At 42.4% G+C, this 130,879-nt stretch overlaps 3 protein-coding genes and 1 long non-coding RNA gene across 6 annotated transcripts in view; 2 read left to right on the top strand and 2 right to left on the bottom strand.

Moving 5' to 3' along the window:
• The window catches only part of LOC121278006 (N-acetylneuraminic acid phosphatase), a 13,585-nt gene extending 168 nt beyond the window's left edge, over positions 1–13,417 (top strand). The window contains exons 2-3 of one of the 2 annotated variants that reach the window (XM_041188002.1): positions 2,676–2,846; positions 11,113–13,417. In XM_041188002.1, the coding sequence (XP_041043936.1) occupies positions 2,826–2,846; positions 11,113–11,763 (672 nt within the window). In that variant the 5' untranslated portion in view covers positions 2,676–2,825 and the 3' untranslated portion in view covers positions 11,764–13,417. The remainder of the gene's footprint in view (positions 1–2,675; positions 2,847–11,112) is intronic. The other variant, XM_041188001.1, reaches the window with a different exon arrangement.
• A 15,550-nt stretch (positions 13,418–28,967) lies between these two features.
• On the bottom strand, positions 28,968–72,532 carry polr1b (RNA polymerase I subunit B). Its single transcript, XM_041188000.1, has 15 exons — positions 72,334–72,532; positions 70,057–70,224; positions 68,070–68,216; positions 67,135–67,267; positions 64,936–65,072; positions 62,374–62,597; positions 51,800–51,971; positions 47,456–47,627; positions 46,315–46,596; positions 42,049–42,182; positions 40,673–40,843; positions 39,534–39,690; positions 37,688–37,884; positions 30,991–31,244; positions 28,968–30,313 (listed from the first exon to the last, which is right to left on the bottom strand). Exons 1-15 carry the CDS (start codon positions 72,523–72,525, stop codon positions 29,431–29,433), a joined length of 3,423 nt encoding a protein of 1,140 aa, XP_041043934.1. The 5' UTR covers positions 72,526–72,532; the 3' UTR covers positions 28,968–29,430.
• A 4,340-nt stretch (positions 72,533–76,872) lies between these two features.
• ttl (tubulin tyrosine ligase) lies at positions 76,873–100,550 on the bottom strand. 2 transcript variants are annotated; one of them, XM_041188420.1, is made up of 7 exons: positions 99,794–100,550; positions 96,595–96,673; positions 91,753–91,985; positions 88,748–88,883; positions 85,895–86,164; positions 81,260–81,403; positions 76,873–78,610 (listed from the first exon to the last, which is right to left on the bottom strand). In XM_041188420.1, the coding sequence occupies exons 1-7, from the start codon at positions 99,948–99,950 to the stop codon at positions 78,490–78,492; spliced, it is 1,140 nt and encodes a 379-aa protein (XP_041044354.1). In that variant the 5' UTR covers positions 99,951–100,550; the 3' UTR covers positions 76,873–78,489. The 2 variants fall into 2 exon arrangements, with proteins under 2 accessions (XP_041044354.1, XP_041044355.1); XM_041188421.1 differs by lacking the exon at positions 76,873–78,610 and adding an exon at positions 79,536–79,734.
• Positions 100,551–101,118: 568 nt separating this feature from the next.
• LOC121278292 lies at positions 101,119–108,463 on the top strand. The gene is made up of 3 exons (XR_005943091.1): positions 101,119–101,631; positions 104,343–104,523; positions 106,470–108,463. It is a non-coding gene; the product is annotated as an uncharacterized LOC121278292 (long non-coding RNA).
• The last annotated feature ends 22,416 nt before the right edge of the window (positions 108,464–130,879 follow it).

Here is a 130,879-nt window from a genome sequence, read left to right on the forward strand (position 1 = left end):
CCATTCAAAAAAAAACGATCAACCGTTGAAATGAGGGAGGGAAAGATGGATCGACCTTCAGTCTTGCTCATTACCTGGAGTTGCATAAACTATACTGCATGAAACAGGCCATTCGGCTCAACCAGTCCATTTTCCTCCTGCTACTGTTAGATCTATAAGTATAATCCTCTGTTCCCTTCTTATCAAGCTTCCCCTTAAATGCATCAATATCAACGACCTCAGCTGCTCCCTGTAGTAGCCAGAAACAGCACTGTGGCTGTACCTAAACCGCATGGACCACAGCAGTTCAAGAAGATGGCTAACCACCACCTACTCAAGGGCAACTAGGGATGGGCAATAAAAATGCTGGCGCAGCCAGCAACACTCAAGTCCCATGAAAGAATAAAAACAAGTTCCACATTCTTGTCACCCTCCGGGTAAAGAAGCTTCTCCTGAATTCCCCATTTGATTTTTTGCAGACTATCCTGTATTGGTGGCCCCTAGTTTTGCTCCCCACCGCCACCCCGCCCCCCCCAAAGGCAGACACACTTTTTCATTGCAACAGTAAAATACTGTGGATGCTGGAAATAATGAAGCAAAAAACAAAACGTAAATATTCGTCAGGTCATGCACCATCACTGGAGAGGGAAACAGTTACCTTTTTTCATGCTGAAGACCCTTCACCAGAACTGAGAGTGTTTAAAGTTGTAACAGCTTTTAAACCAGGCAGGAAAATGGGAGAGGACAAAGGAGAAGGTCTGTGGTAGCATGGAAGACAGGAGAGATTAAATGATAACAGAAATGATGGTAGAAGGCAAAAAGAGACAAGTAAAGAAACAAAAGATGGATTTAGAGGATCTGTATTTAGGAGTAGCAAAATCATCACAAACAGCTGCTATCTGAAAGCCAGGACAAAGGTTATGATCTAATATTGTTGAACTCAATGTTGAGTTTGGAAGGCTGTAAAGTGCTAAATCAAAATATAAGATGCTTTTCCTCAAGCTTACTTTGAGCTTCATTGAAACACTAAGAGGCTATGGGCAGAGTGGGAGTGGGGTGAAAAATTAAAATGGCAAGTAACTGGAAGCTCAACGTCACACTTGCAGATTGAACAGAAGCCACCCGCCCAGTCTCTGTTTAGTCTCCCCATTGTAGAGGAGACTGCATTGTGAGCAGTGAATAGAACTGAAGTAAGTACAAGTAAATCATTGTTACACTTGGAAGGAATGTTTAGGGATGTTGCAAATCCTGCACTTGCATGAAAAGGTGCCATGGGAGAGGGTGTCACGAGAGACAATCCCTTTGGAATACTGAAAGGAGAGGAGAGGGTTAGATGTGAAAATGGCAGAGGATGATCCATTGAATACAGAGGCTGATAGGAAGTGAGCACAAGGATAATACTGTTGTGGTACTGGGATAGTGGGAAGGGGTAAGAGCAGATGTACAGGAAATGGAACGGATGTGGTCGAGGGCCCTGTCAATCATGGTGGGAGGAGTCCTTGCTTTGGGAAAAAGGAAGACTTCAGAAGAGCTGTTATTAAAGATGTCATCAGGCAGAGTAGAACAGACTCGTTACAAGAAGCAAGCGATTAGAAGCTGTAGCCAATATAGCTGTGGGAATCAGTGGACTTTAGCGAATATTGGTTGACCAATAGAGGGGATGGATATTGAGGACTGTAGAAGGGATAATGCAGAACAACTTGGAGTTCTATTGTCTCTTTACTGACCTAAACAGGCATTAGCAGAAAATAATGCTGATTACCACCTACCACCCTCCCTCAGTATTCCTCCATGTTGAACAACACTTGGAAGAAGCACTGAAGGTGGCAAAGGCACGGAGTGAACTTTGGGTGAGGGAACTCAATGTGCATCCCTAAGAGTGGCTTAGCAGCATCACTGCTGACTGAGCTGGCTGAGTCCTGAAGGACATATCTCCCAGTCTGCGTTAGTGGCAGGTGGTGAGAAAATCAACAGGAGGGAGAATCCTCCTTAACCTTGTCCTCCCACTCTACCTTTCACAGGTGCATATGTCCATGATAGTAGTGACCGCCACGCAATCCTTGAGGAGACAAAGTCTGGCCTTCACAACGAGGACATTTTCTATCATGTTTGGCAGTATCACAGTGCTGAATGGGATAGATTCAGATCTAGCATATTAAAACTGGGCATCCATGTGGTGCAGTGGGCCATCAGCAGCAGCAGAATTGTACTCAACCACAATCTGTAACCTCAACACCTAGCGTATCCCTCACTCTACCATTACCATCGAAGTAGGGAACCAGCCCTGGTTCATGAGTTTACGAAAGAAAATAAAGAAATAATTGCATTTATGTGGAGTCTTTCATGACAACCAGATGTGCTAAAGCAGTTTACTGCCAATGAAGCATTTTATTTTGATGTGTGGTCACTGTTGCATGAAACATGGAAGCCAATTTGCACAACAAGCTCCCACAAACAGCAATCTGATAATGACCAGATGATCTGTTTTTGTAATGTTGGTTGAATAACTCCCCGTCTTTGAAGGGTGCCATGGGATATTTTACATTCAGTTGGCAAAGCAGACATGGCCTCAGCTCACTATTTCATTCGAAAGATAACATCTCCAACAGCGCAGCATTCCTTCAGTACCACATTGGAATGTCAGCCTTGATTTCAAGACCTGGAGTCTGACTTGAACTCATAACTTTCTGACACAGATTTGAGTGCTACCAGCTGAGCCACACTGAAACAGTCATAGGAGACCATGCAAGGAACAGAACCAATTGTATCTGAAAATGAGGTGGCAATCTGGTGAAGCTACAACACATGATAAACAGCAGAAGCAGCATGCTGTGGACAGCTAAGCAATGCCAAAATCAACTGATCAGGTAAAATCTCTGCAGTCCTGCCACATCCAGATGTGGCAATAATGGCAGATCCCAGCACATGGGTGCAGAAGACAGGGCTGAAGTGTTTATAACCATCCGCCTCCATCCAGAAGTGTTGAGTGGATGATCCATCTCTGCCTCCTCCTGAGGCTCCCAGCATGATGTCGTTAAGTCTGTCCAATTCGCTCCTCGTGATATCAAGACCTGGGTCAAAAACCTGGAATTCCCTTCCTAACAGCAGGTGGGCGTGCCTACACCATACAGACTGGAGCCATTTAAGAAGGTAGCTCACCACCACCACCTCAAGGGCAACTAGGGATGGGTAACAAATACTGGTCTTGCCAGCGATGCTCAAATCCCATGCAAGAATTTTTAAAAACCTTCCGAACCCACAACCTCTTACCACCTACCCCTTACCATAGGTGTGTCAAAACACCACCACTTTCAAGGTTCTCTCTAAGCCACACACCATCCTGATTTGCAAATAAATCACTGTTCCTTCATTGTCACTGGGTCAGCATCCTGGAACCCCCGTTACCTAGCTACACCACACAGACTTGATGGATCATGAAAGTGGCTCATCACCACCTTTGCAAGGGCAATCAGGGTTGGGCAATAAATGCTGACCTTGCCAGCAACACCCACATCCCATGAACAAATGAAAAATCAGCCTCTGCATTATGACCGTACTATTGATATGGGGGGGTCTATTCAACTGGTCTTTGGTGACCCCCAAAGATTTTTATGATACTCTGTATTCCAGTAGGAACTTAGGAACAGGAGTAGGCCATTTAGTCCCCATTCAATGAAACCATGGCCAATCTGGGAACTAACTCTTTATATCCACCCTTGCATCATATCCCTTAACACTATTGGATAAAAGAAATCCATCAGTCTTGGATTTCAGATTTATAAATGATCTAGCAACAATTGTTGCAGAAGAGAGTTCCAAGCTTCTAACACCCTTTGTGCAAAAAAAAGTTTCTCAGTTTCAACCCTGAAGGGTCCGACTCTAATTTTTAGATTATGTCCCTAGTCCTAGACTCTCCAACCAGTAGAAATAGTTTCTCATAGAATCCTAGAACGGTTACAGAACAGAAGGAGGCCATTCAGCCTGTCATGTCTGGGCTGGCCCACTTTATCTACCCTTTCTGTTCCTCTTAATATCTTAAAAACCACAATCACATCACTGCTTAGTCTTTGAAACTCCAGAGAATGCAGTCCTATTTTGTGTAATCTTTCCTGATAATTGAACCCTTGGAGTCTAGATTTCATTCTAGTAAAGCTATATTGCATTCCCTCCAAGCCCAATATATTATACCTAAGGTGTGTTGCCCAGAATGGCTCCAACACAGATCCTTGCAGACATCCACTAATCACTTCCTGCCAATTATTGTACCTGCCCATTATCTCTACTCTCTTTGTCTTCTAGCCATTTTCTAACCGGCTTAATGATTTGCCTTCAGTTCCATAGGCTTCAACTTTAGCTAACAATCTCTCATGAAGGACTTTATTAAATCCCTTCTGGAAGTCCATATAATCAACATCCATAGGCATTCCCTTCACTTCTACTTTAGTCACCTCTTCAAAATATTCAATTAGGTTTGATTTCACATTTGATTTTTTTTTTTTGGTTTTCTTTCTTTGGTTTTCTGAATTCTTTCTTTCTGGTACCTTTTACAAAAAGGTGGAAAACTTCAGTTATTTGGTCTGCCAGCCATCATATGTTCTGGCTGATCCTGTCTCAAACAGCATGTTGTCCTAGTGTTTATATTTGGTGAAAGTTGCACTGTCTTCTGGATGCAGCTGCTGAAACCACTTATCCAATTGATGGCAAGGAAACTGAACGAGCAGGGTGTAAAGCTGCTGCATTCCCAGCTGGTGGCAAGCTGTCCTGCAGTCAGGGAGCATCCTTGGATTGCTCTCCATTGTTAAGCAGCCTTTCAGGGGTAGGGGGAATCTTCCTATTAGGTAAATAGTTGATCTTTTCAGTTAAATCCTTTATGTAAAAATTGGGAATACATTATATGCAAGTGAAGAGGGCACTCCATAGAATACACATCTCTGCCAAGGTGTGTTAACTCAACATTATTATAATTATGCAGCTCTCCCTTGAGGCTTTTCCCTGCTTAGTTGATGTCCTGTAAATTCAAAACTGAAAAAATAAATATTTTTATCAAGAGCTTCCAGATAGTAATATAAGTAAGAGAGGTTAAGTGCAGAGGCATGGAATCCAGCTGTTACTGAGTTTAATTATTTTGAGTTTGGTGAGGAGGGGAGGGAGGTGCTCTTTTTTCCTTTTTCTATCTTTCTCGACCTCTAGGCAACCCGGAGTTGAAAAGCTGCACAAGAGGGCTGAAATTGAAAAAATTCAAGAGTGACAGTACAGGAGAAACATAAGTTCATTGGTTGGTGAGAAACTGCTGTTAGGGAGTGTGTTTAAGTAGCTGAAAGTTAGAAATGTGCATTCTGAGACAGAGCATAAACTGTCACTTAGGCATGGATTAATCAGGGAGAGTCAGCATGATCTTAGGGAAAGATCATGTCTGTCTTCTGCAAAAAAGTTGATTAAGTTAGCAACAAGGAGGGTTGATAAGGATAGTGTAATGGATGTTGTCTACATGGATTTTAGTAAGGCATTTGATAAGGTTCTACATGGCAGACTGATCAAAAAAGTGAAACCCCATGGGAAGCAGGGAAGTTGGGTTCAAAATTGTATCAACAGCAGGAAACTAAGGGTAATGGCCAATGGATGTTTTTGTAAATGGAAAGCGGTTTCCAGTGACATTCCACAGGGCTTAGTGTTGGGGCCCTTGCTGTTTTTGTGTACATTAATGATTTGGACTTATGTGGGAGGCATGATTGGGAAATTTATAGATGACACAAAGATTGGCTTTGTAGTTGATAGTGAAGAGGATAGCTGTTGTCTCCAGAAAGATATCAGTGGTTTGCTTGAGTGGGCAGAAAAGTGGAAAATGAAATTCAGTGCAGAGAAGTGTGAGGTGATGCAGTTGGGGAGGGCAAACAAAGCAAGGGAATACTCAAGGAGGAGAGTGTGTGAGGAGGACCCTGGGACTGGGCAGTCAGCAGCACTGAGAGGAGAGCGGACGTGCATGAGAAGGGCAGCAGTGGCAGGAGATAACTGGCAGCAGAGAGAGAGGCCCAACACATGGGAGAGTGGACCTGTCTGAGAAGGACATCGGCGGGAAGAGATAAAAACCGGCAGCAGAGAGGGAGACCCAACACAGGGAGAGCAGACTTGTGTGAGAAAGGCAGCGGCGGTGGGAGATAAAAACCGGCGGCAGGGACTGAGATCTAGCACACGTAGAGTGGACCTGCGTGAGAAGGGCAACGGCAGTAAGAGATGAAAATGGGTGGCAGAGAGGGAAGCCCAGCACACGGAGAGTGGACCTGCATGAGAAGAGCAGCAGTGGTGGGAGATAAAAACAGGCAGCAGAGAGCCCCTTCAACCTGCTTCTACTTGTCAGAGCCGAAGTGTGACATCAAAGGAAAACAAGTAGGTGATTGGTGGGTATCTCTTCCGTGTCTCTTTTGATTGGCCAAGTAGTTTAAATCAGGAGCAGCTATTACAGCTAAAGAGTACAGTTAAGAAATTCGCTTTTAAAATATTTAACATCCAAATTAGTTATTTAAATTGAATAGAGATGGCTGGGCAGGTGATGTGTTGCAGCTGTAGCATGTGGGCACTGGTGGACGCCGGTGCGATCCACTGTGACCACAACTGCAACAAGTGTTGGCTGCTCGAGGAACTTCAGCTCAGAGTTGATGAGCTGGGGTCCAAGCTGCGGACACTGCGACATATCAGGGAGGGGGAGAATTACCTGGACACTGTTTCAGGAAACAGTCACACCCCTTAGATTAATGACATCGAGTCTGGGCCGTGGTCAGGGAAGGAGGGCATGACTGCGAATGAGGCAGGTATAGGGATCCAGAATTTAGCTTTGGAGGAGCCTTAGCCAGTGCCCTTGTCCAATAGGTAGGAGGTTCTTGCTCCCGGTGTGGACGAGGGTACAGACTGTAAGGAGGATGAGTGAATGACCCCACAGCACCATGATACAGAGCGGGGTTTTAAAGGAAGTGGCTGCAGAGATAGTGGAGGCATTGGTTGGAATATTCCAGAACTCACTGGATCCCAGGAGGGTCCCAGCATATTGGGAAGCCAAGAAGGGAGGGAGACAAAAAAGCAGGAAACTATAGGCCAGTCAGCCTAACATCTGTCCTTGGGAAAATGCTAGAGTCCCATTATTAAGGAAGAATTAGCAGAACGTTTAGAACAGCTTAACGCAATCAATCAGAGTAAACATGACTTTGTGAAAGGGAAATCGTGTTTGACAAATGTGCTAGAGTTCTTTGAGGATATAACAAGCAGAGTTGATAAAGGGGAACCGGTAGATGTTGTGTATTTGGATTTCCAGAAAGCATTCAATAAGGTGCCACATAAAAGGCTATTGCACAAGATAGGACCTTGTGGTATTGGGGTAATGTATTAGCATGGATTGAGGATTGATTAACACGCAGAAGACAAGAGAATCGGGATTAGGTTGGAAAGACATAACTAGTGGAGTGCCACAAGAATCAGTCCTAGGGCTTCAATTATTTGCTATCTATAATGACTTGGAGGAGGGGGCAGAGAGTAATGTATCCAAATTTATTGATGATACAAAAATAGTTGGAAGGGCATATTCTGATGAGGAAATAAGGAATTTGCAAAGGGATATAGATAGGTTGAGTGAGTGGGCAAAAACTTGGCATAGAGTTTAAAGTAGGAAAGTGTGGGGTCATGCACTTTGGTAGGAAGAATCAAAAGCAGGCTATCATTTAAATGGAGAGAGACTCCAAAAAAAGTGCAGCACAGAGGAATCTGGGAGTTCTTGAGCATGAAACACAAAAAGTTAGCATGCAGGTGCAGCTGGTAATTAAGAAGGCAAATGGAATTTTGGCTTGTATTGCTAAGGAGTTGGAGTTTAAAAATAGGGAAGTCTTGTTACAACTGTACAGGGTGTTGGTGAGGCCGAACCTGGAGTACTGTGTACAGTTTTGGTCCTTGTATTTAAGTATATACTGGCATTGGAGGCAGCTTAAAAGAGATTCACTAGTCTGATTCATGGGATGAAGAGGTTGACTTATCAAGAATGGCTAAACAGGTTAGACCTTTATTAGAGTTTAGAAGAATGAGGGTTGATCTTATTGAAGCGTAGAAGATTCTAAGGGAGCTTGACAGGACAGATGTTGAGAAGATGTTTCCACAAGTGGGGGAATGTCAAACTAGGGGACATAGTTACAGAATAAGGAAACACTCATTTAAAACTTGAGTTGTGAAGGAATTTCTTCTCTCAGAGGGTAGTGAATGTCTGGAATTCTCTACCCCAGAGAGTTGTGGAGGCTAGCTCACTGAGATTATTTAAAAAGGAGGTAGATAGATTTTTGAAATATCGGGAGTTGAGAGCTCTGAGGAGCTGGCAGAAAAAAAGGAGTTGATGACTAGGGCTGATCAGCCATGATCTTATTGAATGGCAGGGCAGGCTTGAGGGGCTGAATGGCCTACTATTTCTTATGTTCAATAAATGGGAGGATATTGAGAGGAGTTGAGGAAATGAGAGATCTTGGAGTACATATCCATAGGTCCCCGAAGGTGGCACGACAATGGATAAGATGGTAAAGAAAGCAAATGGAATGCTTTCCTTTATTGGCCGAGGTATTGAATACAAAAGCACAATTGTATTGATGGAATTGTATAAAATGCTGGTTAGGCCATAGCTAAAATTTTGTGTACAATTCTGGTCACTACATTATAGAAAGGACATAATTGCTCTGGAGAGAGTGCAGAGGAGATTTACAAGAATGCTGCCAGGGCTTGAAAATTGCAGCTATGAAAAAAGATTGAATAGGCTAGGGTCATTTCCTTCGAACACAGGAGGCTGAGGGGTGACCTAATTGAGGTGTACAAAATTGGTCTATTTAGGGTAGACAGAAAAGACCTGTTTCCCCTAGCTGAGGGGTCAATTACCAGGGGTATTTAAGGTGATTGATACAAGGATTAGAGGGGACATGAAGAAAATCTTTTTCACCCAGAGGGTGGTGGGCGTTTGGAATTCACTGTCTGAATTACTGGTTGGGGCTGAAACACTCAATTCATTTAAAACATTCCTGGAGCTGCACCTGAAGTGCTGTAACCTGCAAGGCTACGGACCAAGTGCTGAAAAGTGATTTGAAAATAAGCGGCTAGTTTCTTTTTTACCTCTTTTTATGCTGGTGCAGACACGATAGGGTGAATGGCCTCTTTCTGTGCCATAACTTTTCTATGGTTCGATCTCACTGGGGAAACTTTAGGCCAATCCATATTCAACAACCTATTCTGAAAACTCTGCTCACATTTTGACAGCTGTGACAAATTTCACTACATCGGCCGAGACAATCAACAACATACCTAAAGAATCAACAACATTCAAAATAAAACAACCCACAAAATTCTTTTAAAAAAGTCAGTTTGCCCTATCTCCCAACCTTAAAGGATTTGGTAAATTCCAGGAAATTGGGTTCGTACCTTCACCAAAAACTAATCACTTTCCCCTTGGGCTAAACCCTATCTGTGTTCAAGTTTCTTTGAAATCGTCCATTCATTTTGAGATATATAAGACCATAAGACTTAGGAGCAGAAGGAGGCCATTCGGCCTATCAATTTTGCTCTGCCATTCAATGAGACTATGACTGATCTGATAATCCTCAACTCCACTTTCCTGCCTTTTCCCCATAATCTTTGATTCCCTTACTGATTAAAAATCTGCCCATCTCAGCCTTGAACATGCTTAACAACCCAGCCGCTAAAGCCCTCTGCAGTAAAGAATTCCACAGATTGACTACCCTCTGAGAGAAGAAATTCCTCCTCATCTCTGTCTTAAATGGGTGACCCTTTACTCTGAGATTATGCCTTCTGGCCCTAGACTGTCCCACAAGAGGAAACAACCTCTCAGCATCCACCCTGTCTAGCCCCCTAAGAATCTTATATGTTTCAATAAGGTCGTCCCTCATTCTTCTAAACACCAAGTACAGGCCCAACCTACTCAAGCTCTCTTCATAAGAAAAGCCCTCCATACCTGGATTCAACCAAGTGAATCTTCTCTGGACTGCCTTCAATGCCAGTATATCTTTCCTTAGATAAGGGGACCAAAACTGTTCACAGAATTCCAGGTGTGATCTAACTAGTGCCTTGTATAGTTTTAGCAAGACTTCCCTATTTGTATACTCCATTCCCTTTGAAATAAAGGTCAACATTCCATTTGCCTTCCCTATTACCTGCTGAACTTGTATGCTAGATTTTTGTGATCGCTCTGTGTTGCAACTTTCTGCAGTCTTTCTCCATTTAAATAATATTCAGCTCCTCTATTCTTCCTGCCAAAGTACATAACCTCACATTTTCTAATATTGCATTCCATCAGCCAAGTTTTTGCCCACTCACTTAACCTGTCTATTTCCCTCTGTAGACTCTTTGTGTCATCCTCACCGCTTGCCTTCCCACCTATTTTTGTGTCATCCACAAACTTGGTGATAGTACGTTCACTTCCCTCATCCATGTCATTAATATAAATTGTAAATAATTGTGGTCCTAGCACTGATTCCTGTGGCACTCCATTAGTTACAGGTTTCCACCCTGAAAATGCCCCCCTTATCCCAGCTCTCTGTCTTCTATTAGTTAGCCAATCCTCTATCCATGCTAATATACTATCCCGAACACCATGGGCATTTATCTTATTAAGTAGCTTTACGTGCGGTAGTTTATCGAATGCCTTTTGGAAATCCAAATATGTTACATCTAGTGCTTCCCCTTTATCTATCCTGCTTGTTACCACCTCAAAGAATTTAATAAATTTGTCAGGCATGATTTCCCTTTCATGAAGCCATGCTGACTCAACTTGATTATATTATGCATTTCTAAATGCTCTGCTATTTCATCCTTTATAGTAGGCTCCAACATTTTCCCAATAACAATATATTGTTTACAGATAAACAGACGAACAAACAGGGATGAAAAGATTACCTTTGCTCACCCTCAGTGGGCAATGAAAAGATAATACATTTCCACATAGACTTTAAGGATTGTGATTCATGGAAGTAATCAGTGGGTTTGTACATGGAAGTCTTGCAGTTTTGATTTGAGGAGTAATGAAGAAATGTGTAGAAGTTATCATTTAGAATATGAAAAATTGTAAGTTTGAATTTACACTGATTTTCTTCCTCCCAAAAAAAGGTTAAGAACTTATTGATATCACGACATGGTTATGAAGAATCTGCTGCTGACCTGATTATTGAGAAATTTAATACTAAGTTAGAGAAAGAGCGTGCTGATTCCTCTACCGAGATAGATATTGATGAAGAGCGCACGTTATTTTTGGAATTGGCTATACAAGAAACAAATGGGCATAAACTAGACCAGGGTTTGGCTACTGAATGTTATCTTCTGTGGAAAAGTACAAGACTCCAAAACATTCATATCCCTGATGAGGTGCAGGCCATGTTGAGGGAGCTGCATCAGTCTTACAAGCTGCTTTTATTAACCAATGGGAGTTCCTCAGTACAACGGGAGAAGATTAATGTTTGTCAGTGCGAGCAGTACTTTGACCTGATTGTTATAGGCGGTGAACACCAGGAGCAGAAACCAGCTCGCTCTATTTTCCAGGAATGTTTCAGGCTTTTGGGAGTGAAGCCTGATGCCTGCGTGATGATCGGTGACAATCTAAAGACAGACATTGAAGGCGGGGTGAATGCTGGTGTTTGTGCAACTATCTGGATAAACAACAATAATGGGAAACTTGACAAAGAGAGTGCAGTGCCTGACTATACTGTGAAATCTGTACTAGATGTTAAGGGTATTTTGGAAAATATTAAATGTAAATTTTAACTGGAAATAGTAATCTCCTCCTGTTTGTGTACTTTGCACAATTTGAATGGGAAAAATGTCTAGAAATAAAAGTTTATGGATGGCTTCTGTAGATTTTCTATCTTAATTATTGGTGGGGATGTTGGCACGGTTGTGTGGGGAACATCTAAAGCTACAAGAAAATCACACTATTACCTAAATGAAATAATAGATAATTTAATTGTTTTAGAAAAACAGAATTTTAAAAATATTTTGGTGGATAGTGGATCCTAATCTGTTAATTTTTAAAACCTAATAGTGGAAGATATATAATTGCTTTGGACATTTTTTAAACTTAGTACTGAAAGTTTTACAAATGTTTTGAACACTTTTCTTTAAAAAGTATGTGGGACTGTATTATTGTTGTTTCTGACATCAAAGCTAATATTCAATTTACAAATAAAATCAACTAGAATAGGAAGCTAAATTATTTTAGCTCTTCAGAACATTTATTTTGTTTTTAGAATGTATTGTCAGGCAGCAGTTAATTTGTAGAAGTTATCAGGAAATGCAACACAGTCCAAAACCAATGTTCAAATACAGCAGGTCAGAATGGATGTCATTCGTATTTTATTTGGTGTGATCTGAGTTCTGATAGAATTGTAAGAGACTATGCAAATTTGTTTTAATTTCCATCTTAAAAGCTCGGGTGTTCCATGTTTAGGATTTCAAGCCACAGTATCATGGTAACTGAAATGCCTTCTCCCTAACTGTGTGATGGTGTTTTAGTGCCAAGCTCTACTGACCAAGAGGCATCAGATTCAAGCTGATGTCTGCCAGATTAGAGGTTGGACATTGGGTGGTTGGGCACAGGATAGAGGGACCAAGTTATTGTGCAGCTGCTCCACTGAGAACAGGATTGCGATGGTATATGGTAATTTCCATGATTGAATCATCTACCAACAATTATTGTCCAGACCAAATGATAAATAAGGCAGAGTGTAGTGATTTTTTTTTAAAATCTCCCTGAAATTGCGTACAGTTCCACACAGTTATTTCAAATGGGTTTAGGCCCTAATGATTGACTGATGGGTTATAAGGTTCAAGAAAGATCATGAACTATAGAATGAAGACATTACATTGTGGGAGAGGAAATTCAGGTGGATCATAAACCTGTAATGGCTGAGGTAAAAATAATACAAAGCAAAGTATGGTTTCAAAATGGGATTATCAACCTACGCTGTTCTCTTAGTTGACGAGTTTATTTTAAAAAAACTTGAAATTGCTTGTACGGGGTGTTATATTTATGTTCCCATTTCCTTTTTGAACACCCCCCATTATTCCTCTGTAGATTTCCCCACAAGTAATTGTTCCCAGATCCTGCCTTATTTTACTAAAATCCACCCTCCCCCCAGTCCAAAACATGTAACGTGTCACAAATAAAATGTGAAATTTAAATCAAACAGCTTTTAATGCACTAATGGCTCAAATTTATTTGTCTGGAAATGACAATGCAGTTATTTTGAGGCAGGAAAGGAGCCTGTTGAATTTTTGAATCCAATCTGTAATAATAAATGTGTACATTAAAATTGTCTTGAAATACATGTGGATAATGTTTGCATCCAAAACAAAAAATAAAGTTTTTCATTCATTGTTTGTATCCCTTTGACAGATAATTAAATATTCCTACAGGTGTGATCATGACTTTTTATTTGAAAACTCCTTCAGCATTCCAATGAAGGAGAAGCTTAACTTGATCAGTTCAGAAACAAGGCACACTTAAAAAGAAAACAACTTAGAAGAAACATTCAATAAATTAAAATGTCACTTTTACCCTTAATCAACATGTCATACACTAATTTCTTCTTCCCCATCTCTGATATACAGGCAGGGGGGTACATTTTCTTCAGGGATGGCCTTGCTGGATATCTAACAGGCACAACATGCTTGTGGTGCTCTTCAACTGTGTGGAAACAGGCCAGGTGTACTGGTTAGACACTGGAGCAAAAGGTAGCATTGCCACTCCTCCTGGATTGCCAGGAAGTTTGCTGGAATAGAGGTTTGCTCTCTGGCCATCAATATTAGCAATCAAGTTATTGTGCAGTTCCTCCTTCACTGAGAACAGGATTGCAATGGCTTATGGTAATATCCATGATTGAATTATTTGCCAACAATTATTGTTCAGACTAAATGATAGATTGGGTAAAGTGGAGTGAATTTTTTTTTAAAAAAGCTCCCTGAAATTCTGAAAGCTGGAGTAAAGTTCCACATAGTTATTTCAAACGGGTTCAGGCTCCCCAATGATTAACTGATGGGTTATAAAGTTCAAGAAAAATCATGAAATATAGAATGAAGATATTGTGGGAGAGGAAACTGAGGTGGAACATGCAGAGAGCAGGCCCCTACATATAAATGTATGTCACTGAAGCCATACAGGTGGTGGGCGAGCATTTTAGCGATAGCGACCACAACATGGTACAGTTTAAGTTTGTTATGGACAAAGAAATCAACAAGTTGCAAAAAAATGTTTTGGACTGGGGGAGAGTGGATTTTAGTAAAATAAGGCAGGATCTGGCCAAAGTAAACTGGGAACAATTACTTGTGGGGAAATCTACAGAGGAACTGTGGGGGGTGTTCAAAAAGGAAATGGGGAGGGTGCAGGCTCAACATGTTCCCTGTAGGGTGATAGGAAAGAGTAACAAACCCAGAGAACCATGGATGACCAGAGATATTCAGGTTACGATGAGAAGGAAAAAAGAGGCTTTTAGCAGGTACATGGGAAGCAAATCAGCAGAGGCATTAGTGGAGTACGGACAGTGCAGGGTTGAACTTAAGAAAGCAATTAGGAGAGCAAAGAGGGGATATGAGAAAGCTCTGGCTGGTAAAAGTAGGGAAAATCCCAAGATATTCTATATATATCAATGGGAAGAGGATAATCAGGGAAAGAGTAGGGCCCATAAGGGACCAAGGGGGCAATCTATGGGTGGAGCCAGAGGATAACACTAGAATGTGGAGTGATACTTCACGTCCGTCTTCACCCAAGAGAATGAGGATGAAGGTATCGAACTCGGGGAGAGAGATTGCAAGGTTCTTGAGCAAATTGATATAGGGAGTGCAAGGTGTTGGCAGGCTTAAAAGTGGACAAATCTCCAGGTCCGGATGATTTGTGTCCCAGACTGCTGAGGGAGGCAAGGAAGATTGCAGGGGCTCTGACCCAAATTTTAGTACTTCTCTGGCCACGGGGGAGGTGCCAGAGGACCGGAGAACAGCTAATGTGGTTCTGCTATTTAAGAAGGGTTGTAGAGATAAGCCAGGGAACTACAGGCCAGTGAGTCACATGTCAGTGGTAGGGAAACTATTGGAGAAAGTTCTGAAGGAGAATATCTATCTCCACTTGGAGAGGCAAGGTTTGATCAGGGATGGTCAACATAGCTTCGTCAGAGGGAGGTCATGCCTAACAAGTTTTATTGAATTTTTTGAGGAGATGACCAGCTGTGTAGATGAGGCTAGTGCAGTTGATGTAGTTTATATGGATTTCAGCAAAGCCTTGACAAGGTCCCACATGGGAGATGTCTAAAGAAGGCAAATGCACATGGGATACAGGGTAATTTGATAAGGTGGATTAAAAATTGGCTTAGTTGTAGGATGCAGAGGGTGATGACAGAAGGATGCTTTCGTGACTGGAAGCCAGTGTCCAGTGGTGTACCACAGGGATCTGTGCTCGGTCCCCTATTATTTGTCATTTATATAAACGACATAGCTGACACTATGTGGAGGGTAGAATTAGTAAGTTTGCGGATGACACAAAGATTGGCTGGGTGGTTAACAGTGAGGTTGAGTGTCTTGGGCTACAGGAAGATATAGATGGGATGGTCAAATGGGCAGATAAGTGGCAGATGGAATTTAACCCTGAAAAGTGTGAGGTGATACACTTTGGAAGGAGTAATTTGACAAGGAAATATTCAATGAACAGCATAACACTAGGAAGTTCTGAGGAACAAAGGGACCTAGCCGTGTGTGTCCATTGATCTCTGAAGGCGGAGGGGCATGTTAATGGTGTGGTGAAAAAAGCTTATGGACACTTGCCTTTATCAATCGAGACATAGATTACAAAAGTAGGGAGGTCATGTTAGAGTTGTATAGAACCTAAGTGAGGCCACAGCTGGAGTACTGTGTGCAGTTCTGGTCGCCACATTGTAGGAAGGATGTGATTGCACTGGAGGAGGTGCAGAGGAGATTCACCAGGAAGTTGCCTGGGATGAAATGTTTAAGTTATGAAGAGTGGTTGGATAGATGGGTTGTTTTTGTTGGAGCAGAGAAGACTGAGGGGTGACCTGATGGAGTTGTACAAGATTATGAGAGGCATGGACAGGATGGATAGGGAGCAGCTGTTCCCCTTAGTTGAAGGGTCAGTCACAAGGGATCATAAGTTCAAGGTGAGGGGCAGGAGGTTTAGGGGGGATGTGAGGAAAAACCTTTTTACCCAGAGGATGGTGACGGCCTGGAATGCGCTGCCTGGGAGGGTGGTGGAGGCGGGTTGCCTCAAATCCTTTAAAAAGTACCTGGATGAGCATTTGGCACGTCATAACATTCAAGACTATGGGCCAAGTGCTGGTAAATGGGATTAGGTAGGTAGATCAGGTGTTTCTCACGTGTTGGTGCAGACTCGACGGGCCTCTTCTGCACTGTGATTCTGTGATTCTCGCAATTGTAAATGAGTCAAGTTATGAGCTTGGCTGGTTATCTTAAATTGGCTTGTGAGTATTAGAGCTTTGATTCCCTTTCTCCAAAGTTAAGGAGTTATTTTAAGGAGCTGGGAAATTAAAAGTTTTTTTTAGTTAATAAGGGTTACGTAAAGCATTTAAGTGAATTTCCCTATATTTAAGTGACATAAGCAGAAGAGAAGTAAGTAGCTGGTGAGTCCTTTTTTAGTAAGTTTTATTATCTTAATAGAGAAATGGCAGGACAGCTCCAACCTCCATATGCACATTCTGTGCCATTTGGGAACTCCCAAGACGCTTCCAGTGTCCTGAATAACCATATGTGCAGGAAGCGTCATCAGCTGCAGTGCATTTGCAAGGTTTAGAACTTTGTGGAGAACATGTTTATAGATGTGGTCACACTCCTGCTTAAGAGTATGCAGAAAGAGAGGGAATGGGTAGCCACCTGGCAATCAAGAAGAAACAGGCAGGTGGTGCAGGAGTCCCCTGAGTGCATCTCATTCTCCAACCAATATTCATTGCTGAATACTGATGAGAATGATGGTTCATCTGGGGATTGCAGTCAGAATCAAGTCCATAGCACCATTGTTTCATAGTTAGCCATTGTGAGATTTGAACTCTTGATACTCTTTCGAGTACAAACCTGTTTCCATCTGTTTCAGATGAAGTTACATGTTTCATAGTTTGCCATTGTGAGATTTGAACTCTTGATCTTGGGGTTACAAACCCAGTACCACAACCACTTGGCTATTTAGGCCAAGCATTCCATAGCACCATAGCTGACTCAGCTATGTAGGGTGGCAATGAGGACACTAAAAAAGCAGTAGTGAGAGGAAATCCAATACGTAGGGGAACAGGCAAGTGTTTCTGCAGATGTGAATCCAGTTTGCCTCCCTGGTGCTGAGATGAAGGATGTCACAGCAGCTGCAGTGCACCCAGAGGGGGTAAGGTGAACAGCCAGCAGTCATGATCCATATCGGTACTAATAACATAGGTAGAAAAATGGAAGTCGTCCTGCAGTCAGAATTTAGGAGCTAAGTAGGAAATTAACAAGTAGGACCTCAAAATTAGTCATCTTTGGATTACTCCCAGTGTCACATGCAAGTGAGTATAAAAGTAGGAGGATAAAGTAGACGAATGTGTTCCCGGGAAAAGCGTGCCAGAAGGAAGGCTTTAGATTTCTGGAACATTGGGACCAATTCTGGGGGAGGTGGGTCTGTACAGGCCAGATTGGTGGCACATAAAAAAAGCTGGGATCAATTTCCTTGCGGGACGATATGCTAGTGCTATTGGGAAAAGTTTAAACTAAGTAAGCAGTGGTGTGGAAACTAGGAGGTCATACTAGAGAAGAGCATCATGATGCAAAGACTACTGGGAGTGAAGATACCACTAGAGTAGGAAATAGCAAGGTACTAGCTGGGTTCAATGTAAGGTTGGAAAGTTATAACATCTAAATTTAGGTTCCTTTGCATCTGTGAGTGCAGAATGTGGTAAATAGGATTGGTGAATTGCAGGTGCAGATAGCCACATGGAAATATGAAGATATGGTGATAATGGAGACCTGGCTCAAAGAAGTGCAGGGCTGGAAAGATAAAGGAAGGAAAGAGGGAGCGGTAGCAGGATTGATTAAGGAAGACATTGCAGGGCTGGAGAGAGAGGTTGTTCCAGAGGAGTCAAGGACAGAATATATTTGGCTACAGCTAAGGAACAAAAAAGATGCAATTACATTGCTCAGTGTAGTCTATAGGCCACCAACTAATGGGAAAGGTGTAGATAAACAAATTTGCAAGGAAATTACAGAGAGGTGCAAGAATTATAGGGTAGTTACAATGGGGGACTTTAACTGAACATAGACTGGGATAGTGGTACTGTAAAGGGCAGAGAGGGCTAAAAGTTCCTGGTGCGTGTTCAGGAAAATTTTCTACCACAGTATGTTCCCAGTCCAGCAAGAAAGGAGGCACTGCTAGACCTGGTTCTTGGGAATGAGGTGAACCATGGATCAAATGTCAGCAGGAGAACATTTAGGGGATAGTGATCATTGTATCATAAGATTTATGTTGGCTACAGAAAAGGACAAGGAACAATCCTGTGTAAATAATTAACTGGGGGAAAGCAAATTCCAATGAGGTAAGAATGGATCTGACCCAGATAAATTGGAATGAAAGGTTGCCAGGTAATGCTGTAACTGAATAATGGGCTATCTTTAAAGAAGAGAAAAATCATGCACAGTCAAGTTATATTCCATCGAAGGGGAAAGGTAGGGTAAACAAATACAGAGCTACCTGTATGGCAAAAGAGAGATTAAGATGAAGAAAAAATTTGTGCTTATGACAGACATCAGGTGGATAACACAACCAAGAACCATGCTGAATATAGAAGTTTCAGAGGGGAATTGAAAAAGCAAATAAGAGAATAGAGAGCCTGATAAGAGACTGGCAGCTGACATAAAAGGGAATCCAAAAGTCATCTACGGACATATAAATAGTAAAAAGGTGGTAAAAGAAGCATAGGAACCAGAAAAGGGGATTTACATATGGAAGCAGGGGGCATGGCTGAGGCATTAAATTAATAATTTACATGTTTTTACCAAGGAAGAAGGTGCTGTGCAGGTCATGGTGAAAGAGGAAGTATATCAGACACTTGAAGGTTTAAAATTGATCAGTAGGAGGTAGCAGATTGGCTGTCCATTCTGAAAGTTAATAAGGCACCAGGACCAGATGAGATGCATCCAAGGATATTGAGAGAAGTAAGAGTGAAAATTGCAGAAGCACTAGCTATAACCTTCCTTAGACTCAGGGGCGGTGCCAGAGGACTGGAGAATTGCAAATATAACACCCTTGTTCAAAAATGGGGGTAGAGATAAGCCCAGCAGCTGTAGGCCAGTCAGTTTAACTTCAATGGTGGGGAAGCTTATAGTAATGATAATTTGGGACAAAATTAAAAGTCACTTGGGTAAATGTGGGTTAATTAAGGAAAGCCAGAATGGATTTATTAAGGGCAAATCATGTTTAACTAACTTGCTTGAATTTTTGGTGAGGTAAGAGAAAGGGTTGATGAGGGTAATACTGTTGATGTGGTGCACATGGACTTTAAAAGGCATTTGATAAAGTGCTGAACAATAGACTTGTGAACAAAGATAGAGTTCATGGAGTAAAAGGGACAGTAGCAACATGGATATGAAATAGGCTGAGTGACAGGAAACAGATAGTGGTTAACGGTTGTTTTTCACACTAGAGGAAGGTTTATAGTGGAGTTCCCAGGAGTCAGTATTAGGACCCCTGTTCTTCCTGATATATATTAATGGCTTAGACCTTGGTGAGCAATAAAGGAGCCTTTCTACAATCGTCCAGAGCTTTGGTGAGACCACATCTGGAATACTGTGCAGTTTTGGTCTCCTTTTTAAGGAAGGATATATTTGTATTGGAGGCAGTACCGTGAAGATTCACCAAATTGATCCCTGGGATGTAGGATGTTATCCAATGATGAGAGGCTGAGTAAATCGACTATATAATCTCTGGAGTTTAGATGAATGAGAGGCGATCTCAGTGAAACTTACAAGATTCTGAAAGGGCTTGATAGGGTAGATGCTGAGAGATTGTATCCGCTGGTGGGGGAATCTAAAGTACTGGGGCACAGTCTCAGGATAAGGGGCTGATCATTTAGGACTAAGATGAGGAGAATTTACTTCACTCACAGGGAATTGTGAATCTTTGGAATTCTCTACACCAGAGGCCTGTGGATGCTCTATTGTTGAATACATTCAAGGCTGAGATAGACAGATATTTGGTCTCTCAAGGAATTGGGGGATATGGAGAGCGGGTGGGAAAGTGGATTGAAGCCCAGGATCAACCACGATTGCACTGAATGGTGGAGCAGGTTCAACAGGCCATATGGCCAACTCCTGCTCTTATTTCTTGCGTTCTTATGTACAAGACACAATTTCAAAATTTGTCGACAGTACAAAACCTGTATTGTCTTATTGTCAACTGTGAGGAAGATAGTGTTGTAGACAGGAGGGGAATTAATTTAAACAGCCCTGAGTTCTTCTCCTCACCACCAGTCCATAAACAGAAAGGTGTTTTGATTTTGATTTCCTCCTTTGGAAGTAGTGGCTTATTTTCCCCAAACCCTCAGTTTTGGTGTGGACAATTTCTTTTAACAACTCCACAGAAAACTCAAGATAGGGTAAAGAGGAGGAGCTTATTTTACACACAAATGTAGAAAGAGGGTTTGCAATGCCCCCCTCCCCCACATCTTTTTTCACTCATACAGTAAAAGAGGGATAAGGGAAAGAAAGAGATACTGGGTAAAGACCAGAGAGAAAATAAAAATTATTGTTTCGCATGAGTCCAGAATGTCAGAATTGACAGGTTGAAGACTTATGCCGGATAATTCATTTTTCCATTAGAAATAGCTTCCATGATGAGATGGTACAGAAGTTCAAAATTTCCAGTAGAAAGAGTGTAGATGGGGGCCAGGCATTCAGCTGGACCAAGCCCTTGTTGTGAGCTGCTGCTTGGTTGATGGAAAATGGCGGTCTGCTTTGCAGCTCCACAAGGTAGGGTAACTGGTTCTCCCAGGGGGTTGTATGAAAAGGCTCACAGTTCTCCACTTTGGTTTGGACAAAGGATGTATATTCCTTTGTCCAGTTTCTTGATATGATTAATGTTTCACCCGTTAATAATTTTAAAGAAGGGTTCAGGCTCCTTTGTCCCCGCAGACTGGCCATTTCTGTTGGCTGGGCTTGGCCTCAGAAATATAAATGGCCTTTGTACAATTCCCTTGGAAGTTGGTCTCTGCAGTCATAAGGATCAATAGCACCTCTTTAAAGATAATGAGGTTTCAGTTTCACACTTCTGATATGCATTAAATTTAATCTGCCATTTGTCCACCTATTCCACCAACCTGTTTACATCCTTTTGAAGTTCCATACTATTGTCAGGGCGCTCTATTTTTTCTTATGGAGTATGTGTGTGTGTATATGTATATATATATATATATATATATATTTAAAAATAAATATGAGGAACTTGTTTTGGAAAATTTGAAGGACGTTGAATCTTGGGCATTCTCCCTCCAGAGTTAAAAGTTTAAAAGTCTGCAAGATTAATTTGGGGCTGTGAATATGCCATTCTTCAAGAAACCACGGATCAACTGACACATATCGAGCAGGGAACAGCTGAGAGAGAAGAGATACTTTGTATATCTAAGTTAAAGAACTGCTGTTGCTAGGCTATAGACTCTTGCTGATTGGTTAAAAACACCTGGCTCGAGAGAAGCATTCTCTGAATACTTGCTTCTTTGACTCTCCGTCAGAGTGTGTGTGTACCTTAGAAACAGGTTGCAAGAAGGCTCTTTCTCCCTCTCTCTGCCCCATCTTTGTGTTATATGCAGTCTAAAGCAAGTTAAATTTTAATCAGAAAAGTCTCATCAAGATAACTCATTTTTTTTTTTTGAAAGTCTGCAAAGCTGTGATAAACAAAAGTCATCAAGGACAGTTTCACCAAAAATCCATCTGAAAGAACTTCCTGATCCATTGTGACCAGAATCCTACATTTGTTAGATCAACAGCATTGAGATCTTTTTGAATTTTATCCTTTTAAAAGAAACGTTCCCATACTCCAGCCTCTGCAGGGGACTGTATTTGTTTTATCCTGCTTTTTGTTTGTGAGAGTGTGTATGGGGGTTCAAATATATATTTTTTTGAAAGGGGAAAAGTAATTACACTTCTAAACTACAACTTTTATGTTAAGCAGTTTTATAACTTGTTTCAAAAAAGTTTGTTTATAATAAATCCATTTTTTTTGTGTTTACTAAAAGAAGACTGGTTAGTCTTTTAATGCTGGGAATAAGTGTCAAAAGTAAACAATTGGCCAGTTTTGTGGGTGAGTTAGATTTTTAAACTGTTATTACTACCTGTTGAGAAGTCAAGCGAGAATTAACTGCGCATTCCTCCCATCACGGTCTGTAACAATAACATCATGGCTAATTTATACCATCTTTAAAACTGGACAAAGACTTAAAAATGACTGAAGCCATGACTGGCTATGACTCAGAGAATACTTCGCTCAGGCCAGGTGTTTTTAACCAATCAGCAAGTGTCTTTAGCCTGGCAACTGCAGTTCTTTATTAACTTATATATACAAAATATATCTTCCCTCTCCGCTGTTCCCTGTTAGACATATGTCTGCTGATCCATGCTCTCTTGAAGAATGGCATATTCAAGTGATTCATTTCATAGGCAGGATGCAGAGGCAATATAAAGGGTGCAATTCTAAAACAGATGCAGGTGCAGAGGGACCTGGGTATATATGTGCATAAATCATTGAAGGTGGGAAGACGGGTTGAGAGTTAATTAAGTATGTGACATCCTGGGTTTATCAATAGGGGCATAGTTATGTTCAACCTCCATAAAACACTACTTCAGTCTCAACTGGCAGTTCTGGGCATCACTCTTTAGGAAGGATATGAGGGCATTAGAAAGAGTGTAGAAAAGACTCATGTAGATTCTTCCAGAGGTGAGGAACTTCAGTTACATAGATAGACCGTTCTCCTTGAAGAGAAAGTTGAGAGGAGCTTTGATAGAGGTATTCAAATTCATGAGGGGTCTGGACAGAGTAAATGGGGGAAACTGTTCCTATTGATGGAGAAGTCAAGAGCACAGATTTTGGGCAATTGGCAGAAGAAACAATGGAGACATGAGGAAAAACGCTTTCACAGAGTGAATGGTTAGGATCTGCCTGAGAGTGGAGTGGAGGCAGGTTTAATCAAGACATTCAAGAGGTAACTGGAATATTATCTGAAAAGGAGGAATCTGCAGGGCTATGAAAAATGTGGGAGTGGCTTCAGGTGAATTTCTCCTTCAGATAGCCAGCACAAACACAATGGACCAAATGGCCGTCTTCTGTGCTGTAACCATTCTGTGATCCTGTGTGATTGTAACAAAGGTAAATTTTAACTCCTTGTCCTCTCTGAAGCTTTTAAAACATCATCTCCTTCCAATTCCTCTCCACCATCAGCCAGCTGGATGGGACTGCACTCGCCTGGTTCGATTCTTGTCTATTTAAACATAGCCAGAGAATCAACATCAATGGCTATACTTCCCATTCATGCAGTTACTTCTGTGTCCCCCAAGGCTCTATCCTTCGACCCATCCTATTCTTCATCCACATGCTGCCCACAGTGATATGCTCCAAAAACACCTCGGTTTCTACTTGTAGCTGATCAAACCTAGATCTACTTCACCCCACACCTATCTTGACCCTTCTCTAAATTGTCTTTAAATTGTGAGGCTGCTTCTCTGGCATCTAGTACCAGATGAGCAAATATTTTCTACAGTTAAGATATTGGGAAGACTGAAGCCATTGCCTTAAGTCCCCATGACAAACTTTGCTCCCTCACGAATTCCCTCTCTCTAGCAACTGTCTGAGGCTGAACCAGACTATTCACAATCTTAGTGTCATATCTGATCCCAAGATGAACTTTCAACCAAACATCTCCACCATCACTAAGACCATCTCTGTAATATTACCTATCTTTGCCCCTGCCTCAGCTCAACCACTGCTGAAATCCTCACCCATTTGTCCATTCTAATACACTGCTGGTGAACCTCCCACCTTCTACAGTCCTTGAACCTAAGATAATCTCTGCTGCTCATGTTCTTACTCATGCCAAATGCTGTTCACCAATCACTCCTGAGTCGCTGACCCACACTGATTCCCATTTAGCTTGGGCTATCAGGTGGAAAAGTAATATTGGCACCACAAGAGTAAGGCAATGACTATCTCCAACAAGAGAGAATCTAACCATTGCACCATGACATTCAATGTCATTGCCATCGCTGAATCCCTAACTGTAAACATCCTGGGGGATGATACCATTGACCAGAAACTGAACTGGACTAGCCATATAAATACAGTGGCTACAAAAGCAGTTCAAGGGCTAGGAATCCAGCAGCAAGTAACTCACCTCCTGACTCCCCAAAGCCTGCCCACAATCTACAAGGCACAAGTCAGGAGTGTGATGGGATACTCTGTACTTGCCTGGATGAGTGCAGCTCCAACACTCAAGGACATTGATACCATCCAGAACAAAACAGCCCACTTGACTGGCATCCACAAACATTCACACTCTCCACCACCAAAGCACAGTGGCAGCAGTGTGTACCATCTACAAGATGCACTGCAGATACACACCAAACACCACACAGCACCTTCCAAACCCATGATCACTACCATCTAGAAAGACAAGGGCAGCAGATACATGGGAACACCACCAACTGCAAGTTCCCCTCCAAGCCACTCACCATCCTGACTTGGAAATATATCACCGTTCCTTCACTGTCACTGGGTCAAAATCCTGGAACTCCCTCCCTAACAGCACTGAGGATGTACCTACACCACATGGACTGTAGCGGTTCAAAAAGGCAGCTCACCACCACCTTCTCAAGGGCAATTAGGGATGGGCAATAAATGCTGGCCACGCCAGCTAAGCCCACATCCCTTGAATAAAAAAGATTTAAACAGTGCCTCAATTTTAAAGTTCCCATCTGGTTTTCAAATCGTTCCATGGCCTGGTCCCTCCCTAACTCTATAATCCCCTCCAGACCTACAACCCGCTGAGAAAACAACACTCCTCTCATTCTGGTCTCTTCAGCATCCCCAATTTTAATTGCTCTCCCATTGATGACTATGCCTTCAGCTGCCTAAACCTTAAGGTCTTGACTTCCCTCCCCAAACCTCTCTACCTCATTTTCCTCTTCTAAGCCACATCTTCAGTCCTTCCTCCTTAAATCTTTGACCAAGCTTTGGTCCCCTGTCCTAATAGCTCGTGGCTCAATGTTATATTTTGTTTTATAATGCCTCTGTGAAGTGCCTTGGTACTTTATATTACATCAAAGGTGCTATATAAATACAAGTTTTGAAAGCTTTGTTCTCAATTTTACAAAAAAACAAGTATGACTGATTTTTTTCCCCTCAATACTACTTAACTGGCACTAAGGTGGCAGAAAACAAGTTTTACAGCCAGCAGTTTAATTTTCATTACTGTAACAAAAATTAAAATTGGGGATGCTGAAGAGGCCAGAATGAGAGGAGTGTTGTTTTCTCAGTGGGTTGTAGGTCTGGAGGAGATTATAGAGTTAGAGAGGGACCAGGCCATGGAAGGATTTAAAAACCAGATGGGAATTTTAAAATTGAGGAACTGTTTAAATCTTTTTTATTCAAGGAATGTGGGCTTGGCTGGCTCAGCCAGCATTTATTGCCCATCCCTAATCGCCCTTGAGAAGGTGGTGGTGAGCTGCCTTTTTGAACGGCTGCAGTCCATGTGGTGTAGGTACACCCTCAGTGCTGTTAGGGAGGGAGACCTGTTAAAGATCTAGCCATGGTGTTTCTTTTAAAACATATAGCAAAATAAGATTGGTCTTTATTACAGAAATCTTAGGTATAACATTCTCAGTACATTAAATTTATAGCCAAGTTTAAATATTCACTACAGTGCTGCCCAAATGAATCATACTAGAACTTCACAGGATCAAGGGTGCCAGGATTTCTTTAAGGTTTCAGGCATGTTCACAGAATTAATGCACTACTTTCGAGTTGCATATTCACAAATTAAAATGGGTGTTCTGCAGTTATGTGCATCTCAAATAACCACAGGTTGACTGAAAGGTAAGAATGTGCCTAGGAACCGTAGTGCACGTAGCTGTTGATGAAATCAGTGCATAAATCAGATAATAAAGATAAATTGATGGCACAAAGCTTTTGGTCAGAGCAGAATTTTAAAATATGATGCCTGGTAACTGGAAGGCACCAGTAGCTGTCTGCATTATATATGAGCTGATTAAAATCAGAAATTGCACAATTTTTGACATGATCTTGTGCTGCAGTTTCTGATCCATAATTAATTGTGCACGTACAGCACCTGCATATTACAGGAAAGATTTCAAAATGCAGCCTGCTTCATTTTTTTGCAACCTGCAATTTGAGGAACTCATCTTTAAATTGTGTTCAAAATCATTATATAGAAAAAAGTAAAAATCTGCAAAAAGGAGTGTAAACTGGGCCATATCATAATGTATAGTTTTTTTCTTGAAGTGCACTGCATTTCAGTTAAGATATAGCCTGAGCTGACAGACTGAAGCATAATTCAACCCATTTATAATGCCAAATGTGCAATCTGGATTAGTTAATTACGCGTGAGGAAGGCAATGTGGTCCATCTTAATTCATCCATCCAGAGATCCTGATATCCATAAAGTTCTACCCACTCAGTAGCATTCAATTGTTTCTTTAAAAAATTGATTGTGGGAGGTTTGCCTTTACTGCTGTTTGGATTCTATTCTAAATATTGTTAATTATGTGAAAAATGTTCTGCAAGTAATTCTAATAGCCTTTTACTAGTTTGAATCTGTGCTCCATTGTTTACAGTTATAGTAGAGTCAGGGATTAACCACTGGACAGTCAAGGGGTGATCTGACAAGGGGTGGAATACTGTCCCCTGAGGCAAAGTTGGTGGGGACATTTAATTGGGCAGGCGTAAGTCCAGGACAGGAAGGCCCATGAATGGACCTTGCTCAACCCGCCGAAGGTCTGTAATTGGGCATTTACGGGCCTCATCCTTGCTGCTAGTATTAATCCAGCAGTGTGGGGGAGGACAGGGGGGGAAGAGAGGCGGCCTTGTCTTGCCACGCAGGGTGCATGACAAGTAAACTGTGGTATGTTTGCTTGCGGGCTCCCGGGGGGGGGTCCCTTGTTAAAAGGCACTCAAGTGCCTGACTGAGGGACCTGGCCTGGGAAGGGAGTACCCACAGAGAGCCACTCCCCTGCCCTTGCGGCTGCTCCGCCTTACCACCCTCTCTTGTGGCCTCATTCCCACCATCACTGGCAGCAGCCACCACCTCCCCAGTAGCACTGCTGAGTGGAGAAGAGCTGCCAGCCTCTGTTTGGCCAGCAGCTCTCGACAGGCAGGGCTTCCATTCCCCAGATCCTTGCTCCTGGGGGAAGAGCGCCAATGGCCTGAGTGGCACAAGGTGCCATGGGCTTTCTCAAAAAGAAGTGACACAGGTTCTCATTGGTTCTCCAGCCGAAGACTGAGACCGCCCCCCAATCACTTCCACAAAATTGCACCCTAGGAGTTCAAATTGCACCACGGCACTTTGAGAATTTGAATTTAATTTTTTTAAAATCTGGAAGTAAAAAGCTGGACATGAATTTGTCAGATTGTCATAAAAACACAAGTGGTTCATTAATATACTTGAAGTCAAACTGCTAAAGAGAATTGTAATGCCACTGAGAAGCACCCTGATTAGATAGATTGAAGCTGTTCAAAGAGGTGGCTCATCACCACTTTCTCAAGGCAAGTAGGGTAAGAAATAAATGCTGGCCTTTAGAATTTAAAGATTTTTTAAAAGCCCCACAATTAAATGCAAGATTCTGGGTTAACTTCCTCTATACTCTTAACAATCTTAAATACCTCCATAAGATCTCCTTTCACCTCTTCTTTCAAGACTCAAATGCCCACGTTTCTGCAGTCTTTCAAGATCCAGACTCCTAAAGCTAAAGAACGGCCTGGTGGCTCTTCTCTACACTGTCCCAAATGTTTCCCTTGTGTCATAGTGCTCAGAACTGAATGCTGTACTCAAGGTGTGGTGCCAAAGTGTATTATTTAAAATGATCAAGTTTTCTTGTGAGATTGTGATGGTTATCACTTTTATCAGGAATTTCCTCTAAGTTAGGTACTGCAGCATTTTGTAAATTTAAGAGCAGCAGCCACATCTCTGAAAGTTTCCTCATATAATTTTTGTTTATAATAACTCATCAGATCCTCGAAGCTGCTCAAATATCTGTATAGTGAAAGACTAACGTGCTAACATTTGATTCTTCAAACCCTCAGCTCAGGTTTGCGAACTGGGTGCAAGGTTACAACAAAAGATAAGCCCTTCTGGAATTTCTTATGCAATACTTGAAGACTTGCATTTGTATATTACCTTATCATAACTCCCAGAAACATCTAATAGCATTTCACGTAAGGCAAAGTGCAGTCATTTTTAGTATGCAGGGAAATCTAATAAATTTTACAAGTGATGAATGACTAATTAATCTGGCTTTTCTAGTGTTGGTTAAAGGAGAAATGTTAAGCCAGATGTTACAACTCCTGGTAAAACAGGCGTTTTTAATCCCTGCCTGAACCACTAGGACAGGTGGAAAGTATCCAATTTGACATTTCATATAAAGGACAGAGCAAACTCAGCAGTGAAGCATTCTCTGCATCATCAGTCGAAATCACCATTTCAAATTCAAAAGCTTTTGATTTCCCTTTCTCTGTCACAGGTGTGAGGTATCAAGCAAACAGAATCCAAACAGGGAGGCAATGAAGATCAGAACAATAAATTGGTGCACTGCACCCCGAAGGTCTCTTTCGAAGTAGCAGAGCTAGGGTTTGGGGGAAGGCTGCAGAACACCAACAAGTGGATGAGAAGCAGCCCTACTGGCAGGGAGAAAATGCTTGGAAATAAAAATAAAAGCGATTTTCTTGAAAAATAAATGTAATTCACTGTTGCGCTGTCTCCACAGCAGCACTCCTCAAGACTTTTACAACCCAGTCTTCAGACTGGGCACCGAGGCTGCAGTTTTCTTAGCACATGTAACAAAATTACAGAATCAGATTCTCTCACAATCAAAAAATATTGCTGTTGTGGTATACAATTCACTATAAAGCTTCTCTGACAATGCAATTTCCAATGCATTATCTTCAACCAGTCAAAAGCAACTTAATTCTCCAATAATTCCCACAAGATGTCAATGCATGTGCTGCCACCAACAGTCCACAGCAAGATATGAATACAAATCAGCTTGAAACAGTTTTCGCTGATCTTTCAGCATGGTACAGCTTTTACCATATGTTACCTTTCCCCACTCTCTGTACAAAATATACAAGCTGAGTGAATACATTTATTAAAAAGAAAAACCCACTGAAATGAATCCGCCATGTCATCTCACGTCGAGTCGAATGCTAATGTTCATCGCTGCTAATTCAGCTACGAAGTATCGGAAAACATAGGGCACAGAGACAATCTCAATGGTGTCTGACTGGTGACAGAGAGTACACTGGTGCTTCCTATGACGTGTGGCAGACCATGATGGTGGGGGCTTTTCCAGTACTGGCGACAGAAGGCTGCCGCACTTGATGCACACCTGAGCTACAGATCGGTCAGAGCAATTGAAGAGGCGGTCTTGAAGCAAGAAGGACGTTCCATGGGCCAGCAGGGCATCACGTTCCATCTCCCCAAATCGAATACCGCCCTGGACATTTCTCCCCCCCAGGGGCTGATTAGTCACCTTATCCCTTGCCCCAGTAGTTCTAACTTGGAACTTGTCAGATACCATGTGTCGCAGGCGCTGGTAGTAAACCAGACCAATGAAAATGTCCGCTTCCAGCTCCACCCCGCTGATGCCACTGTAGAGTCTTTCCGTGCCATAGTAGTTGTATCCAGCAGCCTGCAGCATCTTCCCGAAGTATTCCAGGGCAGAGTTTTCCTCAGAGAACGTGAACGGTGTGGCATCATGGCACAAGCCGTGCATGGCAGCAGATTTACCCGCCATGCTTTCAATCAGCATCCCAATGGTCATACGGGAAGGGAATCCATGGGGATTGAACAGAATGTCTGGCATCATTCCACTCTCTGTGAACGGCATGTCTTCTGCTGGCCACAATCGACTCAAGATGCCCTTTTGTCCATGTCGACTAGCAAACTTATCTCCAATAGTGGGGTTACGAGGGACACGCATAGTGATGCACACACGCTTAAACGGCGCTGTTCCATTATCATTGCTACAGACTTTGATGTTATCCACGACACAGCTCTCTTTGCTCCTGTGGGAAAATATGCAACATTAAAAAAAGTTAAATCTATTCACAATCTTTAAAGCTCAGTGCCTGGTTAAAAGGTACCCAGCCACAAGCAGGTTAATTTTATGTATGTTACCATTGGCTTCGCAATGGGCACCTCACCCACAGCCTAAACTCTAACCCAGAAATGAAGTGTAACCGAGTCAGAGTGGCCATGCTCTGCTGGAACTTCTGGAGATCGAAATGTAACATTGTTTGGAAAAAAAAAGTCTAGTTAAATTTCCTGATTGCATCCTTGGGCCCATTGTACAAGAAAGAGGGAAGGTATTTGCACTACTGTGGTGCATTATCATGTCACTGAAACATCTCAAAATCAAAACACAAAACAAATTACTTTTTGAAGTGCAGTCACTGTCACTATGTAGTCTGAATCCCACAAATGGCAACAGAATAAATTCCCAGTTAGTGCATTTAGTATACATTGACAGAAAAAACTGATCCATGTCTGTCAGCAAATGTGCAGAGGGCAAAAATACAAAAGACATCTAGTCATCAATGTAAATGTTACAGGAAACAAATTCCAGTTTCACTTCGGTGACAAAAGGCAACGCAAAGAAACTCAGAACAAATTTCCCATACTTTATTAGCGTAACAATGTACATGAGTATTTGCACCACAGATGATCTATTTTTTTTACTTACTTGTAGTACACCACAGAACTATCCCCAGTGTTGAGATTCACGTAACTGTAAAACGGATCACCGTACTCCAGTAGGGCCCCAATAAACGGCAGTCCATCATCATCCAGTTTCTGCACTGTTCGCTTATCGCCAGGTTTGACACCAAACACATAAAAACCATCGTTTTGCTTAATCTTTTGGTCGAGGTCTATCATTTCAGTCTTATAAACACTTCCATGAGCAAATCCTCGCTCCCAAGATGCCTTGTTGATAATCTTTTTCATGTATTAAAAAAAAACACACACAGTTAGAGTCAGTACCGCACACAGTTAGTTCAACGCAAAAATATTTTCATGGACCTGAACTTACGCAGAGTGGCAGTCAGCGTCAAGATTGCCACTCCCCTCCTAATTTCTTACCTGGAAATCTTCTCGATCCTGTCTCGCCCAGCCTTCCAACTAAGGATGGACAAGAATTATGCAGGGCAGGGCGCTCCTGAAGCCTTCAGCTGAGCACTGCTCAATCAGACGGAAGGAAATCACGCCCCTTTTTTTACAGCACCGGCTGCTGTAAATCAGGTGAGTTTAAAGGTCTAGCCACTATCAAACCAGGGATGATAGGTTTATCAGGTAAGTGGTTATAATTGGGGCGCAGTTGGGTGGGTGGGGGTAAGGGGTCAGGCATCCCGGGCAGGGGTGGAAGAATCAGGGGGAGCGAGAAAGGTGGTAGTTGGGGGGGTGGGGTGCATCTAGGGAAAAGATTGTCGGGTGGGGGAGGGGTAGGTCCCCTGGCAATTCGGGAGGAGTTCAAGGGGAGTCGATGTGGGTTTGTACAACAGTTACCCAGAAGTTAGAAGTGGTTTTAATTCTAATAACTTCTCCAGGGTAACTACTGATGTAACACAGTCGGAACCATTCGAAGTTTGCGATTTAAATTGCATTTTCGGATGGTTCCTGGTACAAGCCAAATGCCCGGAGGAAGTTTGCACTTCCCGGCCAATTGTCGCGCAATCCTTACCGGGAACTTGGGGTGGGGGTTCCCCAGCACATTTTTGGGGTACCCCCCAGTTACACGGCCCTGGAACTCGAAAATATGTTTATCCCAGAACCGTTCATAATTTAACCAACTATACCTTTTAATAGCGATGGTCAGAATTATCATACAGCTATTATTGTGCAATGTTTTTTTAATTTCCTGCTAATTGAGGTAACAATGTTTAGTTGGAACAATTTCCATTTCAAATATCCAATGCCAGTACCAAGCACACCGAAGTCAGATGCAGACTAAAACTCACTAAATGCTGCCCTATCAAAACAAACTTCACAGAACATCACAAACGGAACCGGTATGTCAACTTTCATTTCTTGCACCAACTATCCTCTCCAGTCACGCTGCTAATTTTGTCCCAGTTTTCATGTTGGGTCCTTACAGCTAGATTCAAACCCTGGTCCAGAGTCCACTGTCTAACTCACTAGTTGATGCTCCATTATAAAGAACAGTTCTGCAAAAATGAGATTTATAGGCAGCTGATGGACCTTTAACACAATTGTGATCTGTGTGTTTACATGTGTGCGCACCAGCAATTACACAAACTTTAATTTTAATGAGGTACTTGGTGACTCCTGCCTTGCTCAGTAGAACAGCTGCTCTTATCTAAATGGGAAATTTTACTTCCCAAATAAATCACGTGGAGAGGTTTGACAAAATGTACTGCATGAGACATATTATTAAAGCTCAGGTAATAAAGCAGGAGTCAGGCAGCAGAGTACTCACATAGGTTTGCCTTGACTTCTAAATGCAGAGAAATTGGTTAAATTGGAAGAGTTCCCTACAGTATCGGAACAGGCAAGTGTTTGAATTTAAAATAAGTTTCTCCACGTGAGACAACAGGACTATGTTGCATGGTACTTACAGCACAAAAACTGGTCTATGCCAGTGTTAAGGCACCGCACGAGGGGAGCTGGTGGTGTACTGGTATTGTCACTGGACTACTAGTCCAGAGATCCAGGGTTGCACTTCCCGGCCAAATGTCGCACAATCCTTACCTGGGAACTTCCAGGGTTGGGGGTTCCCCAGCACATCTTTGGGGTACTCCCCCCCAGTTACACAGCCCTGGGGCTCGAAAATATGTTTATCCCACAACTGTTCGTAACTTAACCAATTATACCTCTTAATAGCGATGGTCAGAATCCGCCTGATTTTGGGGACGCAGGTTCGAATCCCATCACAGCAGATGGTGGAATTTGAATTCAATGAAAAATATGGAATTCAAATGTCTAAAGATGACAATGAAATCATTGTCAATTGTGGTAAAAACCCACCCAGTTCACTAATGTCCTTTAGGGAAGGAAATTCGCCGGCCTTATCTGGTCTGACTCCAAACCCAAAGCAATGTGGTTGACTCTTAAATGCCCTAGCAAGCCACTCAGTTATCAAGAGCAATTAGGGGATGAGCAATAAATGCTGGCCTAGACAGCGACGCCCCCCCCATCCTGAACAGAGCAAATAAAAAAAATCTTGTTTCCCCATAACACTGTCAACATATGTTTATGATTCCCCAATGCATTCTGTCCCTGGTTTGCGTTATAGTTGCAGGATTTTACAGATCTCCTGCACTAAAAGTGAGAGGGGAGTTGAGATAAACTAGCACGGACAGGAGTCAGTAAGCAAGTGCTGACTCTGCCTTTCAATAGCAGAGGTGATCACTGGAGTGCTGCTTTGGGCTTCACTAGCATGCTTAAGTTGGACTTTGGTGAGTGAGGGGGTTCGGTGAAGAGGGAAAGAGGTGATCCTTTCATTTTCTACCTTTACTCAGAAAGAAGGCCTTGGTATGTAGGACCTGGTGAGTATTTCTACTATCTTTAATATTCTCTAAATTGGAGGAAGTAAAAGTAGAGGGAGCAACTGAAGGGTATGTCATGGCAAGGCAGCTCGGTCTTATGGAATGCTCCTCTTGTGCGATGTCCGAAGTCAGGGACACTTCCAGTGTCGAGGGTGACCACGTATGCAGCAAGTGTCTCCAGCTGCAGCTACTTGAAGTCCGCGTTTCAGAGCTGGAGCTGCGGCTGGAGTCACTGTGGAGCATCTGCAAGGACGAAATCTTCATTGATAGCGCGTACAGTGAGGTGAACACACCACAGGTAAAGAGTGTACAGGCAGAAAGGGAATGGGTGATCGCCAAACAGAGTAAAAGCACTAGGCGGGTAGTGCAGGTGTCCCCTGGGTCCATCTCCCTCTCTAACAGATTTTCCATTTTGGATACCGCTGGAAGAGATGGTTTCTCTAGGAAATGCAGCAAGAGCCAAGTCTGTGGCACTACGAGTAGCTCAGCTGTAAGGGGGGTGGGGGGGGAGAATAAAAGAGTAGGGCAGCAATAGTGATAGGGGATTCTATTGTAAGGGGAATAGACATTTTAGCAGCCGCAGACGTGATACTAGGATGCTACATTGCCTCCCTGGTGCCAGGGTCAAGGATGTCACTGAGTGGCTGCAGGACATTCTGAAGGGAGAGGGTGAACAACCAGAGGTCGTGGTCCATATCGGTACCAACGACATAGGTAAAAAGAGGGATAATATCCTGCAAGCAGAATATAGAGACCTAGGAAACAAAAAGCAGGACCTCAAAGGTAGAAATCTCAGGATTGCTCCCAGTGGGATAAAAGCAAAATACTGCAGATGCTGGAAATCTGAAATAAAAACAGAAATTGCTGGGAAAACTCAGCAGGTCTGACAGTATCTGCAGGGAGAGAAACAGAGTTAACGTTTCAAGTCTGTATGACCCTACTTCAAGCTAAAGAGAAGTAGAAATATGATGAAGTTTGTGCCGTTTAAGGGAGTGGAGGTTTTTTCCGGCTTTCTTTCCAGCTTCACCTGCTCCAACCCCTTAGGAAGGACAGGCAAAAAGGAAACGAAGGTGGGGAGGCATTGTTAGTTAAGGATGAAATCAGTGGAGCAGAAAGAAAGGATATTGGCTTAGAAAATCTAAACATTAGTTAGAGTTGTCTATAGGTCTCCAAACAGTAGTGAAAAGGTAGGGGGCAGCATCAAACAGTAAATTAGAGATGCATGTAACAAGGGTACTACAGTAATCATGGGCAACTTTGATCTACATATAGTCTGAGCAAACCAAATAGCAATAATATTGTGGCAGATGAATTCCTGGAGTGTGGATCTTTTAAAAAATGGATTTTTTAGACCAGGACACCGAGGAACCAACTAGGGAACAGGATATCCTAGATTTGGTATTGGGCAATAGGAAGGGATTAATTAATAACCTTGTTCTGTGGGGTCCTTTAGGGAACGGTGACCATAACATGATACAATTCTTCATTAGAATGGAAAATTAAGTAGTCCAATCCAAAACTAAGGTCCTAAATCTGATCAAAGGAAACTACAAAGGTATGTGGTGTGAGTTGGCTAAGATAGATTGGGGAACTTCATTAAAAGGTATGACAGTGGATAGATAATGGCTAATATTTAAAGAACAGTTCCATTGCAACAGTTATTCATTCCTTTCTGGCTCAAAAACACAACTGGAAAAGCAGGCCAACCATGGCTAACAAAAGAAATTAAGGATAGTATTAGATCCAAAGAGGAGTCATATAAAGTTGCTAGAAAAGTAGCAAGCTTGAGGATTGGAAGCTGTTTAGAATTCAATAAAAGAGGACCAAGAGATTGATTAAGAGGGGAAAAATAGAGTGCAAACTTGCAAGGAACATAAAAGCGGACTGTAAAAACTTCTATAAGTATATAAAAAGATTAGTGAAGACAAATGTAGGTCCCTCACTGTCCGAAATGGGACAATTTATAATAGAGAACGAGGAAATGGAGGAGCAATTAGGTAACGACTTTAGTTCTGTCTTCACAGGAAGACACAAATAACTTCCCAGAAATACTAGGGAACCAAGGGTCTAGTGAGAAGGAGGAATTGAAGGAAATTGGTATTACTAAAAAATAGTGCTGGAGAAATTAATGGGACTGAAAGCCAATAAATCCCCAGGGCCTGATAATCTACATCCCAGGGTACTAAAGGAAGTAGATACGGAAATAGTGATGTGTTGGTTGTCAGCTTCCAAAATTCGGTAGATTCTGGATTGGAGGGTGACAAATGTTATCCCACTATTCAAAAAGGAGGGAGGGACAAAACAGAGGATTACAGACCGGCTAACCTAACATCAGTAGTAGGGAAAATGCGAGAATCTATTATAAAGGATGTGATAACAGCACACTTAGAAAACATCAACAGGATTAGACAAAGTCAACATGGATGTATGAAAGGGAAATCATGTTTGACAAACTACGGGAGTTTTTGAAGATGTAACTAGCAGAATAGATCAGGGAGAACCAGTTGATATGGTATATTTGGATTTTCAGAAAACTTTTGATAAAAGCCCCACATAAGAAGTTAGTATGTAAAATTAAAGCACTTGGGATTGGGGGTAATATATTGGCATGGATTGAGAATTGATTAGCAGACAGGAAACAGAGAGTAGGAATAAATGTGTCTTTTTCGGAGTGGCAGGTGGTGACTAGTGGGGTACCGCATGGATCAGTGCTTGGGCCCCAGTTATCTACAATATATATCAATGACTTGGATGAGGGAAATAAATGTAATATTTCTAAGTTTCATGACAACACAAAATTTGGTGGGAATGTGAGAGGTGAGGAGGATATTAAGAGGTTTCAAGGCGATTTAGACAAGTTGAATGAGCAGGCAAATATATGGCAGATGCAGTATAACGTGGATAAACGTGAAGTTATCCACTTCCATAGGAAAAACAAAATGGCAGAATATTATTTAAATGGTGATAGATTGGGAAATGTTGATGTACAAAGGGACCTCAGTGTCCTTGTACACCAATCACTGAAAGCAAACATTCAGGTGCAGCAAGCAGTTAAGAAGGTAAGTGGTATGTTGGCCTCCATTGCAAGAGGACTTGTGTACAGGAGCAAGGATGTCTTATTGCAGCTGTGCAGGGCCTTGGTGAGACCGCACCTGGATACTGTGTGCAGTTTTGGTCTCCTTACCCAAGAAAGGATATGCTTGCCAGAGAGAGAATGCAGAGAAGGTTCACCAGACTTAGTCCTGGGATTGCAGGATTGTCATATGAGGAGAGATTGGGCTGACTAGGTCTGTATTCACTTGAGTTTAGAAGAATGAGAGGGGATCTCATTGAAATGTATAAAATTCTGACAGGGCTGGACTGGACAGACAGGATGCAGGGATGATGTTTCCTCTGGCTGGAGACTAGAACAAGGGGTCACAGTATCAGGATATGGGGTAGGCCGTTTAGGACTGAGATGAGGAGAAACGTCTTCACTCAGAGGGTGGTGATCTTGTGGAATTCTCTACCACAGAAGGCTGCGGAGGCCAAGTCACTGAATATATTTAAGGAGGAAGTCAATAGATTTCTAGACTCTAAAGGTGCCAAGGGGTATGGGGATAGAGTGGGAGTATCGTGTTGAGATAGAGGATCAGCCATGATCATATTGAATGGCAGAGCAGGCTTGAAGGGCCGAATAATCTACTCCTGCTCCTATTTCCTATATTGCTAATCCAGATGGGACTTTCAATTACCACAAGAAAATTATAGAGATGTGTGTCCTTTATTGGCAGGTAAAGAATGTCACACGTTTCAAACATTAATCGCCCCACTTGTTCTGAGTATAGGAGTGTGTGCTCAGCAGGTTTAAGATTAATCCAAAAAACAAATACATACCATAGCATCTTCCATGTCATATCCAGTGTATGAGATGACGGCTACAATAGCATTTGTTCCTATGGGATAGTTATCCATATTGAAGTAGTCATACATGTGTGGTCGCACAAGGGGACTCTGAGGAGTTTGAAGGCGATACAGCTTGTTATCAGATCTGTCTGGGTAAGTGTGTAATGGAAAACCCATTGTTTGCTTGCCTAAAAGGAGGCAGAAGGGGAAGTAAATCATCTACTGGGCTATCAACATATCTATATCAACTATCATATATCATCAACACTTAAATGAATAAAAACAAAAAATACTGGAAAAACTCAGCAGGTCCGACAGCATCTGCGAAGAGAGAAACAGAGTTAACGTTTTGAGTCTGTATGACTCTTCTGAAGGAGAGTCATAAGGACTCAAAACGTTAACTCTGTTTCTCTCTTCACAGATACTGTCTGACCTGCTGAGTTTTTCCAGCATTTTCTGTTTTTATTTCAGATTTACAGCATCTGCAGTATTTTGCTTTTATCTTAAAATGAATAAGCTAAGCATTTGCTATACACATTTTTTAGTTGCATTGTTTATTTTCTGAACAGAAATTAGCAATACTTTGCAGACTTATAAATATTGCCATAAACTGACATAAAAAAATAACTTAGCAAGAAAATATCACTAGAGTAGAAAGTATGAAATAGGTTCATAATTACATTCTAGTACTTAGTATAGACTGAAAGGCATGATTTAAAAAGTATTGCTCCATAATTAATTTAATATCCTTCCCCATCTCACCACTTTAACAATTTTTTTCCCTCCTCGCCTCCTGAAGACCTTGGGCTTCTAAAGCATTTAAGTACCACATAAACTGGTTACCTTCTGGTTCCTTGTTAAAGGGACTTTCTTGATGTGCAAGCTTTATATAGTGAGTGTTGGAAAGGTATTCAACTACGAGAGAAGGACTTCAAAGCTGGGAGCAATCTTGCCATCACTCAAAATGCAGACATGCTCATTTCCAGCACAGACCACTGGATAATGATCAGGAATGGGAATTCTGGTCAAATGCCTCTCCTTAACCTAGGTTCACCTATCCAAACTGCATCACTGCTAAGTGCCACCCCAGCCATTTCCGCACTGACCGTGTTCAAACCCACAACCTTACAGGTCTGTGCGACTGGCTACTTTTGCCAACTATGCGATGCAGCTCAGTTTGTGTGTCAAGTAGGTTTTCAACACAAAAGTTTATAGCTTTTAAAAAAAATTAGCATTACGTTGATCGGACTACACCTCTATTAAAGTCAATTACTTTTTTAAAAAATGTTTTTGTGATTTGTACTTCTGTCAACACTGTTATGAAACCAGCCTCTAAGTAAAAGAGGACACACATGGCAGACTAATTTTCCCTTCCTGCATGGAGGCATCTGACACCTCTTTTGTCCTTCCAACAGCAAAACCAAGATTGCGAGTACTGGCAGCAAGTTCCCTATGTGTTAAGTACACACTTGTTTGAGTGGATCACATGCCTTTGCCATTGTTACATACTGAGTCAATGCAACCTCATCCTCCAGAATTAAAAGGAAAGAAAATGTGTCACAATCTCATTCCATTTTTCTTTTGTCCTCATCATCTAAATCCGTGGATCATGACACCGGAGCTAGGCACTCCTCCAGCACCATGTCCAATAAACCAACCAATTCCTCCACTGCTATTTCTTTCTAATCCAATATCCCCTTCGCAAAGGGTTGTATCCTCTTCACTTAAGTAAAATGGTGGATGCCAAGTCATTCTTTACAGGTGCAGCTGTTCATGCAACTTCAATCTCTAAACTACTATTGATTTCTAGCATAGCTTAGCTTCCATTTTTACTTACCCATCTGACATTGGTACATGTTCCTAGGACTTTGATTATGATCAGAGTATGGGATGAAATTAGCCACCACACTCAGCATGCTATGGGGAAAGAGTTCCTGATGGCTGGTTACTCCAGGCAAGATATCCGTCTCGGTGATAGCAACATTCATGTACAGCTGCAGTGACAACAGAATGTATTATAAACACCAGCACTTTTTTTCAGCACTATAGTCAAATTGTGTTCACTAGTATTAAAAGAGAGAGAACATTAGTTTGGCTTGGAACTATTTACCTCAATGATTTTCAAGTACTTTAGCCTGTTTTCTTTAAATATAAGAATAGTTTCCTCTTTAATTCACTTATCTCCTTTGCAGACGGTTGTACCACCTTCACATAAACAGAGCAGTGAATAGGCTGGACACAAGATAAGTGAATATTCAGGAAGGATCTACATGCCTTCCCACTGGTAAGTAAAGAGATGTCTGACAAGTATCCCAACTCATTACGGGGGAGACTTAAGGGGAGACAGTGGAATAATGGTAATGTGACTGGGCTTCCAATCCAGATGCCCAGGCTGATGACCTGGTGATATGGCTTCAAATCCCACCGTGGCAGCAGGTGGAATTTAAATTCAATGACTAAGATCTGGAATTGAAAGCTAGGCTCAGTAATGGTGGCCATGAAACTATCATCAATTGCCATAAACACCCATCTGGTTCACTCTCCTTTGAGGAAGGAAATCTGCCATCCTTACCTAGTCTGTCCTACATGTGACTCCAGGCCACAGCAATGTGGTTGACTCGTAAGTGCCCTTTGAAATGGCCTAGCAAGCCACTCAGTTCAAATGCAATTAAGGGAGGGCAACAAATGCTGGTCTTGCCAGCGATGTCCACATCCCATGAAAGAGTAAATTTAAAAAAATCTCCTTCCCACTATTAATTTCAACACAGTCAAAAATGTTATTATTTGCATTACAATATATTTAGGGAACAATTAGATGCTGGGATGGGAAAAAATGTAGGATTAGCATGGAGATCAATTAGGCCAAAGGCCACCCAAATTTACCAAAATCCAAATTCTTTTTATCAGCTTATGAGCAATGAATTAGGCTTTTCCAAAGCTCATAAGTGAAAAGTGTCACTATTGGGAGATTATTACCTGTTCAAGTGTCCCAATAAGCTCCTCTTTTCCCAAGGCCAGGTTTCTGACAGGCCGCATCATTCGACTCAAGGTGGTGAAGATGTACAATCCTGGGTAAATGCTAGGCTTACCCAGCATCGGTATAAGAGCAATTTCAGTCCATGGAGGAACTTTTTTCAACTGGAGCACCTAACACCAAAACAAACCACAGGTAATACTATTAATAATTTCTCCCTGTCATCCATTCATTTTAATCCTCTGCATCAAATATAAATTTATCGCTCAGTTATTGAGTTTTTCCTTCGAGCAGCAAGGACCACACAGATTAGACAAGGTCTAGGGCTGTGCTGAATTAGTCAAGCTCAGCAGAAGTAGGGGCTTTGCAATTGGTGTCAACCCTTTAAGCTGAGAGGAGAGGGGAAGTCAAGGACAGTACTTGATCATGATCACCAACTAGGACAACAGGCACCCTGTGTTCCCCCCACCCTCCCACCCCCCACCACTGTCATTTCTGGGTGAATAGCTTGCTGTCCTTTACTATCCAAGTTCATACATGAAGGAGGCTGCATTCAACAAGGGCATCCTACTTGTATGGAACTATGCCCCTGCAAGGATTACTAATATCAGAAGAAGGAAATGTGTCTGAAGAGGGGAGTGGGAAAGCACATCTGTTGTACTTAATTACTCAGAATAAACTCAGAATAATACTCTGCTCACCAATTACAGCTCCCAAATTTCCCACACCAATCCAATCCGACTTTTGATGGAAAACAGAGAAAACCCAAGTAACGCAAAGTCTCACTTTGTCTACCACCTGCAGAAGGTGGTTCTCCACAAGGGTGATGGAAAGGACAAATGAAGATAGATGCTCCCTCCCTTTTCCCATTGTCTAAAGCAATGGCATTCAACCTTTCCTGGTGCCTGGCACCCTTGCAATGTTCAACAAAATCCTGAAAACACCAAGGGAAACCCAACCTCCAATATACAACACCAGCTCGTGCAGCAGAAAAGGGTGCCGTGATTGCCAGAAACACTTTTTATTACAATATAAAGCAACAAGAATAACGTACAGATGAGGCAACATGTCCTCATAGCACATCGTGTACCCAGTTCAGGGAAGACATTTCTCGTGACTTATGGCTCCCTGGCACCCTATAAACCCCCTAAACTCCACTGATTTGATTACGTCTAGAGATCAGCTTCAGAATGGGTCTAGCAGCTGCGGAGAAAGGTGAAAGCGAGTGGAGGTCCCACAGTATGTGTTGGAATGGGGCTGACTGGGCGCGGATAATCAGTTGCAGCAGGAAAAATTGTTAATTTATTTCAATTTTTTGGTAACCCCAAATTATAAATGTGAAAAAATAGGAAAATAATGAAGTAAAATGGATGCATACTTTAAAGTTGCGTAATGTATCAGCAATACTCGGTCCCATGTCTTTTTCTACCCAGCCAATGACAGCACCATCTAGGAGAACAGGGTAGCATTCAGAATATGGCTTGCTGGGTGTACCATCCACTGGTGTAACACCTGCAGAACATGAACATAAACAGTTCACAGCTGGGCTGACACTGATTAAAAAAAACAGTAAAACACACAGCTCTACAGTAGCAGCATCAATATCAAGAGACAACAACACCTCTGACTATTGTTTGGATTCCTCCGGCACGGAACTGAAAATCAACCCTGTGTATATTTTAAAAACTTAATCCTTGTCACCATTTCTTATTTTTAAGCTGGACTTTTCTGCTAAGCAAAGACAATGAAGATGGTTTACCCTCTGACTGGAAATTAACCCCCAGCAGTCTCCAGAACAAAAGAATTTTCTTCTCAGTTTTGGGGATGTCACACCTTGTTATGCTTAAGGAGCTTTTAACAGACCACCTGGGGCTGTGCAGACCAATTTCAAAAGGAGCTCCCGGGATGCTGTTTGCATGTGATAAGCCAACCTTACCTTGCTGGCGGAGTCCATGGGTCTGTTGAGACAATGGCTTCCCAAATACCAGAATTTCAACACGAATGGTACCCTTTCAACCCATAATGGCCAAGACAATGGCCTGTAACTTCCCTGCTCCCCAGCGTTGGATTGGTGGGGGGGGACCCAAAGCTGACTGGGGAATCCCTCTGGCAAGTTCCCAGGTAAGGGTGTGCATGGCAATTTCCCAGAAATGCACACTTCCTCTGGACAATTGCGCTGCGCTGGGAACCATCCGAAAATGCGGTTTAAATCACAAACTTCAGATGGTTCAGCCAGGGTTATACCAATAGTTACCCAGAAAAAGTTAGAAGAATTGAAACCTCTTCTAACTTCTGAGTAACTATATTGTAAAGACTCAGATGGACCCCAGGGGACTCCCCCAACACCCCTGACCACATCCCCACCACAGGACTCCCCCATTCTCCCCCCACCCCACCAGACTCCTCCCATCTCCACCCCCAACCTCAGATCCTCCCCAACAACCACCACCCAGACCTCAGACACCCCCTGACCTTGGACCCCCCCCCCCCCCCCCCACCACACACAACCAACCACCGTCCAGACTTCCGACCACCCCCCCACAACCCACCCCAGACCTCTGGCCACCTCCCCCCACCCCGGGCTACCGAACACCCCGTCCCCACGAGCTACCCGCCCAAACTCCAGCCCACCACCGCGCCCCCCCCCCCACCCCCAGATCAGGTAAGTGGGTATTTATTTCTTCTAATTTCTGCAGGCCAGCACTTTCCGACACTAGTCGGAGTTACAGCCGATTACCAATGCTGAAAACAAAGCCAAATTCCAGACGCTGGATAAACCTCCTTTGCTGAAGTCACAGTGGGGAAGGAAAGTCACAGACTCTGGCCTTTTGGGCAGTTTAATATTACCTTCCTGAGCTGTGGAGGCAGCCTGCTGCTTAACATCCGACTGGCAGGCCACACAGAATCATGCTCTGTCCAGGTTGGACCACCAGCCCATCTAACTTGACTCTACTGGAAGATTTTGTGTCATTGCCTACAGAACCGACTCAATCTCTGCATTCCCACTTCTTCTTGCAACATCAACATCACCTGAGAAAGCAAATCTTACAACATCGGCCTTCCGCCAGCTGACCACTGAATGCCTACGTGAAAAATCTCCTCACTGAGACAGCGGAACCCGTGTGAACCAACATTCAAGCTTTGCCGTGGTCCCTGCACTGTGAACCTCCTTTCTTCTATCCCTCTTTGTCACGGGTTTTTTGAACGTGCAAAATAAACTAACTTTCCGAGTTAATCCTAACTCAAGCTTGCTGTGGGGTTATTAGTAAAACTGGATCGCACAAAAACCAAGGGGTTTTAAAAAATACACCACCGCCCTTCTTTAAAACGAACTAATTTAAAACACCTTCTGTTTATGGATAGGTGGTAAGAGGAAAACAGTGCTGTTTGAACTGACCCCCTCCTGTCTGTAACACTGTTCTAAATATTGCCACTCCTTTGATCACAGCTTATGTGGGACAAACATTCCAACACACCACAGCATAATCATTTTTCTTCTCCTTTACGTGTGAAGACAGTAGCAACTTGGTGGTAGGATGGCTCTTGGCCACTGCCAGTTCTGAACTGAGGATATTAAGGAAGTATTCAGCGATGGGCCCGGACTTTCGAGTGATATCAGGCAGGCCTTGGATAGGATTGGGGGGGGGGGGGGGATGCTGAGAGGGATTACTGTTGGGCGGGGATGGGGGAAACCTGTTTGGCACCAGGGACCCAGAAAGGAGGCACCCCGCCCCCTTCACTGGCCACCAACCCACTTGTACAAATCTGCCACATTGCCGACTGGGCGCAAGTTTCTCCTGCGGGTGTTGATTGTCCACCTAAGAGCCTTAGCTAGGCCATGGGCCCACTCAACACCTCCACCGTTGCTCGTGAAATTGCAGCAGGGCCCTGGGGGATGTCACCCGCCCTATTTTTGAGTTCACCCGCCTGCTTTCCTGCCTGGGCGTGGCTCATAAAATCCAGCGCCATGGCTGTATTTACAAGGGCAAGAAGATTGTAGTTACAAAGCCAAGAAGCCTATATGTCCTTTTTAAAACAGCCTTCGCAACTTATTTTTCGCCTTCCAAGTCCATCTGCCCCCAGATCTCTATGTTCTTGCAGCCCATTTAAAAGTGCACCATTTAGTTCACTTTTTGCCTCCCTTCATTCTTCTTACTGAATGAATCACTTCACCATTTGGCGCATTAAATGTCATCTGCCACATGGTTGCCCATTTCAGCCGTCTATGCCCTCCTGAAGTCTCCAGAGTGTTTATCACGTTTTCGAGTTTGATGTCATCTAAAAGCGATGAAATTATGCTATCCATACTCAAATCCAGGTTATTAATATACATCAAAAAGACCAGTGCTCCTCATACTGACCCCCTGGGGAACCACTCTATGGACCTGGACTCCTGCAGAGTGGCAATCAGAGTCCTATTGCCACTCTGCTCCTAGTTACTTAGCTGGAAATCCAGCTGCTCCTTTCTCACCCGACCTTCTGACTCAGGCCGAGCGAGAACAGTGTAGTGCAGCAGGTGCCCGAGGCCTTGAGAGTCAAAGGAAAGGAAGTCACCCCCCCGCCCCCCAACACTTTTTTTTACGACAATAGCTGCAGTAAAGCAGGTGAGTTTAAAGATCCGGCCATTTTCAGAAGCCTGGGAGAAGGTAGGTTTGTATGAAAAGTGGGTAGGATTGAAAGCGGGGGGGGGTCCAGGAGATCAGTAGGTGGAGTAGGGTGGGAGGTCAGTTGGTGATGGAGGGGGTGGGGATCAAGTGGTCAGTTGGGGGTGGGGATCGGGTAATTAGTGGGAGGCTCAGGATGGGGGGGTTCGGGTGGTCAGGAGGGGGTAGGGTCAGGTGGTCTGTGGGGGGTACAGGTGGTCAGGACAGGGAGTCCCATGAGGGTGGGGGGAGTCTGTGAGGGTGGTGGTTTGGTGGGGGGGGGGGGGGGGGTCAGTATTATAACTACCCAGGAGTTAGAAATGGTTAATTCTTCTACCTTTTCCTGGGTAAATACTCTGATAAGACAGTCAGAACCACCTGAAGTTTGCGATTGAGATCAGATGGTTCTGATTGCAGGACAATTGCACAATGGAAGTTTGAACTTCCCAGGCAATCCTTATCTGGGGACTTTTATGAGGTGGTGGCGGGGGCTGCGGGGGCTGCGGGGGGGGGGGGGGTTCCTAACACATCTTTGGGCTACCAACTCAGTCATGATGCCCAGAAGCTCGAAAGTTACTGGCCTATATTTCCCTCCAGTCCAAAAAACAATTACTACTCTCTGCTTTCTGTCTCTTGGCCAATTTTATATACAAATTGCCAATGTCCCTGTAATCCCCTGAACAGCCCACTGAACGCACTCATATGATGAGCACAGCAATGATCACAGTACAGATATCAGACACTCTTACATTCAGCACTCTGCGTACATTTCAATGTACAGCACTGGCTGTATCAGGAGCCTATACAGTATTTGTAAAGAAATTATACATTAAAAAAAAAACTTCAAATCTTCCTCATCGTTTGAACAGTTGCCCATAATGGACAAAACACCCATGCATAACCCAGTTTGTTTTAAGCAGCTTACTCTGCAATCATTATCTATTATAAACAACCCAACAGCCTATCTAAATAATTTTATGTACAACTCCCTCATCACTTACCCATTGCACAGAGCAGGGCTGGCAGAGAGACTGTACTTGATGTCTGGGTCACAATCTCACAAATGGCAGTTAAGTGATTCATTAGCCCACAGGGCTCTCCATCGGGTGTGTGCACAGGGCACAGGAAGCCCCAGGATTCTGGCAGTAACTTGCGTACAGAGGTGGTTCTCATCTTAGCAAAAGCAGCCCCTCTGTGCACGCATCGGAAATGGGAGAGATAACGGATAAAATTCAGCTTGTCCGCCACAATGCACAAACCCGCATCCTGTAACATTCCCAGACCTGGGGCAAGAGTAGAGAAATAAATTTGAAATTAAAATGCATGATTACCCAGCATCATGAGAAATACAGCATGTCTTTTCAGATTTGTGTCTGCATTTCAACAAGAGACTTAGTCAGGTGTATTTTGCATGTGTATTTTACATAGTTTTACATAATTTTTGTACCTCATTTTTGTGAAGTTTCAGTAGAGAATTATCAAGTTTATATTTGCTGTTTGAAGCAAGCATTTTTTTTACATTTTTGCAGCTCAGGTTCTGAAATGTATTTATTTTGAAATTAAGGCAAAGCTGAATCTTCAGGCACTTTTCTTCCTTCCCTTAGTTCTACCTATATCTCACAATCTCCATAGCTAAGAAATGACACTGCAGAGTGCATCAGATGGATGAAATCAGCCAACAGTCCTGTCTGCTAGAAGATAATCACCAAAGATACTCTGCACAGTCAACTTTCTGAATTTTGGACAATACCTGTGATACTCTGTCCATCAGTAGGTGGACAAAGTCGGCCAAATGCTTCGTGGTTTAAGCATCTTTCGGCCAATTTTGTTTTTTTTAAACAGGCAAACAGGATTGGTAACCCTTTGTCCACTGATGGAAAAATTTACATTCCAGTTGCAGGAAATAGTGATCATTACTTCAGTATTGCTTCAAGTACATCGACACAAACTTTACAAATGTGTACAAATCTACAGCAAGCTGAATATTTTGTTTAGTTGGCTCATCTAGTCTACAAATCTACATTATATTTTAAATTTACATTTGCTGGCAGAAGACAAATAAAAATCAGATTTTCTAAAGTCACTTTATTAAAACTGTCTCTTTGCGAGCTGCTCTAAGCACATTATCAGCATAGTGCTCACCTGATTTTGAGCGCAGGTTTCCTGTGGCCAAAAGATACTCAAATGGTCGTGATAGATCTGGCACCAAATTAAACACTTTCATTAGGTTTTCAGAATTAATCTGGATAGTTCCTTTCTGGCTCTTTTTATCCAGTGCTAATTTTATGGATTGCAACCAAAACTCCATTTTCTCCTGTCAACAAGAATCAAGGGAAAATAATTCAGTTTTTTTTTACAATATTTATACTAACATGAATTTGAGTGATCAGTTAGAATTTCCCCACACTGATTACATTAAGTGTGAGTTTGGTTCAGTTCGTAGCACTGAATGTTGACGTATCAAACCCCATTCCAGCACTTGAGTAATTAAACTAGACCCATGCTTCACTGGACTGTGGGACAGGCAATCATTCAGTGGACATGAAACCTGTGAGCCTGCTCAGACACATGCACTTGCTGAAAGGCAGGGAAAATTTCCTGGTGTCCTGGCCAAAATTGTTCCTGCAGCTAACAGAAGCAAAACAGTTTAACTGGCCATTTATCTCATCTGCTGTTTGTGGGATCTTGACATGTGTAAACTGGCTGTAATGTGGCTTTAATTTTGTAGTAAAAACACTCCCTTCCTTCTTGCGCACAAAGAGAACGTTGAAATTGTCCACACGTTTATAAATGCTGTTTTAAAGGAGATCCAACTTTTGCCCCAAAGGTTCAGTATTGCTTTATATGTAATTTATTTTATTTCTCTCTTCACCATGTTCACCCCACATGTTGTGTGTGTGTGTGTGTGTGTGTGTGTGTGTGTGTGTGTATATGTATGTGTATGTGTGTGGAACTGGGGGATTTTAAGACAGATAGTTACACTTCCAGATTACAAATTGTGTGTTAACCAGCTCTTGTAAAATGAAACTTATTTTTAAAACAAGTTACAAGAAATCAAATCATTCTGAGTTGATCGAAAGAAGCCTGGTTAAAGTTTCTTTTATTCTGAGTCTAACATTAGCGAATGTAAATCATTCGCCATTCTGGTGAGTGAATTAAATTTTTTCATTAATGGTGATTCCTATGGAGTAGTGGAGCTACATAAACTGCACACTCCTGCCATCCCAGTCGTTACAATATCTTCTCCCGAAGGCACTGATCTTGTGCTGCATTGCAGTCCCACAACTTCCTGTCATGCTCTGGTACCTGATCCGATTGGCCTTTATTATTGCGTGAACCTGGAATTCAAGTGTTGGCAAGATATTTGACAGGCACAAGATTGCTGGATAACAATCAGGAATTGTAAGCCCCGGCTGATAAGTCCCTTTCAAATCCAGGGCAGCCTAGACAACTGCACCTGTAGCCAAAAGCAAAATTCTGCGCTTGCTGGAAATTTACTTTATTTCCCTAACAGAATTAGAATTCCACTTCAAAATCACTTAATTCTGATGACTTCTAACATAATTTATATAGCTTGTATATTCCTGGGGAAAACACTCCATCCAAAAGTGCATTTAATCAGTTCGCTGAGTACAAGCAACCTGTTAAATACTGCAGTAATTCTCCTTTACTCAATCTCTAGTTAATCTCTACCAAAAACCTGAAATGGGTTATCACAATGGATTAAACACAAAAACTAAGATATATCTTTTATATAAATCATGATTAAATGTATATTTAATATATATTATGGCATCTGAATAAGATGTTCCCATTACAAAACTGTCTCTGAGCCACACCTGTAGCTGCTCATTTTGACAACTAGATGGAGCTTTCAAAGCTTCAGAAACTGCAGGTCCCCATACTCACACAGCCAATTAAACTTACATATTTGGAGGGAAATACACTTTGTTCTGAATTTTCATAGGCTACACCACTGGAGGCCCATGACAAATAAATTCTAATTCACCCGGGTATGTTAGCACAGATGTTAATATATATCGCTAGACCAGCAATCTAGAGGCCTGGCCTAATGATCCTGAGACATGAATTCAAACAATGGTAGATGGGGAATTTAAAATCAACAAATTAAGATCTGGAATAAAAATCTAGTATCAGCAATGGCAACTGTGATACTACAAGATTGCCGTAAATCCTATCTGATTCACTAATTTCCTTTAGGGGAAGAAATCAGCTCTCCTTACCTGGTCTTGTCTTTAAGTGACTCCCTTAAATACCCTCTGAAAAGGACTAGTAAGCCATTCAACTGTATTCAAGAAAGTGGCTCATCACCAGCTGCTCAAGAGCAATTACGAATGGACAATAAATGCTGGTCTTGCCAGTGACACCTTTATCCCATGAACAATATTTTTAAAATCAGTGGGTTAAATACTGTTTTACCTCTTAAAAAACTTTCATTTATATAGCACTTTTCACGAGTTCACAACACCCCAAAGTGCATGAAGTGTAGTGTTTGAAGTGTAGCCCTTGTTTAAATGGAGCTAATTTGCACAAAGAAAATTCCACAAATGCACTGTGATTGTGAGCAGATAATCTGTTTTTAATGATGTTGATCGAAGGTTAATTATTGCTGAGGACACCTGGAATAACACCCCTGCTCTTCTTCAAAATAGTGCCATAGGATCTTTTACATCAACTTGAGAAAGCAGACAATGGGGTGCAGTTTAAAAATAAGTCCACGATAAAAGTCTCCCCTGCCTGAGTTTGTTATGATTTTGAATAATTTCAGTCCAGTTCTGAGCAAGCCCATAGCTTGGCTGTCTGGTGCGATACAAAATGTCAGGGTGAAGAACAGCAATCTGAGGTGATGAATTAAAATGATGCACATCACCAAGTACAATATTAAAACATACTGGTTTAAGTGCATTTTCCCCATGCTGTAGAAAGAAAGCAGTCTAATGAGAAACTGCTTCAGGTTAAGAGTTAGCACATTCAGTTGCCTGAAGCCTACTTCGTAAAGTAACCAGAAAATTAAGGAAATATCAGTCTCTGTATAAGTCAGATATCGATGCACTTGAAAAACTAACATCGCAACTCCCTTGTACAGAACTTGTGCTGACTAATATGTTATGGAAAAGGTTTTAACTCCTAATTTAATTCCATTCCTTTATTAGTTGTATCAGTTTGGTTCAGTGCTATACTGAGAAAGTACTACGTCATGAGAAAAGGAAAGACTTGCATTTGCATAGCGCCTGTCATGGCCTCAGGATACCCCACAGCAATTTACAGCCAATCAAGTACTTTTGAAGTGCAGTCGCTGTTGTAATATCGGAAACGCAGCAGCCAATTTGTGCATAGCAAGATCCCACAACATCAATGTGACAATGATCAGTTAATCTGTTTCTTTTCGATGATGTCAATCGAGGGAAAAATATTGGCCAGGCCACCGGGGAGAACTGCCATATCCTTTGGGTTAGAAATGAAACAGAGGCCCCATCTATCTATTCCAGTGGCTCAGCTGGACATTAGAGGATCCCATGGCACTATTTATGGAATTTACCTGGTAACCCAGCCAAAATTCCTCCCTCCACCAAAAGCAGATTAACTTGACATTCATCTCAGGCTGTTTGTGGGATCTGGCTACGCAGAAAATGGTAGAAAATGGTTGCCATGTTTGCCTACATACCAAAAGGCTACATTTCAATGTGAAGCACTCGGAGATATTTCTGAGAGATGCAGTGTCATTGTCCATAAACTAATGTCTTACTTTTGTCTTAATAAACCACTAGAGGGCACTACAAATTAAAGTCTATGTATGAACGATAGGGGTAGTAAGACATGAAAAACAACTTTGCAATTAACAGGAAATCATCTGCATCTGTCACTGAATTAGCCGATTACGTACTTAAAAGGATGCATTAGTTCATAATATTGGGCAAATGAGATGTACATAACTGGATGGTAGCTAAGCTTGCTTCAGCAGCACCCCCCATTTGTGATCTCTACCACCGAGAAAGGTAGCAGCATCAAGCTCATGGAACACCCCTCCCTCCTCCATCCCCTCCCCTCCCTTCCTCCCCCCTCTCCACCTCAGGCAACTCAGGATGGGCATATCCTCAGAATAAACAGCAAATAAAAAACATAGCAACATACCAGGGGGAACTTAAATTTTATATTAAAAAACTTATTGCCAAAATGTTTTCTTAGAGCCCTGGTGAGATTGACAGCGGACTTCAAATATATTCTGTAAGTGCAAATTGACGATAAGGTCATTCTCAGATACAATTGAGAAGTGTCACCAACCGCTACCCCAACCGCTTGCAAAAAAGTTAACTGCAATCACCGTTTTGCAATTACCGCAAAAGCAAAATTAGGAAGCAAAGTCTTAGTTACAACACTGTTGGGTTTTAGCTGGCTTTTGCAAACATAATCTACATACATTTTATGCATACCAGCCCATTCCTTGTTATCATGCAGTCAACCAACCTTCAGAAACATCAAATAGAGCTGTCCAGGGGCCAACACTTCATGATTTATCAAGCTATCTGGATTCTCTTCTTGACATTCATCCTTGGCAAATGCAAATAGCTTCCGGGTCATCAAGCAAAGCAAGTAAAACTTCTCCACACTGGATCTTAGATGTATACAGAGGCACTGACTGCAGATGAACAAAAAGATAACACAATCCCGTAAACAAAAGTATTAACTGTGGCAAAGGCAGAACCAATAAAATCATCAGCTGTGTATCTTGATCTTTGTTACACAAAATGTTACTGGAAAATAAGACAGCTGGGCAGATAGTCAATTCTTTTCCAACCGCCATACACCTCTGGCAGAAATAAGGTGCTTTCTTCAGCTCATATTTCACAGGGGAGGCAGATGTGGAGGTCGTGGAACCACCAGGATGTGGAACAGTTGTTGAGGATTATTATTCAAATGGAAATGGTACCAAAGAAGTCACTTTATCTAAAGACAAATTCGCTTTACCTAATTTTCTAAAATGCTCTATAATGGAAAATTTGACTAGAGGATGAAGTGGAAACGCGACACTCCTTTTCAAAACAGGAGACAGAAATAATCCAGGAAATTCTCGGCCAGTTAGTCTTACTTTAGATGTTGGGATCCTATGACAGTCTATAAATTCAGGATAAGAAATGAGAGTTAATCAAGGGCAGGTAGCACTGACTTCTGGGGAACAGCTCATATTTGACCAACTTTGATGAATTCTTTGATGCAGTCAATAATGTGTCACATAAAGGCAAAGATAATAATGCACAAAAACGAAATGGAAATGTGGGTTGAAGGCAGAAAACAAAAGGTTTTGGGGTAACAAGAAGTTCCTCACACTCTTGAACATGAGAAACAATCCACAGTAATCTGTACTGGAGTTACTGGATATGCAGCAGTGTGGAAAAACGAGATTGGCACCAGCCTGTGTGCCTAACGCCACTTCCCTCTCACCATTGTGGTTTTGATGTCACCCATCTGGATGCTGCCTCTCTTCCAGGCATCAAGTTTAATTTGGTTCACCAGTCTGGCTCCAGGGCCCTGAATTTTGCGCTTGTCAGACACGCTTGATCTGTAGGCCTGGAAGCAGCAGTGATTTCCTCTTCCAGCCGCGATCAGACCCAGAACACGATTTCACGCTAGCTGGTCAATTAAAGGCCAGCCAGCATGAAATGTGCCTGGACACTGGCGATAGGGGCAGGAGCGGGGCAGGTGCCTGGGCCAATGGGGGCCCAGCGGGGCATTTAAACACAGCAGGGGCAGCTCCCTGAAGGCTGCCAGGAGGTTTTGAGGAAGGCCTGGTCAGAGGTGGCAGCTCAAGCCAGCAGGCATGACGTAGTGGGTCAGTCCTGGATCCAGTGCCACAAACGTTTCAATGATCTTCTGCGCTCAGCAAGTGTGAGTACCCAATTGACATGGTACTGTGTGGAGACGTTGTGATGGGTGGCCGCCCTTCCTGGCCATGGTCTTTGTCATGGAGGAGTACATGAGCAGCATGAGGGGTTGACCCTGATCACCAAGCACACAGCCTCCTGCGTGAGAGAGTGATGGCTATCACGGAGAGGCAGCTCCAGAAACAGAATCAGGAGTTCCTGGGGTAACGCTTGGACCTGCAAACCCACACACCAGCAGTGGCCTCAGGATGTCAATGCCAGTGTGAGTGATGGATGAGGCATCTAGTCACTCTGCTAGGTGCCCGTCCATCAGTAGTGAGCAGGGATGCCCCAGGCATACATCACCCTGGCTGACAAGCTGCCTGTCGTCTCTGTGGGCTCCTCTCACAGCACCCCAGATTCGGGTGGCAGCTCCTCCACCCCTCTGCCAGCGACTATGGCATCTGATGAGGCCACAATGACTGAAGAGTGCCCAGCCATGTCACTGGTCGCACCCTCCCAGGCAGAGCCTGCTCAGGCCTGCTGGCCAGGGGGCGATCGCCAAGGTCATCAGGGCTGACACAACAGCAGAGTCAGCAATCTGCCTCCAATGCAGCTGGGAGCAAGGGTGGGGCACCAAGACGCAGCACTCGCAAACGTAAGTTTCAATCGCCTTAAGCACAAGAGGCGGTTTTCATGGGTGACATTCTTTCATTTCATCAGTGTTATGTATTGTTTTTTGTGTGACAGTAGCAACAAAGTTATATTATGTTCCTTTTTTGCAACTCTGGAAAAGATATAAATCTAGATTTTGTTTCAGTACCTTGAGTGTCCTTCATGTTTTCCATAGGTGCAGGACTCATCAGTGCCTCATGATAGACAGCAGGGACAGCAAAATGTATTACAGAGGTTGTGAAGCAACACTGGAGTCATGGGCCTTCCTCCTCAGAATTGTGTGGTAAGGGGGTGGCGCCCTTGCCATGAGATAGAAGCAGTGCCTTGGCAGCCTAACTGAAGATGTGTTGAATCAAGGCCTCCCTGAAGGTTCCTCAAGTCTGCCTCCACATCCTCACCCTGTATCTGCCTGGGGTCCTCATCAAATCCATCAGTAGAATTATCCTCTGAGGCCTGTGGAGCTGCCTCGCTATCCTCATTCTCCAGGGGTGCCCCTTGCCAGTGCCAGATTGTGCAGAGCACAGAATACAATGACTATAAGTGACACGAGCTCTGGAGGATATTGCAGTGCGTCCCTGATCGGTCTAGGCAGCAGAACCTCATCTTCAGCAGCCCAAAGGCCCTCCCAACTATTGCCTCGTGGATGCATGACTCCTATTGTACCTCTCTTCCGCCTCTGTCCTTGGGTGCTAGAGTGGTGCCATGAGCCACCTTTTCAAGAGATACCCTTTGCCACCCTACAGCCAACCATCCTGTCGAGCTGGAGCCATGAACGGCCTTGGCACCTGGGAGTGTTGCAGGATTTATGTATCATAGGAGCTGCCAGGGTGCTTTGCACAGACTTTTCTAAAAATACATTCATGGGATGTGGGCTTTACTGGCTGGGCCAGCATTTATTGCCCATCCCTAGTTGCCCTTGAGAAGGTGGTGGTGAGCTGCCTTCTTGAACCGCTGAAGTCCATGTGGTGTAGGTACAACCACAATGCTATTAGGAAGGAGTTCCAGAATTTTGACCCAGCGACGGTGAAGGAATGCCAATATATTTCCAACTCAGGATGGCGAGTGTCTTGGAGGGGAACTTCCAGGTGGTGGTGTTCCCATCTATCTGCTGCCCTTGTCCTTCTAGATGGTAGTGGGTTTGGAAGGTGCTGTCTAAGGAGCCTTGGTGAATCCCTGCAGTGCATCTTGCAGAATGGTACACACTGCTGTTACTGTGCGTCGGTGGTGGAGGGAGTGAATGTCTGTGGATGTGGTGCCAATCAAGTGTGCTTTGTCCTGGACGGTGTCAAGCTTCTTGAGTGTTGTGGGAGCTGCACTCATCCAGGCAAGTGGGGGGAGTATTCCATCATACTCCTGACTTGTGCCCTGTAGATGGTGGACAGACTTTGAGGAGTCATGAGGTGGGTTGCTCATCGCACGATTCCTAGCCTCTGACCTGCTCTTTTAGCCACAATATTTATATGGCTAGTCCAGTTCAGCTTCTGGTCAATGGTAACCCCCAGGATGTTGATAGTGGGGGATTCACTGATGGTAATGCCATTGAATATCAAGGGGCAATGGTTGGATTCTCTTTTTTGAAGATGATCATTTCCTGACACTTGTGTGGTGTGAATGTTTCTTGCCACTTGTCAGCCTAACCCTGGATATTGTTCAGGTCTTGCTGCATTTGGACATGGACTACTTCAGTATCTGAGGAGTCGCGAATGATGCTCAACATCGTGCAATCATCAGCGAACATCCCCACTTCTGACCTTATGATGGAAGGAAGGTCATTGATGAAGCAGCTGTAGGTGGTTGCACTGAGGACACTACCCTGAGGAACTCCTGCAGTGATGTCCTGGAGCTGAGATGACTGACCTCCAACAACCACAACCATCTTCCTGTGCGCTAGGTATGACTCCAACCAGTGGAGAGCTTTCCCCCTGATTCCCATTGACTCCAGTTTTGCTAAGGCTCCTTGATGTCACACTCTGTCAAATACGGTCTTGATGTCAAGGGCAGACACTCCCACCTCACCTCAGGAGTTCAGCTCTTTTGTCCATGTTTGAACCAAGGCAGTAATGAGGTCAGGAGCTGATTGGCTCTGGAGGAACCCAAACTGGGCATCAGTGAGCAGGTTATTGCTAAGCGAATGCTGCCTGACAGCACTGTTGATGACCCCTTCCATTACTTTACTGAAGATCAAGAGTAGACTGATGGGGCAGCAAATGGCTGAGTTGGATTTGTCCTGATTTTTGTGTATAGGACATGCCTGGGCAATTTTTCACATGGCCAGGTAGATGCCAGTGTTGTAGCTGTACTAGAACAGCTTGGCTAGGGGTGCGGCAAGTTCTGGAGCACAAGTCTTCAGTACTATTGCTGGAATATTGTCAGGCCCCATAGCCTTTGCAGTATCCAGTGCCTTCAGCCGTTTCTTGATATCACATGGAATGAATCAAATTGGCTGCAGACTGGCATCTGTGGTGCAGGGGACCTCTGGAGGAGGTCAAGGTGAATCATCCACTCAGTACTTCTGGCTGAAGATTGTATCAAATGCTTCAGTCTTGTCTTTTGCACTGATATGCTGGGCTCCTCTATTATTGAGGATAGGGATATTTGTGGAGCCTCCTCCTCCAGTGAGCTGTTTAATTGTCCACCACCATTCATGACTGGATGTGGCAAGACTGCAGAGCTTAAATCTGATCCGTTGGTTGTGGGATCACTTAGCTCTGTCTATCACTTGCTGCTTAGGCTGTTTGGCACGCAAGTAGTCCTGTGTTATAGCTTCACCAGGTTGACACCTCATTTTTAAGTGGTGCTGCTCCTAGCATGACCTCCTGCAATCTTCATTGAACCAGGATTGATCCCCTGGCTTCATGGTAATGGTAGAGTGGGGGGTATGCCGGGCCATGAGGTTACAGATTGTGTTTGAGTACAATTCTGCTGCTGCTGATGGCCCACAGTGCCTCATGGATGCCCAGTCTTGAGTTGCTAGATCCGTTCGAAATCTATCCCATTTAGCACGGTGGTAATGCCACACAACGATGGAGGGTATCCTCAATGTGAAGGTGGGACTTCATCTCCACAATGACTGTGCAGTGGTCACTCCTACAGATACTGACATGGATATATGCGGCAGACAGGTGGGTGGGGATGAGGTCAAGTATGTTTCTCCCTCTGGTCGTTCCCTCACTACCTGCCACAGACCCAGTCTAGCAGCTATGTCATTTAGGACTCGGTCAGCTCGGTCAGCAGTGGTGCTACCGAGCCACTCTTGGTGGTGGACACTGAAGTCCCCCACCCAGAATACATTCTGCTCCCTTTCCACCCTCAGTGCTTCCTCCACGTTCCTTCTTGATTCATTAGCTGAGGGAGGGCGGTATGTGGTAATCAGCAGGAGGTTTCCTTGCCCGTGTTTGACCTGATGCCATGAGATTTCATGGGGTCCGGAGTTGATGTTGAGGACTCCCAGGGCAACTCCTTCCCAATTGTACATCACTGTGCTGCCACCTCTGCTGGGCCTGTCCTGCTGGTGGGACAAGACATGATGGGACCCACCTGGGACATTATCTGTAAGGTATGATTCAGTGAGAATGACCACGTCAGGCTGTTGCTTGACTCGTCTGTGAGACAGCTCCCAGATATTAGTAAGGAGTGCTTTGCAGGATCAACAGGGTTGACAGTGCCGTTGTTTCCAGTGCCTAGGTCAATGCTAGGTGGTCCGTCCGGTTTCATTCCTTTTTTATGACTTTGTAGTGGTTTGTTACAACTGAGTGACTCGTTAGGACATTTCAGAGAGCATTTAAGAGTCAACCACACTGCTGTGGTAAGGACAAAGGATTTTCTTAGGACATCAGTCTTTTCATTGGAGCAGAGAAGACTGAGGGGGTGACCTGATCGAGGTGCACAAGATTATGAGGGGCATGGACAGGGTGGATAGGGAGCAGCTGTTCCCCTTAGTTGAAGAGTCAGTCATAAGGGGCCATAAGTTCAAGATGAGGGGCAGGAGGTTTAGGGGGGATGTGAGGAAAAGCATTTTTACCCAGAGAGTAGTGACGGTCTGGAATGCACTGCCTGGGAGGGTGGTGGAGGCGGGTGCCTCACATCCTTTAAAAAGTACCTGGATGAGCACTTGGCACATCATAACATTCAAGGCTATGGGCCAAGTGCTGGTAAATGGGATTAGGTAGGTATGTCAGGTGTTTCTCACGTGTCGGTGCAGAATCGATGGGCCAAAAGGCCTCTTCTGCACTGTAATTCTGTGATTAGTGAACCAGATAGGTTTTTACAACAATCGACAATGGTTTCATTATTTAATTCCAGATTCGAACCCAGGACCCCAGACCATTACCCAGAGTCTCTAGATTACTAGTCCAGCAACATACCATCACCTCCTCTACAGAATCTGAGTCTTGTGGTCGCATGCTATCTCCACATTCATGAAGTGAAAGCCTTTTCTGTACATGAAGGCACCCAGCTGACCCACTGGCACCTTAATGGCCACATGAGTGCAGTCTGTGGCATCCTGGGTGTGGGGGAACCCAGAAATCGCTGCAAAGCCTCTGGCTCGCTCAGCCTGGCTGGCTTGGTCCATCCGGCAATGAATGAAGGTCATGACCCATTTGAAGAGAGCGCCAGTGACCAGTTTGACGCAACTGTGGACAGCTGACTGGGAAACTCCACACAGATCGTCCACTGACCCCTGGAAAGAGACGGATGCGACAAAGTTGAGGGCCACTAGAGCCACTGACCTCGGGTGCCCACCCACACAGTTGGAGGCGATTTCCGGCCCAATCATCTGGCATACGAATGTCACGGTGTCCCTAATGAGGTGAAGCCTCCTCCGGCACTGGACCTCAGATACGTTGAGGTAGCTGGATCACTGCTGTACACTTTGGAAACAGGATAGTGGCGTCTTCTGTGGTGCCTTCTGCCTTGCTCTCCCTGCTGGCCCTGCATCGCTTGTGCCTGCACCTCTCCTCACACAGGTCTCTCCCTGTGCCTGCGGACACCTGGTCTCCTCTCCCTTCTGCCCTTTCTTCTTCTTCAGAGGTGATCCCACCAGCAGAGTAAACAATCCCCAACTGCTGAAATGCAGATGGCATGGTCTCGTGCACTTGGCAGAAATCCTCCAAGAGAGTTGACAAAACGCTCAGTCCTCAGAACAAAGCTAGCAAAGCAAAATACTTCAGCAGAAACCAGAGAAAAAGGTATGAAATGTCAGCACTAAAGCAGCGGCAAACTCTCACCTGAACCTCTAACAACTCACACAGCCAATGCTCCGATCCACTTTTATCCCACCCTTGGATGAGAAATGATAAAAAAAATGGACTGGCTGTCTGCCCGTGCGATAAGCACTAAATCGCGCGGGCAATGTAAAATTTGGAACATTTGGGTTGTTAATGGGCATAATTACCCGTTTAATTGTCAGTGGGCGCGTTTCCAATTCCCACACGCACGCTGACGGTAATGTTGCACGTGAACACAAGATGTCGGGATGCACATTTGACGTCTTCTTGCGTTTTTTCATGCAGTTCAGGTCAGGCGCACATCCGCTCAGTCAACGTAAAATTCTGGCCCATGTCCGGACATGTACAAAAGTATAAAATCGTTTGGTAGTACAAAACTTGCAATATTGCTGAAAAAAACATTTTGTCAAATCTTTCACATGGCACTCATCAGGACAATCGCAAGAATACCAATGTCAAGGGAAACAACAATTTTATACTGTATGAGAAGAGAGTGCTGATTAGTTGGCAAGTGGATTCTGATTGGTAGAGACATTGCCATGGCAAATGCACCAGTTAACGGTGACTGACAGTTAACTGCCAAGCACTGCTTGAAATTTAAGCCTCACAACTTGACTGACTTGCCAAGGCATTGCCCTGAGTAATGAACCAGCAAATGGCTATCACTTATTTTCTTTAGCTGAACAGGCACAATGTGTGCACATGTTCTTTCTGTCTGCAAACGACAGGGCCCTGTGTATTAATATATGTAGCTTCCAGTACATGCAAGTGGTTGTCAGCATAATTTTTAGCACACTGAGGATTATTTAGCAAATGTTGTCCAATCACAGAATCACATCTAATGTTGGACACTGTTTTGTTTCTGCAAGCATGGGCTTGGGTACGGGGTCTGTACCTTGCCCGTTGCGAACAGCGGAAGGGACATCCTGTTTGATACGATTCACCAGTCTTTGGTACCTACGGTCTAGCATCAGCATACTGGCACTGAAATTCATATACCACATTACTCATTTGTGAGTTAGGCAGTACATCTTTTTGACTTGATGGCAGCAACCTGTTAGTGGCAAATACCACCCGGGTTGCTACTGCACAGTAGCAGCGTGAAACAACTAGGTTCACCAGTCGCTCAAATTTTTGAGATGCCTTGGCCCTTCCAGGGTAACCCGAGGTAGATTCAGTGCTTTTCAGAGCCGAAACTGACGGCCTTAGGCCCGTTCATGAGTTTGCATGACAAACGGCGCGAAACGATCTGATCAGGGAAGCCATTATTGCCCTATTTCAGTATCAAGCTTGCATGCGGAATAATGGCTTGGACCCTATTTACAAGATTGCTCAGAGGCCAATCTTATAGCACATGGAACTGTAAGAATCCCAACATGCGTATTGACCAGTGACAGTAGGCTTGCAGTAGACTGTGGTAGGGAATCCCCTGGCAGGTTTCTCAGCTAGTACATCAAGGAAGGGGAGTTCATTTGACTGCTCCAATTCAAAGGTGAATTTGAGCACAGGATGGAACCCGTTAAGACATGTAAGGAAATTATTGCATGCTGCTACAGATTTAAATATAGCAGATGTATCATCCACATATCAGAAGTATGCAAGTAGTAGGAGATTAGGTGTCATTCCATCAAAGACATGTTCCTCATGGAACCCAACAAAGCTGTTTGTGAGAATTAGGCCTGGAGGAGGTCCCATGGCAACACCATCTATTTGGGCATAATGATGTCATTAAAAGATGAACTCAACTGCTCAAGTTGTCAAGTTCATAAGCTCAATGAATACTGATTCAGGCAATGGTGGCGGGTTTATTTCACCATGATATAATGCTGCAGCGCAAATATCTATGGCTTCCTTAAGTGGAACATTGGTGAATAAGCCAGCAATGTCAAATGAACACATGGACACAGCACTGCTGTCGATATGCAAGTCCTGTATGGTCTTCACAAATGTGAAGGAATCCTTCACCGTGAATTAAAACTGGTTGTAACAATTTGCCCAACAATTTGGTCAATTCATACTGTGCAGAACCGGTCATTAAGAAGATAGGGCATAAAGAGACATCACTTTTGTGTGTCTTGGGCAGCCCCATACATACACGGATGCAGCGAACCATGAGGATGAACCCTGTCATATATATATTTATATATGCGGTAGTTCACTGCTCTTACACGAGTCCAGCAATGCTGACTATTTGATATGAATTTGGATCCATTATTAAGAATAGCGTGCATTTTGTTGATATAGTCCTGCTTGTTAAGGATGACTATTCCCATCCCTTTGTCAGGTTTACTGAGTGTACGTCCAGGTTGGTCTTAAGATCTCACAACGCTGTAAAACATTTGCGTTGCACGTGAAAATCAAGACAGGTCGTTCGGGATCCCATAATATGCGTACGCTAGATCAATTAGGTGCACTTTCAAGGATTCAGCACCTTCAGTGGATGTTGGTTTGTGGCAGGATAGTTGGGAGCAGAGGAGTTCGAACTCAGCAAATATCTCTTCCTGTTTGTAGCAACATGAGTGGTATTCGCCACTGACAGGATGCTGCTGTCAAGCCAAAAAGACGTTCTGCCTATCAGACTGATGAGTAATGTGGTGTATGAATTTCAGTGCCAGTGTGATGCAAGGTATGTAGGCCGTCCATTCCAAAGACTAGTGAATCATATCAAACAACATGTCCTTTCCGCTGTTTGCAACAGGCTAGGTACAAACTGTATCCAACCAGCCTGTGCTTGCAAAACTCAAAACACTGTCCAACATTAGATGTGATTCTATGATTGGACAACATTTGCTAAATAATCCTCAGTGAGCTAAATATAGTCCTGACAACCAATTTAAGATTAACAGTCGGGCTCACAGTGTGGCACTTGTGTGTGTGTTGGAAACTGCATATATTAATACACAGAGATCTGTTCTTTGCAGGCAGAAAACACACATTACACCTGTTTCAACTAAACAAAATAAGTGATAGCCATTTGCAGGTTCATCCCTCAGGGCAATGCCATGACAAATCAGAGTCAAGCTACATGGTTTAAATTTCAAACAATGCTTTGCAGTTAACTGTCAGTCACCATTAACGGGTGCGTTCACCAAGGCAATGTCTGTAGCAATCAGAGTCCTCTTGCCAACCAATCATACAGTATAAAGTTGCTGTTTCCCCTGACATTGGTATTTTTGCAATTGTCCTGATGAGTGCAAGACAAGATTCGACAGAATGTCTTTTTCAGCAATACTAAAGTATAAAGTATCAGATATCTACATAAAAGAGCATCACTTACTCAAACAGGAATTCTGCAGCTTGCTCATTTGTGTACCACTCTGCAAGATGAAGTTTCACACGGAATCGCTCTCCCAGGTAATTCAGGACCTGCTTCTTTGTAGTGCATCCTTCCATCATCACCATTCTCAACATGTGTGCCACACAACTCTTGAAGAAGGAGTTGTCCTCTTTTCCTTTAATCAACTCCTGGTAAATCTGGTAGTCCGTGAAATCAACCATCGCCTGCAAAATAACGGGGTAAAAGCTACTAGGTGAGGATGAAATAAAGAATGAATACTGGGAGACCACGGCAGGTCCAATAGCACCTAGGCAGAGATGAGTCAGGTTATTCGTTTCAAGTGGAGAATGGAAAGGGAATGCTGGTACAGGATTGACCAAAGCCAAGGTAAATGGTCCTGAGTATAGAAATGCCAACTGTTATTATAAAGGGGCAGCTAGTAGAATTTACAGCCTTTAAACAGATTTCTTTTCAGTATTATGCATTATGCTTTGAGTATATATACGTAATGTATATTTGAAAATTCAAATCGATTTCTTCTGTATCTTGGGGGTCCCCTGTTCAAAATCATCCTCCCTATTCTTTCCTCCATTTTATTTATGTTTATGTCCCACTTTAGGCTCTTCTCATCACCTGCTATGGAGCAAGCCATTGACCTGCAACTAAAACCCCTTGTCAAAACAGCACCTGCATGTTTAGAATAGTTTCCTTTTATAGGTTCACTGAGTTTTCCACAATGATATTATAAATGGCCCATACAAAATAACCTCCACAAATCACAGAATCTTACAGCACAAGGAAGTGCAAGTTGGTCTGTCATGTCTGTGTCATCATTTTGTAGGAGCTATTCAATTAGTCCCACACTCCTCAACCTTCTCATAGCCCTGCAAATCTTTCCATTTCAAGTATTAACAATTGCAGTTAATATTAAATCTGCTTCCATCATTTTTTTTTTGGCGGCATATTCCAGATCATAACAATTCACTGCATAAAAACAATGTTCTCTTCTCCACAAGTTCTTTTAACCAATCATCTTTGGTTATTCAGTAGTTTTTTGTAAATTCTCACTGCCCAACACCCATTTTTCGATTATCCATCCTTAACTGCTCAACAACAACTTGTATTTATATCATGACTTTAATGTAATAAAATGTCCCAAGGCACTTCACAAAAGTGTTATGAAGCAAAATTAGAAACAGAGTTACATTAGGCAAAATCAGGGCAAATAACCAAAAACTTGGTCATAGGGGTAGTTTTAAGGAGAGTCTTAAAGGAAGAAAGAGAGATAGCGAGGTGACTGAGAAGGGAGCCAGATAATCTATTCCAACACCCTCTACAAAGGCAACAATAAGCAATAGAATCAGTCACATACAATCCTTCCTTCCTTTGTAGGAAGATGTGGCATCAGCTCATCATGGCTGTGCCAATTTATTGAAAGAGCTGTCCAAGGCCTCCAGCCAGTGTCCCTGCATACAGCACAGCTCAGATCAGATCAGGAATGGAGAAGGGAAAAGACTAAATTCACTCATCCTCTTTTGTAAAACTCTAAGCTTTATTGTCTAGGACCAGCCCACTCCCCTCCAGAACTTTAGTGAATGGTGAGGTTTTCATCTGTAAAGCAAATGTTAGTGTTCACTACCATTCTGTACTCCTCAGATTTTTCAGTCTGTGTCCATATGAAGCAAGATCTGGGCAACATTCAAGCTTGAACTGATAAGTGGGAAGTAACATTCGCACCACACAAGTGCTAGAAATGACCATCTCCAACAAGAGAATCTAACTATATTCCCTGACATTTAATGGCATTCCCATAATGTAAATGGATCAGCCATATATAAATACTGTGGCTACAAGAGCAGGTCAGAGGCTGGGAATTCTGTGGTAAGTAACTCACCACCTGAATCCCCAAAGTCTGTCCACCATCTACAAGGCACAAGTCAGAAGTGCGATGGAATATTCTCCACTACTTGGATGAGTTCAGCTCCTACAACTCTCAAGAAACTCAGGAAATTACATCCCGCTTGATCAGCACCCCGTCCATTACCTTAAATATTCACTTCCTCACCATCCGCGCATAGTAGCAGCAGTGTGCACCATATATAAGATGCACTGCAGCAACTTACCAATGCTCCTTCGGAAACACCCTTCCAAACCCACGATCTTTACCACCTAGAAGACCAAACGTAGCAAACACATGGGAATTCTACCACCTGCAAGTTTCTCTCCAAGCTACAGAGCATCCTGCATTGGAACTGTATCCCTCTGCCTTCATTGTTGTTGGGTCAAATTCCTGAATCTCCCTTCCTTACAGCACTGTAGGTATACCTACACTACATGAACTGCAGTGGTTCAAGAAGGCAGCTCACCACCACCTTCTCAAGGGCAACGAGGGATGGACAACAAATGTTGGTTTTGCCAGCTTCACTCACATCCCATGAAACAATTAAGAAAAATACACTTTGAACTGCAAGATTTAATCCTAAATCACATCTCTCAAAAGTATCAAGTCTTCTTTATTTTTAACCCCAGCTCCGCTACAGCCAATGCAATATTCCATCTCACCTTCAGTGCAAAGCAAAGTGGTATGAAGAAGAGTTCCTTCTGGTAAATGAAGTTGACCATTACGGTGCCATTGTCCAGATAGTGGAGGTTCATGTTAATAGCAGTGTGCTCATCCTTCACACAGTGCATGCTTATACCTGGTAGGAGAAAACGCCTATCATTTTCATGAAATGTCACTTTGCTGTTAGTTAATATTTTTTTTCCTCTTCAAGTCTCCCAATGTTACCAATGAGAAATGTAGCATGGCAACCTGGTCCCATGTGTCCTCTCAACACATCTGACAGCAAAATTAACTAGGATTGCGGGGGAATTAACCAATGTTGTACCACTTTGTGCCAGAGTGGGCTGACAGTCACATCAGCCTATCAAGCTTTTGACATATGTCAAAGCTTCAGGGGGTGGGGGAAACATTTTCAGCATCACGTTTCCTAATTGAGAAATTTCCAAAGCGAATGAATTGAACAGCTGAGTGTATCAACTTCCAAAGAAAGCTAAACCGGAGCACTAAATATTTTGTCACAAGTTTAAATATTATGGTCCTCCTTGAAAATTTGCAATTTAAGTACTATGATCAATTTTATCACTAGTTACTCTGTTCTCTTTCTCTTTTACAGGCACTGAACGCTTGCTTCGATATGAAATGATGAGTGATGAAGCTGGATACAAGATAGGATTCTAGATAACAGAGATTTGGATGAGCTGAAGTTTACAAAGGCTGATCAGGACAGCACGGATAATTAAATCTGGAGGCACCAAAGGCAAGAATGAGTACGAGTGGCAGATGGACTGAGGTTGGTTGGGGGGGGGTGGGGAACAACGTTATGGAGGCCTTCGTCACAGAGAGGATATGGGGTCAGAAACTTAGCTCAGGATCACTGAGGACGCTGAGTTGCAAACTGTCCGGTTCATCCCGAGATAGCAGCCAGGGAAGGGCAAAGCTGGTGCCAAATTTTCCCAGGGAAACTAGGTATGGACAATAAATATCAGTCTTATGAACAACATGCACATCCAGTAAATTAAATTTTGAAAACAAAAATAATGTTGCAGCATCTCTATCACTGTATGAGCCATCTCAGCACAGAGACAAACAGTGGGTTCTTCCTTGCGCATTTTGGTCAGTGAAGGACTGGACAAACTCAACAAATAATGGAGGGAACTGTACTATCCACTTTATTGCTGCAAAATTGCTGCAGGCATTGGAAAGATCACATTCAGGATCAAGAGTTTTAAACCTGCTGATGTGCTTGGCAGTGACTATAGTTACATTAAAATCAATACTGTTGCAGCAATGCTGCCGGCCACTTCAGCATTCTTCAGTGCAGCTCTGCAGAAGTACAAACTGTTGGTGCAGAAAAGGGAAACACATACCTCAGATACCAATACAGCTGCACATTGTGCACTCAGCAAAGGTCACCATCACAACTGAAAGTTTCCCTCCAAGCCACTCACCACCCTGACTTGGAATTATATTGCTGTTCCTTCACTGTCACTGGATCAAAATCCAGGACCTCCCTCCCTAACAGCACTGTGGGTGTACCTAAACCACATGGGCTGCAGCAGTTCAAGAAGGCGGCTCACCATCACCTTCTTAAGGGCAATATGGGATGGGCAATTAAGCTGGGCCAGCCAGCAACGCCCACATCCCATGAATGATTTTTTTTTTAATCACAATAGGGACTAAAAACCAGTTCATATCGATTACAACACAGGAGGCTGTCACCCAGTCCCCATTCCAGTGCAGGGAAAATAGCAACAAAAGCAAACACATCAGGTGCGGTTCTCACTCCTGTTGGATATCCAGCGACCCTTCTGGGAAATACATCTTGATGGGCGAGGGCAGGTTCAGACTGAGTTTGACATTGTGACAACCCTCACTTGAATGAAGGCCAGTTTGGGAAAGGGGCCCTGTGAACAAGGAACCAAGTAGGAATCATCACCAGGCAGAGGGAAGAAAACTGGAGATGGATAAGAGGGTGGGGAATATTGCCACGAATGGGCACACACCGACTTGAAGTGATGTGGCTTTGGGAATCAAATGAGTGGAAGGTTCAGAAAGAAATCTTCCATGAACCAACAATTACTAGCACTGTTGCATATAACACAAAATGTATTAATCAACATTTCCTATAAATAACAATCATCTTTAAAGTAATACTTAGTCATCTAGCTTTGAATTTATTTTTAAAAATTTACAATTACCATATTGCGTATAGTTGGGGCCTCTGCTCTTCCATTTGGGTCTCACCATAGCAATGGGAAAATTTCGTCGTGGCATGATCAGCATCCGAATGATCTTCTCTATACCATTTATTATGAAGTATCCTCCCATTTCCTGTTGAAAAGAAGGATAAATATCAATTTCCATTATCTCTTCTCTAAAATCACAGTCAGTCAAGTTGATTATAATTTTGAACTCAAATTGATCCAGTTACATTTCTGGTCAATGGTAACTTAATAGTGATTGATGGGTCATTTTTTTTTAACCCAGCCCAACTGCAGCCATTCTATGAGCAAGTACTGTCAATTGGTAATGATCCTCTACCTTCACATTTTAGTTTTCAAAACACAACCTTATTCTTCGAGGTCTTATATCAACCATTGCACACTGAAAGCTTGCGATACATTGCCGTAACATCACCAGAGAAAGTACGCTTCCAGTGTGTGTATTACATACAATCAACAAATTCATTTACCAGATTCCTTAGTGGCATTTGTGCAGGCTTTCAAAGTTTTTTAAGAATGTAACAGGTCCAGATGTGTGGCGGAGGCAACCGGGAAGGCTTCCACTGGTAACTATGTTTTAGTGACGATTGTTATTTGTGGAAATGTAGGTTAGTAGGACGTTAGATTTTGCGTTATCTGCACCAGTGCTGGGACAATTTCCTGAGTTTACTCTTTGCGATAAAACCCAAACAACAATTGTTCATAACCTTACTGGAAATAATCAGTTTCCCACTGCATTACAATTCATTAACACAGTGACCAAGGTAATTAAGGTTTGCATTACACTAAAAAAACTTTTCCCAGCAGCAATGAATGTCAACATAGAAGCTTTCCTCTCCCAATCCCAATCCCAAAAATAGAATATCACACGGGGAGAAAAGGAAGTCAGGCCACATTTGTTAATTCATTACCTCTGCTTCTTCATGGCGTTTAATGAGATCTTGAGGAGAGAGACGGTATAGGTTGCAGAGTTTTGATTTTACCATAATAGGGATCAAACCAAGGCTCTGTTTAATAATCCCCTTTGGTACGCCATTCACTGACCAGCCAATGTCTGCCTAAAAAGGGGGAAAAAAGAAAGTTAAAGAATTGCTATTTGCATAGAGGCAAAAGACTAGATACTTTGGGCTGTCCCTTTTTGAAGCTGAGAAATGCACCACAGGTTATCAAAAGGTCACCAGTGGAACTCTTCAATAACATATGACAGATCAGCTATAACAGAGCCATTTAAATCATACTGAACTCAGCTCGTGTCAGGTGCCCAATTTACACCAGAGGTGCCAATAATGCTGATTGACAATGAATGATTTGGTATCAACAGTATTCAGTCATTTTATTCGAAGACAATTCAGAGTTAAAATCATGCAATGCAAGTGTTCCTGGATCAGGAATAAAGTGGGGAGAGGACATCACCTACAGTGTCCATTCCTGGTTACTACTTGTATCCTACTGGAGAGTACGCACATAAAATGTCATCTGAAGACATGATGGTGAAACAGCTGTGAACAGGGATGAATAGCTTACGCATGCTCATTGATTGGCATAACACATGAAGAACAGCCACTTGAGTAAAGTAGCAGAGGACACTCAGTGAACCATACCCCATATGAGCCAGTGCTTTCAGACAGCATAACAGTTATGGACCAGTAACCTAGTGGCCAAGTGTTCAAACCCTGCAATGGTGAATTGTGAAATTGAATTGAATAAATTTGTGGGCTGGCACTAGGAAAATGACCAAGAACATGCCAGAGTGTCATTAAAAACCAAACTATTTCAGTGATGTTCTTCCATTCACTCCAGTCCAACACCATCTGGTTCATTTTTAATGCCTTCAGGGCAAATAAAATTTGCCAATAATTTTTAAAAATTCATTCACGGGGTATGGCTGGGCCAGCATTTATTGGTCATCCCTAGTTACCCTCGAGAAGATGGTGGTGAGCTGCCTTCTTGAGCTGCTGCAGTCCATGTGGTGTAGGTACACCCACAGTGCTTTTAAGAAGGGAGTTCCAGGATTTTGACCCAGTGACAGTGAAGGAACGGCAATATATTTCCAAGTCAGGATGGTGAGTGATTTGGAGGGGAACCTCAGGTGGCAGTGTTCCCATCTATCTGCTGCCTTTATCCTTCTAGGTGGTAATGGTCGTGGGTTTGAAAAGTGCTGTCAAAGGAGCCTTGGTGAATTCCTGCAGTGCATTTTGTAGATGGTACACACTGCTACTACTGTGCATTGGTGGTGGATGGAGTGAATGTTTGTGGATGTGGTGCCAATCAAGCGGGTTGCTTTGTCCTGGACAGTGTCCAGCTTCTTCGGTGTTGTGGGAGCTGCACTCAACCAGGCGAGTGGGGAGTGTTCCATCACACTCCTGACTTGTGCCCTGTAGATCATGGACAGGCTTTGGGGAGTCAGGAGGTGAGTTACTTGTTCACTGTCCAGGTTTTGCTGTATTTGGACATGGACTGCTTCAGTATCTGAGGAGTCGCAAATGGTGCTGAACATCATGCAATCATCATCAGCAAACATCCCCACTTCTGACCTTATGATGGAAGGAAGGTCATCGATAAAGCAGCTGAAGATGGTTGGGCCGAGGATACTACCTCCAAATGAAGTTTGTCAATAATTCCCGGCATCACAAGAACAATTTTTTTTTAAATTGGGCTTGAAAGCAGGAAGATTTTATGGTTGGCATAACTCTTGATGCAAATCCAATTATGTATCAACTTGCATCCCTGCAGGATCATCTCAAGCAAACCCAAGGAGCTGCAAACCAGAAGCTAGGTTTTTCAGATCACTGTTTTAAATTGCTTGTACTATCTTTAAAAGTAGCACCAAGTGAAAAGATTGAGGCTAAGGAGACCATAATAGTATTTAGTCTAGTACCAAAAACAATTCCCACTTACAGTTAACTTGCCCTTGTAAGTACTCCGTCGTCCTCTACACTCCGCTGGGTAGATTCTCAGGTCACTGCAAATGCTACCTTTTGGCACCATGGCAGGGCTGATGCAAGCATCCACAAAAGCCAGGCTGATCCGTTCATTTCTATAATTGAACTCCAGTGGAGGAATAGCCTGTAGTGAGCACATTTAAACCAAATGTGTTAGTAAGAGGTTACAGTGCACTATCCACACAGAGCGCCTTTTTAGAAAGTTCTTGACAGCTAGCTCATCTCTGTGGAATTGACAATAACCTGAATTTATATAGCACCTTTAAAGTAGTAAAACATCCTATGGTGCTCCACAGAAGCATCGTCAAAGAACATTTGACACTGAGCCAAGGACAGATGGCCAAAGCCTTGGTCAAAAAGGTAGGTTTTAAGGGCCATTTCAAAAGAAGAAAAAGGGGTGGAGAAGCAGAGATTTAGGGTGGTGACCAATGCAACCAATGGTGGAGCGATTAAAATCAGGGATCCATAAGAGGCTGGAATTGGAGGAGTAGAGATCTTGGAAGGTTGTAAGGCTGGAGGAGATTACAGAGATAAGGTGAGAACTTTAAGATTGATACATTGCAAAACTGGGAGCCACTATAGATCAGTGAGCAGAGGTGGTGGGTGAATGGGACTTTGTTAGGATTCAGCAGTTTTGAATGAGCTCAAGTTTGGGGAGGATGAAACAGAGACACTGGGGGTGCAGTGTTTTTTGTGCACAAATCTTTGAAAATGACAGAACAGAGTAATAAAGTTAAGAAAGTATATGGGATCCTGGGTTTTATGGTCAGGGCACGGTGGAAAAGCCAGGAAGTTATGCTTGACCTATATAAAACACTAGTTCTGTCCCAGCTGGAGAACTGTGTCTAATTCTGCACATCACACTTTAGGAAGGACATAACGGTATTGCAGAGAGTACAGAAGAAATTTACTAGAATGGTTTCAAAGATTAGTGATTACAATTACATGGATAGACTGGAGAAACTGGGGTTGTTGTTCTTAAAACAGAGAAGGCGAAGAGAAGATTTGATGGAGGTGTTTAATATCGTGAAGGGTTTAGATAGAATAAAGAGAACTGTTCCCAATGATGGAAGGATAAATAACCGGAGGGCACAGATTTAAGGTGACAGGCAAGAGAACCAGAGACAATGAGGGAAAGCTTCTTTATATGTAATGAATGATTAGGATTTTGAACCAACAGCCTGATAAGGTGATAGAAACAGATTCAAGAAAGAATTAGATAAATATTTGAAGGGGAAAAATTGCAGGAGTGTGGAAAAGAGTGGAACCAACTGGATTGCTCTGTGAAGCAGCTGGCACAGACTTGAGAAGACAAATGGCCCCCTTCAGTGTTGTACACTTCTACAATAAATAGGGGAACGAACTGTGGGTGCCTGAGGAAAAATAACCCAGCCTAAGCTAAACTAATCAAGAGCTGCCCAGCTCCGGGGTCCTGCCCCCGGTCCATGTTCCTGCCCAGCTCCGGGCTCCTGCCCAACTCCACGTCCCTGCCCAGCTCCGGGCTCCTGCACCAGCTTCATGTCCCTGCCCAGCTCCGGGCTCCTGTCCTTGGTCCATATTCCTGCCCAGCTCCGGGCTCCTATCCTCGGTCCATGTCCCTGCCCAGCTCCAGGCTCCTGCACCAGCTCCAGGCTCCTGCCCCAGCTCCGAGCTCCTGCCCCCGGTCCAAATCCCTGCCCAGCTCCGGGCTCCTGTCCTCGGTCCATGTACCTGCCCAGCTCCAGGCTCCAGGCTCCTGCCCCAGCTGCATGTCCCTGCCCAGCTCCGAGCTCCTGCCCCCGGTCCATATCCCTGCCCAGCTCTGGGCTCCTGTCCTTGGTCCATGTCCCTTCCCAGCTCAGGGCTACTACCCCCGGTGCATGTCCCTGCCCAGCTCCAGGCTCCTGCCCCCGGACCATATCCCTGCCCAGCACCGGGCTCCTGCCCCAGCTCCAAGCTCCTGCCCAGCTCAGGGCTACTACCCTCGGTGCATGTCCCTGCCCCAGCTCCAGGCTCCTGCCCAGCTCAGGGCTACTACCCCCGGTGCATGTCCCTGCCCAGCTCCGGGCTCCTGCCTCGGTCCACGTCCCTGCCCAGCTCCGAGCTCCTGCCCCCGCTCCATGTCCCTGCCCAGCTCAGGGCTACTACCCCCGGTGCATGTCCCTGCCCAGCTCCGAGCTCCTGTCCTCGGTCCATGTCCCTGCCCAGCTCCAGGCTCCTGCGCCCCGTGCACGTGCTCCAGGCCCGCACTCACCTGCACGGCTCGCGCTAGCCCCTCGCTCACCGCCTGGTCGTACGAGTCCAGGTGAGCTCTGACCAGCTCCTGCAGAGCCTGGTGCTGCTGCTCCGGCGCCACTCTCCCAGCCCTCAGCTCCGGATCCGTCAGGTTCTTCAGGCTCGGCCGGAGCCTCTCCTCACCGCACAAGCTACTCCATTTGCCGGCCATGTCCAACCGAGGCAGAAGAGACCGGAGGGGAACAACCACCCAGCGACAAGAGTTCCGCCTCAAGATCGCTCCGTGCAACTGAGTGTGCACACTAGGGAGGAAAAGGCTCTGAATTTTCAACTCAAGTTATTGGGACTGAGGCTTATTCATATTCATTTTAAACATATTTGGTTTTTTTCATGTATATTATTGCAAAAAAAAAATTCTGGAAGAAAATGTATGTGTACAGATAGATTATTTGGAAGAAAAAGGGGCAGAATGACTTTTACATTGAACTCTTAAGATAAAAGCAAAAAAACTGCGGATGCTGGAAATCCTAAACAAAAATAAAAATACCTGGACAAACTCAGCAGGTCTGACAGCATCTGCGGAGAGGAACACAGTTAATGTTTCGAGTCCGTATGATGTAGAGTCATACGGACTCGAAACGTTAACTGTATCCCTCTCCGCAGGTGCTGTCAGACCTGCTGAGTTTTTCCAGGTGTTTTCGTTTTTGTTTTACATTTAACTGTTTGTTTCAGGAGTTGTTAGGAAATAAATACAACTTGTTCTGTTCGTCACTCTTAAAAAGCGCAGGTCCATATATTTAAATCGTTTAGGAACTGTTGCACTCTTTTTGATGGCGTGCCTTAAAAAAAATCAGACCATAAACTCTAATTCATCTTGTATTTGTAATCTGCGAAGATCTTTTTTAATCAGTGAATTTCACTCTTGTCGTTGGGTTTTCTGGAGATGTTAGTAAGATTTGTATAATACATTTCACAGTACAGACAGCTTGCATTTCTACGGTTCAGTTATATAATGCAACAAATCTTCGTGTCTTCTATTATCATCTGTATTGCACAGCGCATCTCATAGTCCTTGAAGAAGAGTCATGCGGACTCGAAACGTTAACTCTGGCTTCCTCTCCACAGATGCTGTCAGACCTGCTGAGTTTTTCCAGCATTTTTTGTTTTTGTTTCAGTTTTCCAGCATCGGCAGTATTTTGCTTTTATCATAGCTCCCTCTTCCATTTAGAAAACTGTTTCATTTTTGACCATCACATTAAAGAAAAGTATAGACGCATTAGAAAATGCACATGAAAGAGCAGCAAGACTGATTTCTGACTTAAAAGGGTTAAGCTGTGAAGCAACATTAGACAGGCTTAAACTTTACATTCTATAAGAAGGTAGCAAAGAAAAATCATCAAAATATATACAATATTGTTTAGAAAACCATTACTTTCAATTATGCCAAGGAAGTGGGAACAGTGCAAAAGTTTGAAATAATCTACCATGTAAAGTATTAGATGGAAAACATTGCAGTTATTTAAAATACAATTAAGTACCATGATGGGAAATCTACACTAAGGATTGACCAAATGCCGTTTTCCTATCTCTGATTTTCCCTATTTTGTTGTAAAGGTCATAAAGTTTAAAATGTAAATGGATTGTAAAATGTAAAGAACAACGGCTCAGCTCTTAAGTTTAAAGCAATAATTAAATGACATGGTTATGCTGCTGTTCATGAACCACTTCAAGTGTTGCTTTCATAGTTTATGATAGGAACCTAACTGCATTATGTCCTATCTTAGTCAACATCTATTTGTAATGAAAGGCCAGGTGGTTATCTGAAAGATAATCCTCTTTGTAACTGTAAAAGCAGAATATAACCTAATGGATAGAATTGGAAATAATCTCATCAGCCTTGGAAATAATTTATCTCCAGCATCACAAAGCAAACCTATGTATATAGTAAAATCTAGTGCTTCAAAACATGAAATGGAGTTTTCTTGTTCAGTCCCCTTCCTGTCAGATGCACTCTGTGGTGATTTGTTGTGTATTGTGTTGAGTCAGATTTAGATCAACTCTATTCTTTACAATGGATCATCCTTTATCACACTCCTATAATCCACCATCCCAGAACGTTTGATGGACAAATCTGTTCTTTTATTATTCATTCATGGGTTGTGGGCTTTGCTGGCTGAGCCAGCATTTATTGCTCATCAGAAGGTGGTGATGAGCTGCCTTCTTGAACCGTTGCAGTCCATGTGGTGTAGGCACATCCACAGTGCTGTTAGGAAGGGAGTTCCAGGATTTTGACCCAGTGACAGTGAAGGAATGGCGATATACTTCCTAGCTTGGTCAGGGGCACAGCAAGTTCTGGAGCACAAGTCTTCAGTACTTTTGCCGGAATATTGTCAGGGTCCATAGCCTTTGCAGTATCCAGTGTGTTCAGCTGTTTCTTGGTATCACATGGAGTGAATCGAGTTGGCTGAAAACTGGCATCTATGATGCTGGGGACCTCCAGAAGAGGCAGAGATGGATCATCGACTTGGCACTTCTGGCTGAAGATTGTAGGAAATGCTTCAGCCTTATCTTTTGCACTGATGTGCTGGGCTCTGTCATTGAGGATCGGGATATTTGTGGAGCCACGTCCTCCTCCAGTGAGTTAATTGTCCACCACCATTCATGACTGGATGTGGCAGGACTGCAAAGCTTAGATCTGATCCATTGGTTGTGCGATCGCACGGTGAAGGGAGTGATATTGGATCTCACCTCTTTGCAGGGCTTCCTTTGTTAGTTGGTACTTGATCTTTTCTTCATGAAATTGTGTATTTCGACACAATATTTATAAAAGTAAAATTTGGGCATCTTCAATTATCTACATCAGGAGTGGCTGATGGTGGACATTTCACTGCAATTCCATCAAACTAGTGGTAATGAGTATCTGTTGCATTATGGAGAAGCATTGAGCCCAAATTAGACAACTAACATTTATGGAGCACCTTTAATATAAAACATCCCAACATACTTCACAGGAGCCTCATTAAACAAAATTTGACACTGAGCCACATGGGGAGATATTAGGGCAGGTGACCAAAAGTAGGTTTACAGGACCACCTTAAAGGTGGATTTAGGAAGGGAATTCGAGTTTAGAGCTTAGGTGATGAAGGCATAGCTGGGGAAATTAGCAGATTTCCTCCTTTAATGTTATACAGTAGGAGGAGCTTCCATATGTATGTAGATCAAGGAAACAAACCATCAGGCTACTTTTTGAAAAAAGGTGCCTCAGATCTCTGATTATTTCAGCCATACATATCAGGGAAGTTCCAAGCTTGATCTGTACTGAGTTAACTGACTCAGTCAGGGTGGCAATAAAGGCTTTAAGCTAGCTCATTTCCCTGGTTCAGGGAAGGGGAAAAAAATCACCCAGGTTTCCTGCTCCTAACCATTAACTAGAGTATTCTGGTGGCGTATGCAAATGATGACATCAACAAGGAAAAGGTCAATCCAGTAATTTCTCCAACCTTTACTTCTCCGTCACCTTTCCTAACCTCATTTGGTTAGCAATAACTTCCTTGAACCTCTTAAGTTGTTTGCAGCAATTGATATACTGAACCATCAAAAACTGGCACTTTACAGTTTGGAGTAATTTTTTTTCAATGTTCTTTTCCACTTTTGTCTGCAAATCTCTCCCCATCCATCTTCTCATTTCATGGTCCAAATGCACTCTGTTCTTATTCCATGACTCCTTCCAGTACATCTGTGATGAGGCTGATGTTAGTGGCACTAGGCTATTCATGTTTTGAGGTGGTAATGTGGGGAAAGGAGAGGGACATTACAATATCACCTGATCCCACACTACACCCAAACATCTGCTTTATGCTTTCACCCGAGGCCCACTCTCACCAATGGGTCACTGTATAACAATCAATCAGAAACACAAACTTTTTTTCCCTCTCCAAACCAGTGATAGAAGGCATTTGTAGCACTCCTGCTGCTGTTCTGGGTGAGAACAGGCAACACAGATCAAGAACTGAACTGGAACTTTCCTAGTTTTAAATTGTCTCAACTACTGCAAGGGACAAGTGCACTTAACCATTGGGAGAACCTGAACCTGGCCTCTCCCTAATTTGCTGTAGTACAAGTCTTCTGGTTTTGTTCAGTAATATCTGGAAGCTACGCTTTAATTTCTTTGAGAAGATACATCTTAATTAACATTTGACTGAAGGGCAACATATAAACAGACAATCTGTAGGTTGAATAACTTCAGTGGGGAGCTGTATTTTTGCACTGAGTTAGACACCAGCTATTTATTTCTGGGACCTGGATTCCAATGCAATCCAATCTGATGGGATGAAAGTCTCCTCTAGTTGTGTTTAATTCTCAGTTTCTTAATTGTCTGATATTGTTTCTGTATTTCAATTTAATATTGCAACATTGATTTGTCTCCTTGTAACCCACAGTGAAATCAAGAACACAATATTATAGTACACAAGACCAGGGTGACTTCGCTCTCAAAATGTTACTTTACAAGTAAACTTAAAAATCGACACAGAAGAGATTCAAAAACGAAGACAGGAGATGATTGGTAATTCTGTTTATTTCTCATGATATTGTTTTGAAGTTAGATACCGAGAAACATGCACTAATAGCAACATGTCATCGCAATAATCTGCCTGTGTTGAGTGTGACATAGGATAACACTTTACGGTGCACTCTGTAGAGAAACTGTAGAGAATATTCTGGGGGAAAGATCTTAATTGGAACAGCATTCCACAAATACCCTGGAGTAACAACCAGGTTGTTCCTAATAGTTAACATTTTAGACTGTAACATGTCTCCATCCTCAGTAGAAGAATCTTACTCATAGAAAGGAAGTAGAACCATAAATACTAGAAGAACAAAACATTTGACTTATAAAAATAATCATGCATTTGGCAGTACACACAATAAAATAACCGCAAAAACCTGGACATATAGATGGCCAACTTGGCAGGGGAAAAAATGAAAACTATACATATGAAATATCAAAATTATTTTCCTAACTTAATTAACAAAACATTAATTAATTTTCAAGAAGAGGGCAGTTTCCGTGATGTACATATATAATTTGTGAACCAGGACAAAATGCATTTAGTGCATGCTACCATTTTTCAATATATGTCATATTAATCCTCATCAGCTGTATGCAGACTTTTATAGGCTGCAAACAGAATGAAGTAAAGTTTTTAACAGTGCATTTCATTCTGCAGTGATCCCAACACAAGTGTTAACCAAATAAAGGCAAAAAAGGGAAGAAAGGATTCTTTCCCACTTCATAAAATTAACATCTTTAAAATACCATTCCTTCCCACCCTCCCACTACCCCTCACCCCGCAACTCCTCTCAGAGGATTGAGTGTTTGCAATATAATAAAAACAATAAGCAGAATTCTTTGCTTTTGTCACATTCATGATATCAACTGCATTTCAAAGAGGAGCTCTGAGTATACAGACAATCTGAATGGAAGCAGTGCGTGACAACTTTCGTTCATGGTTTCTGAAATGCTTAGAGTTCACGATTGGTAAATACACTACCGTGCACAAGAGATGTAGCTTAAGGAGTTGGTTTGGGTCTTACCAGGTCACAGTGATATCCATCTCTATGCACCATTATATGTGATAGCAGAATACAGCACAGAATGAAAGATGCCTGCACATTTTAAGTATAGTGCCAAAACTTTAGCATTCAAGTTGAAGTATTATTGAGTACTTAAATAAAATCTTTTAAGGGTCCAAAACAGTACTTCTAATCGCATAATCTACTAACAGATTATGTCAAGATAACTACTGCATGATCCCTGCTAATTGTTTGTAATAAACAAAGCACATTTTTGTAGCATTTCTGCAATTTGAAGCAGCATGTACCAGTTTACGGCAACTCCCATTGTCATGCTTTGATTGTAATTTCCCAACAAGAATCTCAAAGTTGTACATTTATTAAGCTGCTGATTTAAACAAGTGACCATTATCTAATAATTTCACAGCTTTCCTAATTATTCTTCTTCATCATGGATGCGATGGCTTTTTAATAGACTTCTGAGGGCTATGTGTTGAGTTTGTATGCATGATTCACAGCACTCAGTTGACACTGATACATACAACTTATCAGATTGTGAAATGAAATGGAGGTGGGAAAAAGGAGGAGAAAACAGACTCTGTTAACTTCCCAATTTGATGAAGACAGACTGTTGGCTCGGTTTCTGTAGTGAGTCACTTAATGGAAACACGGAGGAAATGGCTACATCCACTATTCCTTGACAAAGTTCAGCATAGAGTTTCCTGAAAACAACAAGAGGTGTTTTAATGTAAAACCTTTCACAACCAAATTCCAGTTACCGAAACAAAAGCAAAATACTGCAGATGCTGAAAACATAAAATAAACATAGAAAATGTTGGAAATACTCAGCTGGGCAGGCAGCATCTGTGGGGAGAGAAACAGAATCAGAATCATCAACCTGAAATATTAACTGTGTTTCTCTCTCCACAGATGCTGCTTGACCCAAGTATTTCCAATATTTTCTCCAGTTACTGAAAGGTTGATTTATCCAAATGATGTTTGTTGTACATGAAGCAGTTTAGATCAAATATGTAGTTGCAATTCCTTGTCGTTGCTTTTATAGAATTGAAAAGATATATACATCAAGAAACACAGACGAAGTAACTAACCATTAGTGCAGGTGCAGTCATACTGCTATGTCAATGTCTATGTGAGACTGTTTTAGATACATTGATAGAAGACTAGCAGTATAACTCAGGTTGTTGATCAGATTCACTAAAGCAACAGTATATAGTAGGCAGTTTCACACTTGAACTTCACAATGTGTGTAGTGGGACTCTAGGTCTAGATCTGATTTTGCATTTGAAAACGGTCCACTGAGTCTCTTAAAACATTTTTTTCTTATAAAGTTCAAGTCTTTTGAACATCTTGTAACAACTAAGACTCTCAAGGCACAGGGTGAGAAGGTGCCTATGTGTAGCTTTGCTCCAAAATCAAAAACTATCCATCCAGGAAACAAAGCTTTGTGCATGCATACTGTTTCACTACCTTGATGGGATTCTTGCTTGGCACAGTACACAGGATTAAAGTTAGCTACTGAGAGTTGACTTTTTAAGCTACATTACAACAGTGACTACGCTTCAAAAATACTTGGTTGGTTGTATAGCACTTTGGGACTTCCTGAGGGCGTGAAAGGCGCTACGTCGTACAAGTTCTTTCTTTCTACATAGAATAAACTTAACTGTCTGGCTGTATTCAAACCTCAGGATGAGGCAGAGAGATGAGCAGTTCAGTACATCTACAAACGATGCTATAAATCGGAGGGTGACATTCGCCCATCAGCAGTCTGTCGGAGATCATGCGTGGTTTGATTTCTGTCATCATGGTTGGATTGGAACCCGTCTAACTAATCATTCAGAACATATGGCACACGTCAGTCAGTCAACTCAATTCAGACATATTATGTAATTAACTACAGGGGCAGCTTTTCATGTTGTCAAGTAAATTATAGATTTTTAAAAAATCTCTTAGTATATCTACAGGAGATTCTAAATGGTACATCTGAGGTGACTCACCCCAATTAGCAGTCAGTTTGAGGTCATCAGGTGCACAAAGTTAATTTTACAATGTAAGATGTGACCAGTTAAGTGTCAAGAATCAATTAATGTTGATAGGTCCTTGCATTAGGGACCTGTCATCTGCAGGCAACACAAATATGTCCAGACATTGTACCTTTTTTGAATAAACAAAAACATAGGGGACAATAATTCCCTGATGCATTTGCCATGTCAACGTCTCAATTTACCAACCAATCAGCAGCCCTTTTTCTCATGCAGTATAAATCCCTTTGAAATTTGGCATTCTTGCGTCTGTCCTGATGAGCGCAAGACAAAAAGCTTCAACAGCACCTCTTTTTTCAGCAATAATATATTATAGTGAGCCAGAATATAATGAAAAAGGATTCTGTTTGATTCCCCAGTATCACTACTTTTATCTAGAAATTAGGAAGGTAAAGGCTCACTCCCAATTGTAGGTCCACTTGTGGGAATGGACAATAAGGTTGTACTCAAGGAGACCATCCAGAACCTACAAATGGAACAACCTCGATGATAAAATTGATGTCTAAATCATAAAGAAAAAGCAAATCGACATTGAAACATTGCTACTTTGAGTCTTGATTTCATTCCCCTACACAGTTAATTGGTAAATCATTATTGGTGACCATTTTGTGGTGATATAGTTTATTTTCATTAGCTTGTGCTTATCTAATAAAAAAGGGGGAACCAATTGTGAGATGAAGTATGGTGGGACTAGGCTCATATGCAGCCTAAACGCCAGCATAAATCTGTTGGATCAAACAGCCTGTTTCTATGCTGTGAATACTGTGTCATGTAATTTCTTCCATGCACTACACAGAATAAGTTTATTTTATAATAAAAGGCTTATAATTTCAATACATACAGCACATAGGAGTAAGTGTTCCCTCCAATACCACCTGTAGAAAAGGTCAACTGAAACAAAATTTAGCATTTTTAATTGGATAAATTTAGGACTTATTAAACTTCCAGCTTTCAAAGATACATTCAGCAAAGGATTACACAGGATGTACAGCACAAAAATAGACCATGAGGTCCCAATTAATCCATGGTTTACACTCCATACAAGCCTCCTCCTACCCCAATGCTAGTAGTATAATCTTCAATTTATCAGAATTAAAACATCATCTATCTTGTGAAATGTCCTGTAAAGTGAATCCATATTTATAAGACCTTTCAGAATAATTTAGAAAATAATTTCTAAATTATTCAAAGTTTGATACTGAAACACTTAAGACAATAAACTAAGCCATGCCATAGTATTTAATGAACATAAAACACCATCAAGCAACAAAGTGACTCAGGGAAAGCTTACTTAGCAAATCTATAACTTACTGAGCACAGGCTGGAGCTCCATTCACTTCAATTAGCCAGACTTTAAGATCTTCATCAACCATAAAGTCAAACCCAAACAGTTGAAAGCTATGGTATGGGAGCAGCTTAGTGCCAATTGCAGGCTCTATACACATGAGGCAGCTTCTAAAGACAAAATAAAGACAGGAATTATAGGATTCACAAGTTATCAAGATTCACCAATTTCAAACAAAAATAGAAACCAGAAAACAGGTGCAAGTTTTTAAAGCAAACATACACTTTGCATTGTGACTTGGTCACATTTTACATACTTAAATTTCCCAAGGAATAATTTCACCAGCTATAAAGCAATAGCGTTTGGCAAATTCTTATCGCGGTGGGTTGCCAAGCTTCCTGCTTCCAGGATTGTCCTGGAATCTCCAAGAATTGAAGATTAATCTCCTGCTGCAAGCAACCCTACAGAAACACCACAGCAGCATTAAAATGAAACTTTTTTTCATTTCTTTGAATACTTTCTTTTATTAGATATAAAAATACTAGAAATGGAGGAAAAACTGTTTGATAAACAGCCAAGACTATTCCAACTGAGTAATAAAGTCTGTTCCTCTCCCAATAGGTATGGGAAGGCAGTGCGTCTAGGCAATGGACCAATAGCAGGTGGAGGAGTGGGGTGGTTCAAGCCAGGTTCATGTGATGAAACCTCCAAAAATACCCAAAATAGAGTTGGCAAACCTATCCAGACCTCTGGTGGAGCAAGTTACCAAACATATTGGTGGTAAGTTGCTCATAACAGAGAGAGAAAGTAGACAAATGGTAATGTAGTCAATGTACTTTCTGGATTTTCAAAATACCTTGAATAAGGTGCCCCAGAAAAGAATATCGAATAAAGTGCCCCATATTAGATTATCAAATAAGGTCAGAGAATGTGGCGTCAGGAGACAAGTGGCAGAATGGATTGTTAGCTGATTTCAAGACAAAGCGAGAGTGGGAAAAAATGGTAGCTATTCAAAATGGCAGCACGTGGCAAGTGGTGTTCCATGTGGGTCAGTGCTGGGACCACTGCTGTTCAAAATTTACATCAACAATTTGGACCGGAATCAAAAACACAATTTCTACAGATGACACCAAATTGGGAGGACTGCAAGTTACAGGAGGACGTTAATAAACTCGTAAAAGGGCAAGTAATTGGAAAATTAAGTTTAATACAGATAAATGAGGTAGTACATTTTAATAAGAAGAATAGGGAGGTGACTTATAACTTGGAAGGTGTAAGTCTAGGTGGGGTAGAGGAACAAAAGGATTTGAGTACATCAATCACTGAAAGTTGTGCCACAGGTTGGCAAGGTCATAAAAAGGCAAACCAAGCACTAGGCTTTATTCCTGGAGGAATAGAACTGAGAAGTATAAAAAGTAGAATTGAAAATAAAAACTCGAATCGAACCTTGGTTAGACCAGACTTAAAAGTACTGTGTGCAGTTCTGGTTGCCATATTATAAAAAGGATGTTGAGGCACTGGAGAGGATGCAGAGAAGATTTACAAGGATGGTACCAGAAGTGTGTAGGTATACATATCAGGAAAGGATCTCTTTTCTTTTGAGAAAAGGCAGCTGAGGGGTGACCTAATAGAAGTCTTCAAAATTATGAAAGGTTTTCACAGAGTGGATAGAGAGAGAATGTTTCCACTTGTGGGGAAGAGTATAACTAGAGGCCATCAATATAGGATACAGCACTCAGAAGAAGAGTCTTTAAAGAATGGTACGAATGTGAAACTTGCTACCATAGGGAGTGGTTGAAGGGAATCGTATGGATTTATTTAAAAGAAAAGTAGACAAGCAAATGAAAAAGAAGGGAATAGATGGTTACAATGGTAAAATTAGATGAGAAAAGATGGGAGGAGACTAGAGTGGAAAATAAATACTGGCATGGACTGGTTGGGCAGTATTTCTGTACTATGTATCCTATGTAATAAAATGGCTGATACCACAGGAATTTCATCTCAAATTATTTCATGGAAACCCTCCCCTCCATCAAAGAACAGCACACAAGGCAAAAGAGCTTGCAAAACAAAAGTAGTTTGCAAGTATCATAAAAATCAAAGCCAAAACTCAGTGTACACTGTTTGAGTCCTCCAACAACACTGGCGTCTAAATATTATAAAAATCATGTCATCTTGTCATGTTTAGCCAATACTGATTGAAAACTGAGGCTCAGCCAGATCTGTTCTGGATGGTTTTCAAGCACAGTGTGTGAAAAAGGAAGCTAGCTGAAGACAATATTAACTGGCTAAATGATTGTCAGGTTATCTAAAAAAAAAGACATCTGAACAATTCCACGTGGACCCTGTTTAAATCCCTGCTCTCGTCCCTTGCAAAGCCTATGACGATTCCCATTTATTCAGCTTTGGCTTTTCAAATGCCATTATACAGGCATAACCAAAAATTCTAAACAGTAACTAAGTCACCAAAAGACACAAATCTATAACCTGAAGATCTAGATGAGAAAGCGAAGGGTTTTATTTACTAGTAGACAATCAGATACTCATTTACATACTAGAGACACTATTGTGCCATATAGAGAGGTTAAGGGCAGTCTAACAGGGGTTTTCAAAACTATGAAAGTTTTTTTTTTAAAAACAGTACATAGGGATTATTTTCATAGGTTGGTGAATCAGTAACAAGGGTGTATATACTGAAGCATCATTAGAAGAACAATCACAGGCTCATTTGGATGTGGAATGTTTTACCGCAAATGGTTATTAAGGCAGAAAATAAATACAAAAGGGTCAGAGAAAGGGCAGGGATATAGGTTAGGAATAGAGAATTCCAATTGAGGAACAGGCACAATAGACCACAAGTCTGTGCTATAACTTCTAGGATCTTATTATTATGAAGCTCATAGCCCAAGGCAACTGGAATCACCAATCCCAATGAGAAATTTTGACGCAAGGAATGGGTGTGTACACTGTTGAACTCCCCTCAGCTTCAACCGATACGGATTTATTTAGGCACTTCAAAAAGGCAGACAGGTAATCAGACATTGTCCAGTAATCAGTCTTCATCCTATTATGGAGAAGGAGAAAATATCCCTCTCTCAAAGATCAACCATACAAACCTGAGTTAAGTTGGCCCCATAATTACAGGAGAGAAACTTGGGGGGGGGGGGAAAAAAAGTTTTTTCCACTTCTCCTCCCCCACCCCCCTCAAATTTCCTATCCTGAAGACATGGAATCATGCTAGAAGTAGCTCCATAAGCAAAAGTCTATCTAGTGCCTATGCCAAATGACCTTTCTTCACATCTCACCATAGACAGTGAATGTAATTACATAGTCAATTGAGCCTGTATCTGCTTTCACCAAGCAAACACACATACCAGCAAGAGTCAATGAATAACGAGGAGCAGAATCACACTGATTTTTCCCTTTTGAGTCCATGTTATATCTGACATACTGCAGGGAATTGATGGAACAGTATAAAAATTTCTTAGTTTCAATTTACAATAAATTTGACAGTTTACAAAGCAATAATTTCTTATATTTAGTTATTGGAAACTTTTCTCTGACTGATAAAAATGTATAACTGCTATTTCAATAAATAGAAGTTAAATTGATATCTTCAGTGAGTTATTAACTAGTAAGTCAAATGATTGATAAATTCTTGGGAAGTATTGTAAATGATGAAAGGTCCATCATACCTTGATTTCCAATGAGGACTCAATCAAGTATTAGGAGAAAATTCACCAGTAGCTGAGTAACAAACCTGAGATCTTACTGGTCTGTATGGCTCAGTTCCACACTGAGCAGCAGAGCTACCCACTGCATTTAACACTGTGGGCAGATTTCCTCAGCACTGTCTGAAAGGAACGATTCCTTTGTAAACATTTACAAACTTCTCCAGTGCATCAGTGTCTGGTGCAATGGGAGTGTACACAGGCACCTACAACTTTTTTTTATACTAATTCATGGAATGCAGGGGTCACTGGCTAGGCCAGCATTTATTGCCCATCTCTAACTGCCCTTGTTCAGAGGGCATTTAAGAGTCAACCGTATCGCTCTGGGTCTGGAGTCACATGTAGGCCAGACCAGATAGGGACGGTAGATTTCCTTCCCTAAAGGACATTAGTGAACCAGATGGGTTTTTACAACAATCAATGGTTTCATGGTCATCATTACACTTTTTAATTACAGTTTTTATGGAATTCAAATTCCACCATCTGCCATGGCGGGACTTGAACCTGGGTCTCTGGATTACTAGTCCAGCAATAATACCACTACGCCATCGCCTCCCCAAACAGAAAAAGCAAGCCATGGTTCTCTCTCTGCGCGCCCCCTCCCCCCCCCCCCCCCCCACCCCCCCACCCCCCACCATTTCTCTCTCTCTTTCAACATCCTTTGAATGACCCAACTGAGTTCAGGAACTCTTGGCAAGAACAACAGGAGGTACACAAATCTGTTAACAACCAAAGACACTCAATATCATCCAGCAGCAATAAGCAGCCCAGTACCCCTTACCCTCAGCAGATGTGGGCCTCAGCCTCCAATCCGTCTGCCGGGAGCACGCATTGGTCGTTAATTTAACAGTTGCCAATGAAATAAAAAACAGTAAGTGAGCCCAAATAAGATCTGATTAATGCAGGAATTCAGAAAGGTTCAAACTGCACCTTATGATTTGCTTGATTTGTGGTAAAACACTGTTATCCAAATTAACATTGTGAGTGTTCATTAAATACTGATTGAATTCTTCAAAGAACATTTCGTTGCCTTCTTCATATTTCCCATAATTTCTCGAGAATTCTTTCTGAATACAATGATTTGTCAGGTGACTGGTTTTGTCTTGAAAGTCAGTGCTATTGTATGGTTCAGAGGAAGTCCGTAATACACCTTCCTTGTAGAGGTAGATGTTATACTGGTGGTCAAGAAGTACCCAACTTCTGGAAACACAAAAGGAAAAAAACACACTGTAAGGAATTGGTATATCAGAACAGAGGCATGTAAATACATATCCGTCACTCTTGTCCACCATTTTCAGTCTATTGCAATGATTTAAATCTGTTATTTTATCAGTTTTCAACCTCTCCAGAAAGAAAGATTTTATGTAGTACCTTTCATGACCTAATCACAAAGCTGCAACCAATTTTGTCCATAGCAAGGCCCCACAACCTGTAACAAGATAATGAATTAGATGTCTTAGTGATGTCGTTTGAGGATAAATATTAGCCAGGACACTGGAGAGAACTCAGCTGCCCTCCTCTGAATAGCGTCATTGGATGATTTGATGTCCACATGAGGCGGCAAAATAAGAACATAAGAACTAGGAGCAGGAGTAGACAATTCAGCCCCTCGAGCCTGCCCCGCCATTCATTACAATCATGACTGATCTCATTTCGGTCTCAAATCCAATTTCCCGCCCTCTCTCCATAGCCTTTCAACCCATTACTAATTAAAAATCTGTCTATCTCCTCCTTAAATTTATTCAGCGTCCCAGCATCCACTGCACTCTGAGGTAGTGAATTCCACAGATTCACGACCCTTTGAGAAAAGTAATTCCCCCTCATCTGTGATTTAAATCTACCACCCATTAGCCTAAAACTATGGCCTCTCATTCTACAATGCCCCAGCAGGGGAAACATCCGCTCCACGTCTACTTTGTCTATCCCTTTTAGCATCTTATATACCTCAATTAGATCTCCTCTCATCCTTCTAAACTTTAGCGAGTAGAGACCTAAACTGCTCAACCTCTTCTCATAAGACAAGCCCTGCATCTCTGGAATCAATCTAGTGAACCTGATGGTGTTAAGGGAACGCTACACTGTCAGGGGTACTGTTTCATCTGAAAGACAGCCCCTCTGACAGTGCAGCACTCCCTCCACTACTGCACTGAAGTGCCAGTCTAGATTTTCCAATCTTAAGTTTCTAGAGTGGGGCTTGAAGCCACAACCTTCTGACTCAAGAGGTGAGAGCGCTACCACTGAACTATGGCAGACAAAAGGCAATAACTTTCACTAAAGTACAGTTCTACAGGTACCAACAGCCTTTAGCAGCCGTTCTCCACGTGCAAGCCTAAATGTGCACAGTGCAAGCTGTTCAACTGCAGACAGAATGCTGGTTGAGCCAAGACCAAACAACATCTCACTTTTCCAACTGAAGTCAGTGTACTGTAATCTAGAGCTGGAAGCCAGACCAATATCTGCCCTTCCTGATCTTAACCACTGAAGTATAATGGATAAGATTAGTTTACTCTGTCTAGGCCAGCAATCGAACTTTACCATTTCAATTACTGATGAAGGATTAGCTGAAGATCATCTGCATATATAGAGAGCACAAACTGAGGAGACTCAAGATCTCTCCTTAAAGACAAGGTTCATGTTGGGAGCTCATGAATACCAAACACATATCTACATTACCACTTGGTGTGACAATGTTACAGCACTGTAATACTGTTTGTTTAATTATATGTCACATCCTCATCAATATCTTGTTATAGCTGTGTATATATTTTGTAAATCCACTTGAACCAGAATTAACACACGTTCAGTATTGTCTCTTTAAAACCCAAAAGATTATGATTATGCTGGATTGCAAGCTAATGAGACTGGTCTTTGATCTTGTATCTGATTAAGACCTTTCAACTGATATGCTAAATGTTGAACCCAGGTGCTGTTAGTTGTGTTTAATGAATGACAATCATCACTGTGAGACTTCTTTGTACACAGATATGAAGATGTCCTTTTGACAGAGTTGATATGAGAATCTAGATTCTGTTTAAATACATCAAGAAAGTTAATTTCTTCTTGAGGACAGTACATTAAACAGCATTGCTTGTTATTACAATGTTATTACAATGAAATCATATTGCTGTTTCTGATCACCTAACTTTACCTATATGTCTAAAAGCATCAGTTACATCAGATGTCATGGTGATTACAGTGATCAAAGGAAAATGTACAATTTATGAATGGGAAGGTCTTTGCAGTTAGAGAGAGATCCCGGTGCAGTATCCTGGAAGACTGACCGTTAAAAGAATCAGAAGTGCAGTACTGGAGGAATCCTTGATGGACTGCTTGTGGTTTAACCTGACAGGACTCTTAAGATGATAATTGTCCCCTCATGAACTCTGCTGCAAAAAAAAATTGAGAACTGAATATTGTACGATCCAAAATTGTCTAATCTTAGTCGTTTCCTACAATTTGTGATTTGTGTGGTGGTGTTCCATTTAAAAAGGTGGCTGAAAATACGGTAAGCATTTTGCTGTAATTAGGATAACAGTTAACTCTGGAACATGTTACTGATCATGGGACAAGGTCTGTTCGTGAGAACTGCTCCGAAATTACTGAAAAAAGAAAAAAGGTACTGGAAAAATTCACATAATAGAATTGAAGGAGGATCACTTTCACAATAGTGTGACTTCCGAACACCAGCCATTAAGATACAGCGAGGCAGGTTCTCACCTCCTATTCAATGTGCAGACTGGAACGTGGCTGGAACAAAAGATTTCAGAAACTGACTCACTTTACCTTATGTCAAATTTGCGATGTCCTGGTTCTAATAGTAAAGGTCTCTCGAGGTATTTTTGAATCACGTGAACTTGACCTTGATTATCAATGTAATCCATCAATTCATTAGCATCGGAGGAAATAAAAATTCCAGTACCTGAAAGGAGACATCAAAGTATAAATTCAACTAGAAACATATACAGGGTGTGGAGTCACAATCTCTACCATTGCAACCGGGTAAAGAAAGAAGCTGAATTATGGCCTTGGGAACTCCCAAAAATACTTCACATCCAAATAACTAACAGTCACCGATAACACGACACCCAACTTGCACACAAAGTCACAGTTTTATGTCTCATCTAGCCGCAGCTCTAAAAATGCAGCAATCCATCTGTGATGCACACTGTGGTATCAGTCTAGACCAAATGTTGAAATCCAAGATAGCCCATAGCTACATTGAGTACATTGGTGTAAGCAATCAGCAGGGTGCATTAATTCTCCATTACATCCCTTCTGAAGACAACCAGAAACAGGGCAGGAACAAACCATCTACGACTTGACATTTATCTTCTCAAAGAAAGGCCACAGAATTGAGCAAGATACTTCAGTGAAACACTGCTAAGATTAAGGCCACACAGCACCAGTATCTCAACTCAAAAATCCTATAATTAAAATAGAAAACGTAGCACCAATGACTCAATAACACCATCAGTTATAGTACAGAGCTATGCAAGTCAGAAAATTTCACAGTCTGATGCAGTTAGCTGATCTCAGCTACAATTAGTCTTGGTGCCCCAGGGAAATGCAGCAAGACCTGGACAATATCCAGGCTTAGGCTGACAAGTGGCAAGTAACATTAAAGCCACACAAGTGTCAGGCAATGATCATCTTCAACAAGAGAGAATCTAACCTCTGCCCCTTGATGTTCAATGGCATTACCATCACTGAATCCCCTACTATCAACATCCTGGGGGTTACCATTGACCAGAAACCAAACTGGATTAGCCACATAAATACTGTGGCTACAAGAGCAGGTCAGAGGCTGGGAATCCTGTGACGAGTAACTCACCTCCTGACTCCCCAAAGCCTGTCCACCATCTACAAGGCACAAGTCAGGAGTGTGATGGAATACTCCCCACTTGCCTGGATGAGTGCAGCTCCCACAACACTCAAGAAGCTTGATACCATCCATGACAAAGCAGCCCGCTTGATTGGCACCAAATCCACAAACATCCACTCCCTCCACCACTGACACACAGTAGCAGCAGTGTGTACCATCTACAAGATGCACTGCAGGAATTCATCAAGGCTCCTTAGACAGCACCTTCTAAACCCACGACCACTACCATTTAGAAGGACAAGGGCAGCAGATAGATGGGAACACCTCCGTCTGCAAGTTCCCCTCCAAGTTACTCACCACCTGACTTGGAAATATATCGCTGTTCCTTCACTGTCGCTGGGTCAATATTTCTGAAACTCCCTTCCGAACAGCACATGGACTGCAGTGGTTCAAGAAGGCAGCTCATCACCATCTTCTGAAGGACAACTAGGGATGGGGCAATAAATGCTGGTCCAGCCAGTGAAGCCCATATCCCATGAATGAATTAAAAAAAAAGGCCAGGTTCTTATGATCACCAATAAGGGACTCCTACTCATTAGTGCGCTGGTGTTAACGTTGAACAATATTTATTAAAAATCTGTCATAAGTAAAAGAGAAGTCCAAAGGCACTTCACAGTTGGAGGTCAGGTCCAAAGAGGACAAGGGGGAGGTAGTGAAAGATACTGGGCTAGAGTTATTAAAATTTGGAGGGACAAAGATGTAGTCAAGGGTGCAATTCCAGACGAAGAGGGTCATTGGCTGAAGGGTTTACTGTTAATAGGATAATATAAGGAGAGGGAAATGGATAGTAGACATGGATTGGGAAGAATGGAGGGTTCAAGCAGGGACTTGGGGCTCTTGAATCAAAGCATTTAAATCAACTCTTTCCATAACCAGACCACCTCTAGCTAGGAGTTTTATTATTACCTGCTATGCAGCTCCACTCTTTCAGGATACTTCTAACTTACATTACAGATATTAGGCTCAGTGGCGTGTAGCTCCTTAAATGCAGAGTAAACCTCTCTCTGTATTTCCCAAAACCTTGTGCCCTTTCCCCCTCAAACAGCAATTTTCCAACTATCCTTATGCCTTGTTTGCCAAATTAGGGATCATTTTGTGCTGTGAGCTTACATCTACCAGAAACTGAACAGAGATTGCCAAAACCACCATGGCTCGAACTCCTTTCTGCCTGCCCAGGGAGAGGTGACTTTCATCTTATCGTCTCAACCGAATCAAGACTCTGCATATTATACCATCGAGTCACCAAGTTCTGACAAAGCTGATACAGTTACTATCCATGATCACTATTCCAAACTTGATCATTCCTAAGGCATTTCTAATGAATGCACCAGAATTGATTTAAATAACTATTGATTCAACTGCATAGATAAATACAGCCACTCTCATTATGGAGCACCAGCACAAACACATTGGTCACAGTATTTAAGGAGGCTGGGAGGGAATGAGGCCATGTTTGAAGGGCAGGGGTGGGGGAGAATCCAAAAATGCTGGGGATATGGAGAGCACATCAAATTTAATGGCATGCCCTCATTATCAATCTTTTCACCCTTTTTCTTGGCCAGCAGCCAGCCACATTGACACCCCTGGCTGTCAGATGGGAAAACCAGCAGTAGAAAGCCACAACAAGGGACTATTGGGCCCCCCAAACAACAGAAAAACATCGCAAGTTGGAGAGTAGAGAGCCTGACTAGCAATCAAGAGTAAGAGAAATCGAGTTGTGGGATGGGTGGTGGTCTTATGTGGGTGAGGTTGATGATGGCAGAAGATTTCTTGAGGGATCGAGGAAAGCATTTGTCCTCCTGACCCACAAGCAATGGTATTAAAAGCGCCTACCTGGGGTGGGTTTTGAATATTTGCAGATTTAACACACATACCAAACATTGTCTGAAATAGTTTTTAAACATACCTTTGGCACCTGCAGAAGATTTGGCTATCCACACGTTATTTTCCCCATTTTCTTGTCTCTTGTGATAGGATGCCAGGAATGCTTCCCGATCATCTGTCCTCACATTATTTCTTTGTGCTTTGATGCCGTTCTTCACAGGTATTACCGTGGTGTGGAGACCCATGGGATAGATCACGTAAGATTCTGGAAACCAGGTGCAAGATTCCATCAATTCTGGGATCGTCTTGATGAGTCTAATTTAGGAAAAGCAAGTTGCTTCATTGAAAAAATGAACCATGAACATACGCAAACTTCACTTTAGATAGACAAATTTTCAATAAATCCAAAGGCAGCATTAACGCACTCAAATTCAAGAGTCAATACATTCATCACTTTCAACATGAAATGGTCGTTCTGATACTTTTCTCCCCTCCTCTCTTGATAGCATTAGCTTTTCACTGGGCTAAAATCTGGAAAAAAAACCATCTCTTAGCTCCTTTGACAATGTTTGTTCAAATAAAAAAGACTTAATTGAGATGTTGTTCAAGTTGGAAATAAAAAAAACTGAGTAACTCAAGAAACACAGAAGGTATGTTACTTATCCTGTGCAGACACTGGTGGTTATGGTTCTGGACAAGCAACCCAAAAGTGCTAAGTTCAAATTCCACTATGGCAAGTTGTGGAACAGAATTCAATAAACTAGTATTTTTTAATCATGAAAGATGTAAAAAAAAATCTAACTGGATCGCTGACATCTATCAGGAAAGGAATCCACCAACCCTACCAAGTCTAGTCCATAAGTGACTCCAGTCCCCTACTACATGGTTAAGTCTTAATGCCTGCTGGTGGCCTTCAGGCAGCCTATCATTACCTCCTTTGACTGTGCAAGCATCATAGACATGGTCCTCGTCTGAAAAATACACACAGACACATATGCATGTACACAAATACACACAAACCTTCCAGCAATATTCACTGGAGCAGGAATACAGCCTTCCCTAATCCAGAGGCATGCAGGGCAATTGTAGTATTCTTACAGTTGTTTCAGCTAACTCAGCATCCTTTACATAAGAACTAGGAAGAGTAGGCAGTTCAGCCCCTCGAGCCTGCCCTGCCATTCAATACGATCATGGCTGATTTCATTTCGGCCTTAAATTCAATTTCCTGCCCTCTCCCCATAACCTTTCAACTCGTTACTAATTAAATATCTGTCTATCTCCTCCTTAAATTTATTCAGCATCCCGGCATCCACTGCACTCTGAGGTAGTGAATTCCACAGATATACAACCCTTTGAGAAAAGTAATTCCTCCTCATCTCTGATTTAAATCTACCACCCCTTAGCCTAAAACTATGACCTCTCGTTCTAGAATGCCCCATAAGGGGAAACATCCGCTCCACGTCCACTTTGTCTATTCCCTTTAGCATCTTATATACCTCAATTAGATCTCCTCTCATCCTTCTAAACTCTAGCAAGTACAGGCCTAAACTGCTCAATCTCTCCTCATAAGACAAACCCCGCATTGCTGGAATCAATCTAGTGAACCTCCTCTGAACCACCTCCAATGCAACTACATCCTTCCTCAAGTAAGGGGACCAAAACTGTGCACAGTACTCCAGGTGCAGTCTCACCAATGCCTTGTACAGTTGCAACAACACTTGCCTATTTTCATACTCTATTCCTTTGGCAATAAATGCCAAAATTCCATTTGCCTTCCTTATTACTTGCTGTACCTGCATTCTAGCTTTCAGCAATTCATGCACGAGGACACCCAGATCCCTCTGCACTGAAGCATTCTGAAGTTTCTCTCCATTTATTCTTTTTATTCTTCCAACCAAAATGGATAACCTCACACTTATCCATGTTAAACTCCATCTGCCAAATTTTGGCCCATTCACCTAACCTGTCCATATCCATTTGTAAGTTTCTTATTTCTTCATTGCAACTTACTTTCCCACCTATTTTGGTGCCATCTGCCAATTTAGCTATAGTACCTTTTATCCCTGAATCCAAGTCATTCATATAGATTGTAAACAGTTGGGGCCCAAGGACCAAACCCTGTGGCATCCCACTAGTTACAGCTTGCCATCCAGAAAAAGACCAATTTATCCTGACTCTCTGTTTTATCTTGGTTAGCCAATCTTCCATCCAAGCTAATATATTACCCTTAACTCTTATCTTATCTTGTGTATTAATCTTTTGTGCGGCACCTTATCAAAGGCCTTCTGGAAGTCCAGATATACTACATCTACAGGATCCCCATTATTCACTTTGCTTGTCACGTTTTCAAAGAATTCTAGCAAATTAGTCAAACACAATTTACTCTTTATAAAACCATGCTGACTCAGATGGATTGCATTTTGACTTTCCAAATGCCCCAAGACTGCTTCCTTAATGGATTCCAACAATTTCCCAACGACAAAACTAACATTTAACTAACTGGTCTATAGTTTCCTACTTTCTTCCTGTCCCCCTTCTTGAATAAGGGCGTTATATTAACATTTTTCCAATCCACTGGAACCTTTCCAGGATCCAGGGAATTTTGGAATATTATAGCCAATGCATCCACTATCTCCACTGCCACTTCCTTTAAGAACCTGGGATGTAGGCCATCAGGTCCTGGGGACTTGTCGCCCTTCAATCCAAATAGTTTGCTCAGTACTTTTTCTCTAGTGATGGTGATTCTTCTAAGTTCCTCCTCCTTCATACCCTCTGCACTGTCTGTATTGTTTATGGTTCACATTGGACAGTCCGTTGAACAGCGTCATGGTGGGAGGGTGTTGCAGGGAGGTAAGGGAGTAAAACATTAAACATTATTTCAGCAAGAACAGCGAGAGCTAGATGTTGAATCCTTACAATCAGTTTCCACCCATCATAGTACCAAAATGACTCAAAGTCACAAAAGACATCCTAAGTGACTGTGACAAAAGCGAAATATCCCTCCTTGTCCTTCTCAACCTGTATGCAGCTTTTGACAAGGTTGACCAGACCACTCTTCTCCAGCAGCATCCAGCAGGGTGGGACTTCACTCATCTGGTTCCACAAAATCGCTTGCAATGACTTCTCTTCCTGGTCCTCTGGTGTCCTCCAAGGATCTATCCTTGGCTCCCTATTTCCCATCTACATACTTCCCCTTGACAACATCATCCAAAAACACAACTGCAGTTTACACATACATGCCAAAGACACCCAGCTCTACCTCCCCACCACTCCCTTGACTCCTTCATTGTTGCTAAATTATCAGATTACTTGTCTTTTTTTAAAAATTCATTCATGGGATGTGGGCATCTGGCATCTAGTACTGCCTGAGCAGAAATTTCCTCCAAGTATTGGGAACACTGAAACCATTGTCTTTAGCCCCTACTTCAAACGTATTCCATAGTTATTGACTACATCCATTTCCCATCACTAGTCTGAGACTAAATCAGACTGTTCGCAACCTTGGTGTCATGTTTGATCCAGAGATGAGCTTCCAAACACAGATCCACACCATCACTATTGCTGCTTACTTCCAGTTCCATAACATTGCCTGACTTCAACCCTGCCTCAGCTTATTTGTTGCCAATACCTTCATCCATGCATTTGTTACCCTTTCACTCAACTATTCCAATGCACTCCAGGCTGGTCTCCCAATTTCTACTCTCCATAAACTTGAGCTCATCCAAACTTTGCTTCCTGCGCTTTTACTCACATCAAGTCCTGTTCCCTATCACCTGTGTTTGCTGCCTCACATTGGCTCCAGGTCAAGCAACACCTTCATTTTAAAATTCTCATATTGGTTTTCAAATCTCTCCATGGCCTTGCTCCTCCCTTTCTGTGTTCTCCTCCAGCCCCACAACTTGCCATTTGTGCTCATTTAATTCTGGCCTCTAGAGCATCCTTCATTTTAACTGCTCCACCATTGATGGCGGTGCCTTCAGCTGCCAAGGTACCAAAGCCCCAAAATTCCCTCGTTGAACCTCTCTACTTAGTTTCTCTCTTTAAGAGCTCCTTAAAAGCTTCCTCCTTAATGTAGCTTGAGGTCACCCATTTTAATTATCTCCAAGTAGCTCAGTGTTCAATTTTGCTTCATAATGTTCCTGTAAAGCAGCTTGGGACGTTTTATTGCATTAAGGGTGCTAAAAAAAGATAAGTTGTTGTGAAATTACTGGACAGATTTCATTCTGCATGAGATCACACGGCAGATGGCTTGCAAAAGCTGAACAAGGCAAAGGAACTACTGTCAGCTCATTAGAGATTTTCAAATACCTTATGCTGAGAAGTACAGTAGCATTCAGTCAGACTAATAACCTCTTCGGCTGTTGAAAAGGTTTGTAAAGGGAAGATGTTCCTCTTGTTCAGACCATATACATGTACATGCAATTCGTGTCGCACAATGGCAACATAAATTTAATAAAATGAATGCATCTAGGTCAGCCGCTTGCATCAAGTGACATCTGTGCAATGAGCTAGACTTGAGTTACAATATCACTAATTGTGAAGCTGATGGGTAACTTGTTTGCAAACTTCAACGTTTGGGCAAAAATAAGGAATCTTTCAAATTGATGATAAGCTTTTCTAAAATAGTTATCCAAACTACTATACACACTGAGATGGTCACCATTAGCTGCTGTTAGTACCCTTTCATATTGCTTACTAGCTTTGAGGCTGTATACAACACTGAGTTTGTGAAATGAGAATTAACAAACAGCGTTGACATAAACCTTTTCCTTAGTGTTTTCATCAATACCCTTAACTCCCGGAATGAAAAGTGTGTGCTTTTTTTTCCTAAAAAAGTAAATAATTTTCCAAAAAGTTCTGCAATTTGTGCCCACAGTACAGTCGCCTGGGCTGCTAAATTGAAATAAGAAAGTAATGTACTTGCTTGACTAATGAAGCCTTGCGGCACAGTTTGTCAGCACCCCTATAATAGTTCACAAGCTGTGCAAGTCCTGGTTCATGACCTGTAAAGAACCAAAAATGCTATTATTAGAATGTGCAATGTTGGACTTGGCAGTGTACAATACCCGTAACTCTCAATTAGTTAAAGGAACCACTTTCTATCTATATGCTGTTCAGTGTAGAGCACATGTCTTGATGTGGTAATAAACCATAAAAACTAGGAAGATCCCAAGTTCCATTCTAGTTCTTAGGTGGGTTTCCTAAACGCAGCTAGGTCACCAATAGAAGTACTAAAAATAAAATGGTTGGGAGAGGGATGGCAGGGGTGGAGGGGTAGACTGCAAATCAGAAGTAAAAACTGCTGCAAATACACAAATCTGTGAATATCCATAAAGCAAGCAGATAGCCTTTCAGCTATATCGCTGTCAGAACTGAAAACAGAAAAAGTTAATGGAGTGAATGGAATATGAGAAATTTTAAAGAAATTGTACAGTGAAATGCTGTCACTGTTGTAACATAGGAAGCCTAGCAACCATACTGAATGCAGCAAGGTTCAATGAACAGCAATGTGATATTACCAGATAATTTCTTTTAATTCTTTCACAAAATGTGGCCATTGCTGACCAGGACAGTCTTTCTTACCCATCCCTAATCGCCCTTGAGAATTTGTGTTGATGAGCCACTGCTGTCCATGTGGTGTAGGTACACCCACAGTGCTGTTAGGGAGGGAGTTCCAGGATTTTTACTCAGCAACAGTGAAGGAAGTGTTATTAGTAATGTTAAGGGATAAATATTGATCTGGAGACAGGGGAGAACTCCCTGCTCTTCTTTGAATATAATGTCCTAGGATTTTTACATTTAACTGGGCATGCAGACATGGCCTCGATTTAACATCTTCCTCATCTATACTATATCTTATGATCTCATTCGCACATATATAAAGCAATTGTACTTAGAAACTGAGAAAATCAGTGTATTTTACCGACTTTAATAAGAAGTTATTTATTAATCTAATGGCTAGCAATATTTTGCATTGGTTTCTAAACATCCTAGGGAAGCACAGAATTATTGGGACTACTATACTCAGGTTTACTGCATTCTGGAACCACATGACTGCTGGACTCTCCAGAGAGATACTGTGGAATGCACAAGGTTTCAGGAGGGGAGGTCAGGGAAAGGCCAGCAAAGTTGGACTCCGTACGCTTATAGGCCATCTCTTACACATATTGGCAAAAACTGTGCTAATTGAAAGGACTTCTTAAGTAAAAGGTACAACATTAGACACTAGTCCTAGATGATTTTCTTTTGGCACAGGAGGGTATTTTAAATCAGGAATTCCAGCTTATAGATGAGGTGCTGTTTTATTTCCTACCAAAATAATAACTTATATATTAACTGTTCCTTTCTTAAAGTGCAGGAAATGCAGCACAGCTTGGGCAGCTGACCCATTCCTAGACCTCTGTCAGTGCTGCATGAATCAACTGCTAAGAAAGACAGTCATCATAAACTCTCCCTTCAGTTTTATTTTTGCTTCTTTCGACAATTAATATTCTTTTCTCCCTCCATTCTTCATCCATCCCCTTCAACAAGAGTCAAAATTTGCTTTGCGATTAGTCAGGTGATGAAAATCTAAGTCCTATCATTCCTGTCAAAGTGCAATGCAACATCAGCTCTCTGCCCCACCCAGTAGGGTAAAATAGGACTCTTCCAGTATCATTCCCTGCTGGTCACCAAGCACAAATGAACGGTCTGATGTCATCGAGTCTGTGAAACACGGCTGCACTAACATAACATATTCATGGTAAAATGCTGGCCAGCTCTGACCCAGCACCTTGGGACACTGCAATGCACACATTACAATATTCAAACATCTGCAACTATCAATTCGCATGCACCAGGGCAAGTAAGAGGTTACTGAAGCTCCCTTCATACAAAAAAGACTCAAATAACCGACACATATGGACTCCTCCCAATGTTTTAGCACCTCTTAGATGAAAGTGTAGGTTCTGCATCATGTACCCGCTGGGGCTGTGTTTAATTTTACAGTGCAAGTATGAATTTTCATTGTGTCCACTTGAAGAGCTGGGCACGTTAACCTATCCTTCTCTTTCAGGCATCAACTGACATTTCCAGCTTCAACTTTAATTCTTCACAGCCATTTTAATGATAATTATTCAACTGCACAATCCATAATCAAAATTCAACAGCTCTGAAGTTGAGCCTCTTAAACCCTTTGGCAAAGCTAAGAGAGAGAGAGAGAGAGAGACCTGATCTATATGGGAGGCGGGGAGCAAAACAAAACTGCGGCCCCATCTTCTATCATAGATACTGAGGGTAACATTGCTTAAGGTGACCCGAATATACAACATATGGTCCTGGAAAGAGATGCTTTTGCCAATTGTACCTGTCATTTAATGTTAGGGAGGGGATTTGTGCTGCTACAATAACCTGCAGACACTCACTGGAGATCATATATGAAGAGATGGCACTGGAGTGTAAATGTCACTTGTTCAACTTTACCCCCAATGAGGAGTCAAAGCTTTTAGGAGAGAGGAGGAAAAATGGCAAAAAAGGCAAATAGTATACAATTTGCAATGTTAAAAGTGTTTTTATATAAATATTCAAGGAAAAATATTACTTGAAAACAGTGTGCTTCCGGAGGATCACAATAAAGAAGCTAAAGTTCAGATATCACTGCATAACTTGCTATAACTGTACAGCAAAGAGAATTAAGAAAATCATAAAACTGTTTCAAATTACTTCAAGTTTTTAAAGTCTTAACAAGAAATCTGATTGTTCCCTTTTCCTCCAAGTTAAACTGAATCAAATATTTTACTAGATGCTTTAGAAAAAAAAATTCTAGAGCCAAATAATTTAACAGGTGAAAGAGCTTGACCAAGGACAGACGATTTGGTGCAATGAAGGTTTAAATCCCCTGGGTAATGCTTCATGTAATAGAATACACTGGGATAAACATTAAGGCCACCTCGCTGAGTTGTGCTGGAGATAGCAGGACACCGCCCAGCTCTGCAGTGCAAACCTGCACTGGTCTGGAGATGACAGATCACAACTCTTCTCCCCCAATAAGGAAAGGCACGCTCAAGACTCCCAGACGCGCAAGCAAGCAAGCAAGCAAAGCAAGATGCGCACAAATTCCTCCCGAGATAGCGAGCGAGCCTTACCCAGGGTGCCGAAAGGCAGCTTGTTCCTCTCCCCCAGCATCAGGTTGAACCTGGGGTTGTCCCGCTTAAGTCTCCGCCATTGTCCCGTGGAGATTAGCACTTTGCCCACTTCGGCGTAGATGGAGCTGTTCCGATCCCGCACCACAAACGTGTACATAATAGAAACGGGAAGAGACCTCGCAACCTCCACCACACACACACACACACACTGATACCCCTCTCACACTGGGCACTAACTAGTAAACCCCACTCACTGACTGCTAACTAATGACTGCACCCACCACAGGCACCTTACCCCCGGCGACACTGGCTGGCTCTCCAGTCCCAGGCACTCCCTTTACCCCACCACTGCACACTGATCCCCCGAATTCTGCGGAAGAGCCGAGCCCGGGCTCCTGACCAGCGGCTCAAACGCGAAACGGGTTTGGGCTCGAGCAGTGGGAGGAGTAGCGCGACTCCTCCCGGCTCTCTCCAGGGGAGGGTCTTCTCTTTGGTCTGTTGACTCCTCTTTGTTTGCTGAGCCGCGCGGCCTGCTCTCGGTACTCAGCGCCGGCGGATCGGTGTCGACCGTGCGGCAGCAACTGCTGGGCCCATTCTCAACGCGGCAGTGGCCTGGCCTGACCCGACTTCGTTCAGGTCAATGCTACTGCTGCTTCTTCTTCTTCTTCTGCTCCCCCTGACTTCAGCTTCATTCTTCTCACAGCAGCTGACGTCTCAGATCCGAATGAGTCCGTGGCGAGGCGAGAGCACCGCGCATGCGCTTTCCGAGCAAGGCGTTCTGGGAATTGTAGTTTTTCATCGCGCATACCAAAACTACAATTCCCAGAGTGCGACAGTCTTTGAATCCCGGGGGGGTTGAGGAAGGGAGGAGGCTCTCTTAAACTCTGTGTTGGTAGCATGAGGATAGAGAACAGTTAACGTTTCACGTCTGTGACCTTTTTCATCATGAACCACGCTTTCGCCAACTTTCAGAGATGTTGGAATTGTAGCAGATGCTTATTTCGTGTTCCAGAGGAAAATATATGGATCTTGTGCACAGGATTTCCAACTGGTGCAATATAAATGCTAATTGTGGTTTGAGGAAAATACTGCAGAAATTGGTTCTGGGAACATTGATAAAGTTGTCAATCATCCAAGGATGACCTAGGGTCTTCTGGCATTAAAGGTTAACTTCTAGGGGCTGCCAACATTACTAAGAGCAGTCCATGAGAAAGGTCACAGCAACATTAGTTACAATAGCTATTTATTTACATTACCCCAAGGACTATCATTATATCATTATTAAACAGATTGTGTGTTTTAATCACGATCGTAACAGGGAACTCTTACTCTACGATAACATAAAAGCAACATTCTTCAGATGCCTGAAATCTGAAATAAAAATCACAAAATGCTGGAAACACTGAGCAGGTCAGCATCAGCTGGAAATACTCAGCATCTGCAGAGAGAGAAACAGAGTTAATGGACCGGATGTTTGTGGATTCGTGGAGACTCTGGACCTTTAAAAATAGCAGATGGGATACGGATCCAAAAGTCCTGTCCTATCATTTCTGACATCCCATTTTTGCCGGTAGAGGGTGGGGCGTGACTCACACACAAGGAAAACCCAAACTCAGCAGGGCCATTCAAACAGAGATAAAAACAAAAAACTGCGGATGCTGGAAATCCAAAACAAAAACAGAATTACCTGGAAAAACTCAGCAGGTCTGGCAGCATCGGCGGAGAAGAAAAGAGTTGACGTATCGAGTCGACCTCATTTTCATTGTAGCAAGGGCTGAGCCCGCAGTGTGGGAGTCACAAATTTATGGAGATGTAAATGCTCATGAAGGGCGGATAAGGTATATAGAACTGTCAAGTTATTTAAACCCCCAACCCTTTGAAAAAATTTTAAAAACAGCCCGCCTGTGTCAGTAGGAGTTGAAAAAATCGGTTGCATTAGTTACGATAGCTATTTATTTACATTACTCCAAGGACTATCATTACATCATTATTTATGGTTGGCTGTTTTTCACAGTAGGTGGGCTGTAAGTTCACAGTTTGATTGACAACTCAAACAGGTTATTAAAGGAATTAGCTGTCTTTGATGTGGAGTTATGAATACAAGTCTGTTTGTTTTGATAAGGGATGAAGTACTCGACAGGCCTTTAAAGTTTTGAATGGGCTTTCAAGAATGGGTTTGGTTTTTTATTATAGTGAAAGTTGAAGTAGATTTTCAGAACCTTACATTTCATCTCAACATAACTCCTGGGGTCTGCCCATTGTGGATCTGGTTAAGCTGGCTTGGAGGGTGAAAGGGAAAAGGGTAGTGGTTGGGGTCATGAGTTGGCATGGAGAGCATGAGGGTCCATGTGGGACATGAGTTGACATGGATGTGGTGTAAGATTGAGGGCTAGAGGGCTTAATATTTATCAAAACAACTGGGATGAAGCCCCAGAGAATCAAGTCGAGTCTTTTAACCCTCCAATCTGCATCTGTTTGGGGCACTTTTCCCAAGGCGGGTGCACCAAGCTGGGAAATTTCCATCTACCTGCTTTGGGAGTGAAAATCCAGCCCAATGTTTCAGGTCGATGATCTTTCATACAACTGGGAGAAGTTGGAAATGTATAAGTTTTAAGCAATTGAAAGTGGTTGGGGGGGGGGGGTGCGGGGTTTGGGAAAAAGAACAGGGAAGGCCTGTGCTGGGGTGGAAGACACTGCAAGAAGATATAATAATTTTCATAATGTTATTGGAATTTATTGTAAAATAGAGTAATAGTTGGATGTGACTGTGTGCATGTGTGAGATTTGATTGAATTAGAGGCAACTAGTCTGGATGCTTTGATCTAAGAAGAGAGGTTAAGTTTGAAATGTTAATTAGATAAACATGGGGAAGTTTAGAAACATTGGTGTCAGGGAACATTTGCATTTTGAAATAAACCAGACTAGATTGTTTTCAAAGGAGGGGTGAAATTTGTCACCTAGCCAGGTGAAGTTTAAAAGTGGTGTGTTTATTTTTCCCAAAGATTACTGGTAAAACTTAGTGCGATTACAGGGTTTTTATTATCAGGGAGATAAAGTCCAAAGGTATAGTGAAACAATAGGTAGTTGCATTCAAACAGAAAGATATGTATAAAAAAGGAGCAAGGACTGTATGTAAGGGAAGGCATTTTTAAGATCTTACAAGTGTGTGAAAGAGCCTTCAGCATCTGTGCCTCAAGCTGCTGTTTTCAAAGGACTGAGGTTAAGAAAACTCACTTGGAAGTCAACTTGTTCAGGATATCATGTTTCTTTGCCTGGGTCTTTTAAAATCTGTGTCTTACTGCTGTCTTAACGAAAGTGTAACTGGGAGTTAGATCGATTAGGGGATTTAGAAATTATCATAGCAGTAATTTGTAGATCTATGTATGTATTTAAAGTCATTTCTTCTATTAATGTTTAGTTTTGTAAAAACGTACAAGACTTGGTGGTCTTATTACTACTGAATTCAGGGCCCGCATCTCAAAATTTATACAAATTGCAAAACAAGTTGTGGCAGTTGTTTCAAGTTTCCCTTTCAGATTTGAACAACTCAGCATTTACCATTAGCCATGCCGTAACAGACACGGGACATCAAATGACATAGGAGTTCTTGCTGCAAGGGAGTTGTAATGGGACAATTAAAAGAATGCAAGATGTTTGGTGTACCTATGGTGGAGGGAATGCATCTTTCAGCCAGTGGACAGGGAGATCAAGCTGACTGTTTTGTCCTGAACAGGATACAAACTATCATCTGCTACATTATGGATACAGAATAAAATCAAAAAATATAACATTGATTCTACGTGTGAATGTATTGAGCTATGAAAAAAGATGACAACTTACACTTTATAGTCCAAAAAAGTCAATAAAGTGGACTGGACCATATCGATATATAAAATACTGAATGGTATTGATACAGTACACTTCGGTTATTTTTTCAAAGTAAACATGACTGGTTAGGAAGAGGGAAAGAGGCAAAAGAAGTAAATGAGTGAAGCATATTTGAAATGCAAAACAACTGGCAAACAATAGATCCTTCTGAAATTTTTAAATGATTTATTTCCTGCTGCCAGAAGGGTCTAAATGACCCTCCCATCCAAAACACACACAGACTCTCCTGCTGTGCTTGAATCTTGTGCCCAGTGCTGCTGCGCTTGGGATTTCAGAATGTAGCCCGGAATTGCGAGGCAGGATGAATGGTTACTAAGAAACAGGGATACATTCGTACCACAGGGTTCAAGGCGGAGTTCAAGCTTTGGGTACACTTCAAATAAAAGCGTAGCCCTTTCCCCCATTCCCTCACTTGTAAGGACTGCCTGTTATGTCTTATGGTTCCCATACGTTAGACATAATCACACTTTCTAGACGCAAAATGCTGGAGCTTCAAGTGTGTTTTTTGCTGCTCTTCATGTGACTGGTACACTAATATGTTGTCACTTGGCATACGACTGCAGTGTGACAATAAATGTGGCAACCTGGGATATTTATTCACGTAACAATTAGTTCTAAGCTCTTAACAAATTTTAGAATACATTTGTTTCTACACTTCTAGGTTTCTATGAATGGTGTACTTTTATTAGAATGGGATTGGTGCTCTGATCAAGACCAAGAGCACTGAAAGAATCATAGCACCTGTTGCTACTGGAGTGAGCCATTTGATTATATTCAGTGAATGGAAAGTCATCTAAGGAAATGGCCAGAGTAACTGAAGAACTTGTTAATGCTGCAAAAAGGTATGTCCCTCAGAAATTGATGGGGAAAAGGATACTGACATGTTTATGGTATGAGTTAGAATATCTTCATAAATTGCAGATGCTGCAATCACAAGTGAGTTATTTAAATCTGCTTCATGAATGTATGAAAAAAATCAAACATCAAGTATCTTGATTGAGAAACTCTCCAAATGTTTTGGTGGTAAAACCACCGCTCAGTATAATAGTGAGCCACACAAACCAGGGCTGACTAAAGTTTGATCTTGGCTGTTTTGCTGGGTTTGCTAATTTCAGCTAAGGCTTTTATAAGGAATGTCACGACGGACATCAGCATTCCTGGAGTAGGGAGAAGAAAAATCAGCTCACGTTCCTGCTCCTGGTTGTTATCCAATGACCCCCTAATTAAAAGTACGTATGTGTCTACATCAGGAAGGGCAGGATTTTGTGCAATTGTGATGCCTCACTTGGTTAGGTAGATTCCTGATACATGCAGAATGATGAGGTACAAGGGGGTGCCCAGTGGTTGCATAAAACTGTATAAACGGCAAAAAAGCAATCGTGACATGAGAAAAACTTTTTTTTTTACACAGTAGGAGTAGGAGGAAAGAGAGAAGAAAACACGGTGGGAGGAGTACTGTAATTGTACATTTATTTTTATAAATGGAGTTAAGATACAGATCAATCATGATCTAACTGAATGGTGGAACAGGCTGAATGGTCTACTCACATCCCCATGTCCAATTTTGAAATAAGATATTTTATTTAAAATCTTGTACATTTGCTGAGCTTATTTTTGCACCAGCACAGTGGTTGTCAATTATGAGTGATATACTAAATGACAGGTGCACAACGTGGCCACAACCGCTTGTGGTGTACTGAATGAATGACAAAAAGATTTGCTTTGCTTTTGGAACAATAATTGGTCTATTTTTCTTTGAGCTTTGAATAATCTCAACACTGCCATGCTGTTGAGTGATCTGGTACAGTTGCCTCAACTGCCACATTGTTGGGTTCAATGAAGTGTCACTGCCCCACTTAAAATCATGGAACGGTTACAGCACAGAACCATTTGGTCTGTCACATCCATGCAAGCTCCCTGAAAGAGCAATTCACCTAATTCCACTAACCTCTCTTTTCCCCAGAACATCACAAACATTTTCACTTCAGATAATTAGTCAGAGATCTTTTGAAGGCCTCGATTGAATCTGCCCCACCCACCACACTTGCAGGCAAAGCATTCCAGATCCGAACCACTTACTGTGTAAAAAAAAAGTTTTTCTCATGTCACGATTGCTTTTTTGCCGTTTATCTGGCGCTGCATTTGTTTTACGTGCTTGTCCGGTGTTTGCAGAACAACATTCTATATCTGGTCTGTAATTTCCCTCACTGAAACACGTTATTGTTATTGCTCATCCACAATGTGAAACACGATCAGTGTGTGTTCTCAGCAAGGTGGTAAAAGGAAATAGTATACTGTTTTAACCCCTTCATTGTTTGAAGCAATGCATTTTTCAATTTGGCCCGAGCAATTACCTAGACACATAGAATAATACAGAACCTGAGTTAAGGACAATAATTTACCAAGAGATAAATGCCACACATTAAAGGGTAATGAGACCTGAAGGCATTTCGATGGATCGTAAGTGCTGGTTAAGTTTTATATTGTTGATTTGCATTATGTATGAAAATATTGCATTTGGGAGGTGTGTGACGACAGAAGTCATTGAGCTGAAGAGAATGGGTTGAGAAATGCTATTCTTTATGTGGAATTGTAGCCTGAACAGCTAAAACGGGTTATTACAAATCACATGATGATGATTCATGTCCAAATATGCAATATAATAGAAATAATGCAGTACATTGACAGCAACTGTCTGCTCACTTGCAAACAAACTTGTTTCTGTAAGTTTTTGTTTCATTTTAATGATTATTCCCATTTGTAAAGGGTTTTATCTTTGTGTTTTTAGATTTGTGGGAAAACTCTGAGGATGATCTGCTTGAAAAGCAAAATGGACCCGACATTAGAATTTGCTGCAGTATCCGGAAAGGGCATTCTGATGGCAGACCAGAAAGTTGGTATTCAGCCAGCACTTCATGAACACAGAAATGAGCTTGTCACTTCCGCTCAGGATTTCCTACAGGGGACTTTACGGGGTAGTTCTAAGCGGAGCCCCTGGCCCCGAGACCCACAATCTGGTGGAGAAAAGCTTACAAGTGTTAGGAATTCAAAGTCTATCTTATGCCAGTTCACATAAATAGTTTCAGAAAGCCAGCATCATCTGCAGTCTTGACTGAAAGTACAGTGCAGGGTAACGTTAACCTCACCTACCTTGTTAGGAAACGCACAGGATCAGGTGGCACACCAGTTTTACACCCCGCCCGTTGATTTTAATGGAGGGTAAAATTGGGCAAGATGTTACAAGCCAAGTGTTACACTCAATCCCACCAGTTACCTGACAAGCAATTTAGGCTAAATTGCCCCCACAACAATTTTGAACCCAAAGTTTTGACTGTTGTTTTGACTCCAGTTTCTGCGAGGGAGACGCCGTTTGCCTTTTCTAGTTGTGTTGCATGGGGCGGGGGAAGAAGCAAAGTGATATCTGAGAAGGTGAATGTCCGCAAGACATTGTGTTCCCCCAAACTCTAGAATCATAGAAATTTACAGCATCGAAAGAGGCCATTTAGTCCATTGTGTCTGGAGCAGCTGTCAAGTAGACATCGAGCCCAGTCCCACTTCCCAACGATTGATCCCATAGCCTTGTTGTTTATGGTACTTCAAGTGCATGTCCAAGTAATTTTGGAATGTTATGAGGGTTTCTGCCTTTATCACCTCTGCCTCTAGCTACTCTAATCACCTGTACTTTAGTCAGTAAGCTCCAGATCCCTACCACCCTCTGGGTGAAAACAATTTCCCCTCAAATCCACACTAAACCTCTTAATCCTAAATCTATGCACCCAGGTTATGGATGCCTCAACCAAGGGGAATGGGGACTCCTTACTGATTCTGTTGTATATTCTCAGTTGGGAGCAGGATTGAGGACTGGAGCTTGAGGGTAGTAGCAATTATGATAAGAAGGAAAAGAAACTCAAAACTGGGATTGACGATCCTGATTTCCATGGTGAATGAATCTGCCAAGGCTCATTGTCTATGCCCATACATGAAGATCAGCCATTGCAGCCAGGCACTTGAGGTCCCTAGGCACCTGTGAAATGTCATAAATCAGGAGGAACAGAAACCTGAAAGCCAGCAGTCTTCAAAAGGCTCCCACAGCTCCACAGAAACTGGACATCTGAAGGCTGTTGGCATCTCTGGATGTGGTGATTGACATTTGCCAGTTCATCGTGCTGCCCATGCAAGCAATTCTGGATGACAAGGGGTGTGAAAAGACCATTAGTCACCAAAACATCAACCACTTTGTACAAGACCTGACCGGATGGGCTAAGCATGTAGCACAAGCTGCCGAGTGGTGATAGAAGTGCTGGCTCAGGGCAGAATTGTCCCAGATTTTCACTAAGTGCAGTAGTCAGAGAACTGCTGGAGGCCAGGAATCTGCTGTGTCCAAGTCAGATGACGAGCCTCTGGACTTGGTCATACCTCAGTTGCTGGAGCAGCAAAGGCCAGCTCAGGAATATCATGAAGGGATGTTTGCTGCACTCCTCAGGTTGTAAAGCACAATGGGGTCCATCCATCTTCAGGCTGAGGTGATAGCGCAGGCATGCCAACACACCGAGGTCAACACTGATAGGAAGGTGGATGCCATGGAGACCTTGATCTAAGACATTGCTACAGCATTGCTGTGCAGGCTGAACTCCATTGCTGATACCATAGTTGGCCTCCAACAGCATGTACATGGGAGGGGTGCAGGTCACCTCGTTCTCACTCTAGCTACCCCTTCTCCTCAAGGAGTCAGCCAGGGGCCCTCAGGCACCCATAATAAGCAGGATCAGCAGGTGCACACCCCAGGGCCATTCACCCAGGTGACTCTGGGAGTGTCTGGCCCATCCAAACCCCCTCTTCCTGTGACTCCAGCTGCTTCAGCTCCACAGGCCAAGGAGGGTGTCACTGCCATACAGCAGGATCCCAAAAGCAGGCCGGGACCCTCCAGGTCTCAACCCTCCAGAGGATGCCCACCAAGGTCATCACAGACACCTCCGCCATGGATGTCCAGGATCACCAAGATGTATCGGCAGGGTTAGGAAGGTTAAGAAGATATAGTTGCACAACCTGAGCATGGGTGTTAATGACTTGTGCATAATGTTCAAAATTATCAATAAACTCCCAAGAATATCTCCCTGCCTATTGCTCCTGGTTCTTATGAGTAGTGTTCATGTCACTCAGACGTGAAACCTAGGTTCCTCCACAAGGTAAAGGCAGGTGTCTCAGTCCAGGGCCTCTTCCCTGTGCTTTCTTCAGCCTTCAGACCAAAGTAATGGTCCAGCCTCACACTCCCTGGACACATCATTGATGCCTGCACCTCAACGGTGCTTGGAATGGGCAGGTATCACAGAGTTCTGTCATTTTCTCTGTGTGCTCTCAGCACCTTTAGGATGGGGCTGGCCCCCATCTCATCTGCATCTGTGACCAGTGACATTGTGCTCCTGAAGGGGTCAGGTACTGAAGGCTGAAAAAGGATCAAATGCATGTAAAGTTTCACAGCTGCTTCTCCATGATATGACCCTGATCATAGAGCGCAAGTAAGCTGCCCTCGGCCAGACAGGAGTCAGACATTCACAGAGGCTATGTGAAGATCTATGGCGTGTCCTCACTGCATGGCATCATCATTCTCCTGGAATCGAGTGACAATTAGGTCCTCCATTGCGTATCCATGACAGGAGCCTTATCACAGAGGGTATGTGCACTGTCATCAGCCAGACTGGAGTTAATAGATGCAATGTGAGGATGGATGGTGTCTATTCATTGCAAGTCATCATCACCCTCCACAAATCTAGCAGCTATGAGGGCTTCCTGAGTGTGCCTGCCTTGTCTCACTAGTGCAGTGGCCTCATAGTCACTTTCAAGGACCTCCTCACCCTCACCCTTATCAACATCCTCATCAGAGGAGACATCCATCTCCTCCTCAGCCAGCTCCTCTCCCCGTTGCAGTGCCAGGTTGTAATGGGCGCAGCAAATGACAATAATGGGTGACACCTATTGTGCAGCCAATGGTAAGGGCTGAGTTGTTCAAATCCCAGAGGGAAACTTGAAACAGTTATCATAATCTATTTTTGTAATTTGTATGTTTCGAGATGCAGGCTTTGAATTCAGTAGTAATAAGACCACTGAGTCTCAAGAGGTTTTTTTATAAAACTAAATTAAACATTTATTAATACAAGAAAAATTGTATATACATACATATATCTACAAAATTGCTACTATAATAACTACAAAAATCTCCTAATTAATCTGACTCTCAGTTACAATCCAGTTAAGGCAACAGTAAAACTCATAGATTTAAAAAGACCTCAAGCAAAGCACATTTGTCCTTACAAATTCAAAATGAGGTTCCTTGCAGGTGTACAGGCTGGTTAGATCTTAAATGCCTCTACTTTACACACACAAACTCCTTTCTGTTTATACCTAGCTTTTTCTTTGAATGTAAATTTCCCATTGTATTACTAGGTTTTTAGTTTTACCTCTTCTAACAATAACACCCTCTGATTCCACCAAATTTATTAGTAAGATAAAAAAACACATTGCTTGGTGTCTCCCAGCTAGGTGCAAGATTTCACCCATTCTTCGAATATCTTATTCAATAAATGCAAATCTACCCCCATGATACCTGTGTTTCTAAACTTCCCAATGTTTATCTAATTACCTTTTCAAACCTACTTATTTCTCTACATCAAAGCACCCAGACTAGCTGGTTTTAATCCAATTAAGATGCACACACACACACACACACACACACACACACACACACACATAGACAGACACCACTAAACTCTATTTTAAAAAATAATTTCCAATAACATTATAGACATTAATCTCTTCATGACACACCCTCTGAGGACTATATTGCAGGGTTCCAGCAGGCCAGCCCAGGCACTGGAACCTCATTTTCAGCATCCCGATGGTTTGCTCCACCAAGGTGCAAGTTATAGCATAAGTCTCATTATACCTTCACTCTGTTGTAGCCTGAGGCCGCTGCACGGGTATCATCAGCCATGTCCTCTGTGGGTAGCCCTTGTCCCCAAGGAGCCATTCCTGCAGTCTCTATGGACCCCGGAAGTCAACAGGGATCTGTGACCAACTGAGAATGTAGGAGTCATGAACACTCCCTGGAAATCATGCACAGACCTGCAGGATGCATTTGCAGTGGTTGCACACCAGCTGCACATTCAGCGAATGGAAACCCTTGTAGTTGACATAATTGATCATTTGTTGCAATGAAGATCTGAGCACCATGTGAGTGCAGTCGATGGCACCCTGCACCTTTGGGAAACCTGAGATCTGGGCAAATCCAATCACTCTTACATCCTGGCTCTCCTGGTCCCAGGCAATGCACAAAGTTGTGTGCCTTTGTGAAGATGGAATCCATGTACTCATGGATGCATTTGTGGGTGGAGGCTTGTGATATCCCACAGAGGTCACCTGTGGAGCCCTGAGAAGGGCCACTGGTGTAAAAGCTAAGCGCTATGGTCACTTTCATGGACACAAGCAGTGGATGCCCTCCTTTGGCATCAAATACTGCAGTAGCTGGCAGATGTAACAGACCAGTTCCCTAGACGTGTGCAGTCTTTGGTGACACTAGTTCTTGGTAATCTGTAGGAATGAAAGGCAGCGTCTATAGATCCTAGGTTTAGCTAGGTGCTGACCAGCGATGGCTCGCTGTGGCTCTTCAGCGGTATGTGCGGGAGCCCAAGACACCCCTTCTTCCTGAGGGTGCTGTGCCTCTACACAGCCAGGTGCTTCCGTCACTTTCTTCTCTGTCGTCTCTGCTCTCTGTACACCACGAGGCATACAGCCAGGTCCCCAGGCTCCATGAACCTGATGTACTCCTCCTGCAGGATGAAAGAGAGAGAGGCACATGGGTCGGCTTGTGTGTTATAAGAACCTCTCTGTTAAGTCTGAAGGCCCCTAAACGTATCCCGGAGAGTTCTGGCCACCGCTTGGATGGCCAGAGTTTAGTATGCTGCATAGCTGCCCCAAAACCCCACCCTTCTCTGCCCCATTCCACCTGACCAATTAGCAGCAGCTTTGCCCTGTTGCATTGTTAGCTTAAACCATGGGGGAGACAGGTCCAAACCAGAATGATGATTTTGCAAGGGGCTGTGAGTGCCTCTGCTGGTGACTGCTCCATGGCCAACTTTCACAAGGAGATTGTATAAAAGTGCATAGTCATTCACCTGTTGTGCAGTCCACTAAAATGCTCATTAGTTTGCAATCTGTGCCCAAGGGATGAAAAGTTCTGGAGCACTTGGTGGCACTTTGATGCCTCTGCATTGCTTGAGTAGGCAGATAAGCAAAGGGCCCGATTCCAAGCGTGTTAACGTGGCTGCATCTGAACTGTCTCAGCTGTGGAAGAATGGTCACTTTATACAAGGTTTCCCTGATGCGTGGCCACTTCCCTCCCCCTCCACCAACTACCCCCCCACCCCCCGGCCCCCAACCCCCCACCCACCCCTCACCCTGCATGTACTTATGCACGACCATCAGCCACAAGGCAGCCCTTGCCCCCCCACCCAACTTGCCTCAACTGCAGGGCAGTCCTTGCCCCTCCCCCCACAACTAGCTTCAACCTTGAAGTCCAACAAGCAACCCCCGCGAGTGCTGCACAGCAGCACAATGCACTCAGCTTGGCGTTCCCCTCAAAGTGCAGCCCACCAAGTGTAAACCTTATATACGCTGTTGTGAAATACTTGGGCAATCCAGTGTGCTCGTCTTATAATGATATGCAGATTTATTACAATGAGGTTCCTCATTTCCGTCAGCAGGAAACATGGCCGGCCATTGACCGGCAGAGCGGACGATTGCAAACTGATTTCACAATGTTGTGAAATCAATTTTTGGCCTTCTCGCCATATTGTCTGCTCACACTGCCAAACACGCTCAACGCCTGCAGGCACGGAATATTCCACCTCCAGTCTTCAGTAATGGACTCCTGGCTTTAGTAAGTCAATCGGACAAAGCCATCCCATCAGTTAAAGTGGCTGCTAGTCACTGCTTGGGGAACCCATTGAATGGGAAACCCTCTTTAAAAAGGATACAGCTGTTGATTGACTTTATTTACAAGGTGTGCAATGGCATTGATGGCCAACCTTCTTCATCCCTTGTGTGAATATGTTCATAAGCCCAAAGGTCTTGAGGAGATTAGTTGCGTAAGTAACATGGATTTTTCATTGATATACATCAAGGACCTCAAAAACTAAAAATTGGTCAAAGGTTCTGAGTAATAGGACAACTACCTCTTCCATCACATGATCCAACTGAAAACAACTTTGAAAGTGTGAAGAAGATGAGCATTGAGCTTCCTGACGAGTTCCCCCTTACAGGTGAAGGAATTTATTCAGCAGCAAAAGTTAAAGACACCCTCACAGATAACATCACTTTTGTAGGTATACTTGGACTGTCTAGTCGTCACACGAATGCCGCTAGGGAAGCGGCAGCAAACACAGATCCATTAGAAAAGTAAGGCAGGCTTGGGTCACCGAAGGGTAAAGTGATAGGCCTGATGCCAGATCTTAGCCTGGCCAGAGAAGTGGCAGTTAACCAAGAGCAGTGCATAGGTGGGCTTTACCAAACAGCACTGCTTTGGTGGGATAAGATCAGCGATATGAAACTTGCCCTTCAGAGAGTGGCGGGTCACTGGTATGCTGTGGTAAAGCAGATAGTCCACAATCTAACTGGAAACAATCTCTCAGAGGACCTTCAAAGCACCAAAGATATTACTGAGATCATTGTCCAAGTGTGTGCAGTTAGCTGGAGGTGTCACAAAAGATGGCACAAAAGATTTTGGGCTCCTTAGGATTCAGGAACAACAGTTGCAGCTCCAGTCAAAGTTAAAAGTGGCACAAACTAATTCCAAAATCTTAAAAGATAAAATTATTTATGTTACAAAAGAGGCATCACTTTTAACCAAATGAGGGGATAAGCTTGAAGTATAGTCTGTCCCCATTTGGATGCTGCTCTCTTCTTTAGATGGCTTTTTGGAGAATGAAATGTTTCTATTCAATGACTTGAGGGATGTTACTGAACATAAGCATCCCTTTGAAACTACTGTGTTATTGGCTGTTTCTGAGAATCTGCAGCCAGAATGTCTTACATTTGCTGACGGGAAAAAAGTGTCAAAGTCAGGCTTTGCCATTTGAACAATGAAATTAAGGTACTTAGCGATGCATTAATCCAGGCTTCATATAATCTTACAAGCCAGTACCCTAGCATGTTGGGTAAACTTTACAGATTCTTGAGGTTTTCCAATGCATTGGGTCCACAAATCTGCACCTATGCTCTCTGTGTGGGGTGTGTTTACACAGGGAGAGAGTGTATGTTCCATATTGGACAAACAAAATTCCAATTTGTGAGTATTTTTCCATTAGATTTGTTCAGAAAATCTTAAATATACGAAGTATGAGCGAAAAAAAACCTGAAAAAAGCCATTTTGTCAGAAGAGTAGGGAAGACAATTAGTGAAGTTATCTAGGATTTTGTGGTCTGCAGAGATAAATAAAAGATTGAAGGATGTCATGAAGAGATCAATGTCTATAATATTATTGGAAATTATTTTTTAAAATAGAGTTTAGTGGTGTCTGTCTACGTGCGTGTCTATGTGTTTGACTGTGTGTGTACTAATTGGATTAAAGCCAGCTAGTCTGGGTGGTTTGATGTATAGAGAGAAGTAGGTTTGAAATGGTAATTAGATAAACGTGGGGAAGTTTAGAAACATAGGTGTTAAGTGTGTGCATTTTCATTTGTTGAATAAAGCACTCAAGAGTGGGAGTAAGATCTTTCTCCTAGCTGGGAGACACCAAGCAATGTGTTTATATTACTAATAAAATTAGTGGGATGAAAATGTTATTGTTAGAAGATGTGATGTTAAAAACCTAGTAATAATGGGAAATTTATATTCAAAGGAAAAGCTAGGTATAAACAGAAAGGAGTTTGTGTGTGTAAATCAGAGGCATTTTAGGTCCAACCAGCCTGTGCACCTGAACCCGTGTCTGCAAGAAACCTCATTTTGAATTTGTAAGGTCAAATGTACTTTGCCTGGGGTCTTTTTAAATCCTTGACCTTTACTGTTGCCTTAATGGGGGTGTAACTGAGAGTCAGATTAATTAGGAGATCTTTATAGTTATTATAGTAGTAATTTTGTAGACATATGTATATGTTTACAATTTTTCTTGTATTAATAAATGTTTAATTTAGTTTCATAAAAAATCTCTTGAGACTCGGTGGTCTTATTACTACTGAATTCAAAGCCTGCATCTCAAAACATACAAATTGCAAATAATGGATTATGACAGTTGTTTCAAGTTTCTCTCTAGGATTTGAACAACTCAGCCTTTACCATTGGCTGTGTCATAATAGGGAAAAGCAAGAGACAAGGGAGGTAAATTTCTATGTTGGTGTTCTCCATCGGTAATAGTAACTTTGGCAGAAGGTTTATGGCAATTTCAGAGAAACAGCATAGTACAAGACTGGTTACCATGTACAAATAGCATATAATTATTAGTGTTTCTGGAACTGCATAGTAGTTAGACATTGAGACCTGGGTTCAAGTCCATCTGAGACTGATGACTGCTTCCTGTAGTGTCCGATGGCAGCAGAGCTTGGACAGCCTCAGTCCATTTGTGGCGGGCACAGGCCAATAGCACAAAACTGCTCTTAGTTCAGCATTAGTTGCCAATATCATTCAGGCAGACCAATGACCTGTGCCTGCTTGATGCTGAAATGAAAAATATTCAGTTCCTAAAACCCCTTGCCTTGTTGTGTAATAACAAAAAAATGTAGTCTTTGACTGACCTAACTCTTTCTTGTTTACGTTTACTCCAGTTTGCTCACAGCTCTCTATAAGAGTACACTTCCAGCAATCCAGCACATTCAATTGCTGCTGCAGCTCTGGGTCTAAGAGCTGAGACCGAGGAATAGCACAATGACAACTAGATTGTGCAGGTCATCAAAGACATAGCTGTCCAAATATATCATATGGCACAGTTTCTCATAAAGCAAGGAGCAGTCAACGTAATTTATATTGTGCCATCACAACACATTCAGAGCACAGGTCTTAAATAGCATCATACTGACACTGCAACAGTATGCTGTTCTTTTTCAATAAGGCATTCAGATTTAAAGATCAATCCCTCAGTCTTGGCAATTTAAAACTTTCTACAGTTCTTAGTTGTTAACAGAGGAAAGCTGAATGGGGAAGAGACTGATGTTCTAATAACTTTAATAAACAATTCCCATTATTAAAGACAGTTGCACATATGAAAACTAGGTATCTGCGATATAAGCAGATTCCAGGAGTTCTTATTCAAGACATGATTAGAACCTGTGAACAAACTGTACCAATAATCTACAAAGGCGGATATGGCACATTCTAGGCATTGAACCAGATAATCAGGAGACCAGATAAATACAAAAGAATAATCAAGATGACATCAGGAAAGATGAGATATCGCTGAAAAAGAGACATGTCTAAGCTCTTGTTCTTTAACTATGCAAATTTGTATCTTTCAAATTTTTTTGTGCGATTTTGTCTGTTGTCTCATTTATAATCTTAGTAATATCTAGCTACAGTAGCAATACGAGTGGTATTCGCCATTAACAGGATGCTGCCGTCAAGCCAAAAAGACATCCTGCCTATCACACAAATGCGAAATGTGGTATATGAATTGTAGTGCCCGTGTGATGCTAGGTATGTAGGCCGTACGTCCCAAAGACTGGCAGGTCGTATCAAACAGCATGTCCCAGCCACTTTCACAAAGGGTAAGGTACAGACTATACCCAACCAGCCTGTGCTTGCAAAACTCAAAACACAATGTTCAACATTAGATGTGATTCTGCAATTGGATAACATTTGCTAAATAATCCTCAGCGTCCTTAAAATTACACTGACAACCAATTTAAGATTATCAGTTGGGCTCGAAATATGATGCATTTGCATGTGCTGGAAGCTACATAAATTAATACACAGAGATCTGTTCTTTGCAGACAGAAAGAACATTTACATACAGAATCACAGTGCAGAAGAGGCCCTTAAGACCATCAAGTTTACACCGACACGTGAGAAACACCTGACCTACCTACCTAATCCCATTTACCAGCACTTGCCCCATAGCCTTGAATGTTATGATGTGCCAACTGCTCATCCAGGTACTTTTTAAAGGATGTGAGGCAACACACCTCTACCACCCTCCCAGGCAGTTCATTCCAGACCATCACCACCCTCTGGGTAAAAAAGATTTTCCTCACATCCCCCCCCACTAAACTGCCTGCCCCTCACCTTGAACTTATGCCCCCTTGTGACTGACCCTTCAACTAAGGGGAGCAGCTGCTCCCTATCCACCCTGTCCATGCCCCTCATAATCTTGTACACCTCGATCAGGTTGCCTCTCAGTCTTCTCTGCTCCAACGAAAACAAGCCAAGTCTATCCAACCTATCTTCATAAATTAAATGTTTCATCCAGGCAACATCCTGGTGAATCTCTTCTGCACCCCCTCCAGTGCAATCACATCCTTCCTATAATGTGGTGACCAGAACTGCACACAGTACTCCAGCTGTGGCCTCACCAAGGTCCTATACAACTCCAACATGAACTCCTTACTTTTGTAATCTATGCCTCGATTGAAAAAGGCAAGTGTCCCAAATGCCTTTTTCACCACCCCACTAACATGCCCCTCCACATTCAGAGATCTATGGACACACACGCCAAGGTCCCTTTGTTCCTCAGTACTTCCTAGTGTCATGCCATTCATTGAATACTTCCTTGTCAAATTATTTCTTCCAAAGTTTCCCACCTCACACTTTTCAGAGTTAAATTCCATCTGCCACTTATTTGCCCATTTGACCATCCCGTCTATATCTTCCTGTAGCCCAAGACACTCAGCCTCAGTTGCAAACCACCCAGCCAATCTTTGTGTCATCCGCAAACTTACTAATCCTACCCCTCACATAGTCATCTATGTCGTTTATATAAATGACAAATAATAGGGGACCCAGGACAGATCCCTGTGGTACGCCACTGGACAGTGGCTTCCAGTCCCTAAAGCAGCCTTCTGTCATCACCTTCTGTCTCCAACAACTAAGGCAATTTTGAATCCACCTTATCAAATTACCCGGTATCCCAAGTGCATTTGCCTTCTTTATAAGTCTCCCATGTGGGACCTTGTCAAAGGCTTTGCTGAAATCCATATAAACTACATCAACTGCATTCCCCTCAAGCCAGTTTCATGCTGTCTGATTGCTTTCTCTCTCTTGAGTTCAAGTTCAAGATTTTTCATTTCCATTTCATCTTCCAGTTTGAACTTTTTCATGTCTCTTTCTTTTTCAAGTCCAAATTCAAGTTTTTGCTTTTCTCTATCTCTTTCTATCTCAAGCTGCTTGACCTGCAACCAGTTAACTCAACTCAATTGTTACCTGGATTAACTTTTTCTTCTTCCCGTCTCAGATGCTGTTGTATTACCTCAACTATTTCTGTTTTCTTGAGCCCTGCTTTTAACTCTTAACGCTAACTCTTCTGTTAGTGCAATTAACCTAGTCTTGATTAATTGCTGTAAATCACTGAGATAAATCTACCCCCGCCAGTAACTTTATATTCTCAACACCTGGCCAGTCACCTGGTGGAGTGAATCAGCCGCCCTGTGTAGAACCTGCCCAATTATTGCCCCATTGTGAGTTTGAAATACCTGGTTCATCTTCTTCAAACACTTTACCTTCAGTCTGCAGGGTTCTGGTAACTTTGTTGGTGCTGGGGAATAGGTGGAGTGCTTAACACAACCGATTATAAATTGTTAGGTTCTGTGGTGCCACTTGTTCTGGCCTCCTCAACTTGAAAATAATGTACGAAAGAGAAAGAGGAGAAGATTTATAACTCATTTCCAATAAAATAGAAATAAAAGAATAAGATCAAATTATTTTGCATCATATTCTTTACTGGGAATTGGACATTGCTGACAAAGCCACCGTTTGTTGCCCATCCCTAATTGCCCTTGGACTAAGTGGTTTGCTAGGCCAGTTTAGGGGGCACTTAAGAGTCAACCACATTGCTGAGGACCTGGAGTCAAATGCACATCAGATTGTGTAAGGTCAGCAGATTTCCTTCCCTAAAGGGCATGAGTGAACCTGATGGGTCTTCTTGACAATCAATGATTATTTCACAGTCACCATTAATGAGACCAGCTTTATATTCCAGATTTATTAATTGAATTTAAGTTCCACCAGTGGGATTTGAACTCATATTCCCAGAGGCTAGGCCTCTGGATGACTGGTCCAGTGACATTTCCACTATGTCACTGCCACCCCCTGTAGCTCTTGCTTTGAGGATTAAGAAAGTAAGTCAGCCTCAGAAGGATAAAAATAAATGGAAAATTCTTGAAATATTGATCCAATCTCATCCTCACTAGTTTCCCCCACAAATTCACAACTAAAATGGGCCAGGATTACATCCTCATGATGAATATATTGTTTCAGCTTGGCAATCCCATCTTCTGGTCATGATTCTCTCAGCTTTTTTAAAATTCATTCATGGGATATGGATGTCACTGGCTAGGCCAGCATTTATGGCTTGCTAGGCCATTTCACAGGGCAGCTAAGAGTCAATCATGTTGGTGTGGGTCTGGAGTCACATGTAGACCAGACCAGGTAAGGACAACAGCTTTCCTGTCCTAAAGAACATTAGTGAACTAGATGGGTTTTTATGACAATTGACAATGGTTTCATGGTCATCATTGGATTTGAACCCAGGTCCCCAGACAATACCACTATGCCACCGCCTCCCCTGTAAACAAACACATTCAGGTAGACATCAGCAACCACCTGAGCAACAAGCATCTTTGTGCATAGCAAACCTTTCTCCTGTCACTAGGATTTTGAAAAGGAGCTTGCTTTGTGCATCTGCTGGCAGTACTCTTTGCAAGGTGAACTTTGGACTGCTATGTTATTAAAGAAAGAACTTGCTATTAAAGAAAGCACTTTTATTTACCTAGAATAATCTCAGGACCTTCCAAAGTGCTTTACAGCTAATGAGTCACTGATTATGTTAGAAAGAATGGCAGTAAATTTCACACAAAAAGATCTCACAAACCACAATGAGATAATGACCAAACCATCTGTTTTTAGTTCTGTCGAAGGGTCATGAGGACTCGAAACGTCAACTCTTTTCTTCTCCGCCGATGCTGCCAGACCTGCTGAGTTTTTCCAGGTAATTCTGTTTTTGTTTTCATCTGTTTTTAGTGTTGATTGAGGGATGAATATTGGCCAGGACACTGGAAAGAACTCATCTGTTCTACTTCAAAATAGTGCCATGGGCTCTCTTACATCCAACTAAGAGGGCAGGTGGGACCTGAGTTTTTTGTCTCATCCAAAACATGGTATCCTCCCAGTGTAACACTCCCTCAGTACCTCACCACAGTATCAGCCTGGGTAATGACATAATTGTGCTTGACAACTTCTATGTTATGTGAAGAAGTATTGCAAGAAGGAGCCATTTTCCGCAATAACATCCATATCTCTGCGTACCCCTCCTCCAGCCCTATAAGCCTCCGAGACCTCTGTGCTCTACCAGTTCTGGCCTTTTGCACATCCTTGATATTCATCACTCCACTGTTGAGGGCTGTGCCTTCAGCAGCCTAGGCCTTCAGCCCTGGAATTTCCTTTCCAAACTTCTCTCTCCTCCTTTAAGATAGTCCCTTAATTTACCTCTTTGATCAAGATTTTTGTCATAATATCTCCTTATGTGACTTAGACCATAAGATTTAGGAGCAGAAGTAGGCCATTCGGCTCACTGAGTCATTCACATCGCTGTTCAATGAAATCATGGCTGATCTGATAAACCTTAATTCCACTTTCCTGCTTTTTCCCCATAACTCTTGATTCCCTTACTGATTAAAAGTCTGTCTACCTCAGCCTTGAGTATAGTTAACAACCCAGCCTCTACAGCCCTCTGTGGTAAAGAATTCCACAGATTTACTACCCTCAGAGAAGAAATTCCTCCTCATCTCTGTCATAAATGGACAACTCCTTATTCTGAGATTATGTCCTCTGGTCCTAGGCTCTCTCATTAGGGGAAACAACCTCTCAGCATCTACCCTGTCAAGCCCCCTAAGAATCTTATATGTTTCAATAAGGTCGCCTCTCATTCTTTTAAACTCCAATGAGTACAGGCCCAACCTATTCAACCTAAGAAAATCCCTCCATGCCCAGGATCAACAGAGTGAAACTTCTCTGGGCTGCCTCCAATGCCAGTATATTTTTCCTTCGATAAGGGGACCAAAACTGTTCACAGTATTCTAGGTGTGGTCTAACTAGTGCCTTGTATAGCTTTACCAGGACTTCCCTATTTTTATACTCCATTCCCTTTGAAATAATGGCCAACATTCCATTTTCCCTCCCTATTACTTGCTGAACTTGTATGCTAGCTTTTTGTGATTCATGCACAAGGACCCCCAAATCCCTCTGTGCTGCATCTTTCTTCAGTCTTTCTCTATTTGAATAATATCCAGCTCCTCTATTCTTCCTGTCAAAGTGCATAACCTCACACTTTCCCACATTATATTGCAACTGCCAAGTTTATTACCACTCACTTACCCGGTCTATATCCCTCTGTAGACTCTTTGTGTCATCCTCATCCACTTGCCTTCCCACCTATTTTTGTCAACCGCAAACTTGGTGATGGTACACTCACTTCCCTCATCCAAGTCATTAATATATATTGTAAATAACTGTGGGCACAGCGCTGGTCCCTGTGGCACTCCACTAGTTACAGCTTGCCATCCTGAAAATGCTCTCCTTATCCCAACTCTCTGTCTTCTATTAGTTAGCCGATCCTCTATCCATGCTAATATACTACCCCCATTATGCACATTATTAAATTTGTTTGCCAAGACTCCTGTAAAGCAATTTGGTGCTATATAACTGCATGTCGTTGTTGGAATGGTTGGTGCAGCATAAAGGCAGATACACCAAGTGATAAATCAGCAAATGAAATACTGGTAAAGAATGTTGAGAACATGATGAGAATTGTACTGCAAACCATCCAAGTGGCAGAGGCAGCATGTATCTAGGTGAGACCTTTTCCCTCCTTCCTACCACCATTTTGCCACAGTATTCCTTTTATTCAAAAATGTAAAAAAATGTTTCCCCTATTCTTCATTCTAAATCTCTTACATTTAATCATATATTTATATCATCTTGTTCTGAGCTCCATAAGCACTGGGAAGAGCCTGTTTCTTTATATTACAGGATTTTTATTGTTAAATGTCAATAAGGGAGTGATGCCTGGAAGGTGTTTACTTGTGAGTCTGACCAAGTAGAGTCTTTTTTGGGGAATGTTTTGTTAGACTAAGTTTAACTGTATAACTGTGATCTTGTGTGCTTAAGTTCTCTTTTATTCTTGGTAATAAAACTTTTAATTTTTAAGATCCCAAAAGAGTTACTGAATTTCTTGCTACTGAGGTCAGTATGTCATTTTCTCATTTTCAGAATACAAAAAAAAACAAATGGGTGTGGCCCATAAACTAAGTTTTCCTCTGGGATTTGGTTTGAGCAGCAATTAACATCAGCTACGGTCATAACAAATCTGGGGGCTCTTTGCAGGATCATTGAAAGTATTTGATTGGGTTGGAGTTTGTGAATCTAAGGGATATGAGTACAAGAAGAACGCTGGACTCGGGAATTTTGTGTTGAAGGATTTTAAAGCAGTTGTCTTTGGCAATTGCTATGACGTTTCTGGGAGTAGAAAATGTAACTATGGCCTATTTGAAATCTCTGACTAAAATTCAGTTGAGAGAATTAGCAGATGAAGTGCAGGTAAAAGCGGAATTTCATAAGGCTGATATATTTAAAGTACTTACCCAGCACTTAAAGTTGGAGGAAGAGATAGCTGAAATGAAGGTGTCACAGCTGGAGGTAGTAAGACTTCAGTTGCAAATGAAGTAGCTTAATATAGAAAGAGTTAGAGAAAGACAAAAGCTTGAATTGGAAGAAAGAGAAGAAAGAAATGAAAAAAAACTCGAGTTAGGGAGAGAAGAGAAGGAAAAAAAGAAAAGAATGGATTAAAAGAAATAGAAATTAAAAAAGCTTCAATGGGAAAGAGAGGAGCAGGAAAAGCAAAAGAAAAGATCACAAGAGATAGAAATGCAAAAGCTAGAACTTGAACTTCAGAGAAAGGAGTTAGCAACTGAGGAGAGAGAGAATAAAAGGGATAGAGAGCTTCAGAGAGAGAAAGGAGCCAGATGGTATAAATTGTCTAAAGTGAAACTCAGCATAAAGGAAGAAATGAGAGATAGTGATTCAAATGGTGACTTTGATTTCTTAGAGAAATTTGATTTAACTAAGAATCTTCGGTTAGTGCCTAAATTTTCAAAGGATGGAGTTGAAAGATATTTTACCTCATTTGAAAAGATAGCTATGAAATTGAATTGGCAAAGAGCTGCTTGGGTTCACATGTCACAAGGTGTTTTGTGAGGTGAATGTGTATGCAAACTTATCAGGGGAACAGTCTGCAGATTACAGGCAGGATTTTTCATGTGGCGGGCAAGCTCGGTGGGAGCAGGCTGGGCGGGCGCAGAGCCGATCGCCGCCCGTGATCGGCTCTGCGCCAGCCATTTTACACGGGTGGGCCAATTAAGGCCCACCCAGCATAATATGCGGCCAGTAGCGCTCAGCGCTACCTGTAGGGCAGGGGGAGGAGGGCGATTTGGGGCCAGTGCGATAGAGCATAGCAATCGCCCTGAGGCACGGAGCTGCCTCAGGGGGATTGAATCAATATTAAAATAATAGAATAAATGATTTAAAAATTTATTTAACTATGTGTCACATGAGTTGGGACATGTTTTTATATTTATGAAAATTTATTTATTTATTTGATAAAAGCTTCAGGAAACCTCACCCTGCTTCCTGAGAAACGCGAAGGCCGCTTGGGCTTTTCTCCTGCCCGCCAACCTTAAGGTTGGATGGGCAGCATTCACAAGTGCTTCAATTAATTTCTTAATGTCCTTAATGGACTGTTTACATATCAGCAGGTGCACAGCCGCCTCCGGTGTGTGCTCGCTGAACGAAACATTGCTACTGACGACGGGGCACACGCCCAACATCATCGCACGTCATTTTGTGCATTGACGTGTTGGGCCCGCCCCCACATGCCAACTGGAAAATTCTGCCCAAGGAGATAGTAAAGGCGGCAATATTAAACGCTTATGAACTTCTCCCTGAAGTTTATCAGTTGAAATATAGAACTCTAAGGAAAAGAACCCATCAGACTTATGTGGAGTTTGCATGAGAAAAAGAAATTATCTGGGATCAATGGTTCAGGGCATTAAAATTAGACACGACTTTTGACAATGTAAGAGAGGTTATGATTATGGAAGAAATTAGAAATAGCATTCCAGTAAACAACAAGGCCTACTTAGGTGAAAGGCAAAGCAAAACGATCAGGGAAGCTGCTGTTTTAGCCGACATGGATGAAATTTCACACAGTGGGAGTTGAGCGGAGGAAAGGGTCATATGGGAATCAGGAAGGAATTTGGAGATATGGGGCAGGATTTTGAGTTTGGCATGCGGGCACAGTCGGCAGGCCCAGGAGTGGCCGGGAACGGGCCACCGTCCGCAGTCAGCCTCCTGACCGCGATCTCACGCTGGCTGTCCAATTAACGGTCAGCCAGTGTGAAAGGCGCGCTGAAATGCTCAGCGCTGGCAGGTCGGGGGGCGGGAGGAGGGCGAACGCAGGCATGGGGGAGCGCTCACAGAAAGCTCCCTGAAGGCAGACGGCTGCCTCCGGGAGCTGAAGAACCCAAACGCCATAAATAAAGATTTTAAAATGCTGAAAAGAACGCCCACACATCAGGATGAGTCACCTAGACATATGGATGCTGAACATTCTGTTCCAACATTTTAATCTTTCTTTTTAAATTAATCTCGGAAACCTCATACCTACCAGAAAAAATATTCAACTATAGAGAAAGAGACTTTGAGTTTGGTGTTGGCTTTGCAGCATTTTAGGTTTGTGTTGCAAACAATTCTTCAGAGACAGGTTTCTGCCCATTACAAATTCCTTTGATTTTGGAACACAATGGGCAGGAGTATTATGATGCCATACAGACTAAAGGAAATGCATATTTCATTTGAACCCATGGCTGCCAAAGACATCTGTATCTCCCTCCTATCCAGCATTTAAAAGGCTAGTTTGCCTATTGCACTCAATTAGCAAGTGGCTGATTTTAAAATTGCAATTAGTCTATTCATAAGAGAAATCAGCTGATCATTTCATTTTTAAATCGTCGGGCATACTACACTTTTTCTGTAGTGAAATGCTTTCATGTCCTGCACCCTCCAAAATACTTAAATACCCAACTGCCAGGAACTGGAATAGGATTAAAAATACAGGGTGGTTGGACATCCATTCACATCATATCTAAAGCAGCAAGCTGAATGAAGAGAAATTCGAGGTCCATTAAACAGGAACTATTATCAGTACGTGCAGTTCAATAGCACTTTGTGCCAAAGCAAAACAAGACAGATTAAGTGAGTGGGCAACAAGGTAGCAGATGGAATATAATGTGGAGAAGTATAATTTGCAGTTTTTCACTTTGGTTGTAAGAATGGAGCATATGAACAGACAAAATAGGAGCAGGAGTAGGCCATTTGGCTCCTCGAGCTTGCTCCGCCATTCAGCTAGATCATGGCTGATCTTCTACCTCAGTGCCATTTTCCCACACTAACCCCATATTCTTTGGCATCTTTAATATCGATCTTTGTCTTGAATGTACTCAATGACTGAGCCTCCACAGCCACAGGGTAGAGGATTCCAAAGATTCTGAGCGAAGAAATTCCTCCTCATCTCAGTTCTAAATGGTCTACTTCTTATTATGAGACCGTGTCCCATGGCTCTGGACATCTGAGCCAGAGGAAACATCCTTCCTGTATCTACCCTGTCAAGCCCTTTAGGAATTTTGTATGCTTCAAAGAGATCATCTCTCATTCTTCTAAACTCTAGAGAATATAGGCCCAGTCTCCTCAATCTCCCTTCATAGGGCAATCCCACCATCCCAGGGATCAGTCTGGTGAACTTTTGTTGCACTCCCTCTAAACAAAGTATATCCTTCCTTGGGTAAGAAGACCAAAACTGTACACAATACACCAGTTGCGGCACCAAGGCCCTATACAATTGCAGCAAGACTTCACTCATGTACTCAAATCCCCTTGTAATGATACCACTTGGCTTCTAATTGCTTACTGCACCTGCATATTAGCTTTCAGTGACTTATGAACAAGGACATCCAGGTCCGTTTGGAAATCAACACTTTCCAATCTCTCACCATTTAAGAGATACTCTGAATTTTGTTTTTCCTACCAGTGAAAAACTTCACATTTTCCACATAATATTGCATCTGCCATGTTCTTGTTCACTCACTAAGCCTGTCGAAATTACCATGAAGCCTCTTTGCATCCTCCTAACAACTCACATTATCACTTAGTTTTGTGTCATCAGAAAACTTGGAAATATTACATTTGGTTCCCCACATCCACATCGTTTATATAGATTGTGAACAGTGAGCCAAAGCACTGATCCTAGCAGTGCCCCACTAATCACAACCTGCTAACCTGAAAATGACCTGATTATTCCTACTCTCGGTTTTTTGTCCATTAACCAATTTTCAATCCATGCCTGGAAAAGAAGATCATTTCTTAAAAGGCTTGAAACTTGTAAATGTTGATATACAGAGGAACTCAGGTGTACTTCTACAAGGAACATGATATTAGCATACAACTACAGCAATCAGGAAGGCAAATGGGATACTGGCCTTTATTGCAAGGGGATTGGAGTACAAGAACAGAAAAGTCTTGCTTCAGTTGTACAGGGCTTTGGTGTGACCATACCTGGAACACTGTGTCCGGTTTTGGTCTCCATACTTAAGGAAGGATATGCTTGCATTGGAAGTGGTACAGCAAAGGTTCACTAGATTGGTCCCTGAGATGACAGGGTTGTCCTATGATGAAAAGCTGAGTAAATTGGATCTATATTCTCTGAACTTTAGGAGGAGGAGAGGTGATTGCATTGAAACATGCAAGATTCTGAAGACATGGAGAGTTGTTTCCCCTGGCTGGGAAATCTAGAACATTGGGGAGATCTCAGGATAAAGGATCAATCGTTCAGGACTATGATGAGGAGAAATTTCTTCACTCAAAGGCATGCGAATATTTGGAATTCTCCACCACAGACCATTGTGGATGCTCCATTGTTGAATATTTTTAAGGCTGAGATAGATAGATTTTTGATCTCTCAGGGGATGAAAGGATATGGGAATGGGCAGAAAAGTGGAGTTAAAGCTGAACATCAGCAGTGACCATATTGAATGGTGGAGCAGGCTCACTGGGCTAGATGGTCTACTCCTGATCCTATTTCTTATGTTTTTAAATGTTAATATTTGCCTTGAATAAGAAAAAAATAACATCACAGATTTTCACATGAGATCCCTTGTCAAGATAATTTAAGTTACAAAAACTATACATCTGCATCGATAAACTTTAAATGGCTGATGTACATGATAAAATCCTTTAAGAAATTTCCAACTCCTATGAGTAGAACACTTGCATTGGTGAATTGCCTATGCTGTTTAATTCTTTCTTGTAGTGTTTCAGCCAAAGTGAATTCATAATTCTCAACACATATACATTCCCTTGTTGAGGAATTATAAACTCCACTAGAAACATGGGACAAACATGATTACTTAGAACCATGAAGGATAGCATTGGATTAAAAGAAGCTTACAATACTGGCAAAAAGAACAGTAGGCCTGAGAATTAGGAAGGTTTTAGACATAGACAAAGTATAACCAAGAAATCGATAAAGGAAAAATTGGAATAAGAGTAAACTAGCAATAAATATGAAAACACTTAAAGCTTCAACAAGTATGCAAATAGGAAGAAAGTAGTAAAAGGAAACATGTGTCCCTTAGAGGCAGAGAGGAGAAATTATATTGGAGATTAAGGAAAAGTGTTAAACAAATATTTTGTGTCTCTTTTCACAGTTGAAGACGAAAGAACATACTGGAAATTATGCTGAACTTAGAGTAACTGATATTTGTAAAGAAAAAGGACTAGAAAAGTTATTGGGATTAAGAGCCTGGGCCTGATTCTAGCGTTTTAAAAGGGGTGAGTGCAGAGATAGTGGATGCATCTTCCAAGATTTCCTAGGGGTGGTGTTTCCCAGCACTGTGGAATATGGGGAGTTACCAATGCATTCCTGTCTCTCTGGGATTTTCTCCGGCAGGTTGGGAACAGGTTTGGCTGCCCACTCCACAGAGGTGGGCAGACAATTAAAATTCCACTTAGGGACTACTCTGCACACAGCAACGGTAATTTACCAAATGTTGGAGCGATCCCTTTGTGCAGAGGCTGCTAGCTCAATTGAGGCTACCCAGTGGCACACCAGGGGGCTGTCAGAGGCAGTGACATCCTGGCCTAATGGGGCCATAGGGATGAAAGGCCGCAGCATTGTCCATGAATAGGCATGCGGAGGGGTTGCCCTTCCAGTCTGATGGCATTACAGGCTTCTGGCCTTTTAGTTTATAACTTCAATGCAAGTAGCCAAGAGCACCATCATGTTGAGGAGACTTCGTGCTCAGCTGCCTGCCACAGCAGCACCCACCTTGGGCCTTCTGGTCTGATGTCGCTGCGGGTTGATCAGGCCTGCAATATCGGAAGTCTGTGCTGAGGTAGCCATTTAGGAAGCCATCTGCCAGTAAGTTGTGCCAGAGGGCATGCTACCAACATGGGTATGCTTTTGGAGACTTGGCACCTACTGGGATATTCAGCCCTAGACTCTAGAATAAACAAGAAGGTAGCCCCACTATTCAAGAGCGAGAAAACAGGAAATCATAGGCCAGTTAGCCTGATATAAGTAGTAGGGAAATTACATGAATCCATTAAGGATATGGTAACAAGTGCCTTTGCTTAATCATGTTGTGATTTTCCAAGATAACATGGTTTTATATAAGGGTAAACATGTTTAACAAACTTTGGAATTTTTTTTAGAGTATGAATAGCAGAGTAGATAAGAGCCAACCATGTAATATATTTGGATTTTCCTAAAATATTCAATAAAGTGCTGCACAAGAATAAGGCTCATGGGTTGGAGGATTGGTAAATGGACAGCAAACAGAGTAGCAATAACAGGTCTTTTTTAGAATGAAAGGGTATAACTAGTGGACTGTCTAAGGATCAGTGCTTGGACCTCAGTTATTTATAATCTATATCAATGATTAAATGAGAGGACCAAGCACAACATATTTAAGTTCTATGATGATACAAAGCTAGATGGCAGAGTAAGCAAAGAGGACCTAGAGACAGCAAGGGGATTGGCATGACAATGGGGGGGTAGACCAAAATGTGGAGAAGTGTAAAATGATCCATACGGTAGGAAGAATGGACAAGCAGAATTTTTTAAAAAGTGAGACTTGTAAGTGTTGGTAATTCAGAAGTGTTTGGGAGTCCTCGAACACAAAATGCATAATGTTAACAAGCAAGTAAAACAATTAGGGAGACAAATGGCATGATATGTAAGAATAAGTCTTGCAATTATAAAGGGCTTTGATATGGCAACACATGAAGTACTGTGCACAGTTTTAGTCTCCATACCCAAGGAAGGAAATAATTATCTCAGAGGGGTGCAAAAAGGTTTAGTAGACTGATTCCTGGGATGAAATGGTTTGCCTGCAAGGAAAAATTAGGTAGAGTAGGCCTATATTCTCTGAAGTTTAAAAGAACAAAAGGTGATTTCAACATAGAAAATTCTTGAAGGGCTTAACAGGACAGGCGTGGAGAGGGGGTTTTCTCTTGGCTGTAAAGAGTCAGAGGATAAAGGTCTGGCCACTTAAGGCTGAAACAAGAAGAAACTTCATCCAGAAGGTGGTGAATCTTTGGAGTTCTCAATCCTTGAGGACTGGGTGCTCAGTCAAGGAGTACATTCAAGACTGAGGTTGATAAATTTTTGGGAATTAAGAAATGTTTTTTTTAAATTGAATCTTGGATTGAGAGCATCATTGGAAAGGCCAGCATTTATTGCCCATCCCTAATTGTCCTTAACAAGGAGGCAGTGAGCTGCCTTCTTGAATCACTGGAGTCTGTGTGGTGTTTGTACACTCTCAGTGCTTTTATCTGTAATATTTTTCTACAACTGAGGGGCTTGCTTGCCTAATTCATAGGGCAGTTAAGAGTCAATCATATTACTATGGATCTGGAGTTACATGTAGGCCTGGCTAGGTCAGGATGGCAGATTTCCTCATTAGTGGAAAATTAGGGCATCAGTGAAGCAGATAGGATTTTACAACAATCATGATCAGTTTCATGCTCATTACTGAGATTAGCTTTTTTTAAAATTCCAGATTTATGAATGAACTGAATTTAAATTCCCTCCATTGCTGTGGTGGGATTTCAACTTTTGTCTCCAGAACATTAGCCCAGGCCTCTAGTTTACTAGTAACATGCATTACCACCATGCTACTGTATACATGGAAAGTGCAGTTTATTTAGTTCAGCTATGATCAAATTGAATAACGTAAAGGAAATATAATTTCTTTACTAATATTACTGAGGGATACTAAAGCAGGTGTGTGCGTGCGTGTGTGAGAGACTAATTTAATTAAAGACGGCCAGACTGCAAGGTTTGAATCATCAAAGGGGTTAAGTGTAAAACAGGCATTTTAAAATTGAGATGGGTGAGCTAAGATGAAGTCACAGGAGATACAGTGTTAATGGAATTTGCATTTTGTAGATAAGTTGAGAGGTTCTTTGATTTTCAAAGGGACATAATAAGATATTTCACAACTGGCGAGATAAATAAGGCAAAGTTATTAAGTTTATTTTTCCCTGGAAGTGCTGGCCATAGGGACAACATGAAAGATTTTTATATGCTGGGAAAAGTAACTTCCAAAGTAAGGGTGAAACAATGGGATTTACAGATCAAAAGGGAGAAAATATATTTAAAACAAGATGGAAAGCTCTATGGTGAGTGGCTCTGTGAGATCTTGAGGGGTGGACTGTGTGAAATAGACCTGTGAAAAAGCAACCTCTAGCCTACCCAGAGAAGTGCTGGTTTGGTCCAGAGTGCAAGGTATTGTTAAAAGCCTTGGATTTCCATTGTCGAGTGAGAGGGAGAGAGAAGCTGTGAAATACCTCCCCCCTTATAGCAATAGTGGGTGCTTGTGGTGATATTGCTGGATG

Source organism: Carcharodon carcharias, chromosome 5, assembly GCF_017639515.1.
Source record: "Carcharodon carcharias isolate sCarCar2 chromosome 5, sCarCar2.pri, whole genome shotgun sequence".
In the NCBI taxonomy this organism is placed as follows: Eukaryota; Metazoa; Chordata; class Chondrichthyes; order Lamniformes; family Lamnidae; genus Carcharodon; species Carcharodon carcharias.

Bases quoted from the DNA above. Each gene is read 5' to 3' on its own strand.
- ttl (XM_041188420.1), bottom strand. From the start codon at position 99,950: ATGTACACGTTTGTGGTGCGGGATCGGAACAGCTCCATCTACGCCGAA. The intron at 96,674-99,793 runs GTAAGGCTCGCT...GGTTCTTTACAG, and splicing joins GCTGCCTTTCGGCACCCTGG to GTCATGAACCAGGACTTGCA. The intron at 86,165-88,747 runs GTAAAGTGAGTC...TTGTGTTTCCAG, and splicing joins CATCGCAAATTTGACATAAG to AAGTTGGGTACTTCTTGACC.
- polr1b (XM_041188000.1), bottom strand. From the start codon at position 72,525: ATGGCCGGCAAATGGAGTAGCTTGTGCGGTGAGGAGAGGCTCCGGCCG. The intron at 67,268-68,069 runs GTAATGAATTAA...TCTTTTCAACAG, and splicing joins AACGCCATGAAGAAGCAGAG to GAAATGGGAGGATACTTCAT. The intron at 39,691-40,672 runs GTAATAATCTCC...TTGTCACTGCAG, and splicing joins TTATTGGGACACTTGAACAG to CTGTACATGAATGTTGCTAT.